Below are 112,710 nucleotides of genomic sequence, written 5' to 3' on the forward strand. Positions count from 1 at the left end.
TAGTGTAAAAAACAAGTATCTGGAACTGTCTTTAAGGATTATGATTCTATAAATCTAATGCTCTTCGGTTTCTTACCTGAGGTTAGAACGTGTTCTCTAAGTATTTTGTATTTAATAAATATTTCCTGAACATTTACTCTGCACTATGACTATGAACATCTGGGCACTGGGTTAGGCACTTGGGATTTGAAGAGAAACAAGACAGACAAGATCCTCGACCTTTGGGAAATAGATTAAAAATAAACAAATTATGTATGTTTTGATGCATTTTTAGAGGAAACACATAAGGAGCTGAGGAGAGAATAATAGGCAAGGAGACAACGTTCTTTAGATGGGAAAGAGAAAGAGATGAACATTAAGCTAAGACTTGCAGTCTTAGGAGGAGTCCAGCAGGAGTGAGGATGGGTGTGGAAGGAGGGCAGGAAGAGAAGGGAAAGTATCCCACGTAGAACTATAGTCCTAAATAAGACAAAAGTTCATCGTGTTCAATCAACTCAGAGTAGACTGGAAAGAGGTAAGGTTAGCCTTTTCTACGTTATGAAGGCCTTCCATTGAAAGTTATGGACCTTCATCCTCACACAGTACATGGAAATTTACAGAAAATTTTGTGTACAATTTCAGGGCTTTTCAAAGAATAACATTCATACCTGATCCTACGTTGAAAAGACCCAGACTACTTCATTTGAGTGAAACACTTTCCTTGGCTCAAAGCCTCCCCCCAGACACCTGGGGAAAATGTCTCCACTGGAGAGCCCAGCAAGCTGTCCTCAATTCCCAAATATACAGGCACACAGAAGGAGGTTTTAATTGAAGTGTGTAGAAAAATCCAAAGATGTTTCTCTTCACCAAGCAAGTTGTGGTTTCTCAATAGCTTCACAATGTCTGACCATGAGTATTCCCACATGACATACAGGGTCCTGTTCCAGAATTTTTCATCCTTCCTCAGTGAGTTCCTTGCAGGGAAGCCTCTGGGCTGCCTTTTATTGGCCCAGCCCTCAGGTCAGTGGGATCCTCCCACCCTGTTCTCTTTGCTCTGTTATCCAGAGGCAGACCCTAACATGCAGGCCTCCTTCTTCATGTATACCTCTCCAGATTCCCCTGGGCACCTAAATGTATGCCGGCTAATGATGTGCAGAAGTCCTCACCCAGGCATGTCAGCACGTCACTATATGTAGAGATAAGACTCCTGAGTGAGGCTGCTCAAGCCCAAGAGAGAAGTCACCCACACCTTCAGTGCCAAGTCTTAGCCTCTGTCCCCACTCCAATCTGTTTCTTCTTCTTGCTCCTGGGACGAGCCTTCAATTTCCTCAAGCAAATTTGAGGAGTGGGAAGTGCTAAGTTCAGAATCCTTCCTCTGGCCACAGAGTGGTACACATACATCCTGACTCATTTTCTTAATGCCTAACAAACTCCTAAGACCACGGAAATTACCAGCTTTCAAATCCTTTATAGCAAAAATCAGTAATATGAAGCCAATATGAGATTTTCATACACCAATCTGTAGCCGACTCATTTCAAGTCAATATTCTAGGAAAATAAAACACTCTGACCAGTTCTTTAAGATTTGCAATAATGGAACTAATGAATAAATAGTGTTTCACTAACTGTTCACTCAAGCATGGATTCTGTCTCCTAGTACAGGACTTCTACGTCTAATATGTCCTGGTGGTGCCAGTGTAGGCCTAACTGTATCTCCCAAAAGGATATGTTGATGTCCTAACCCCAGTACCTGTGAGTGTGACTTTATATGGAAATGGTGTCTTTGTACTTAACAATCAAGTTAAAATGAGGTCATTCTGGATTAGGGTGAACCTTAATCCAATGCCTGGTGTCCTTATAAGAGGAGGGAAATTTGGACAAAAACCCACAGGGGAGAATGTCATGTAAAGATGGAGGCAGAGACTGGAGTTATGTGTCCACAATGCAAGAACACCAAGGATTGCTGGGAACCACCAGAGGAGAGGAGAGGAACGTGGAACAGATTCTGTCTCAGACCCTCCAAAGGAAAGTAACCTGGCTGACACCTTGATTTTGGACTTCTGGCTTCCTGAACTGTGACAGAATAAATCTTTGTTGTTTGAAGCCACCTTGGTTCCTTGTTATGGCAGGTCTAGGAAACTAAAATAGATGCCAATGGCTTTACACAAGGGGAAGAGCGAACAGGGTATTTTCTTTATTGTAATATGCATAATGTGATTTTTGAAGAGAGAACAAAAAATATCTAACAAAACAGGAAGGCTAAAGCCTGGTAAATGACCGGTAGTCATTTCAATTCTTGAAATTCTATAATTCTCTGAGTCTTAAACTAATAAAATTGTATAGTCAAGCAATTATCCACCACACAAATGGTCTTCATAAGGACCAACTCACTAATGTAAGAGCCCTCCAAAATGTGGCATGCTAGCTTTACAGTGTGAGCTGGGAAGCCTTCACTTGTGCTCCTTGATGAAATGTTATATTGATATCTCTTTATACCAAAGGAGAATTGTATCCTAAATTATCCACCCTGCCTATCAAAATCAAGTTCAACAAAAATGCACGTATCACATAAACATGGCATTAGTGTTCATATGTTTTTAAAATTTATTTACTTTGAGAGAGAAAAGAGAGAGAGAAAGAACATGCAAGAGAGCAGAGCAGGGCCAGAGAAGGAGAGGGAGAGAGAGAGAATCCCAAGCAGGCTCTGCACGGTCAGCGCAGAGCCTGATGCATGGCTCAAACTCATGAACCAGGAAATCAGGACCTGAGCCAAAGTCAGATGCTTAACTGACTGAGACACCCAGGTGCCCCAGTGTTCATATAATTGTGATTTTTTTCAGAAGCTAAATATTTAAAATCCTTTAAAACAGAGAAACATTCATTTCTCTTCTAGAATATATAGATCTTTTTTTCAACAAATGTATTTTGACCTTGAATCAAATAAAAGCAAGTTAGTATTTTCTTATAAAGACTTGCTCCCACAAAGCAAAAAAGGAAAAATAGAAATAGTTTGAAACAAAGAGCTTGATTTGTTTAAGACACACATAAGTAAATAAAACAAAACAGAAAAGGTCTCACCCCCTACCAAACACCACAGAAAAATGTCAATGTAGCAGAAAATGTCAAAAGCGAAAAAAATATAACCTTTTTTAATCCTATTCATTTCCCACCGCCTTCAAGAATCTTTCCTTTTTAAATAAAAATTGTCTTTTTTCATTGCAGGAAAGAATATAAATCAATCTGGCACTGCCCTATAAAACCCAGACTTACTCTACACAGGAGCAACAAAAAAAATGATCTTCCCTTTCCTAGAGCTGCCTTTCCTTCAAGGGCCCTAGAGCATAAAAAATAGAGACGACTTACAATCTGAGGCTATTCAAAAGAGAACAAAGGAACCAGAATTTTAAGTCCACCCTTCTCTTTGCCCAGGGCAACAGAGCAGAGTGATTGTGCCATTCGCACAGCCCCAGGAGTGTACTTCCAGTCACACAATCTATGCATCATCTCCGCAGAAGGGTTCAGAGCTAACATCTGGAGTGAGTAGGTGGAGCCAGTATGGCTCCATTACCTACTAGCCATGTCACCTTGGCAAGTTATTTAACCTCTGAAGACAGTTCTCACCTTTTGAACAAGGTAATAATACTCCCTATTTCACAGAGTTAGGAAGGGTATACAAGTACTTACTTGGTATGTAAGAAGAAGGAACTCAACAAATCACATACATACGTATTGCTAATTTATACACGCTTAGGATAAACTTGTGAAAGTTTAAACCTTCCTTTTAGATCTCTCCTCTACAAGGTTCATATATCTGTCCCCCACCCCACTTCCTGACATTCTTATCTATTTTGTTCTAACATTAAACAGTTAAGGCTCCAGTTATATGGTTACATATCTTTGAGAGAAGAAAACTATTGCCTCAGCTACTTAGGTTGATAGACATTTACCTTCCAAATTCCAACAAGCAGTGAGAGACATCCATGCTGTAACAGTGGCCTAGAGAAGGCCATGAGTGAGGAGAGACTAAGTCAGAGACACAGGAGTGAAGAGAGACTAAGTTAAAGACACAACATAAGCTGAAGCCTTCATTATGCTCATCAATAGATAAACATCTGGGGAGTTAGTGGCTAGACAAGTGTCCTTTCTGCCAAAACACTGGTGCTTTTTGACTCAGGAGCCAAAAGTCTCAGGCAGCCTGCTGGTCCCTCAACCACTAAGCCTAAAGGATGTGCACTGAATTGAGGCTACATGGTCACCCATGACCAACACAAAGGAAGCAAGTTGATTCTGGGTACCTCTCTTAAATGCCAACTGGTATGTCCACAATCCTGCAATGGAGTTGTCGGGCCAAGTATCAGTTTTCCTTGGTACAAAGAATCCTCTGGGTATTTGACATCTATATATACATTTCTAAAGTACATGTATGCAATACATCTACACATATATTTATAAAGTAGATGTATTGCAGCACCTTACGTTGACAAAGTAATCATATAATAAATGGAGGCTGGAAGAAGACGTCTGCTTAGAAAGTGGGAAAAGTGATAGGGAGGGATTGAAAATGATCACATCATGATTTAAATCTATGCCAAGAAAAGAGAAATACAGAAACTTGCTTCAGTTGTGTATAATTTGCTTCCTCCAATTATTCACAACATAGGGAAGTTTAGTTCAGTCCTAGAGACACATGCCAGCCTCCCATGGACAACGCGGGGAAATCTGGGCCTCCCGAAAGAAGAGGAAGCTGGTGTTTCGGATCTCCATGGATAAGCATCAAAGAGTCAACCTGAGATCCTCAGGTTACAGCAGATCTGAGAATATGCGGAGCATTAAAGTCCAAATGTGACAAAATGCGGACTCTAAACACTTCATTTTAATTTTCTGAATCATTATTAACAGATATCCCTAAGTTAGTCTTCACTGAAAAATACTCATGCGCCTGTAAAGATCTGTTCTAATGCACTCCGCTAAATCAAAGCATGTTTAATCTAAACTATTCCCATCGTCGACAATCCCCATGTCTTAATATCTATTTTAAATAATTTAAATTAGAAACTTCAATAACATACTGAGATAAAATGTTAAGCAATATGGTAACCATGTATAAAATGGATGTTGTCATAAAAACAAGAATATTTACTTATGCAATAAATATTGATTGCGTGCCAAACAAGTGCACTGATCTTGGTATAAGAGATACAGCACATAGGCCCTTCTTTTCGTTTCTCCTTGACTCTAGAGGGTAGATCCTATTCCAAACCAATCCGTTCAAGAATCAAAGGCACTGTGCCCGTGGAAAAGCCATCCTCAAAATAACGGATGAATTCACGGTGGGCCTTCGCTTCCCGCGAAGCGGGTCGCCCCAGACCCCAAGTGCGTCACTGTGATGGGGCTCCCGGAGAACGTGGAGGGGGCCATGCACCACATCCTCAACCTAGACGAGGAATACCTGGCTGACGTAGTCGACAGCGAGCCGTTGCAGGTGTACGTGAAGCCGCCGGCCCCCGAGGAGTCGAAGGCGCCATCCAAGGGCTTTGCGTTACGGAACGCTCCCTGGACTGCCAGCAGCAGCGAGAAGTCTCTGGATATGAGCAGCTCTGAAGAATTTCCCAGCTTTGGGGCTCAGCCCTCCACGACCCCGATGGGGCCCCAGGCGATAATGATCAAAAAGCAGAAGCGTCCCCGGCCTGCTGACCCAAACCCCACCACGCACGGTTTGTCTCAATCTGACCCGGTGGCTGGAGCCTCCGTAAATTGTTGACGCTTCCCCCTCCGCGAGGTCTCGCAGTGAAGCCGGGCGCGCCGGCACCTCCCTGACACCTTTGCTCTGGGACGGCTCTCCCCTGTCCTGAGCACTAGCCGACATAACTGGACCTTTCGCAGTAAGCGTCCTGGCTCGTCCAGCACGTCCGTAAGGCTCTGGCCTCCGCTAGGAGACCTCCACAGCTGTGGCTGAGTCTACTTCCTGTGTCATGACCTCAGGAAATAAATTTCCTTGACTTTAGAAAAGCCAAAAAAAAAAAAAAAGAAAAGGAAGGAAGGAATGAAGAAAGAAAAAAAAGAAGAAAAGAAAGAAAGAAAGAAAGAAAGAAAGAAAGAAAGAAAGAAAGAAAGAAGAAAGAAAGAAAGAAAGAAAGAAAGAAAGAAAGAAAGGCGGGGGCGCCTGGGTGGCTCAGTCAGATGAGGGTCCGACTTCGGCTCAGGTCATGATCTCGCCGTTTGTGAGTTCGAGCTCCACGTCGGGCTCTGTGCTGACTGCTGGGAGCCTGGAGCCTGTTTTGGATTCTGTGTCTCGCGCTCTCTCTGTCCCTCCCCTGCTCACGTTCTTTCTCTGTCTCAAAAATGAGTAAAACATTTTTAAAAATTAAAAAAAAAAAAAGACTCAAATAGGGGCGCCTGGGTGGCTCAGTCGGTTGGGCGTCCGACTTCGGCTCAGGTCATGATCTCACAGTCTGTGGGTTCGGCCCCGCGTCGGGCTCTGTGCTGACAGCTCAGAGCCTGGAGCCTGTTTCAGATTCTGTGTCTCCCTCTTTCTCTGACCCTCCCCTGTTGATGCTCTCTCTCTCTCTGTCTCAAAAATAAATAAATGTTAAAAAAAAAATTAAAAAAAAAAAAAGACTCAAAGATATTGGAGATCTGCAGCACGTTATAGAGTTGCACCAAGGAGAGAATCTGCTGTAGCATACAAAGAATGAACTCTCCTTTTAGAGCCTTGCCCTTAATAACAGTTCCGCTTTTCAGGTTTTTGGTAAGTTGCCTGCTAAATTTGTACCTCAGTGTCTTGGTCTGAATGGGTAGATTAAACATCAGAGATAGAATCTTTGTACAAAGAATAATTTTTAATTAGGTTGCAAAAGCAAACAACTATGACAAAAAGCAAACTATCGAAAGTGTTTACCTCATGCCTTGAAGAAGACTTAAATTATGAAAAGAACTGGTTTAATTCATGTTCTTCCCATCCACCTTTTAACAATTTGAAAAGCTCTTTAACATGCTTGTTTTCTTGCCAAAGCATTATTTCTGTTTGTTTTCTAGTCTAATGATATTTGGGTGGCAGGTATTTTTTTTTCTGCCCAATTAGAGCCAACTAGAGAAGAAAATTCACTAGGTACATTTTGTTTTTCTCTCTGGGTGTCTCTAAAGTTTACTTAAGTCCACATTTATTTTAATAATCCTTATTCAAGGATTTTTTCTGAGACCATGACCACAGCCTTTCCCAAGGATACCATCATTATCTCAGTCAATTACAAAGCTGAATTTGCTCAGGTTGTACACATATATAACCATTTTATTCCAAGGATCTCTGAAATCTTTGCTGACATACACAACCATTAAGCAAATATAACATGTGAAGATGCAGACTAACTTAAAAGATAAACTGAGAATACTTTTTCTTTACAAAAGGAATCTCTATAGGTTTTCTCCTGCCAAGTCTGATGCAGATCATCAAACACATCTTTTTATTTTTTTTTATTTTTTTAAATTTTATTTATTTATTTTTGGGAGAGAGAGAGAGAGAGAGAGACAGAGCATGAGCAAGGGAGGGGCAGAGAGAGAGGGAGACAGAATCCAAAGCAGGCTCCAGGCTCTGAGCTGTCAGCACAGAACCCCACGCGGGGCTGAAATCCACGAACCATGAGATCATGACCTGAGCTGAAGTCGGTCGCTTAACCGACAGCCACCCAGGCGCCCCCAAACACATCTTTTTAAAAAGTATTAGATACAGTGTATAAGTTCACTCTGTGAAGTCTAGAATGACTGACTGTTCCTCCAGATTTACAACTGAGTTGGGACACAGTTATATAAACAACTAACTGTATCTCAGAAACTTTAAAGCAACTACAAATAGGGGTTAAGCAACATGTAAACATGGAGAGAAGAGAATAATGCATTCTGGTTGAAATACTAGTAAAAATTTGGAAATTATCTTTCAGCTGAACATTAACATAACAAACATTTTGATAAATTGTACAACATGCTGTGTTGGTGGCCTGCTCTGATGCCCTGCAATCTCTTTTCCTACTTTGGTCGATGCACCCAAACCCTAGCTGCTGTGGAGTGCTTTAGCTAATGGTTTACACCTCCAATCTTTTCTGGAAGAGTACCTGGGATTGAAACTAACTTAATGCCATTTATCCCATTGCCAATAACCAACTATTGATTGGATAATGATACAAAAGCCCTACTCCCTCGTCTCAAGGTGGGACAGTGTTTGTGATGGGATTTACATTTGAGAATTCCCCATTGTATCATGATGACACTAGACTCTTCCTGCAACTACCAGAGATTGGATTCTTCCATAGCTCCTTTCTCTTCTCTATACTATTTCTCTTACTTAGATTTTACTCAGGCACAAAAGGCATTGACTCGACCAGCCAAAGCCAGGAAGCTATACCTGGGAAGGGTGATAGTGTTGCTGGACCAAACAAGAGTGGCAAAATGTAAAGCTGAACTAAGCAAAGTGTATCAATATGGGGGCACTTTCCTATGAGACAAAATCTAGTGTCTAGGCAAGAGTGCCAGTCCTGAAGCATGGCTGGTAAGGTTCTTAGACACTTGGAAAAGGTTGGCTCTCATAAAATGAATAGCAATACCAGAACTGCCTTGGCAGAGCATGGAAAGGGGTCAAAGATTCAGGGGAGTGGGCTTGTTAGACTGGATCTATTATGTAAGTCCCTCACACTTTTAACAGACTGTGTTTCTTGGAAGGCCCAGAGGACTTTACTTGATGGACTTAGCTACTGGTCTGGTGGCCAGGAGGGAAGGTGAGGGCAGATCTTGAGGGCAGTAAACCTTGTCCTGCAAGGTACATCTCTCCAGGGTGCATTACAAAGGGACACCTGGTGAGTGTGGCCAAATGGATGGAGTCTGAAATACAGTATAGATCAGCTTTCCTTTAAAAAAAAAAAATATGTGGGAAATGAGTAGAAAAAATAAGGGAATTTAAATCCTTCCAAGGAAATCCGTGAGACTAAAGAAGTGATTCAGAATTAATCAGAACTGCCCTCTCATCCTTGGAGAAGGGTTGCAACAATGGACTCAATCCAATTCAGATGTTTTGTGTCAGGGCCAATTCAAGACCTATGTCACCCAGTCCCTGCCTTGTTCAGCCCAGCGATTTTGGAGCGGGAGATTAGGGACTCAGCACATATAAACAAGATTCTGGAAGCAGCACAGAGCAGAAGCTCTACATGGCTGTGAAAGTTCTTACCCATCAGGAAGGAAAACACTGTGGATGGTACTAAGTGTACATAACAAAAGCAATTACAGCAAGAGTGATTACAGCCTCAAGGATCAGTGCTTCTGTTATTCTGTCACAGAAGGAGCATTTGGAGTCATTGACAAATGGGTGTTGGGAAGGAACATAATGTTGGCCTCAGAGAAAGGTGCTCCGTATCCATGAAAAATATGGCCCTTCTCCTAACAACATCTGTCACCTTTGCATATGCCCAAAGTGTTGTTACTGTTACTTTTTTCAGAATATATTTTAGACTTTAATTTTAGGCAAGATATCACACATACATCACCCATCAGTCCTATTATAGCACTTGCTGAGACATATGGGAAGACTGAGAAGCAAGATGGCATTGGAAAAAGTAAAAAAAAAAAAAAAAAAAAAAAAAAAGAGCAGAGTCAACCAAGGCTGGTTCTCATCATCAACCCAGAGTTCACTCAGAATGGAATCCTGAGAGTAAGAGTATTTGCTAGTTGAAAGAATATTTGTTAGTTGTCCTCATAACATAAATCTCTTGAAGTAAACTCTGTCCAACTGCTGCCATAACTATGTTTAGAGATAACACAAATCAGTACAGTACATACAAAATCAAGTTCTCATTGTTTTATATGTGTTAACGGCTCTACTCCAAACACTATGCGTGATCTGTATGCCCTCGATTTTTACTAAAACTTTCATGTTGTCAATTTATATTGGAAATCCATTGTGCATATTTTCTTTCTAAAAAAATGAAAAAAGAAATCTGGTTTGATTCAAACCTGTTTCATTCCTAGGTTTGCTTGTTATAGCAAAGCAGCCACAAGATAGCACCACAATCCTCATGACTATCTGCCAACCATCTAACCTCCCTGAGCTATAAATCTGTCATTTGAAAGATGATTTTCTCCACTCATCAGCTACCCTACAATCTGACATTTACCTTCCCTCAGTCATTAATGCCAGCATGATGCTTTTAGTGATGTTTGGAGCAGCAGATCTTCAAGATGGACCACATCTCAGAGTTATGGGTGATTTTTTTTTTTCCTTAAGAAAATTCTGGTATTTTTCTCAGAACTTCATTTGCATACCTATCCTTTTGGCTCAGAGCCAGTGTTTTTCTCCTTGAATGTCCTTTTGCACAGCTGATTAGCCAAAGCCGGCTCTATAAAAAAGATGGCCTTAATGTCAATACAGTTTCAAATCTCTATCAATGTCTTTTAGAATTCATTTCCTTTAATGCTTCCTTCTCAGAACTTATGACTCAGTTAAAACTAGCTCAAAACTAAAACATTTACTTCTATTCCCAATAACAAAAAAAGACCAAATACACACACACACACACACACACACACACACACACACACACAAATCTTCCCTTTTAAATACCCTTTTGAGGGACACCTGGGTGACTCGAGTCGATTCAGAGTCTGACTTCGGCTCAGATCATAATGTCACACTCAGCTCGTGGGTTTGAGCCCCATGTGTGGTTCTGTGCTGACAGCTCAGAGCCTAGAGTCTGCTTCAGATTCTGTGTCTCCCCCTCTCTCTCTGCCCCCTCCTCTCTCTCTCAAAAACAAATAAAATTAAAACAAAACCTTTTTTTTTTTTTTCAAAGTTTATTTATTTTTGGGACAGAGAGAGACAGAGCATGAACGGGGGAGGGGCAGAGAGAGAGGGAGACACAGAATTGGAAACAGGCTCCAGGCTCTGAGCCATCAGCCCAGAGCCTGATGCGGGGCTCGAACTCACGGACCGTGAGATCGTGACCTGGCTGAAGTCGGACGCTTAACCGACTGCGCCACCCAGGCGCCCCAACAAAACCTTTTTAAAATAAATAAATACCCTTTTGATACATAGCCTGGCCAACGAGAAAGTTAAAGAAGTTCAGAAGCCTAAAACCACAAAAAAGCACACATCTGAAGAGCTGAGCATGTGCTAATACTACTGTTTATCTGAGGCCATGGGTCAGTCCCTGGCAGTCTTTCATTTCATGGAACATAATGAGGTGAGAAGACAAAATCAAGCCCTCTCATCATTTGGGAAATTGTAGCAAAGACCAGATAAACATGGTACCACCAAAGTCAATACTCTCAATGGGTAAAGTTAAAAATCAAGCAAACAGAAACCCAAAGGCAGCAAGTAAGAAAACGTACCTACCTCAGCCTTGGCTAGTAAAAGGGGCTGGGTAGAAGAACCGCCTCCTGAGAATTCAAAACCATAAGCTCACACTCATGTGGACTCGGGGCTGGAATTCACATTTCCAGTGAGGCCCCAACTTCCCAACTGAAAATTCAGTTTAAGGTGCTCCTGACTGGCAGTTCCTCCAGGCATCTGACAGAACCACCTAAGTCCTCTATGGAGAGAAGTCTTCTCCCTTTGGGCCACTTAAAATTCCAAATATTAAAGTCAGCCAAATGGGAACCGAAGATCTGAGACCCTTCAGTCTGAGGAGTTAAATGTCAGGTTGGGGGGTTGGGGGAGAAGTGACTCAGGCCTTGGGTCTCTACAGAGTGAGAAGAAAGGGAAATAAACCTGAGATCCCCACAAAGAGCCATACTTAGAAAAAGAAAATCTTCCTAGTTGAGGCAAAATCTCAAAGGGAACTTAAAATCTCTCTGTGCCCACCATGGCTCAGAGTGGGGGGAAAATGTAGTAACGATTGTCTCCTCTTGGAATTTCCAACCACAGACCTGCCTGCATTTGGGCCTGGGAATACGTTAATTGCAGGGTCATAAAAACCTATGCCAATAAGGTTTGCAGGTTGGATTCTTCAGAACCAGGGCTGAGATAAGAGACGGAAGAATGGTTTACTAAGGATCAATGCCTGCGAAGGGACAGAAGAGGGAGCAGGATGGGGCAGGAGGAAAAAAAAAAGCTCAGACAACCCAGCAGGGTGACCTGGAGTGAGTATTGGCTGTCCAAGTGTCCAGAGGTGAGCTATAATAACCAGGCCATTATACCTGCTTTGTGATTTCAGGTGTCGTGGCTTCTTTCAGCTGAGCAGAACTAATATGGCTAGGAGCTAGAAGTTCTTTCTCTGCTTAGCACACTGTCTGCAGGGCAGCAACAAGATCTTTCTTGAAGGATGTTGATGTTTCATCCCCTTGTCTACCACATAGTCTCAACTGATGGTACCCTCTGGGTCCCAGCAGTAGAAAATATTTTCTGGGGTAAACTTTTCTTAACCCATGCCTCCTTAGGTTAAGTCAGCAAAGTATGAGTTCAAAATAATAAAGTACCAAACATAAAGCAAGTAAGCCGGAGCGAGACTAAGAAAAAAAATAATAAAAAAATTAGACACCACACAAGACTTCAATACTGACTATAAAATGTTAGTTTAATATGAATTTTTTATTTAAAAAATGTTTTTAAATGTTTATTTATTTTTGAGAAAGAGAGACACAGAGTACAAGTAGGGGAGGGGCAGAGAGAAAAGGAGACACAGGATCCAAAGCAGGTTCCATGCTCCGAGGTGTCTGCACAAGCCCAACGCGGGGCTCAAACCCACAAACTGTGGGATCATGACTTAAGCCAAAGTCAGATGCTCAACCAACTGAGCCACCCAGGTGCCCCTAATATGAATTTTTAAGGTAAAGATATATTGAAAATATGACCAAGAAACAAAAGGCTATAAATTTAACTGGTTAACTTTACATAATTCTATAAAACTATATTTGAAATTCTAACAGAAACTGGTAATTTTCTGGGAAAATAAAATTTAGGAAAATGGGTCCCAACCAACATAAAAAGTCCAAACAGACAATATATCATAAACAGATTAGAGAAAATGCAAAATAAGAAGCAAAAACATGTCTATTTGCAGATGATACACCTAAATATCTGGAAACCTCAAAAGAATCCATGATAAAAACTACTAAAAGTTATGAAAGAACTTAATAAAATAAAGAACAGAATACAAAATTAAAATGCAGAAATCCATAGCCTTTATGCATACAAATAGAATTTAATTAGAAGAAATAACAGAAGAGCAGACTGTATTTACTTTGCAAAAAATAACATATCTAAACATCAGCTTAAAAAGAAAAGTGCAGGGTCGACAGGAAGATGGCGGCGTAGGAGGACGCTGGGCTCACCGCGCGTCCTGCTGATCACTTAGATTCCACCTACACCTGCCTAAATAACCCAGAAAACTGCCAGAGGATTAGCAGAACGGAGTCACCGGACCCAAGTGCAGATGAGAGGCCTACGGAAGAGGGTAGGAAGGGCGGTGAGGTGGTGCGCGCTCCACGGACTGGCGGGAGGGAGCCGGGGCGGAGGGGCGGCTCGCCGGCCAAGCAGACCCCCCGAGCCCGGCTTGCAAAAGCGGAGGGGCCTGACGGACTGTGTTCCGACAGCAAGCGCGACTTAGCGTCTGGGAGGTCATAAGTTAACAGCTCTGCTCGGAAAGCGGGAAGGCTGGAGGACAAAGGGAGGGTGAGCTGCGGAGCCCCCGGACGACAGAGCTCAGTTTGGCGGGGAACAAAGGCGCTCGCCAGCGCCATCTCCCCCGCCCATCCCCCAGCCAAAATCCCAAAGGGAACCGGTTCCGGCCAGGGAAATTGCTCGCTCCGCGCAAACACCCAACTCTGTGCTTCTGCGGAGCCAAACCTCCGGCAGCGGATCTGACTCCCTCCGGCTGCCACAGGGCCCCTCCTGAAGTGGATCACCTAAGGAGAAGCGAGCTAAGCCTGCCCCCCCTGCCGCCGTGCACCTTGCCTTCCCACCCCAGCTAATATGCCAGATCCCCAGCATCACAAGCCTGGCAGTGTGCAAGTAGCCCAGACAGGCCACGCCACCCCACAGTGAATCCCGCCCCTAGGAGAGGGGAAGAGAAGGCACACACCAGTCTGACTGTGGCCCCAGCGGTGGGCTGGGGGCAGACATCAGGACTGACTGCGGCCCCGCCCACCAACTCCAGTTATACACCACAGCACAGGGGAAGTGCCCTGCAGGTCCTCACCACACCAGGGACTATCCAAAATGACCAAGCGGAAGAATTCCCCTCAGAAGAATCTCCAGGAAATAACAACAGCTAATGAGCTGATCAAAAAGGATTTAAATAATATAACAGAAAGTGAATTTAGAATAATAGTCATAAAATTAATCGCTGGGCTGGAAAACAGTATACAGGACAGCAGAGAATCTCTTGCTACAGAGATCAAGGACTAAGGAACAGTCACGAGGAGCTGAAAAAACGCTTTAAAGGAAATGCAAAACAAAATGCAAACCACCACGGCTCGGATGGAAGAGGCAGAGGAGAGAATAGGTGAACTAGAAGATAAAGTTATGGAAAAAGAGGAAGCTGAGAAAAAGAGAGATAAAAAAATCCAGGAGTATGAGGGGAAAATTAGAGAACTAAGTGATACACTAAAAGAAATAATATACGCATAATTGGTATCCTAGAGGAGGAAGAGAGAGGGAAAGGTGCTGAAGGGGTACTTGAAGAAATAATAGCTGAGAACTTCCCTGAACTGGGGAAGGAAAAAGGCATTGAAATCCAAGAGGCACAGAGAAATCCCTTCAGACGTAACTTGAATCGATCTTCTGCACGACATATCATAGTGAAACTGGCAAAATACAAGGATAAAGAGAAAATTCTGAAAGCAGCAAGGGGTAAACGTGCCCTCACATATAAAGGGAGACCTATAAGACTCGTGACTGATCTCTCTTTTGAAACTTGGCAGGCCAGAAAGAATTGGCACGAGATTTTGAGGGTGCTAGACAGAAAAAATATGCAGCCGAGAATCCTTTATCCAGCAAGTCTGTCATTTAGAATAGAAGGAGAGAGGGGCGCCTGGGTGGCGCAGCCGGTTAAGAGTCCGACTTCAGCCAGGTCACGATCTCGCGGTCCGTGAGTTCGAGCCCCGCGTCAGGCTCTGGGCTGATGGCTCAGAGCCTGGAGCCTGTTTCCGATTCTGTGTCTCCCTCTCTCTCTGCCCCTCCCCCGTTCATGCTCTGTCTCTCTCTGTCCCAAAAATAAAAAAAATAAAAAAATAAAAAAAAAAAAAAAGAATAGAAGGAGAGATAAAGGTCTTCCCAAACAAACAAAAACTGAAGGAATTTGTCACCACTAAACCAGCCCTACAAGAGATCCTAAGGGGGACCCTGTGAGACAAAGTACCAGAGACATCACTACAAGCATAAAACATACAGACATCACAATGACTCTAAACCCGTATCTTTCTATAATAACACTGAATGTAAATGGATTAAATGCGCCAACCAAAAGACATAGGGTATCAGAATGGATAAAAAAACAAGACCCATCTATTTGCTGTCTACAAGAGACTCATTTTAGACCTGAGGACACCTTTAGATTCAGAGTGAGGGGAGGGAGAACTATTTATCATGCTACTGGAAGCCAAAAGAAAGCTGGAGTAGCCATACTTATATCAGACAAACTAGACTTTAAATTAAAGGCTGTAACAAGAGATGAAGAAGGACATTATATAATAGTTACAGGGTCTATCCATCAGGAAGAGCTAACAATTATAAATGTCTATGCGCCGAATACCGGAGCCCCCAAATATATAAAACAATTACTCATAAACAGAAGCAACCTTATTGATAAGAATGTGGTAATTGCAGGGGACTTTAACACCCCACTTACAGAAATGGATAGATCATCTAGACACACGGTCAGTAAAGAAACAAGGGCCCTGAATGAGACATTGGATCAGATGGACTTGACAGATATATTTAGAACTCTGCATCCCAAAGCAACAGAATATACTTTCTTCTCGAGTGCACATGGAACATTCTCCAAGATAGATCATATACTGGGTCACAAAACAGCCCTTCATAAGTTTACAAGAATTGAAATTATACCATGTATACTTTCGACCACAATGCTGTGAAGCTTGAAATCAACCACAGGAAAAAGTCTGGAAAGCCTCCAAAAGCATGGAGGTTAAAGAACACCCTACTAACGAATGAGTGGGTCAACCAGGCAATTAGAGAAGAAATCAAAAAATATATGGAAACAAACGAAAATGAAAATACAACAATCCAAACGCTTTGGGATGCAGCGAAGGCAGTCCTGAGAGGAAAATACATTGCAATCCAGGCCTATCTCAAGAAACAAGAAAAATCCCAAATACAAAATCTAACAGCACACCTAAAGGAAATAGAAGCAGAACAGCAAAGGCAGCCTAACCCAGCAGAAGAAGAGAAATAATAAAGATCAGAGCAGAAATAAACAATATAGAATCTAAAAAAACTGTAGAGCAGATCAACGAAACCAAGAGTTGGTTTTTGAAAAAAATAAACAAAATTGACAAACCGCTAGCCAGGCTTCTCAAAAGAAAAGGGAGATGACCCAAATAGATAAAATCATGAATGAAAATGGAATTATTGCAACCAATCCCTCAGAGATACAAACAATTATCAGGGAATACTATGAAAAATTATATGCCAACAAATTGGACAACCTGGAAGAAATGGACAAATTCCTGAACACCCACACTCTTCCAAAACTCAATCAGGAGGAAATAGAAAGCTTGAACAGACCCATAACCAGCGAAGAAATGAATCGGTTATCAAAAATCTCCCAACAAATAAGAGTCCAGGACCAGATGGCTTCCCAGGGGAGTTCTACCAGACGTTTAAAGCAGAGATAATACCTATCCTTCTCAAGCTATTCCAAGAAATAGAAAGGGAAGGAAAACTTCCAGACTCATTCTATGAAGCCAGTATTACTTTGATTCCTAAACCAGACAGAGACCCAGTAAAAAAAGAGAACTCCAGGCCAATATCCCTGATGAATATGGATGCAAAAATTCTCAATAAGATACTAGCAAATCGAATTCAACAGCATATAAAAAGAATGATTCACCATGATCAAGTGGGATTCATTCCTGGGATGCAGGGCTGGTTCAACATTCGCAAATCAATCAACGTGATACATCACATTAACAAAAAAAAGAGAAGAACCATATGATCCTGTCAATCGATGCAGAAAAGGCCTTTGACAAAATCCAGCACCCTTTCTTAATAAAAACCCTTGAGAAAGTCGGGATAGAAGGAACATACTTAAAGATCATCAAAGCCATTTATGAAAAGCCCACAGCTAACATCATCCTCAACGGGGAAAAACTGAGAGCTTTTTCCCTGAGATCAGGAACACGACAGGGATGCCCACTCTCACCGCTGTTGTTTAACATAGTGCTGGCAGTTCTAGCATCAGCAATCAGACAACAAAAGGGAATCAAAGGCATCAAAATTGGCAAAGATGAAGTCAAGCTTTCGCTTTTTGCAGATGACATGATATTATACATGGAAAATCCGATAGACTCCACCAAAAGTCTGCTAGAACTGATACATGAATTCAGCAAAGTTGCAGGATACAAAATCAATGTACAGAAATCAGTTGCATTCTTATACATTAACAATGAAGCAACAGAAAGACAAATAAAGAAAATGATCCCATTCACAATTGCACCAAGAAGCATAAAATACCTAGGAATAAATCTAACCAAAGATGTAAAGGATCTGTATGCTGAAAACTATAGAAAGCTTATGAAGGTAATTGAAGAAGATTTAAAGAAATGGAAAGACATTCCCTGCTCAGGATTGGAAAAATAAATATTGTCAAAATGTCAATACTACCCAAAGCTATCTACACATTCAATGCAATCCCAATCAAAATTGCACCAGCATTCTTCTCGAAATTAGAACAAGCAATCCTAAAATTCATATGGAACCACAAAAGGCCCCGAATAGCCAAAGGAATTTTGAAGAAGAAGACCAAAGCATGAGGCATCACAATCCCAGACTTTAGCCTCTCCTACAAAGCTGTCATCATCAAGACCGCATGGTATTGGCACAAAAACAGACACACAGACCAATGGAATAGAATAGAAACCCCAGAACTAGACCCACAAACGTATGGCCAACTCATCTTTGACAAAGCAGGAAAGAACATCCAATGGAAAAAAGACAGCCTCTTTAACAAATGGTGCTGGGAGAACTGGACAGCAACATGCAGAAGGTTGAAACTAGACCACTTTCTCACACCATTTACAAAATAAACTCAAAATGGATAAAGGACCTAAATGTGAGACAGGAAACCATCAGAACCTTAGAGGAGAAAGCAGGAAAAGACCTCTCTGACCTCAGCCGTAGCAATCTCTTACTCGACACATCCCCAAAGGCAAGGGAATTAAAAGCAAAAGTGAATTCCTGGGACCTTATGAAGATAAAAAGCTTCTGCACAGCAAAGGAAACAACCAACAAAACTAAAAGGCAACCAACGGAATGGGAAAAGATATTGCAAATGACATATCGGACAAAGGGCTAGTATCTAAAATCTATAAAGAGCTCACCAAACTCCCACCCGAAAAACAATAACCCAGTGAAGAAATGGGCAGAAAACATGAATAGACACTTCTCTAAAGAAGACATCCAGATGGCCAACAGGCACATGAAAAGATGTTCAGCGTCGCTCCTTATCAGGGAAATACAAATCAAAACCACACTCAGGTATCACCTCACGCCAGTCAGAGTGGCCAAAATGAACAAATCAGGAGACTATAGATGCTGGAGAGGATGTGGAAGAAACGGGAACCCTCTTGCACTGTTGGTGGGAATGCAAATTGGTGCAGCCGCTCTGGAAAGCAGTGTGGAGGTTCCTCAGAAAATTAAAAATAGACCTACCCTATGACCCAGCAATAGCACTGCTAGGAATTTATCCAAGGGATACAGGAGTACTGATGCATAGGGGCACTTGTACCCCAATGTTCATAGCAGCACTCTCAACAATAGCCAAATTATGGAAGAGCCTAAATGTCCATCAACTGATGAATGGATAAAGAAATTGTGGTATATATACACAATGAATACTATGTGGCAATGAGAAAAAATGAAATATGGCCTTTTGTAGCAACGTGGATGGAACTGGAGAGTGTAATGCTAAGTGAATAAGCCATACAGAGAAAGACAGATACCATATGGTTCACTCTTATGTGGATCCTGAGAACTTAACAGGAACCCATGGGGGAGGGAAGGAAAAAAAAAAAAAAAGAGGTTAGAGTGGGAGAGAGCCAAAGCATAAGAGACTGTTAAAAACTGAGAACAACTGAGGGTTGATGGGGGGGGGGGGGGGGGGGAGGTGGGGTGATGGGTATTGAGGAGGGCACCTTTCGGGATGAGCACTGGGTGTTGTATGGAAACCAATTTGTCAATAAATTTCATAAAAAAAAAAAAAAAAGAAAAAAAGAAAAAAAAAAAAAAAGAAAGTGCACTAGGTATTTATCCAAAGGATATAGGTGCGCTGTTTTGAAGGGGCACATGCACCCCAATGTTTATAGCAGCATTATCAACAATAGCCAAAGTATGGAAAGAGTCCAAATGTTTATGACTGATGGATGGATAAGAAGATGTGTACGGGGTGCCTGGTTAAGCTTCCAACTTCGGCTCAGGTCACGATCTCAAGGTTTGTGAGTTCGAGCCTGCATGGAGCTCTGTGCTGACAGCTCAGAGCCTGGAGCCTGCTTCAGATTCTGTATCTCCCTCTCTCCTCTGCCCCTCCCTGCTCATGCTCTGTCTCTCTCTCCACTCTCAAATAAATAATAAACATTAAAAAAATTTTTTTTTTAAGATGTGATGTGTATATATCTATATGTATATATTGTTGTGTGTGTGTGTATATATATATATATATATATATATATATATACCAACAAACACATATACCACACATACACACACATATATATACACATACATACATACATACGTACATACATACACAATGGAATATTACTTGGCAAGTAAAAAGAATGAAATCTTGCCATTTGCAACAACGTGAATGGAACTAGAGTATATTATGCTAAGCAAAATAAGTCACTCAGAGAAGACAAATATCATATGATTTCACTCATATGTGGAATTTCAGACAACAAAACATGAACATAGGGAAGGAAGCAAAAATAAGATAAAAACAGAGAGGGAGGCAAATCATAAGAGACTCTTAAATACAGAGAAGAAACTGAGGGTTGCTGGAGGGGTTTTGGGTGGGGGGATGGCCTAAATGGGCAATGGGCATTGGGTGAGCACTGGGTGGTATATGTAGGTGATGAATCACTGGATTCTACCCTGAAATCATTACTGCACTATATGCTAACTTGGATGTAAGTTAAAAAAAATAAACTAATAAAAAAAGAAAGAAAAGTGCAAGACTTACATGAGTAAAACTATAAAGCATTCTTGAAACAAAAACACAAAATTAAACCTGAATGAATGGAAAGACACTGACAGATTCTTAGTTTAGAATATTCAACATCATAACATGTCAATTTTCCAAGGAAAACTTAAAAATTTAAAACAATCCTAATAAATATCATCATATATTCTTAAGTTACAGTTGATTAGTTAGCTTACATATCAGAATGAGTTAAACGAAAAGCCAGAAAAGCCTTGTGAAGAAAAGCAATGTTAGGAGAGGGGACCAGACTAAATTTTAAAACCATGCTATAAAGTCTGTATAAATAAAGTAGTGTAGTATTGATGCATTAATAGGCAAGATTAATGAAACAATTTAGTGTGTCAGGATAGAAACCAAAAGGAAATAAAAATCTCAGTATATAATAAAAGGCATAATCTGTAATCAGAGAAAGAAGTTTTAAAAAAGTGTGAGACAACCAAATAGCACATTACAGAAAGGATAAAATCAAACACATTCTTCACGTCATATTGGACCAATTCTAAATATGAATAGTACTGTAAGGGAGATATATATAAATATACATATTCTACATGATGTGGATATTTATACACATATATATATATGTATATCTATGTATACATATGTATCTGTATGTATGTGTACAACACACACACACCAGATTTCACTGACAGCTTCTATGGTACGTGATTGGTCCAGATAAACCACTACAAAATGGTAATTAAAATTCACCACCTACCAAATACTTGTGATGGTTTAATTATAAAGGAGTACATAAAGTATTACTAGTAACAATTTCAAACAATGAACCCTCAAAAATGAATAATGAGGTGAAGAGAATGATGAAAACTATATCTTGCAACTCACTTTGCTTTACTTGATGATGGCTAAATATGTAGGATGCTTTCCAACCATCCTGATTATAGGATACTGGAAATGTGTATACTAATGGTGTAATAAATTACACTTTACCTACCGAAGAGAACAAACAATTCCAAGCACATCAGAAGCCATGAATTATATACAAAACATATGGTTAGCATGCAGTAGTCACCACAAAGGATGGTAATAAATCAAAATTGCAATTCATTGTGACTACTAATTAGTGAAATTCCCAAAGTAGCTCTCTTTTAAGTATTTAGAGGCAAATACCATTACATACAGAAGGGAGGCTACAACTACATCTGTTAGAATTTTCCAGTTAAGCTCTATTATAAAACAAAATTTTGGGGGCACCTGGGTGGGCTCAGTTTGTTAAGCATCTGACTCTCAGTTTCAACTCAGGTCATGATCTCACCAATTTGTGAGCTCAAGCCCCACATCAGACTTGTTAGCACAGAGTCTGCTTGGGATTCTCTCTTTCTCTCTCCTCACCTCCCCAACTCATGCTCTCTCTCTCTCTCTCTCACTCCCTCAAAATAAATAAACTTAAAAAAAACTATTTTACTTGCCTTCCTTGCCTGAGAAAAATCAATCTCGATCACTAACATTTTATAAATTCTACTGCCACTCAGAATACAACATAGGTTTTAATAATCACTTTCTTCTGATTGAAACAAAGCTTCAAGGGGCGCCTGGGTGGCGCAGTCGGTTAAGCGTCCGACTTCAGCCAGGTCACGATCTCACGGTCCGTGAGTTCGAGCCCCGCATCAGGCTCTGGGCTGATGGCTCGGAGCCTGGAGCCTGTTTCCGATTCTGTGTCTCCCTCTCTCTCTGCCCTCCCCCGTTCATGCTCTGTCTCTCTCTGTCCCAAAAAATAAATAAAACGTTGAAAAAAAATTAAAAAAAAAAAAGAAACAAAGCTTCAAATTAATTCAAAAGTAAATTAGAGACAGAGATTTACCAGAGTGCTTCAAAGAAGGTTTCAAGAGAAAAAGAAATTCAAATAAAATCCTCTTTCATGATCTTAATCAAATAAGACCCAAAAAAGAATGGATGAGACCCAAGGAAGTAAAAAAAGATAAGCCACCTTTTCTTACAGCATCTGCAGTAATTGGATCTAGATAGAATGCAGATCTGCATACTTCCATGTCAACAAAAAAGTAGAGCAAGCAACCACTAGCTCATTTGTTGCGATTCTGAATAGCTCTCCACATCAAGATAAAAAAGATCCATGTTTAAATGCTCATCTTGTCATTACTAGTAATGCCTTCATCCTGAAACCAAATTTTCCACTACTACAAGCCTGCTATCATGTCCCTACTTAGAACTGTAATTTGTTAACATTGGAATTACTAACCCTTGAAATTAGGGGTTATAGACAACTCGTATACTAGGAGAAATCTCTCAGTGTTTCCACAGACTTTTCTACCTTTTGAAGTCATCCCTCTTATTATGCCTTTCTGATTTCATAAAAACTACTGTCCTTGCTTGGAGCTTTGGTAAGTGGAAAACCTCCTTGAAACTGTGCAGTAGACTCCTGAGAAGAAGCGAAGAAGGTTGAACTTGAATAAAGCATAGAAAACTGTGACTAACCAACCCAATAACAAGCATTCCATTATATGAGAGAATTGTTAAACTTCATTAGAAACTTGTAGAATAGCAAAGCATTTAAGGCACTTAGTCCCAGTCCTCCTTCCCACACCCTTACAACTCTATAAGTCCCACCCCCTTTAACAAACTTAGGCTCCCAGGTTCAGATCCTTAGGCACTTCTTTGATTCCCCCATTGCTCTATCCACAACTTGTAGATCAAATTGTCTTTTTGTTTCTTTTCGCATGCTGTCTCTTCTATCCATTCCTCCCATATCTGTTTGACACTGCTTTAATCCAATTCTGAGACTCTGCACTTCTCCCAAACGTCCCAACTAGTTAAAGATATGAAAAAAGTTACAATGATGATCACTTTTTTTCATCAAATCAGATGGTGACTCTCATTTACAATATTCATAGTGCATGCCCTCCATATAATGATGCAAAAGAAAGTGGGCATACCAATTTTTTTCTTTTAATTGGGAAACCTAGATTAAATTCAGAAATCCTGGGTCCCCAACCTATTTATTTGAAAGTGCCCCCCATATTTGGCATGTGAATTCAAGATTTTGTCATATTTATACCAAACTCTTCAAATTTATTATTGGTAGTGGGTATGTCCCCCTGGTGGATACATGCTATCTTTTGGATTATCTACTTTAAAAGGAAAGATAAAAGAAAAGAAACAAAAGAAATAGAAGAGAAAAAGAAAAAGAAAAGAATAATACCCAGGTGTAGAATGTAGGGTCAGTGGGCCACATTTTAAACTCCCTCTTTCAGCCACATAGCTAATCCTTTCCAATAATATCAAGTCCAAACTCCTTTTCATATATTCAGGCTTTTGCCACCTCTCTCTCTCTCTCTCTAACCCTGTAGCCATTACATCTACAATATGTTTGGTCTGGAAAAATGCCTGCTTCACTAACTTCTGCTTTATTATTTCCACAGTAATAAGGCAATTCACTTTTGCACATTTCTAAGTAGTTGAGTATTTCTCTAAGAACCCAAATACTCTTTGAGTTTTACATCCACCCACTCATGCCTTGCCAGTGGTTTTACCAGCAGAATTGCACTCATTTAAGAGGCTGTGGGTCACTTCAAACTCCACAGACATGGAGAGAGCTGAGGAGTCACTCACCTACTAAACTTGAACATTTATGTGAATGAGGCAAGGAAAACATCATGTTATATCTTTCCATAGATGACAGTTAACACTAAAGCAGGGAAAGTCAAGGTTACCACCACTCACTCTTTCTTAGGCTCCCAACATTCTGTATTGTCGCATACTTCTGAGTATTCATCCATATATTATTAGCTTTGTAGTTTACAGTTTCTTTTGTATGTTAATCTACCTTCAGTTCAACAGGTATATTTTTGTACATAGGATTCTAACTCAGCACCATGCTGGGTTCTGTGGGGTAACAGAAGATTTTGTCCCCTTATAAGTAGAAACAAACCAACAACAACAAAAAAAACCCTCAGAAACCTAGAAATGACAGGAATTTTGTTTAGCTTGAAAATTCATCATTTTGAATTACACTGGACAGAGTTTGTGTTTAGAAACTAGGGTAGGGAGAGGACTGTGACTTCCAGGCTACATTTTGGTCAACACCTGTGAATGCAGAAATGCAGTCTACTCCTTTCCTTATTAGTATGTAATGAGGAAAACAGAACCCGTTTGAGGTATTTCCAAAAAAGAAGGAAAGGATTTAATGCAGGAAATTCATAACAAATGTATTAGAAGAGTTGGCTGAGCAACACAAAAATGAAGCATTACCTGAAGACCAGGCTACCACCACTGTGGAGCCAGAGCGAGGAACCTAGACTTGTCACTGACCCTGGGGAAGATTCAGGCACTGCAGGTGAGGAGAGGCTGCCCCTGCTACCTTCCCTGGGCTAAGGATAAAACTAACTCTATGCTGTGCTAAATTTTTAGAACAGCTGTTTCTGTGGCTGCTGGATCCAAAGCCACCACTAAAAGAACCTGAAATTGCCTGCCACTACCAGAGCCGGAAGCAGAAGAGTGTCTCTCTTCCTTCTGCCTTATAATTTTGCTTCAGTACCTCCTCACTGGCAGCACCTATCTGAAGCCTAACCATCGAGGGATTCTAGGAAAGTGCTTTCAGTCTTTCTGGAAACAGTAGTGTACATGAAAGAGAGGGGTTATAGTCAAGTACTAGCCAACAGTATCTGGCACACTTACAGATTTTAAGAAAAAAATTAGGTAGGAAATAATACCATTAAAATAGGCTCAACATGGATGGAACCAGAGGGTATTACGTTTAGCAAAATAAGTCAGCCAGAGAAAGACAGATAGCCTATGATTTCACTCTTATGTGGAATTTAAGAAATAAAACAGATGAACACAGGAGAAGGGGAGGAAAAATAAGATAAAAACAGAGAAGGAGGCAAACCATAAAAGACTCTTGAATACAGAGAACCAACTAAGGTTTGCTGGAGAGGAGGTGGGTGGGGGATGGGTTAAATGGGTGACAGGCATTAAGGAGGGCACTTTTCCTTTTCATTACTTATTGGTCACATAAGAATGGTGTTTGTCTACAAGCATATATAATTTACTAGCTAACATACAATAGTTGAAAATTGTTACCTGAGAATACATAACTATAAACAGACAAGGCCAGGTAGAAAGATGGAATAAATGTTTAGACGGACTAGAGAGTTAACTACAGCGTTAATAAAATTGAGCTGTAAATGTCATGCTAAGTTTTGGGGGCCAAAACAAAAATGAAAATAGGGTCAGTTATCTAATGGTCATTGACCTAAGGGGAAAACACTCTAGTGTCTGGGAAAAGAAAGCTGTTTGTGGCACTTTTTTTTTTCTGAAGACATTTCTCTGAAGGGAGAGAACTTATTTTCTTCATGGGTCCTTGAGCAGCTTGGCAGCCTAGGCTTCTAAAGCCACAGCATTAGAAGGTCAAGGGTGCTGTTCCCAGATTCTCCTCTCCTCAATGTCCTCTTCTCCTCCCTCCCCTCCCAATTTCTCTTTTCTCTTCTGAAATTTCTATCTCATTGAAGTTAAAAAACAAACATCAAGTGTGGCCTTTCCCATAGCTTGGGTTGCAGGGGGGTGGGAGGGTATCTACATCTGGCAGGTCCTAATCGAGTGATGTCCATAACAGCCAAGGTGGGCACTTTTCAAGAGGAGCACTGGGTGTCATTTGTAAGAGATGAATGAATCACTGAGTTCTACTCCTGAATCCAAGACTACACTGTATGTTAACTAACTCGAATTTAATTTTTTTTAAAACGCTCATATCTTATTGTGCTGGGTTGATATAAGTATATATAGTTTCAAGAAAAAATGTTAGAGAATAATACATAGTAAACGGGCTGTTGACTCTAGCTAGGTTTTAAAGTCTTTTGACAAAATATATATATATAAGCCAACTTCATACTGTACCATTAAACAATATTCAGAGTTAAAGGGATTCTCTAATGTGGACCTTACTTCCTAGTGACACATTAATCTGAAGCATTTGTTACTTATTCACTCGACCTCATTTGTTTATCCACTCAACACTTTGATAAGGGAAGGGCTACATGAATAACTCTGGTGGATAATGAATGAGGACATCATCTGCAGCATAACAATTAAAGGAGATAGTCTCAGAGAGGAGCCAAGATGATGGAACAGCATGGAAGTTTTATTGTGTCTCACGTCCGTGATCAACACTAAACCATCCTGCACACCTAGAAAACTGATTTCAGGATTAATACAACAATCTGCACAACTTGAACCACAGACCTAGACAGGAATTCACCCCAAAAGAAAAAGCAGTAAGAAACGACAGCCGGGGACTTAACCAACACAGATACAACCAAGATGTCTAAACCAGAATTTAGAATCATGATAATAAGAATACTAGCTAGGGTTGACAATAGATTAGAATCCCTCTCTGTGGATATAAAAGAAATAAAAGCTAGTCAGGATGAAATAAAAAAAAAATGCTATAACTGAGCTGCAACCTCAAATGGATGCCATACTGGCAAGGATGGATGAGGCAGAGCTGTAAATCAGCGATATAGAGGACAAACTTATGGAGAATAATGAAGCAGAAAAAAAGAGGGAGACTAAGGCAAAAGAGCACAATTTAAGAATTAAAGAAATCAGTGATTCATTAAAAAGGAACTACATCAGAATCATAAAGGTCTCAGAGATGGAGAGAGAGAAAAAAGGATAGAAGGGTTATGTGAGTAAATCATAGCAGAGAACTTTCCTAACCTGGGGAAAGACACAGACATCCAAATCCAGGAAGCACAGAGGACTCCCATTAGATTAAACAAAAACCGATCATCAACAAGGCATATCGTAGTCAAATTCACAAAATACTCAGGCAAGGAAAAAATCATGAAAGCAGCAAGGGAAAAAAAATCCTTAACCTACAAGGGAAGACAGATCAGGATTACAGCAGAGCTATGCACAGAAACTTGGCAGGCCAGAAAGGAGTGGCGAGATATATTCCATGTGCTGAATCAGAAAACATGCAGCCAAGAATTCTTTATCAAGGCTATCATTCAAAATAGAAGGAGAGATAAAAGTTTCCCAGACAAACAAAAATTAAAGGAGTTTGTGATCACTAAACCAGCCCTGCAAGAAATTTTAAGGGAGACTCTCTGAGAGGAGAAAAGATGAAAATAAATAAATAAAAATAAATAAATAAATACGTACCAAAAGCAACAAAGACTAGAAAGGACCAGAGAACACCACCAGACATTCCAACTCGACAAGAAATGTAATGGCAATAAATTCATATCTTTCAGTACTCACTCTAAATGTCAATGGACTCAATGCTCCAATCAAAAAACATGGAGTAACAGGATGGATAAGAAAACAACATCCATCTATATGCTGTTTACAAGAGACCCACTTTAGACCTAAGGACACCTTCAGATTGAGATAGATGACTGGAGAACTATCTATCATGCTAATGGTCGACAAAAGAAAGCTGGAGTAGCCATACTTACATCAGACAATCTAGACTTTAAATAAAGACTGGGGGCGCCTGGGTGGCGCAGTCGGTTAAGTGTCCAACTTCAGCCAGGTCACGATCTCACGGTCCATGAGTTTGAGCCCCGCGTCAGGCTCTGGGCTGATGGCTCAGAGCCTGGAGCCTGTTTCCGATTCTGTGTCTCCCTCTCTCTCTGCCCCTCCACCGTTCATGCTCTGTCTCTCTCTGTCCCAAAAAAAATAACGTTGAAAAAAAATTAAAAAAAAATAAAAAATAATATAAAGACTGTAACAAGAGATGAAGAAGGGCATTATATCATAACTAAGGGGTCTATCCAACAAGAAGACTGAAAAATTGTAAACATTTATGCTCCAAATGTGATAGCACCCAAATATATATCAATTAATCACAAACAAGAAACTCATTGGTAATAATAATACCATAATAGTAAGGGACTTCAACACCCCACTTATAGCAATGGACAGATCATCTAATTAGAAAATCAACAAGGAAACAATGGCTTTGAATGACACACTGGACTGGATGGACTTAACATATATTCAGAACATTTCATCCTAAAGCAGTGGAATATACATTCTTCTCCAGTGTATATGGAACGTTTTCTAGAATAGATCACATACTGGGACACAAATCAACCCTCAACAAGTACAAAAAGATCAAGATCATACCGTGCATATTTTCAGACCACAACACTCTGAAACTCAAAATCAACCACAAGAAAACATTTGGAAAGGTAACAAATACTTGGAGACTAAAGAACATCCCAAAGAATGAATGGGCTAACCAAGAAGTTAAAGAGGAAATTAAAAAGTACATGGAAGTCAAAGAAAATAACTCCACAGCACAAAACCTCTGGGACACAGCAAAGGCGGTCATAAGAGGTAAGTATATAACAATCCAGGCCTTCCTCAAGAAGAGAGAAAGGTCTCAGATACACAACCTAACCTTAAACCTTAAAGAGATGGAAAAAGAACAGCAAATAAAACACAAAATGAGTAGAAGACAGGAAATAATAAAGATTAGAGCAGAAATCAATGGTATCGACTGATCAACGGACCAGTAGAACAGATCAACGAAACTAGGAGCTGGTTCTCTCAAAGAATTTAACAAAACTAATAAACCACTAGCCAGTTTGATCAAAAAGAAAAAGGAAAGGACCCAAATAAATAAAATCAAGAATGAAAGAGGAGAGATTACAACCAATACAGCAGAAATACAAACAATAATAAGAGAAAATTATGAGTAATTATATGCCAATAAATGGGCAATCTGGAAGAATGAACAAATTCTTAGAAACATATACACTACCAAAACTGAAACAGGAAGATATAGAAATTTGGACAGACCCATAACCAGTAAAGAAATCGAATTAGTAATCAAAAATCTCTCAAAAAATAAGAGTCCAGGGCCAGATGGCTTTCCAGGGGAATTCTACCAAACATTTAAGGAAGAGTTAACACCTATTCACTTGAAGCTGTTCCAAAAAATAGAAATGGAAAGAAAACTTCCAAACTCTTTCTATGAAGCCAGAATTACCTTGATTCTAAAACCAGACAAAGACCCCAAAAAAGGAGAACTATAGACCAATTTCCCTGATGAACCTGGATACAAAAATCTTCAACAAGATACAAGCCAACTGGATCCAACAATATATTAAAAAAAATTATTCACCACAACCAACTGGGATTTATACCTGGGATGCAGGTCTGTTTCAATATCCACAAAACAATCATTGTGATTCATCAAATCAGTAAAAGAAAGGACAAGAACCACATGATCCTCTCAATAGATGCAGAGAAAGCATTTGACAAAATACAGCATCCTTTCTTGATAAAAACCCTCAAGAAGGTAGGGATAGAAGGATCATACTTCAAGATTATAAAAGCCATATATAAAGACCCAATGCTAATATCATCCTCAATGGGGAAAAACTGAGAGCTTTCCCCCTAAGATCAGGAACAAGACAGGGATGTCCACTCTCACCACTGTTATTTAACATAGTATTGGAAATCTTAGCTTCTGCCGTCAGAAAACACAAAGAAATAAAAGGCATCCAAATCAGCCAGGAGGAGGTCAAATGTTCACTCTTCGCAGATGACATGACACTCTATATGGAAAACCCAAAAGATTCCAACAAAAAACTGCTAGAACTGATTCATGAATTCAACAAAGTTGTAGGATATAAAATCAATGCATAGAAATAGGTTGCATTCCTATACACCAACAGTGAAGCAACAGAAAGAAAAATCAAGGAATCAATCCCATTTACAATTGCACCAAAAACCATAAAATACCTAGGAATAAATCTAACCAAAGAGGTGAAAAATCTATACACTGAAAACTACGGAAAGTTTATGAAAGAAATTGAAGAAGACACACAAAAAAATGGAAAAAGATTCCATGCTCCTGGATAGGAAAAACAAATATTGTTAAAATGTCAATACTACCCAAAGCAATCTACATATTCAATGCAATCCCTATCAAAATAACACCGGTATTCTTCAGAGATAGAACAAACAATCCTAAAATTTGAATGGAACCAGAAGAGACCCCGAATAGTCAAAGCAATCTTGAAAAGGAAAATCAAAGCAGGAGGCATCACAATCCCGAACTTCGAGCTGTATTACAAAGCTGTAATCATCCAGCAGTATGGTACTGACATAAGAACAGACACTCAGAACAATGGAACAAAGTAGAGAACCCAGAAATGCACCCAGAAACTTATGGCCAACTAATCTTTGACAAAGCAGGAAAGAATACCCAATGGAATAAAGACAGTCTCTTCAGCAAGTGGTGCTGGGAAAACTGGACAGCGACATGCAAAAGAATGAACCTGGACCGCTTTCTTACACCATACACAAAAATAAACTCAAAATGGATGGAAGACCTAAATGCAAGACAGGAAGCCATCAAAATCCTCAAGGGAAAGCAGACAAAAACCTTTTGTCCTTGGCTGCAGAAAATTTTTATTCAACATGTCTCCATAGGCAAAAGAAACAAAAGCAAAAATGAACTATTGGGACCTCATCAAAATAAAAAGCTTCTGCACAGCGAAGGAAACAATCAGCAAAACTAAAAGGCAACTGATGGAATGGGAGAAGATATCTGCAAATGACATATCAGATAAAGGATTAGTATCCAAAATCTATAAAGAACTCATCAAACTCAACACCCCAAAAACAAATAATCCATTGAGGAAGTGCGCAAAAGACATGAATAGACACTTCTCCAAAGAAGACATCCAGATGGCCAACTGACACATGAAAAAATGCTCCACATCACTCATCATCAGGGAAATATAAATCAAAACCACAATGAGATACCACCTCACACCTGTCAGAATAGCTAACATTAACAACTCAGGCAACGACAGATGTTGGCAAGGATGCAGAGAGAGAGGATCCCTTTAGCACTGCTGGTGGGAATGCTGGTGCAGCCACTCTGGAAAACAGTATGAAGTTTCCTCAAAAAATAAAAAATAGAACTACGCTTACGACCCAGCAATTGCACTAGTAGGTATTTATCAAGGGATACAGGTATGCTGTTTCAAAGGGGCACATGCACTCCAATGTTTATAGCAGCACTATCAACAATAGCCAAAGTATGGAAGAGCCCAAATATCCATCAATGGATGAATGGATAAAGAAGAAATGGTATATATATATGCAACGGAGTATTGACAATCAAAAAGAATGAAATCTTGTCATTGCAACTCCGTGGATGAAACTAGAGGGTATTATGCTAAGCAAAATTAGTCAGTCAGAGGAAAAACATTATCAATGACTTCACTCATATGAGGACTTTAAGACACAGGACAGATGAACACAAGGGAAGGGAAGCAAAAATAATATAAAACAGAGAGGGGGACAAAACAGAAGAGCTCATAATATGGAGAACACACTGAGGGTTACTGGAGGGATGTGGGAGGGGGGATGGGCTAAATGGATAAGGGGCACTAAGGAATCTACTCCTGAAATCACTGTTGCACTATATGCTAACTAACTTGGATGTACATTAAAAAATAAAATAAATTAAAAAATAAAGTACAGTTGACACATAAAATAATAATAAATAAATAAATAAATAAATAATTAAAGGAGATAGTCTCCTAATAAAGAATTAGAGCATACTGTTATGCAACATAACAACTCTATGCACAAAACACAATGGGAGCAGAAAAATGGGGTTGAGAGAGAACATTAGAGGGCAGAAGAAAGAGTATATAAAAAGCCACAAATGCCATGAAAAAACTAGTATTTTGGGGAAGTGCCATTGAACAGTGTTTTACAATATCAATTTCACCTTGTTACTTTCCTGTATCTACAACCCTACAATGTTGTCCCTTTTCATGAAAAGAATCCCAAAGTTCTTACAAGGCCCTGCGTGATCTGGCCCCTGGCTACCACTTGGATCTCCTTTCCTCTCACACTGGCTTTCTTATTGTTCCCTCAGCCCAGAACTCTTCAACCCCAGTTATTTGCCTGGCTTCCTCCTTTGCTTTAGTCAGGTTGCTGCTCAAATATCACCTCATCAACAGGGCCTTTCCTTACCACCATAACTAATAGAACTCTCTTCTTACTTTGATTGGGCTTTCCTTAATGGTCTTTATCTCTGGTTGACATTGTATGCTTATACTTTTATATTTAAATATTTATGTGTGTTTACATACTTACACCATTATATTCTTATACTTTGTCTCTCACCCCTACATAACATGGGGGCAAGAACATTGCTTTAGTCAGTGCTGTGCATCAGCACCTTAGAACAGTACATGGTAGATAATAATTATTTGCAAAATGAACTAATACATAACTGAATGAACAAATGAATTGACAGGTAGGAGAAAAGGTGAGGAGCAGGATAGAGTAACCCTGGTGGGAAACAGAATGCAGTATGAGGGAATCAGGCTCTGAGGTCAGAGAAGGGCCAACAGAATGAGGGAATACACTGGAGGGTGAAAGTGAGCCCCAATCACTTTTTGCAAATCATTTTTGCTTTTAAATACTGATAGAAAATGCTTGGGTATACTTATGAGACTTGCAAGAAAGAAACTACATCATCTCACTTCAAATTTAAGCCTAAAAAATAAAATCAAAGATATCTGCTTCCAAATACTGTAACCAGATAAATTATGCTAAAGATAAAATATCACAGAACTCTCATTGAATGACTGTGAAATCCCATGCCCACCCTCCTTTCCCAATCACTGACTCCCACAATAATCCCAGGGAAATCTCCTAGAGATACGTGTAGTGAACAAGCAATCAGTTCCAAGGGAAAAAAAAAGGTAGGACAAAAATTAGAATGATGACATGGCAACTAAAGTTAACATCAGAAAGACAAAAGAACTTGGAATCCAAGTCAGCCCCACAAGCCTAGCAATGGTGTGATTCAAACAGCTGCCCCCTGCTGTGAAGTGAGGGGGGGGGGGTGAGTGGGGATGGAATCAGGGCAGTGCCTTTCTCCTTTCCAAGAACCTCTCTCAGATGATACACTTGCTTCAGCTCCTCTCCAGCCCTCACTCAACACTCTCTCATTCCTCCTTCTTCCTGAACTTAATCCAGGTTTGTTTTCCTTGGTGTCTTGCAAAGAATGGATGTACATTCTACATAAATATGAAACAGGACCCTGATGCCCCCTCCTTGACCCAAAGAGTTGGCTTCCCTGGCTTAGTTAACAGGTACACTAGCACATAGATTCTCTTAATTATTAAAATGTAAGACACTTTACAGAGGAACGTCAGGGAATCTAGAGCAGCAGCAGGATACCTTCTGCTGCTCCGGTTAGGGCTTTGTAAGTTGGTTGGAACATAACACAAACAGTTTGTCATGTTAAAATCCCTATAATAATGTAAATTATCTATATAGATAAGCACAGATAAGAGTGAAATTAAAATGCCATTAATGAATTTCGCCCTGTTCTGTTGGTTCGGTTTTGCTGAGCTTTATAGCTTTTGAGAATGAAAGGCATGGGGAGGAGAATGAAGAAAGCTTATTAAAAATAGAGGTATAATGAATAATTTTTCTGGTTCTAGTGAGAGTCTCCAATTCTCTGCCTGTTGCCAAAAGAAATGAGGCACATAAGGCCAAAGAAATACCTCTATAATAAGAGTTGCTAGATTTAGCGAATAATAAAATGTAGCGAATAAACATCTCAATTTAACTGGATATTCTATGCCTATATGTGCCAAAATTACCTTTGTAGTGTTACTGCCAACCTATGTGGGAGCCAGTATACAACTACAAAAAAAAGATTACTACTGCAGATCATGGCCACTGTTTGGGAATTTATCTATTTAATATTGTTTTCCCAGATGGTCAAATGAGATCATCCTATAACTTAAGTTTTGGGGGCAGATACTTGGCGTCAGGCTTTTGGATTACCATACATGTCTTTCTCCTTGTGGAAATACAGTTTTGGCTCCTGGGATATCAAAATGTATAAATCATCTTTAAAATAAACTGAGATAAAAATAAGTGATTTTCATTATCCAGGCTTATTATAGGATCTCTGTGATCCATATGTTGACTCTAGAGATACTTTTCAGAAGCCATATCATACATAAATTTACACTGGCAACATTTCTTTCTTCCTGCTGTAGTGCTTTGAAATTCAAATGCAAAGAGACCATCTTTAAATTATCTTGCCTTGTGAGTGACATCCTCTATTAAGGCCTAAATTTACCTCCAACCCACATAGATCCAGTGTTCACAGAGTTTGCTGCTATGAATTTTAATAGCTGGAATGAAGAATAGTGGCATAGAGCTTTGAAAAATCACTTGTGCTGAAAAAACTTAGCCTTACATCAGTTAGATATCCTTTCTGAACATTTAGTTTTAGAAGAGGGAGATTTACAGAGGAACTGACTACGGATCTGGACTCAAGAAGAGATAACAGGTGTGAGTCTATACACCTACAGCAAGTAGCCTTTGTTTTGTCACCTAAAATCAAGAGTAGCCTGGGGAAAACTGACTTATGGCTCTTCCCATAAATATGGTAAAGCTGGAGTTAAAGGCAGTGGGGTGGTATGTCCCTTTGTAAAGATATTTCAAATTTTATTGTAATAACTGTGGAAATAAGTAATAAACTTGGGTGAAAAAGTTCACTGTACAATTTCTAGGTATCAAATGAGAGGTTATTATACAAAAAATGATAAAAAATGGTTTTCCATTTTTACAGTGGAACAGAGGACATAGGCCTGGTCTGTGACATGAGAGAAGTTGGTTAAATAACAGGAATTTTTCACCAGGGATGACTTGTACATTGCAGGAGGGGTTAAGAAGTAAAAGTGTCATGGGGCACCCGGGTGGCTCAGTCAGTAAAGCATCTGACTTCAGCTCAGGTCATGATCTCAAAGTTTGTGGTTTCAAGCCCCGCATTGGGCTCTGTGCTGACAGCTGAGAGCCTGGAGCCTGCTTCGGATTCTGTCTCTCTCTCTCTCTGCCCCTCTCCTGCTCACACTCTGTCTCTCTCTTTTTCTCTCTCAAAAATAAATAAATGTAAAAAAAAAAAAAAAAGTGCGTGCGTCAGGGTTTCATTAGTGAAAGCATTTTGGAATCTATATTCATTCATGTATTATTTACTTCTACTTTTTAGAGTGATAAATAGGAAAATGCTCTTAATCACTAGCCCAGTGCCTATTGCCAATGCTCTTCCTGGTAACAATGGATTCTCCAATGAAGGGATCGGTAAAAAGAATTCAGCTTCATCGATTATGAAAAAACAAGACTCACCATGGAAACAGAAAGCTAAGCAGATATAGATGGTGAATGACACTGGAAAGAAATCTGAGAGGGAAGGGAAATTATGAGATGATAAGGAGAGTCCGAGAGTGAGTGGTGGACAGAAGAGAGAAAACGCTAGAAGCAGTGACTTAGGTGGGATAAAGGGAGGGCTGGATCCAGGTGACCTCTCTAGGCTGAGATTCAGAAAGATGAGAGGCATCTAGGTCCAGGCATGTTTATGAAATGGACAAAATCTGCTGCTAGCACAGCTCATCTCCCAGTGATTTTGATTTTGACTACTATGTTTCCAGACCCTTGTGCACACTGTTCCTGGTCAGCCAGTCCTTCTTGAACCCTAGCTCGCCCGTTTAAACCTTTCTCTTCTACTGTCCCTCAAAAGTCAGAAATTGGAGGAGATTTGGGTCACTTCTTGTGTCCTCGTCTTGGCTCTCTTTCTTCAATATGCTCACAAAAGCAAGTTCTATCATTATTTCCTCATTTTCTAATTTCTGGAGATTAAAAAAAAAAATCCTTCCTTTGTCATCCTTCCTCAGTGTCCCCACATGGTGTTTGCAGTTTCCTAGACCTGGAAGGTGTCTTATGAGAATATAATAATACACACAAATAGGTTGTTAAAGTGCATCCTGGATTCTATCCCAGAAATTCTGATTCAGTAGGTCTAGGAAAGGATTGGACTCTGTATTTTTTAAAGTTCCTTTGGTGATTCCAATGGGCCCTCTACTTGGGAACAATTGGATCAATGGATATTTCAAAGAGAAGTTATAACTCACCCTAAGATTTACATCAAAATCCAAAACAGTTATCTTAAACAAGTGCTTTTAAAACTACTATTGTATCTATTTTCTTAGTTGATACATTCTCTTCATCCTTATTTGTGCGTACATATGTGTGCTTTCTTTCCCTTTATAGATAAAGATTTGCATCTCTCCTTTTGTTTCCTCTTCTTCAATTTTTTTTCTCTCCATTTTTCTCCTGCCTCCTCCGACTGTACTCTGGATTTACAACCTCAAGTGTCTATAGCATTTAGGTCAGTGACGGTTCCAGAATTTTTATACAAGAAGTAAGGGCCAGTAATAGTTGGGAAAGGAGGACAAAGTCAGAAATCTTCAACCTGAAAAATGCATGGCCTTGGGGGTGGAGGGTATAGGAAGACTTTTAAGGGGTGTAAGGACACCAGGGTTTGAGGAATTAATTTCTCATACTCCCAACGTGCAGTTGCACTTTAGCATCAAGTAGATTTTATTTTTCATCTCCCTCTTCATAACATCCCATTTCCTACCATAACTAATGATTCCTTGGTCATAGGAATCTCTCTATGATATATTGTTCTAGGGAGTAATGACTACCAAGGCAATAAACTAAGGGGCAATTATGAATACTATTATTGTGGAACCTCGTTTAATGAGTAATCAAAGCACACCAAACCTAGCTTAATGAAAGTATCTTGTCTTCCTGTGTCTTATATCAATTGTAGGTAAAAAAATGAAGAAATTGGGAATTTTGGTCCTTGTCAGGATGATCTAAAATCAGGTATGTTGGAGAATTGGAGAACATGGTTAATCAGAATGAGGATTTTCCTTCAATAGTTTTAAAATCTCAGCATCCTTAAATTATTATTAAAATAATTAATTTCTAAAGAACATGTAAGTAAAGCAAAAAAATATATGAAAGAAAACAGAGGTGGAAATGGATTATTTTTTACTTAAGGATGAGCATTTCTTTTCCATTTCTCCCAATATTTCTCCACAGAATGAGTGATTAGGTGGAATGAAAAGTACCTCCCAATAACCAAAGAACAAGTACTGTACCATTCTAACTACAAGGAATAAAACTTGTAGGTGTAAATTTGATGTGATGCCATTTAAACTTGATAGAATTAAAGCATACAGTAGGGCAATATAATTAACATATTTTGTCAAATTATATGATTAAATTATATACATTTCACATATGTATGTATAATGTGTATATGTAACTAAATCTTCACTTCAAGTATATTCATTCTTTTAGTTTATTTTATAAAATTTTAGTTATTTTATAAAATGTTTAGTGTTTATCATATACTTTAAATTTTTTTTTTTTTCAACGTTTATTTATTTTTGGTACAGAGAGAGATAGAGCATGAACGGGGGAGGGGCAGAGAGAGAGTGGGACACAGAATCGGAAACAGGCTCCAGGCTCCGAGCCATCAGCCCAGAGCCTGACGCGGGGCTCGAACTCACAGACCGCGAGATCGTGACCTGGCTGAAGTCGGACGCTCAACCGACTGCGCCACCCAGGCGCCCCTTATCATATACTTTAAAAAACATTTTGTTTTACATTTTACTTATTTTTTTTTTAATTTTTTTTTCAACGTTTATTTATTTTTGGGACAGAGAGAGACAGAGCATGAACGGGGGAGGGGCAGAGAGAGGGAGACACAGAATCGGAAACAGGCTCCAGGCTCTGAGCCATCAGCCCAGAGCCTGACGCGGGGCTCAAACTCCCGGACCGCGAGATCGTGACCTGGCTGAAGTCGGATGCCCAACCGACTGCGCCACCCAGGCGCCCCTACTTATTTTTGAGAAGCAGAGACAGAGCAGGAGCGGGGAAGGGGCAGAGAGAGACAGAGACAGAATCTGAAGCAGACTCCAGGCTCTGAGCTGCCTGAGCAGAGCCTGCCATGGGGCTCAAACCCACAAACTGTGAGATCATGACCTGAGCCTAAGTCGGACACTTAACCAACCAACCAAGCCAGCCAGGTGTCCCAATATTTATCATATTCTATTAGTAATACAAAAAAAAATAAAAATAAGTAGTTACTGGATCAATTAGTTTTTAGCCGTATATACTTTTTCCTTTTGTTGATACATAGGAAAAGTTTAATCTTTTTTATCTTCTTTAAAATTTATTTATTTATTTATTTATTTATTTATTATTTATTTATTTTTGAGAGAGAGAAAGAGAGCACACGTGCACCAGTGGGGGAGGGGCAAAGAGGGAGGGACAGAGTCTCAAGCAGGCTCTGCACTGTCAGTGTGGAGCTCAATACGGGACTTGCACGAACCGTGAGATCACGACCTAAGCCGAAATCAAATGCTTAACTGACTGAGTCACCCAGGTGCCCCAGGAAAAGCTTAATCTTAATATTTAAAGAAATTACTGACAAATCAAAACCACAACGAGATACCACCTCACACCTGTCAGAATGGCTAAAATTAACAACTTAGGCAACAACAGATGTTGGAGAGGATGCAGAGAAAAGGATCTCTTTTGCACTGCTGGTGGGAATGCAAACTGGTGCAGCCATTCTGGAAAACTGTATGGAGGTTCCTCAAAAAATTAAAAATAGAACTAACCTACGATCCAGCAATTGCTCTACTAGGTATTTATCCAAAGAATACAAAAATGCTGATTTGAAGGGGCACATGCACCCCAATGTTTATAACAGCACTATTGTCATAGCCAAAGTATGGAAAGAGCCCAAATGCCCATTGACTGATGAATGGATAAAGAAGATGTTGTGTACACACACACACACACACACACACACACACACACGATGGAATATTACTCAGCAATCAAAAAGAATGAAATCTTGCCATTTGCAACGATGTGGGTGGAACCACAATGTATTATGTTAAGCAAAATGAGTCAGTCAGAGAAAGACAAATATTATGTGATTTCACTCATATGTGGAATTTCAGAAACAAAACAGATAAACATAGGGGAAAGGTAAGCAAAAATAAGATTAAAACAGAGAGGGAGGCAAACCATAAGAGACTCTTACATACAGAGAATAAACTGAAGGTTGCTGGCAGGGTGTTGGGGGGAGGGATGGGCTAGATGGGTGATGGGCATTAAGTAGGCACCTGTTGGGATGAGCACTGGGTGTTATAGATAAGTGATGAATCACTAAATTCTATTCTTGAAATCATTATTACACTATATGTTAACTAACTTGGATTTAAATGAAAAAATAATAATGAATAAATAAATAGATAAAAAATTACTGGAGTTATTTCTGATTTTTCATACATAATTCTTTTTTAATTATTTCCAAAAGCTGAACATCACAGTCTAATATATGCATGTATACTGATTTACTTAAGGAATACTATGCATTTTAGCTTCATCTTTGCCTTATAAATAAATTATATTAGCTATTTATACAATGCATTATTAAAATTAAGTAATGAATAATACCATATAAATTTATTATTGTTTTTATGATCTTCCAAAAACCTTATTACATTAGTTACATTAGTATTAATTACATTAGTTCTTTTTTTTTTTTTTTAAGTTTATTTATTTTGAGAGAGAGAGCATGATCAAGGGAGGGGTAGAGAGAGAGGGGGAGACAGAGAATACCAAGCCGGCTCTGCACTGTCAAGAGAGTCTGATGTGGGACTCGATCTCACAAACCGGGAGATCATGACATGAGCTGGTATCGACAGTCGGTCACTCAACCAACTGAGCCTTCCAGGAGCCCCATTAATTACGTTAGTTCTTATGTCATCTTAATCTTGAATTGACTGCTTTCAGTAATCTTTTATGAGATATATTCCATAATTTACCTTAGGTAATTTTATTCGGAAAATTCTTAGTACAATGTTAAAATAAATTGGTAAAAAGAGCCAGACTTTCTGCCAGAAATGAAGTCTGATCTGGCTGTGTTGACTCTGAGGACTGGCTTTATTAATTATATTAGATGGCTGACGTTGTACAAAAATTTATGTCACTTCTGGTGCTCCCGCCAAGGCAGGATTAAACATGCGAGAGATTTATTAGGAAACAAAACCCTATGGAGAGAAGAAGAAAGAGCAGGAGCTGGCAGGATGGCCTTCGGAGCACAAGGCAATCCTAACACCTTTGAAAGAAGAGGAAGGAAGAAGAGTAAAGTAGGAAAAGCCTCAGATTGCAATGCGGTTCTGAGAAAGCTTTGACTCTGGCTGTAGAGTCCGAAGTTGCGTGTTTGGCCCCGCCCCGCGCCGTGTTCCCAGGAATGGGCGGGCCCTATTATTCCCACTACTACTAGCCGGGAGCTGCCCAAGGAAAGTACCGCGTCAGTGCAAACTCAGTGGTGGAACCGAAGAGCCAAAACTAGGTCTGCCGGCTGAGGGTGCTCGCCACAGCGAGAGCTGAATGACGTCTCTCATAGCCATCACAACGGAATGAGTTAAATCTATAATCTGCAGTCTTAAGTTTTGAAAAGAATGTATTTAAAGTATATAACATAATAAAAAGCATTCTTAACCAAAATATTGCATTGGCAAAGGTCTTTTGAAGTTAGTAATATTTATGTAATTTTCATAGGCTTCTTTGGGCCGATTGGGTTAAAATGTGAAAAAAAAGTCGTTAAAAGTCTATGTGAAAAATAATAGATATAATTGATAGTCATTTGAAAAGTTTTATCAATTCTCTGAATTTGGAAACTAACTGATTATAATGACTGAGTAACAAATCGTAGCACCAAATTCTGATCTGGTTTGCATTTATCGTAGACTTAAAATTCTGGAGCTTCAAGGCACCATAGGGATTATCTGGACCAAACGGTTCATTGAAAAGATGGAGAAATAATTTACTCATCCAAAATCAAATGCATAGTAAACTGCATCAAGATGAAAACCCAAGTCTCTTCCAATGTACCTCAACACCTTTCAACGACACCTTCTAATTCCTTAGCTGTGATAGGTATATACATTCCAGCCTAAGAGATATATATGGAAACACTATAAAATTAGAAGTTTGATTTCCTGTTCAACCTATGGGCTTAGCCACACTACTCTAGACAATATGCATGTATAGGAGACAAATATACTATGGGTAATAAATATTAAAGTCAGAAATGCTATTTGGCATTTCTGCCCTGGACAGGAAATGTGGCTACCATTCTCTGAGTAATGCTGGCAAATAAAAACACAGACCATTGCATAAAGTGTATTTCGTTTCTTGAGTAGTACTCCTTCCCAAGGATATGGTCAAGTGTTTCAACAAATATGAACTTTTGTGAGGCATATTTAGCCTTCCTCATAATGTATCACCAGAACAATTCAGAGGACAGAACAAGAGAAAAGGAGAGAAAGAAAAGATAGCAATCTTAGAGTGATTTGATATTAAAGTTGCGGGTACTCATCATTTGGATTTTATAAATGAGTACTAAAATAAATTTACTTTGAGTGAATACTCTTAAATTGCATAGTTTTAAAAATCTAATATATTTGGTTTATGTAATATACTTGTATATTATTCTAGAGGAATTCATTTTTATGCCCAAAGTCAAATTATGCACTTATACATATAATTGCATATGAATAGAAACCTGCCTCAAACTTTCCTTCTTTGAAATGTGCCTTTAGGTTATATGAGAATAGAATAAGCACAGAGTCAAATAGCACTTGACTATTTTGCATTCTTATATCATAAATTGATGTTGAAAAGACAACATCTTAGATTTGTTGAGTATAGCTAAAGCATTGTTTAGAGGGAAAATTATAGCATGAAATGCTTATATGAATAAAAGATTTAAAATCAATTCTCTTCAAAGTTTTCACTTGAAGAAACTAGGGAAAGATAAGCATATTAACCCAAAATAAATAGAAACAATAAATTAATAAAAGTGAGAGCAGATATCAATGGAGACAAGCAAAGAATACAATCAAAGTACCAATAAAAGAAGGGACAAAGGAAATTCCTTTCAACAAATGGCTCTAGCAACTAGAGAGCCACACACAAAAAAGAAACTTTAGTCAATCCCAATTTCACTTAATATACAGAAATTCACTCAGATGAGTTAAGGACCTAAATGTAAAGCACCTAAATGTAAAGCTAAAGCTACAAACAAGTAGAAAGAAAGAATACCTGCTCAACTTGAGGGAAGGCAAACTTTTCTTAGGACACAAAAGCACTGACCACCATAAAAATAACTGATTAACTGGACTTTCACAAGTTAAAAACTGTTACTCACGAAAGGACACAATACAATTAAACAGAGAGCCACAGACTGGAAGAAAAGAGCCGCCAATATGTATCTGACAGAGGACTTGTATTCAGAAAGTATAAAGAATACTTAACACCTAAGAAAAGCAATCCAACTGAAGAATGGGTGAAACACCTTCCAACAGAATGCATAAGAATGATGCAGTACGAACATAGAAAGTTGTTCTTCATTAGCCAACAGGGAAATGTAAATTACAACTATAATAAGATGCCACTTCACATCCAATAAGATAACAAAAACCTATACCACTAACTGCTAGTGAAGATTCAGAGCAAATACAATTCTTACACATTGTTGGTGGAATGTAAAATATAATCAATTATGGAAAACTGTTCAGCCCATTGTGCTAAAGTTGCAAATATATCTGCCCTACAACGTAACAATTTTTATTCTAGATATTTCCTCAATAGAAATGAAAGTATGTGTTCAGAAAAAGGCTTGGTAAAAGAAAGTTCATAGCAGCTTATTTATAATAGCCCAAAGAGCCTGGCGAGAATCCAAATAAAATATCATTCAACAATAATATTAACAAATTGCCGAGGCATTAGACATCAGGGAATCTCAAAAATATTATATTGCACAAAAGAAGCCAGGCACAAAAGAGTTCTTTATAATATAAACTCAAGAACCATCAATGCTAATCTCTGATGACTGGAGTCAGAATGGTGATTGTCTGTGGTGGGTAAGAATTGACTGTATGGGGCCACAAAACTACTTTCTGAAATCGTATCTATGTTCTATAATATATTGGTCATACAGATGTACACATTTTTCAAAATCATTAAATTATACACATAGGATCTATGTATTTCACTCTTTATAAATTTTACCTCAATAATGAAATGATGCAATAAAAATAAATTTCTTATGTACACTTCAACCACTGCGAGTAAAAATTGCAACTATAGGTATATTGGGGGAATTAGGATCCTTTCTGTGAGTCATAGGTTTTTAAATTTATTTCTTGTGTAATGCGGTTTTTATTAAAAGAATAACATAACTAGTTTTGCTATTTCTTATAGCATTTTTATTACTATATTGATGTTTTTATTTATTTACTTTTAATGTTTATTTATTTTTCAAGGAAAGAGAGACAGTGTGAGTGGGAAAGGGGCAGAGAGAGACAGACACAGAATCCGAAGCAGGCTCCAGGCTCTGAGCTGTCACCACAGAGCCCGACGCGGGGCTGGAACCCACAAACTGTGAGATCGTGACCTGAGCCGAAGTCAAACGCTCAACTGACTGAACCACCCAGGCGCCCCACTATATTGATGTTTTTAAAACAAAGTATTGTTATAATTTGTCGAACATCCAAGGCTGCTTTCCTTCTCCCTACTTTCATATCTGGAGGGAGCCTGACCAGTATGTGGCATTTTGGCCTACTTAGTAAGTTTTTCCCTAACAGTTATTTATAAGGAAAAGATCGTTTAAAAGGCAGATCAAGAGGAGTTCAGTTCAGTCAAATAATAATGTAATTTAAAAGTTTGAAAACCAGCAGACATTAAATTCATTCTAAAAATAATTAATCTCTCTAGAATTTTCTCCAAAGAAAACAATTACAAAAACATATCGTTATTATAAAACTGGGGTTTTTGTTTAGCAGATAAGAAGTCTTTATTTATTTGAAAGCAACTTAAAAATTTTTTCAACTCAAGGATCTTTTCTGGCTACTTGCTGTGTGTGATACAAATGAAATAGTTTCTTACAATGTGAGACCAACTCCAGTTGGTTTTATTCATGTCAACGTAAAAACAGGTAAGGAAAATAGAGCTATCACAGTATATAATATTTGTTATTCCAGTAACTGGTATTTTTAAAACTCTCACATTAAGAGGATATTTGTAAATTATAAAGCCTAGAAAGTTTAAGACCATATATAGTTCTTTGTTTCAAAGCCAAACCAGGATCCTAAAGTTTGAGAGAATTACTGGCTTTACAAATTAGAAATGAAAGAATTAGTGAGTTGTTTTCCTAAAATTGCCCAGCTGCTTCTAACTTGGGAAAGATAAATGCAGGTTAGGAACACCACCGGAGGCTGCCAAACACAGCATTAGTGAGGAGCCAAGCTGAGTGGTGGAGAGAACGAAGCAAACAATTTACAGAGAAAGCTCTTGTGAAGATGGTTTTTTCTGAGGAAGCGCCACAGGAAGTTCATAATAACCTCTTGAACGCTCGTAAAGTTCATAGCTGCAAAGTATCACAGTAGCTGTTCACACTTCATACACCTGGAACATTTAGCTGTAGAAAGCAGAGTTCTGCTTAAAGCAGAGCTCTGAATAAAAGGAAACAATAAAGGTAAGGGATGAGTTGCAGGTCAAATTAGCACGCGCTGGCTGTTGGACAAATTCCCACAGAGCCACGGCACTGTTAACAAGCATGCAGGCCACTAAAACAGATGACCGTCATTAGAGGGTAAGACCTAATTCTGCGTGTCCCCCAACAAAATACTGCATATGAAATCATAAAAGAAAGAAAATTAAGCTGTCTTTAAAAGCACTTACAGACAGCAAACTTTAATCCTTCATTTAACAAACATTTAACATTTCCTGTTCCCATATATTTTACATAAACAGTCTTAATTGTTAACAATCCTGCTGCTGAACTATTGCCTACTTGGGGGGGCGCCTGGGTGGCTCAGTCAGTTAAGAAGTATTGCCTACTTTATGAAGAAGCACAGAAAGGTCACAATTATTTGTCTATCTATCTACATAGGTTCCTTTAGGGCATGGATAGCATTTTACTTAACATTGTGGCCCTAAGGCACAGTAACTAGTCCACATCATGAAGTACAGTTGGGCTGGCCTTAAAATAAGATTAGAATAAAGTAGAGGCATGGGAGAGAAGGTAGGAAAAAAACCAACCAACCAACCAACCAACCAACCAACCAAACAAACAAGGGGAATATCCAGGGTGTGAAAATGCATATCTGTAAGTATATAGATAACAATTTGAAAAGCTATTAAGGAAAAATAATCCAGTCTCCTTCTTTCATTACTTGTTCTTGTACCTAATTCAACTCACAAATCCAATACTAGCAGGAAATACTAAACTCCAGTATATTACCTTATTGGAGAGTCAGAAAAATATAGTCATCGGACTTGTGCAAAACTTTTACACTCTGTTCAGTACCAATTTGCTTCTGCATCCCCTATATCGATCTTCACTCCAAGTCACTTAAATCAGCAATGATTAAACATTGCTCAATTCAGTTTTTGATATGCTCTTAATTTCAGTTTTGACACAATGCAAATATATCAGCTCTCTAGAATCTGAGAACACTCTTAGCATGTATTTGTTCAAATTGTAATTTAATTCTACATTGTATGTGGGAAAGAAGTTCAAATTCAGTGTAGATTTCACAAACATCTTGCAATAGCTGTCCGTAATATGCGATGAAAAGCAGACATTGTCATTATCACAAACTATTCATATTGAGAAGTTTATAGTTCAGTATGTATTTTCCTTTCCTGATTATATAAATGCATACATATAATGACTATAGTGGAAATATTTCTTCCTGAATCATTAAGACTGAAAAATTGAGTATATGTTTTTTTAATTGACTTTTATTGGTAATATTTTAATCTATTTTATATGTATTAGATGTGTAACATAAGAAATGTTTTTAAAAATATGCAGTACATTAAATTTAAGTTGGCAAAAGGATTATTAGAATTCCTTCCAAGCCCAGAACATCTAGGGGAGTTTTGGTACAGCATGTAAAAAAGCTTAGAAGTGCCCACTCTATTCTAACAAATAAAAAGCTGAGCCAACTGAAAAATCAACAACTCTTTTTACATCCATAACAGAAGTAAGGTCACAGACAAACCTTATATTGGAGAGAATGACAGGCAAATAGTGAGTCACAACCTACTAGAACAGTATTCCTAATTGATTTAACAGATAACATTTTGTTAAAAACAGTAGCAAAATGACTTTGCGTGTGTTTGTATATATCATATATATGTTTATGTATACTTACATGTAAGTGAAATGAATGACAGCAATGATACAAGGGATGGAAGGGAGGAATTAGGATTATTTTGTTATAGTTGGGCACTTCAGCATCCCTCTGTCAGAAATGTACAGATCCAGCATCCAGAAAATTAGTAAGAACACAGTTGAACTCAACAACACCATCAATTAGCTGCATATAATGGACGTCTATAGACTACATCATCCAACAGAATATACATTCTTCTCAAGCAAAGAGCATCCAGTATATTAGTCTTATTTTTAAACTTTATTTATTTTGAGAGGGAGAGAGGGTGAGAGAGAAAACACATGCATGCACGAGTAAGCAAGTGTGAGGGAGGGGCAGAGAGAGAAGGAGAGAGAGAATCCCAAGCAGGCTTCACGATGTCAGCACAGAGCCCAACTCGGGGCTCAATCTCATGAACTGTAAGATCATGACCTGAGCCAAAACCAAGAGTTGGACTTAACTGACTGAACCACCCAGGAGCCCCCAGTATATTATTTTAACTAAACTTTTTCAGTTTTCCCTCTGAAAGTCATATATATATATGTGTGTGTGTGTGTGTGTGTGTGTGTGTGTGTGTATGTATGTATACACACACACACACACACACACATATATATATATATATATATATATATATATATATATATATATATAATATGTGACAGTTTTGAGAGTCCAAAATGATGTTTTATAATGCCCATTATGGAGTGATACATAATTCCCATAAAGCAACATGGTGTATTGCTTCTAATAGGTCACCATGTCATACTATCTGGAGTATCATTTGGAGTTGCCAGGGACTCCTATGAGATCTAATGAGAATAAAATAGTCTTAAAGCCAAAAAAAAAAAAAGTTAAAATATTCTTTCTCAACCAGGTATTGGTAGCTCTCAATCTACAAAAAATAGAAATTATGACCTGTTCTCTTAGACACACTGACTTGACCATTTATGCTCTCTAAAGAATTGCTTTGTGAGTCTTGAATTCCAGTTCAGTGGGAATATTACTGTGTTCCCTGGAGGAATTTCTTCCTTGTGTATTAAGATCTACAAATCCATTGAGTACAAGGTTGAAAGGATGAACAGTGATAATTTTATGTAGATTACATGGCATAACAGTGAAAGGGGTCACACTCAGCTTTATCTTTTGTTCCCAGTTCTGTGCATTTTTAGGATAGGAGAGATAGCAACATCCACTAGCTAGTTCTGCCCATTTTTTCCCAGCCTATGCATTCTGACTGAAAGAGACAGTATATACTGACCAATGATTTAAGGCATATACTACATCCTGTAAGACAGCACTCCAACCCCTCAGGGTATTGTCACTCCGATGATGCCATAACCGACCCTTCAGTAGGTCATTCTAGAATTTAATCAAGCCAGATATTTCTAGGTAGTAAGGACATGGTAAGACCAGTGAATTCTGTGAGCCTGATGAACCCAATGTCTCACTTCCTCCTTTGTGAAATGAGTCCTTGGTTGAAGGTAATGTAATACATGAAACCATAATGATAAGTAATACTTCCTGTAGGTCCATGAATGATTGTGTGGACAGAAATACTGTAAGCAAGGAAGACAAGTCCATATGCATATTAAACATCTATATTCATGAGAATGCCCTTTCCCTGATAAAAAAGATCCAGTATAGTCAACTATCCATCAGATTGCCAGCTGGTTTCCCTGGGGAATATTATCATCTTGTGGCTTATTATTCTCCTCTGCTATTGGCAGATTAGACACCTGGCTGTGGTTGTAGCCAAATGGGACTAGGTGAAGCAAAATCCCTGTTGTTAAGCCCATAGATGAGTTCCATCCATATTGTCAGTGTTGGTTTGTGAATGAACCCATTGAGCGAACACCAGAAATCTGGTGGAAGAAGCTGATTGAGATACATAGGAGGAATAATCTTGTCTGCTTGATTACTGACAGCATCCTCTGCAGCAGATGCCATCTGGAGTGCACTTACATAGGACATGCTTACCCACATGCATCCCCCCCAAACTCCTTATCACCAAGTTTTAAATATTATTCTAGGGGCGCCTGGGTGGCTCAGTCGGTTGGGTGGCCGACTTTGGCTCAGGTCATGATCTTGCAGTCCGTGAGTTCGAGCCCCACGTCGGGCTCTGTGCTGACAGCTCGGAGCCTGGAGCCTGTTTCATATTCTGTGTCTCCCTCTCTCTGGCCCTCCCCAGTTCATGCTCTGTCTCTCTCTGTCTCAAAAATAAATAAATGTTAAAAAAAATTAAAAATAAATATTATTCTAAGTCTCTTTCCAGTTGATTAACCTTGTAGGTACTGCCCATGGATCTCTGTAGATCTATACCACCAACTATGTTCCCATTGCACAAAAAGTAGATAACAAGATGTGCCACTTGAAAGTCTTCCCTTCGAGAGAATTCTTTATAGTGTCTTCCATGGCGTTCCAAAGTGGAGCTGCAGTAAAGTGGGAAGCATATGTGCAGACCTTTCCCTAAACTGGATCATCTATTGACACTATGGTGTGAAGATCCTTCTGTAAACCAATTCTTTTTTTCCTTCCATTTCAGTGGTCATAGGCAACTGTCCATGAAGCCATAGTTGTTGAGGGGTAAGGGGGAAAGCAGTAGGAGTATATAACATGGGAGTCTGAAGTATCTACTTCATGTGGTTTACTTGTAACTTCTAAACCTACAAGGGTGTTCTTGAATATACAATTTCCACTTCACAATGGAATGATGCTGTGTACATTCAACTTTATGATTGGGTCAATCTGATAACATACAGTTTATTATGGGCATTTTTTAGTAATGTCGTCACTTAGTGAATCATCCAATGATAAGTATCCACATAAGAGGCAGAAGAATAGAAAACAGACACATTAAGAGGAGGCCACATGTGAGCATAAAGGCAGAGATTGGAATACTACAGCCAAAGAATCCAAGAAATGCCTGGAGCCACCAGAAGCTGGAAGAGGCAAGAAAAGATTCTCTCACATAGCATCTGGAGAGAGAGTGTCTCTGCCAACACCTTGATTTCAGACTTCTGGCCTGCAGAACTGTGAGAAAAGAAATGCTTGTTGTTTTAAGCCATTCAGTTTGTTGTAATTTGTTACAGGAGCTCTAGAAAATGAATATGACTGTCCGTTTCATCCCCGTGGATCTGATTATCATTTAATCATCCTTATAAATCTCTTCAGGGTAAATCACTTTGCTCCTAGGGCTTTTTATTATAACTCTGCCCTCTTTTTCTCCGATGGTTAAGCTTTACCACTCGGCTTTTCGCGTTGCGGATCACATTGTTCCCATAAAATCAGGTTATCAAATTCCATAACGATATTCCCACTGTCATCTCCAGCCTATAGGGAACAGCCACCACAGAGCTTTTCAGGGAAGCTGGTAACACACTCACGACTGCATTTCTTAATGCCTTGGCGAAGATCCTCTTGTGTAGTACTGACACCTCTAAGGGGTGTCTGAGAAAGTCACACATAATAGATCCACCCCAACAACCCATTTTCCTGAATAATGTTTTCGAGGGAAGTTCTTGCATTTTGAGGTCATTGATATAGGTCACTTTCTAGTGGTAAACATATCTAGCAGTTCACAGGGCCTCAAGCCAACACAGTAAATCCTGAATTCTAGGCAAGAACATGAATTTGCTTCGGTGCAATCTTTTGTTTTGTCCTTTTTGGTCTAATAGTCTTAGAATAAACTCTTATACATGCTCCCCTAACTCTTGATAAAAACTGACACGATCCTACAACTCTTTCAGTATATAGGCTAACCCATACCCGACCATACCTTGTTTGTTCTTCCTCACCACTATCCTTACCTTAATGTGATCTAGCCTGGGTACACACTTTACTAACAGTATAACTCTGTAAACCTTCCAGTCAGGACTTAATCCCCAGTTACATCTGACAGGTAAACACAGGAGATAAGTAATTTCTTTAGAGTTATCATTAAGGTTTTCTGAATTTCTATCTGGGCCTTGTGTTGGACCTTCAAGGCTTTCAGTCTGTCCTTTCCTTATGAACCCTTTCAGTTGTAAGAAATACCATCCTATGCCATAATCTTTGCCACCAAAGTGACTAGTTGGCTCAGCCATTTGATCTCCCTATGCTTATCCTCCACATGCACCCCATTGTGCACCACCACTTGTGATATGAAATCCTTCAATAGAAATGTTCCTTCCTTCTGGCATTTAGTGTTGGGTAACAGAAATCTATGAGGCTGCTATTGATTTTATTTTCTTATGGCTACTTTCCCCCTCCAACTTGCATGCTTATGGAATTTGTCCAATATTCCTGAAATTCAGAAATACCACGAGATTGTTTCTATGTGTGTCTGTATGTTAATTTTCCCAGTACTTGGTAGATTCTTTATACAGCTAAGGTTATAGATCTTTTTAGCTTGGGAAAATCGGCTTTAAATCTCTCTTTGCTAATTGCTTCTCCTTTTCTACTCCATTCTAGGCTTATGTTATTTCTAGTGTATTGTTATTTCTAGTAAGTTTGTTAAACTTATTATTTTTGCTCATCTATTTCATCACTTTGTCCCTTTCCTCTAAATGCTAGGGAACTATCTTGAGCTAATCCATCAAATCTCTTTCAAGAATGAAACCTGCTGGTCATTGCCATTTATGTGTTGTTTTTGGGAATTTAGCAATTGTTTATCTGGGTAATAGCAATTTTTTCCCAGTATCAATTTCTCCCCAAAGGGCGAAAAGTGCTATCAAATATCCTTAACATGAATGAAGAGATTTGTTATGTGAATATCATTCCTCAGAAGGGTCCCTTTTTAATTTTTTAATCCAGATAGATAGATAGATAGATAGATACAAGCTGATCAAGAATAGTTACTATATTTATACATATATATATATACACATATACATATGTATATATGTGTATACATACACACACACATATATACACGTATACACACACACGCGCACACACACACACACATATATATATATATATACACGCATATATATAGTGACTATTCTTGATCAGCTTGTTTTGCAATTTGTAAAATATTGTTCTATTCTATTGTTAGGCCTGTAACCATATAATACAGTCTTCATAAAAGAGAAAGAAGGAAACGCCTTCTACAGCTTCATTAGTTAGTGGGCTAAGGGAAATATGTTCATCAGGCCATAAAGTTGAGGAATGCAGATACTATGGAAGCAGGAGAACCTAACTGCTCAACAAGTCATTGCTCTCCAGTATGCTGGAGTTAAAATTTTAGTGGGTAGCAACCTGACTCCCCCTCCGCCCCCGCTCCGCCCACTGATGGCTCTCTAGCCAGATACCTCTTCTCGTCCCTTCTGCTGTGGATTTTCAGATAGCTGTGTAAAACGAGTAGTTCTAGAAGGATTGAAAAGTGTTTACCAGAATAGTTGACTTTATTGAGGAAAGTCTTTCTGCTGTTGAGCTGTGTTTTCCGCTTAATGGTTATACTCCCAGCCCTGTAGGTACTGCCCCTTTCCATTAATGAATTTAATTGCTCTGGTTGGTCCACCCCTCCTTGTTGTATTCCAAAATCTTCTATACTAAGAGCAAACGCTATCTAGTCAGTTGCTTCGCCCTTGGGGCAAATAGAATTCTCAAAGTCTCTTATTTGTCCCTATCTGAATATTTCTCCCTTGCTGCTTGCCTCCCCACCCTTCCATCTCTAAGATGGGGCATTCTCCTACATTGTCTTGTGAAAATCTGATAATTTACATTCCGGTGTAAACCCACTCTTGTCTGCCTTAAGGTGTTACCTGTTTATCAGTGATCAGTCTAACCCCATCTGTAATTCACCATTTAGAAAGTTCCCAGAATGTCTGAATTGTCCATGAAACCTTGAAATTAACAGCATTATAGCACTTTGTTCCTTTGATGTTTAGTTCCTTACAAATAATTGCCATGTACCACGATTTTGCTAAATTAAAAAAAAATTGTAGATATCCTACAAAATGTGTTGTTGAAATGTTGGCAAATATTTATATAGAACAAATATTAATATTTAGATTGAATTCCTTGATCACTAAACTTAAGAGAACAGCTCATTATCTACTGATTGGAATTAGGAGATTCTCCCCCCACCCCACCCCCAAATTATTGTGCGTGCGTGCGTGTGTGTGTGTGTGTGTGTGTGTGTGAGAAATACTGCTACTTGAGTTATAGAGTTTCACTTTAAATTCTTTCTCTCTAGCGAGGTATCTTCTATTTAGTCATCCAGCTCCACTTTTCCCATTATCTCTTCTACTCTTTGCCCCAGAGCTGCATGAATTATTCCAACAGACTTCTATTTCTCCTGCTTTACTTCTGGGTTCTATAAATGGGAAATGCAAGCAGGAGACTGGAGGAAGGGAGAAGTATGAAATTAGAGTATTTATTTCTCCAGTTCCTGAGACCGTCTAGGGTTGGCCATCCCTTGACAGTTGTTTTCTGATCCTCTCATATATCTACGTTACACTCTGAGTTCTCAGACCTCTCCCTCCCCAGGCTCATTGGAGACTAGCGGTAGAGACAGCTTATCTCATACTGGCCAAGGGTTCATGCACTATTCCTTTAGTTTCCCTACACACTGCCCACACTTTATAATAAGGCCCTTTGTAAATAAACCCTCCTTGAATTTTCCTATTTTGAGTGTGCCATCAATCTCCTCTTAAGACTGACTCACACATTCTTATTCATCACTGTAAGTCTGAGATGCATGCGGTTAAGGTTATTCCTTTGGCTTATTAGGGAAAGGGGTTGCTATAGTTTATTTAACCAAGTTTATTCTTCCTACAGAATTTCATCATTGCCCCACTGGCAGTTTTACTCCCACAGGATAAAAGATAGTTCTACCGTTTACCCTGTTTTCCAGCATAGAATGCGTTTATTTGTTTGTTTGTTTATAAATAATTCCAGTTGTTTTACTGGGATTTCAGGAAGGATGGAAGATAAAAGTAGAAGATAAAAAGTGAAGATTCACATCACTGTATTAAAACATAGCATCTTTTGTCTTACCTGTAAAGATTTTCAAAAATGGAATTCTATGTTTCCTCCCATCCACATACTGACTATTCTTCTATAACTACATTTACCTTAAAATAAATTACTTGAGTTGAAAGTTGAGCCTAGGTTTTGTTTGTTGGTTTTAATATAGTGCACTTGAGATTTTAAATATTTTAATGTAAAAATGTGAAGAATAAAATGTTCTCTTTACCTTAAAACATTAATTTCAGGAACAAAACTATATTTCAATTGATCACTAATTGTGTAACAATAAAGCATTTATATAGGGATGTTTTATCTTTATACAACTTATGATAATATGAGAAACAAAAAACAATTAAAATCAATAAAAAGATAAAATTCTATTTCCATATTGTGTGGTCTCTTATTACTCTATTAGCAGTGGACAAAAGTGCTGATCATCAAACACTCCTGGATCTTCTAGGGACTAGGTCTCTGGGACACTATAATCTTAGGTGTTGTTTCTGAGTGATATTTCTTTCTGATCTCATCTATCTCACCATCATCAAGTATAAATGAAGCCAGCACTGGAATTTGAGAAAAATAGTTCTTAGCCAGGATATGTTTGTGTTTGATCTTGTGAATAAACGAGGGTTCATATCCCTAAAAGAAAAGAAAATCAAGTTCTATTAAATGTCACAGATATATTTTGCTAGGTAAAAAAATAAAAACACTTTCATGTCTCAGTTTTGTATACCAGTTCTCTCAGCCCACAGTATATTTCTTCCCAGTTTTGTCTAATATCTTTCAGGGCTCAGCTCCTATGACATTGTAAACTTGAGGCCTTTCCTGACTCTCCCTCTGACCTCTGAGTCCAAACTAATCCCTCCTTCCTCCTTACTTGCAGGTACTTAGTACTTTTATATATTTTAATTATAATATTTAGTTCATTCTGTCTTGAATTTCACTATTTGCTCAAGAGTCTTTCCATGATAAAAAAAATACTCCTTAAAGGCTCAAATTGGGTTTTTTTCACATATGTGTCTCTCAACACCACAAGGTAGATATCAATATTTTTGAATTATGATCTTGTCACGTTGGTTCTCTCTTTAAATGTACTTCAACACCCACACAATTACCAACTTGAATTATTTTTTTCTAAGACTGGTACTTATCTCCCTGTCCAAAACAAAGATCACAATGGTGTTGTGACAATATAAACCTCCCTTTGCTCACCCTTTTTACTACCTTAATTCCCACCTCATGAGTCCATTTTCTGTCTTTAAGTAGAAAATAACCTTTCTGCCTTTATCAAGTCTCTGTACCTTTCCATTTTTATTCTTAATTAATGTTTAGGCTTCTGGTTTCTCCACAGCTATAGCATACTTTGAACTTTCTCTGTTATGTAGCATTGCCACAGTATAAGATAATCTGTTTTCTACTAGAGTGGCAGACTGCTAGTTGCCAACCCAATATTCACTCTTTCTTCTATTCATATTTAGAGGCCTGATTTTGCAGAAGGGCCTTATTTTGTATTGTGTGATGTGCTCAGCTCTCCTAGCCTTTATTCTAGCTAGGGGTGGCCATGTGACAAGTTTCAGGCCACTATACATACATGTATATATAATAGAAGCCATTGGATGAAGCTTACAAGAAAGCTGTTTAAGAGAATGAGCTATTTTATCTCTAAGACTCCACAAGCATGAGAATGAAAGTCAAAGGTTAAAGATGGCTGAAGAGAAAGTTAGAGGGCTTGGGTTTCTGAGAGCACTGTGGAGCCACCATCTGGACTTAACTTCTTGTTTGATAAGGAAATTAACTTCACATTTAATTAAGTCATTATAAATTGCTTAGTCTGTTATTTCCAACCAAACCTTAAATACAACAGAAACAATGATTGTGTCCATTACACATCCTTGTTTTTCTCCAAGCACTTAGCACTGTATCTGGCACATTCAAAAGAAAATTCTAGTTGAATTAATAAATACCCTCCATTTCCTTTATTAATCTTAATAATAAGATTAATTATTTGAATTATTTCTTTTCAACTAAATCACTACTTGTACCTCCTCCTAGAATTTGTTTTCTAAAAGTAATACATCCCTCACTAAAGACCCTCCATAGTGTCAAAACAAATGTAAAGAGAGCCTGCAGGAAAAGAGCCAAAGGACACACCATTCTGGCAGAGAGTATCATGTAGGAGTGTCCTGGCTTAAAGTTTCCTTTTTACAGACCAATTTACGAGGGCAAAATACTCATGCTTTGCACTGATCTAACTATGTTCAACCACTTCTTAGTCCTTACTTCATTAAAAAAAAAAAAAAACAACTGACACACTTCTGTTATTCAACATTAAATTATACATGTACAGATCTTTATAAGTTTTCAAAGTACCTTTATAGAAAAAAAACAATCATGAAAGGTGAGATAAGCATATTATGGTACATACAAGCAAAGGAACAATTAGCAACTCTTAAAGAATAATATAAAATGGAAAATATCCAATATATATTATCCCCTTTTTATATTATTTCCCTTTTCATATCATCCCCTTTTATAGATGAGAAAACAGGCACTAAGACATTGACAAATTTGCTCAACTTCTCCCAGCTCATAAATGATAGAGCCAGAATTCAACCAAGGCTGCTCTGATCCTCTGTATTGATTCCATGATTTTAGCTAAACTTTATAAAAATTTGTGAAGCAAAGAGGGCAGGTCTTAACGTCCTACAGATTGTTAGTGACAGAAATGGGGACATACTGCGTCAGATCTCCTGACTTTACATTGTTGTTCCTACTTTGACCAACGTGTGCACCATGAGAAATTGCTCTGCCTCATTTACGGTTCAGAGAACAGAAGTCTTTTCCACACTTTTCCTATAACTTGTGTCATGATTACAGGGGGCCAAGATTATTTTAACGTTTGAGTATTTTTTTACTTACTGAGAAAGCAAATATCTCTGTGCATTAAGGAAATTCTAGAAATGCTTTAACTTTAACTTGTGGCAAGATGCAAACTATTCTTTTTAGAAAGCTGAATATTAATAAAAGATTACACCTAGCCCAAAACCATAAAAAGGTATTTTTTTTAGTTTGTCTGGTTGAGAACCTTAGCTCTCTTTATAGAAATTTATAGGCATCCAGAAATTAGGAATGCACGTGAATAGAACATTTAATTGGATACTGCACTAATTTGATTAAATACACAAAGGAAGTGTGTGGATTAATTGAAACAGTAGAATACCAGCTTTGGGAATGAACTTCAAACCCACTATAGGTCCTAGATGAAATGATATTGTAGTATTGGCTATGCTTCGAGTGATTACATATTTATGAAGCAGCTTAGTTTACTAAATACAGTATTTAACACAGCTTCAATTTCTGCTGCTCTTTCTTTCAATCCCTAGAGTGCAATTTTTCTTAGCCTGACTTCTACTGGAAAATTATTCAAAAAAACTACAAATTTAACTAGTTCCTCCTCTTTAAACCCTCCCCCCTACCCAGTAAAAACACAAGCAGGGAATAGCAGCATTCAAAATGACTATTATATTTGAAATCAGTTCTTTATTTTCTCCTAACTGACATTTTGCATGAAATTCAAAGTATAGGAATTTAATCAATAGAAGGCAGAGAATCACTATCAACTGTTGGGTCCTAAGCTTGCTTCGTGTAAATGAAGCTCTCTGATGAACTCAATTCTGTTCATTGAAATGTTTTACAGATTGCATCTTGTAAGTTAATGAAATTAAATGGTATTGAATTTTTACAGCGTTTTCCCCACTCCTAGTCATTTGGGAGAAAATGAAAATTGGAGCCTCAGAACCATAGTCCATCAGTATAATTGCCATTTAGAGCACAAGATTATGAACAAAATTTGAGAATTTAGTGTGCTTTTTAGGCAAACTCATGATGGTTAATCAAAGAAAGGCAGAGTCTAGGTTACATAATACCTATCTGTTATTTCATTTATTCATTCAACAAATATTTAGTAAACCCCTAGTCTGGGACAGGCACTGGTGTAGATATTAAGAGATACAGACATGAATAAGCTAAATAAAACCTCTGTCCGCATGGAATTTACTATGGAACTATGTGCTTCAACTTGCTATTATTAAGAGAGAGTGATATCCAGTTTAGATACTTGTAAGATGTTCTGATCTCTTATCTTGTCCTTTTCCGTGCCTTGGCTTCCTTTAATTTTAATCTCAGCCATACACACCATCCACATATTTGTTACTGTTATCCAGTCTGTTTCTTAATCCAATGGAAGTATTTAAATTATCTTTGGAATGTAGTAAAAAGCAGTCACACTATCTCTAAAATTTTCAATGATTAAATGAGTTCCCCAAATAAATTCTCTGCTTTCTTACCTCTTCAACACTTGTTAGCTTGAGATGAGCAATGCTTTCATCTTTGGTAAGAAGAATGCAGTTCCAGGGGGACCATTCCAAGGACTTATCCCACCTGACCATGACCAGATCATGGAGATCATTCCAGGCACTGAGTGCTGACTGCGATGCCCAGATGTTCTCTATCAGGTACTGAATATCTTCTAGCTGCATGTCAAAACAAGTTTGAAAAATAATGTTTTCTTCTAAATATAACGTTTCTTTAAGATTATTAAATTACTTGAAGAAATACATTATAGGAGTATATTTTTAAGAGAGAAACGTTATTCATGAACTTGCTTCTTACAATTTATTTTTCTCCAAACCTCTGCTCATTCTGCCCAAACTACATTATCAGTTTCACAGTCATGACTGCATCTTTAACCCAGAAAAAGCTGCATATATTTCATCCAGTATGCTACTTTTACCTTACATGTATATGGTACTTCGTGCTTTTCAAAATTTGTCACTATCATCTTATTCTCAGGGTTATTGTAGGTCACTTTATTTCCATGTTACAAATGAAGAAATTGAGATTTAATAAAGTAAGCAATTTGCTTAGTGTTATTAAAAAGACTTTGTTGTTTTAATGAAAAAAATAAGGAAAATGGGGGAAATGAAATAACTGTTTAAAAACTTTTACAATTTAAACCATATTAGCTAAAAGTCTTGAAATGACTTCTTATCACAAAGTCTGCATATATAAACTTAGAATTGCCAGAGGGGCAAGCGTCACCAAGTATAAGCATAGATAAAAGTACTTTTATTTTATTTTAATTTTTGAGAGAGAGAGAGATGGAGAGAGAGAGAGAAAGAGAATGAGTGGGGGACGGGCAGGGTGAGAGGGAGAGAGAGAATCTTAAGCAGGTTCCATGCCCAGCATGAGCTGGGGGTTAGATCTCAGGATCTTGAGATCAAGACCTGACCGAAATTAAGAGTTGGTCGCTTTACCAACTCATCCACCCAATGGCCCAAGGAGCCATTATTTTAAAAGGTTTCTGTGGGAAAGTAGGAATCTTTTCTGTAATATCAGCGAACAAATTTCATCCATGACTGACAACCCTTACTGATCATACCTTCATCAGGAAAGCAATTTTAGAATCATCTTCATAATTAGCTTCTGAATAGTAGAGCCGTTGAAGTAAACATTTGTACTTCAGAAATGATTCTCGTTGCCGAGTCTCATTGTCAAGGTTAATGCAGTTGCGACACCGGTATGCGCGGTGTGAGGTGGATGATACGGCAAACTCTGTGGAAGGCAAATAGAGCTGGCAACTGAGGCAAAAGTAAATCTTCTTATAAAACTTCAATGGGTCTTGAGGGACCTAAAGAATAAAAGAGAGAGAGAGAGAGAGGAAGAGAGAGAAGAAGGAAGGAAGGAAGGAAGGAAGGAAGGAAGGAAGGAAGGAAGGAAGGAAGGTTAGTTATAAAAGTCAGGCCAAATACTAACCGACAGAAATACTGAGGACTAACTTATCTTAGAATGAGATAAAAAGTTGGCTAATTTTTAAAGTCACATTTTCCCTTAACTTAATATTATACACAAAACTTAAATTTCAAGCAGTATTCATTTATCCTGCCAAAATGTTAAGAAATCTGTATTATTCATCAACCCTTGGATACATGTGGTAAAAACACCTAAAAATTAATTGGCAGAAAAAAATTAGTAGGTGAAGGCTTTAGACTGCAAAATCATAAGAAAACTTCAAAGTGCTGTGGCACTTAATTTTTAAAAAGAATTTAGATTTTTGGTGCTATGCTACATTAATCTTACAGGCAATGGCTAGATTCATGTATAGATGAAAGTCCACTAAACTAAGTGTATTTCTTATTTCATTCATCCTAACACTAAATTTGGATTGACTCAATGATCAATATTCAAAACTTGAAACTGTACATCATATAATAGTTCTATTTTTTAAGTTTTTGAGGAACTTCCACACTGCCTTCTGTAATGGATGTACCAATTTAATTTCAAAGAACAGTGCACAAAGGTTCCCTTTCTCCATATCCTTGCCAACACTTGCTATCTTTTGTCTTCTTGATAACAGCCATTCCAAAATTGTGAGCTGAATATCTTACTGTGGTTTTGCTTTGTACTTCACTGATAATTAGTGATGTGGGGCACTTTTTTATGTATGTGTTGCCATTTGTATGTCTTGTTTGAGAAAATGTCTACTCAAGTCTTTGCCCATTTTTAAATTGGGTTAATATGAATTTGCTATTGAGTTGTATAAGTTCCTTTTTTTGGATATTAACTCATCAGATATATGGTTTGGAAATATCTTCTCCCATTCTGTACATTGCCTTTCATTTTGTTGATTGTTTCCTTTCTATGCAAAAGCTTTTCAGTTTGATGCAATCCCAGTTGTCTATTTTTGCTTTCGATGTCATGACTAAAAAAACTGTTGCTAAGACCAATGTTAACAACATTTTCTCTATACTTCCTTCTAATAACTTTACGGTTTCAGGTCTTATATTTAAATCTTTATTTTGGGTTGATTTTTGTATGTGTGTGAGATAAAAGTTGATTTTTTTTTTTTTTTTTGCAGGTGGCTGTCTAGTTTTTTCAACACCATTTAATAAAGAGTCTATCTTTTCTCCATTGTGTGTCCTTAGTTCCTTTGAGGGTGTATTTCTGGGCTTTCTATTTTGTAGCATTGATCTCTGTGTCTGTTTTTATGTCAGTACCATACTGTCTGAACTATAGCTTGGGAATATAGTTTGAAATCAGAAAGCATGATGCTTCCAGCTTTGTTCTTCTTTCTCAAAATTGCTTTAGCTATACAGGATCTTTTGTGGTTCCATACAAATTTTAGGATTTTTTTCTTGTTCTATGAAAAATACTATTGGAATCTTGATAGGGATTGCATTGAATCTGTAGATCACTTCGTGTAGTATGTACATTTTGTGTGTGGGAGGGGGTAGTATGGATATTTTAACAATATTAATTCTTCCAGAAAGATTTTATAACTACAAAATAAATGCTAAAGGCATGATCCATTTTTAAAATGCATAAATTCAACTTTATAAAAATAAAAACATCTTTTCTGCTAAGGATACTGTTAAGAGAATGAAAAGACAAGCCACAGACAGAGGGCCAATATTTGCAAATCATGTATCTTACAAAGGATTTATATGTAAAATAAGCAAAGAATTCTCAAAATTCAGTAATGATAAAACAAATGACTCAATTTTGAAAAAGGGGTGGCGGCAAAAGATACGTGCAGATACTTCACCAAAAAGTTATAGATGGATGGCAAAAAAAAAGTGCATGAAAAGATGCTTAATATTATATTCATTAGGAAATCACAGATTAAAATATAATGGGATACTACTACACATTTATTAGAATTCCAGAATTAAAATAAACACTGGCACTACCAGCTGCTGGCAAGGATGCTGAACAATGGGAATGTCACACATTATAGATGGGGATGAAACATGGCACAACCAGTGCGGAAAAAAGGCTGGCCATCTCTTACAAAGGTAAATGTGCATTTCCCAGATGACTCAAAAAAATTCTACTTCCCAGGTATTTAACCCCAAACAATCAATTTACACAAAAACTCACAAGCAAGTGTTTTTAGCGATTTTACTCACAAAAGTCCAAAACTCTAACAAACAATTCAATATCCTACAACTGTGAATGGATAAACAAGCTCTACTACATTCAGACAACAAAAGTGTTACTCAGGTATAACAACACTAAGGATACGTTCAAAAACATGGGTGAATATCGAAGGCAGTATGCTGAATGAAGGAGGCCAGTGTCAAAAAGCTACATACAGTAGGATTCCACTTATACGACACTCTGGGTTAGGTATTGATTACATGACTCTGTATTTGTCAAAACTGACCCCCAAATAGTAAATCTGACCAACGGTAAATTTAAAAACTGAATAAAATGGTATGTTAGGTGAACGTGTAGAATATTAAATTCTATTATTGTAAAAATATAAAAGCTGAGATAAGTCTATAGAGAAGGACTAGAAGTTACCCTGGGGAAATAAAACATTAATTTGAATAAGAAATAACATAATGGGCAACTTTTCTCTTGGACTTTTTTTATGTATATTCTTTTAAGATTTTATTTTTAAGTAATCTCTGTACCCAACATGAGGCTCCAATGTATAAGCCTGAGATCAAGAATCGCATGTTCTAGGGGCGCCTGGGTGGCGCAGTCGGTTAAGCGTCCGACTTCAGCCAGGTCACGATCTCGCGGTCCGTGAGTTCGAGCCCCGCGTCGGGCTCTGGGCTGATGGCTCGGAGCCTGGAGCCTGTTTCCGATTCTGTGTCTCCCTCTCTCTCTGCCCCTCCCCCGTTCATGCTCTGTCTCTCTCTGTCCCAAAAATAAATAAACGTTGAAAAAAAAAAAAAATTAAAAAAAAAAAAAGAATCGCATGTTCTATCGACCAAACCAGCCAGGCATCCCTGACTTTTGTTGTATCTTAATACTCTTGCAATACAATTAAGTTTTAAAAATCCATTAAAAAAGAAAGAATGTAAAAATTAAATAATTTTATTTTTCTAAAAGTTTTGACCAAATATTGAGATTTTATATCAAAAAAGCAAAATAGATATTTAGCCAGCTTCTTAATATTGTATATATTTACTTATTACTATAAATATAGTCATTAGAATAAAACACCATTTAGAATTCTTTAGTAAACCGCTCCCTTCCAAACCGCACCAAAAGTGTTTTAATTCGTTTGACACAGTAAGAAGGCAATGAGATACTTACCTTGGCGCTAGATAGCAAAATCTTCATAGAAACTTAAGCATTTTGGAGTTGGAAAAGGTAGTTTCATTCAAATACATGTTACATTTGAAGTTCTATCAGGATACCTATATGGATCTGTTCAGTAATAACTATGACTAAGCAATAAGTATTAGAAGGCAACACAAACAAAGTATGTGTAGAATCTCAGAAATGAAGACTTGAACTCTCTCCAAGGCCTGATGCAAGAGGGGACCCATGAATTAAATGTCAGAAAATGAACAGGAGTTAGCAGAGTAAGTAGGGGACAGGATTCCAGGTAGAACTAAGTGTGTTCAAAAGCACGAAGGTGTGAAAGAGATCATAATGCATTCAACATAATACAATATTCAATTTGGTTCAGAGAGTAGGGAAGAATTCAAGGTTGAAAATACAGACACTAAAGTTAAGTGATTAATTTGTTAACATAAAAAACAATCATTCAAAAGAGATGTCACCAATAAGATGGTCTTCCACATGGACTCCAAGTAATGCATTAAGGCAAAATTTTAATATACTTCAATTTACTACAGCACATTTTAGAATTTTGAGGAAGGAATACAGGAAAAAAAGTAGAGTACCTTAAGGTGTCTTGCAACTTCTGGATTAAATAGAGGTGTTTTGATGTAATGAAAAAAGAGTGTTGCGATTCTTTTTCTGAGCCCTTCAAGATTATGATGTTTGACACCTCTCATCATAAGGTCAACCTCTCTGTCAATCAATTCTAGAATTTCCTGAGTCAGTTTACATTCATGTTCCTATACAAAACACATATTCAGCATAGAATTTTTAAAATCACTGTTAGCTTTCAAAATTACCACCAAACAAACTGAAACTAGATTCCAAAAGAAAGAAATTGCAAAAGAAACTAGCAGGAGTAAAAATTGGTACAACTAATTTTGAAAAAATTTTCACATTATCTAGTAGAGCTTCAGATATGCATAATCTACAACCCAGCAATTCTCCTCTTAAGAGTAGAGAAATGTGCATGTAAAGTCATTGTTCACAGTAGCACAAAATTAGAAACAAGAAAATATCCATAAATCAATTGATGACATAAATAAGTGACGACTTATTCATACAATGCACATATTTAAAGAATATTATTATATGTATGGAAATGAATAAACTATAGCTATATACAATAACAAGCTTAAATCTTAAAAAAGTAATGTTGAGTGAAAGCAGTAAGACACAGAACAATACATTATTCCACTTAAATGAATTCCAAAATAAGCAACACTAAGCTATATTATTTAAGGATATAGAGAGATGGTAAAACTATAAAGAATATCAAGGAGATGACTACTGTGAAAGTCAATATGGCAGTTACTTCTAGGGGATAAGAGGGTGAACTGGGATTATGAAGAGACAGGGGATACTTGGCAATGTTGGCAATGTCCTGTTTTGGGTCAGAGAGTGGTTATGTGGTTGGTGACTTCATATTTGTTAAATTGTACACATATATTTCATGTATTTCTTCTGCAAATCTGTATAATTCATAATAATTTTTAATAAAATCACAGAAATGAGTGTGGTTGAATAAGAAAGCCCCACGTAGGGGTTAAGTGATTAAGGCAGGATTTATGAGCAGTAGAATAGAAGTAAGTTGTTCCAACTGCCCAAGAGAGGACTAAAACACAGTTTGAATGAAGGAGTCAGAATGTGACATCTGTAACTATAAAATAATATTCTCCTATACTTTTTAATACATATTTAGTATAGCTAACACAAGAGTCTAGATCAGGGTCCTTGGCCCTGAAAGCATATTAGAATGACCCGGGAGAGATTTTTAAAGGTTTTAAGATTGCCCTAACACTTGAGGATCTAATTTAACTTCTCTGAAATTGTGCCTAGGTATCATTCCTTATTCATTTATTTTCATATTCTCTCTCTTTCAATCTCTCTTTCTCTGTCTCTATGCATCTCACTCTCTCAAGTTCTTCGGATGCTTCTAATGTGTACTCAAGTTTAAGATTCACTGGCCTCTCTTAGTAATTGTCATCAAAATAATACCCATTATTGGGGCACCTGGGTGGCTTAGTCAGTTAGGTGTCTGACCTCAGCTCAGGTCATGATCTCACGGTTTGTGAGTTCAAGCCCCATGTCGGGCTCTGTGCTGCAGCTCAGATTCTGAGCCTGCTTCAGATTCTGTCTCCCTCTCTCCCTACCTCTCCCTTGCTTCACACTCTGTCTCTCTCTCCCTCTCAAAAATAAACATTAAAAAATTTTTTAAATAAATTTTGGAGGGCTCCCTATTCATAAGCAGTGAGATAATACAGATTATATTTTATTTATACTTTATAAATGCACATAGATTATATACACATATATATCTATATCCTCAATGCAACTAATTTTACAAATGATGAAACTGATTTTCAGAAATATTAAATAACTTATCTAAGGTTGTACAGCCATAATGAATAGAGCCAGAATTTGAGTCATGTTTAAAGGCCTTAATCCTCCAATAAAATATTGTTAAATAAATATACATGTACATATATAGGTTACACATACTGTTTAAGATATGCACAATTTATTTTTATAAGCCTATTCTCTGTTTTTGTTTGGTTTTCTTTTTTTTATTATTTTGTTATTTTATTATTATTATTATCAAATAATATTTTATTATTAACCAAAAAATGTTCCTAAATTCGTTAGTTAGGAGGATTTCTACTGTATTCCCTACTTGCATTCTCTTTTTTTCTAATCTGGCCTTTTCACCACCCATTACATACATCATGCTTATTTCCTACCTCTGGACCTACTGATTCTCCCTTTCTTCCTAACTATCTCTATCTTCCAATGTTAGTCACTACACAAACATCTTTAAAAACGTAATCCAGAACAAAAGCAGTCAGTGCCTCATTGAGTCAATGCCTCTGTTCTCAAGATGGAGGGACATGTAAGAGATCTATCCAGACTCAGTGCTCAACACGAACCATTTCCTCAATTGCTTAATGTGTCTTAAATTAATAAATGATGAGAAAAAAATAAAAATATTCTCATCCTGCTTTAAAATTGCTAAAAATAAAATTTTTATTGAAGAGTGTCAAAATATATAGAAATTGCTGTTTTAGTGAACTGAGTTGAGTATTAATCTCATGCTATATATATATTTGCATATATTTGCATCCATCACATAGAAATGGGTATTTATTTCCATTTAGATTATCCATTGTGCATACTTCTATGTATCGTAATATATAGTTTGAGAACTTTTAGATAAATATTAATGCAGAAAACACATCCTCCCCAAACGACACCAAAACAATATAGCTGTTGACAAAACAAATTTATATATATAGACACTGATTAGTCATCTTTACCATTAATACAAAACAGCTTATTTTAGTATTCATTTTTTTATTGATAGTAATACCAATAGTGATACCAATATTGATAGTGATACCTCAAAACTACGAGAAAGTTAATGTACCTTCACAGTATGTTTAAGTGTTAGGAGTACATCCAGTCTTTCATCTTGAGAGATATTTTTCAGCATTATGCATTTATAGATGTTCTGCAGCTCTCTGGCTCTGATGGTGAACTGTGTATCCATCTCAATTATTTTGCCGCTAAATGTTCTCCATACCTTTGGAGCTGAACACTTAAAAATAATAATATGTTTATAATTATCAGTTATAATTAAAGGTTAAAAAATAATTTCTACTAAAAGCTAACTTAATATCATGTGCTTTATGAATAATTGCAGAATTTGTAGACCATGGGAAAATAAAGCATTTTAGGAAAAAAAAGTACGAATGAGCTATTTAGCCTGTGGAAGCGCAAGCATTTCTACAGGATTCAGAATTTGGTACTAATTTGTACTAACTAGTATGTTGAATGGCTGAATGGGTATATGGAATAACTCATTACCCTTGGAAAAAGGCATGCTATTTTTAACGTTTAAAAAAAGTGATCTGCTTGTTTCAATTACACTGAGTTATAAAAATGTGTCTTGATCATGCTTTGTCAATTGAAGAAACTTTTGTGGAGCAATTGTTACAATCCTCAGTGCGCCAGAACTAAGGACACAGCAAAACGGGACTTCTGTGAGTTATGGTCTCGTTTCCTATAAACATAAATCTCTAACAAGTTCACAGTTCTTCACAAAACAGATGTCCATAGTTGAGCAACTATATTTAGCTATCTCAGCAGTGATCCCTACCTCCCTGATGATGATGGCTAAGATTCTCACTCTCTATTCCCAATTCAGCCTTGTTGCCTCCCAACCTAGCTGACCTCATGAGCCGAGGGTTAAAGACGGAGTTCACCTGCCCTGAAGCTCATCTGTGGACTCCCAGGCTGAGAATTCAGGAGGCTGAGAATTCAGGAGGTGGAGTGAGACACTAGAGACACTAGTGCAATCGTTAGTGAAGATTAAGTCTGTGTTTGCCACTGCTTCTCTTCCCTCTGACCGAGACTTTTTTTTTTTTTTTAATTTTGTTTTTTAACGTTTATTTATTTTTGAGACAAAGAGAGACAGAGCATGAACGGGGGAGGGGCAGAGAGAGAGGGAGACACAGAATCGGAAACAGGCTCCAGGCTCTGAGCCGTCAGCCCAGAGCCCGACGCGGAGCTCGAACTCACGGACTGCCAGATCGTGACCTGAGCTGAAGTCGGTCGCCTAACCGACTGAGCCACCCAGGCGCCCCCCCTCTGACCGAGACTTTACGAAAAGATGCCTTCACCCAGAAATTTCACAGTGAAACCTCACTATTTTCCCTTCTTCATGGTATTAAAGCTGCTCAACTTCTTTCCCTGATTATAATCTAACAGAAACAAGCCTATTTTGATCATGACTATTAACTCTCCAAATGCTGGATTTTTTGTAGACTAAATGGTAATTTATGCTTTGGAGACCTGTAGTCTAATTTATGCCATAATTGCAGCCACTTAAATCTTAGATTTGATATAATTTAAAGTTTAATTAGAAGCCCTTGTATGGGAACAAATCATCAGGAATGCAGACTAGCCAAATCAATAATATAAGGGTGAATATGTTTTTCAGTTACAGTTTTAAATTACTTTTAAATTTCTTACATTTCATATTAGCTAAATTACATTGAAAACTGAAAAGAACCATCTAAAAACAACTATATTTGAGATGCTTTCAAAGTAATGGCAGCATTTTCTGATCAAAGCCAGAATAAGTGCTGTTCAGAGCTAGGACTCTCCATCAGAAACTTTAGATTCTCAGTTCTAGTTTAAGTCCAGCAAGTGAGAGGCTGCGACCCTATAATTAATTTATATTCTTAAGGCATATATCTAATATTAAATAATGTACTGCTAATTAGCAGACTGATAGAATTAGCTAAAATTTATTAAGGATTATAAGAGGGAAATAGCTCAATAAGAAAATATTTTGTCATTTAATTACTATCACTTAGAAATAACAATATATAGATTATTTTAAAGAGATACAGCCTTGTTTGGGGTAGGCCTCAGAGTGTTACTGAAGTTAAATGTTTCAAAGCTCCTTTTAAAAGTTTTTAAGGAATAAGCAACCTTAGGCTGAGTTTCATATTGTGATATGGTAAAAATTTTTTAAGCTTTATTTATTTTTGAGAGAGAGAGAGGGAGAGACAGAGTGCTAGCAGGGGAGGAGCAGAGAAAGAGGAGACACAGAATTCAAAGCAGGCTCCAGGCTCTGAGCTGTCAGCACACAGCCCAATGCGGGGCTCAAACTCAGGAACTGTAAAATCATGACCTGAGCCAAAGTCAAATGCTTACCTGACTGAGCCACCCAGGTGCCCCTCATATTGTGATATTTTAAAGTCTAACTAATGTCTTAATCTTGCCATGCCATTTTCTTCAGGATGACTCTATTAAATGCAATTTCCTTTCTTCTAGTAATGTGGGCAATACCTTTTGCTCTGCAGGTTTATTTCACTTGTATAATCCTTTTATTTCACTTGTAATAATTACCTTAAAAAAATTTTTTTTCACGTTTATTTATTTTTGAGAGAGAAAGAGAGTGTGAGCAGGGGAGGGGCAGAGAGGGAGGGAGACACAGAATCCAAAGCAGGCTCCAGGCTCTGAGCTGTCAGCACAGAGCCCAACGCGGGGCTCGAACCCACAAACCATGAGATCATGACCTGAGCCAAAGTCAGACACTCAACTGACTGAGCCACCCAGACGCCCCAATAATTACCTTTTAATGAAATATGTAGTTCATCTACTTCATTGTATTTCAGTTGATAGATTGATTTAACTCCACTTCCCCTCCAAGTTTTTAGCCCCATTTAATATAGTACAATTTGGTAATATCTTAGATTTTTTTTCCAAATACATTCAACATCCACCCATCCATCCAACACCTTCCCACCCTGCAATTTTTCACTCAAACTCTACCTTTTCCATAAAAATTCCTAATATGTTTTGAACCAATGAAATCACTAGTATCTGAAGTCCTATTGTACTCATAAACACACACACAAACACATGTGTGCGTGCACACACACACACACACACAAATATACCGTGTCTCTATTTCAATAACTCAGGGAAATTAAATTTAAACTGTTCTATAATTATTTTTTTGTTAATTTTATTTCTCCCAAAAGATTATAAGAAATAAATTCTCATGTGTTTCTATATATCTGATATGACCTACAGCACTCATTCATTCATTCCACAAATATTGATTGTGTTTACTATATATTAATGTATTAGGTACAGAGTAAACAATACTGATTTTAAGAACTCTCAAATCTCATAATATGTAAAGATAGGAAAACAAGTAATTAAAATACAGGATAATTCTGCTTCATGATTACAGGTAAATAGGTAACTAACCATAGGTTGCTATGAAGCAATTACTTAATGAAAAGAAAATATTATCTAAGGTGAAACCTGAAGAATAACCACGAATTAGCCAGAGTAAAGGGAACTGATTCTTCACAATCAAAGAATCCTAGATTTGAAGTTCGAGTTTCCCTAGTTAGTACTAAAAGATATAAAAAAAAAAAAAAATCTATTGACGAAGCTGTTTTTATACTTGGATATATTTCTGCCAACACTGACAACCTGGTCTTCATTCAAGTCTAAGCTTCTTTGATTTCAGCCCTTAAGGTATTTTTTTTACCCTGACACAGGAAAATGCATCATCTTTGCTTATTTCTCTTTCTTATTTCCTTTTTCCTTTGAATGCTTTGGCTATAATAAGAGACGTACAACAATCATGCTCTTAAACTGCTTCAGAAAATAGGAGCGTAATAAATTCCATTAAGCTGCCAACAAATGAGACAGGGAAGACTCTGGAGGAGAGAAACAGAAGAACAGCAGGAAGAGGCATTTCAAGGAAGGGAAGGTGGAGAGATAACAAAAACCTTGAGAGCAGCAGGCTCCCACAAAAGAGAAGAAATGACTGTACTGTGAGAGGAGGGCTTTCTTCCTCCTAAATTAATACTCGGGTCCCCAAGGGCACAAATTAAGAATAACCCTAACCCCCAAAAGCTACTGTGTAGTGATCAACTTTCCTTTTACACAGCAAAGGGGTTTTGTTCATACACAGAGGACACCCCTGTGCACTGTGGTGCTCAGAGAGAGGCAAAAATCGGTTGTATTTTCCTATCCCATTAGCTGTTGGCCACCAGAGTATGGGGGAGAAAAAGAAAAACATTTAAATGACACAGCTAGCAAGGATTGCAGTTTTGTAGCTTGTGATTGTGAGAAGTGGTATGCGAATCAAAGAAAGGAATGGCCTTGACTCTAGGGAAAACCTCTTGCAGATTAGAAATTCAAATTGTCTCTTTAACACAGTTTGGGTAAAGAGAACCCAAGATACATCAGAAACTGACCGATGGTTTTTCACTCGAATTTCTTGACTTGCTTTTTTTTCACCTCTGTCAGCTTGTGAGTTTTTAACCTCTGATAACCTGTGGAGGTCAATGTTTGAGGTGTTAAAATCACAAATTATTTAACTAATACTTCAAAAATCTTTAGATTAAGCCTTTTATGGAGAATGAAGGCTTAGTATAGAATCCATAATACCTGATTGGTTTAATGTCTATGTCCATGATAAGAAGATTAAAAATATTAGTTCAATAAACCACATAATATTTAGATACAGTGAAGTTAAACTAAAACCAAACATAAAATTCTATTGTTGAAAGTTATTTCCAAATTATAGTAAAGTAAATATTTTTTTATATATCTATGTGTTATAGTGCTAAACGTGGACCTGAAAATCAGCATTATGGCTCTCATTGTTAGTTTTGACATTTGAAAAAACTCTGACCTTGTCTAGCTTCAGGGATTCATTATAAGCTATTTTTTCTTAGTTATCAAAAATACTGTAGGATAATAAGTTACTCCAACTTTTTTGAAATCAGCACTGTGTCCCCCTGAATATTAGAGACAATGCTCGGCATGTGTGAGGGGCAAAGTAGACAGGCATAAAGAGGAATGGATATTGTATAAGAATTTATAAGGAAAACTATAAAATCTATCTTAATTGCTTTCCATGATGTTTAGTATGGCATCCTATACAGAAAGGTGATTTGAATGACTTTGCATTAGAATAACAAATATTTTATAATTTACCATAACAGATTAAAAGTATGTCAAAGTCACTGTTAGTTAATATTTTTAAAGACTGGACTAATTAGTCTATGTAATGGACTAGGATTGACTTCAAGTGTAGCAGTTCCATTCTGGTTGTGTTTTTCTTGCTCTCTACAACATTTTGGTCAAAACTGAGGTAAAATTCCCTTGTATCAGCTAAAATGTCCATTTCCTCTAAATCTTAGCCTATGAACGGGTGAGATTAATTGGTTCATCAGCTGATGTAACCATAGATTTAGAACTCAAATTCTAAAACCTATGATCCACAAAAAGCCTTTCCCTTGATTTCTACAAGTTCTTATAGCTATTTTTTCCATCGTTCCTTCAGTCTTCTGGTCTTGCCTCTTTGTGTGCTGCCCTAAATCAGTATGGACACTAAGGCCCAATCATTTCTCTCATTCTCACTCCTCTTACCAAAAAAATTATCTTGCACTTAATGTTTCATTTATTTTATAATATAACTAAAAAGTCACGAGGAACCATATTGTGCCCAGCTGTCTCCTCACTATGCTTTCTCTTTTTCTCTCCTGGCAACAGTCAAAGATTTCCATTTTCCTGGCAATTCTTCCTACACTCGGGATCTTTCAGGGTCACACTTTCTACTATAACTTAACAGTTTTTACAAAAAACAAAAACAAAGACCACATTTTTCTTCCTCGTGAAAAATCCTATGAACAAAATTTCTCTATCTCATCTTTTTTTGGCAAGATTTCAAGACCTTCATAGAGTGCTACATACACTTCGTAAGAAAACAATGGTCATTAAGTGGCTCCAGAGTCAATATGAAATGCTGGGACCTTACATTCACACGCTTTATAATTCAAAAAAAAAAAGCTTAGATACAATGTTAGGCAGAGGCCTGGAGGGGGTGAGGAGAGGGGTGGGTGGTGCATAAAGGCATAATAAGAATAGACACTGTATAAGTATTTACAATAAGAATTTTAAATAGTTCATAGGAAACAAAGCATCAGAGAAAGCCTAAGTAGGAATTCCTGTGGAAGCTCCAGCCTCAAATAAGGAAGGGTAGATGCCACTCGTCTTCCTTGTCCCTTGTACCTCAGAGGCCCCCAGCTCCTTCAAACACTCTGGGTCCCTGTTGCCCTGGGTCTATGCTGTCCCCAATGGTAAGGTTAACAATCAGACACATAAGGAATATGGTTCCCAGTGATGAAGCTGGATTCAAGATAAAGTAACTTGCTAAAGGAATAAGTTTAGTTTGAAATATGATCCTGGAGAAGTATGAATATTATGCTTCCATATGGGAGACATATCTTTCCTAGAATGAAGATACTCAACAATTTGAAGTGACAGTATCTACATTGTATAATTTCTTGACAATACTTGAAATATGAAATTACACAACCATTATTTCTGTCCCTTATTTTTCCTTCCTGCCTTCCTCCATAAGCATGTATTAATACTCTGTGATATGCACTATGCTAGAACATGAAGATACAGAGATAAAAGACAGCATTTGCTTAAGAAGCTCAGTATCCAGGAATGATTCAGACATGTATATAGATACAATAAAAACTGACCACTACGGGGGCACCTGTGTCTCAGTCTGTTAAGCTTCTGACTCTTGATCTCACGATTTGTGGGATCAAGCCCCAAGTCAGGCTCTGCATTGGCAGCATGGAGCCTCCTTGGGATTTTCGCTCTCCCTCTCTCTCTGCCCCTCCCCTGCTTGCACGCTCTCTCAAAATAAATAAGTTTACTTTAAAAAAATTTTAAAAATTGACCACTATTTACTAAGAAGTGAAACAGGGTCTCATGAAAGCATATAGTACAGGCTAAAGCAGGAGGATCAGTAGGTCCTTTCTGGAAGAAGGGGTATCTGAGCTTGTTTTGAAGGATGTATAACTAGCTACCAATGAAGGAGGTAAAGGATGCTCCATGTAGAGACAACACTGGATGCACAAGCATGCAGAGCACGTGATCTTTCTGAGGACGCGCAAGTAAACGAACGTAGCTGGAGTGGTGTGGCTGTAGTTTGCAAGGAGAGATGACAGTGAGATACCAGCAGGTGAGGTGTGCTGAGTATCAATTGTGAAAATCCCTGAGGGGCAGTAAGGAGGGGCAGCGGCAGAGATGTGTTTAGTGAGGTCCCTATGGCCGTGGTATGGATGACAGAGGAGGGAACTATGAAGTGAGACTGGAGGCTGAGAGCCTAATTTGGAGACATGAAGTAGTCCAAATGAGAAGGAAATACACAATCAGATAAGTCACTGTCAATCTCACACACACACAAGACAAGGCCTGGCTCATGACAGCCTCCCAGGGGACATAGGAAAGCAAAGAGAGGAGCTGCTCCATAGCGTCTCTTCAGAAGCCTCCCATCCTTTCAATTTCCAGCAGGATCACAAGACATTCCACCAAGATTCAGATTCGCTGTGGTTCAAGTCTTTGCCTACCTGGCGTGTTTGGATTCATGCGAGGGCATCAGGGTGCCATGGCAGAGCCATTTCCCTGTAGACAGTAGTAGTGGGTTTGAAAAGGAAGTAAAGAATTGAGACGATTATTAAAGTAGCAGAACAAACTGGTTGGTGGCTGGATGGGAGGCCAAGGATAATGCCCAGGTGTCTTCAGCAACTGAGCAGATGATGAAACATTCATAAAGAATAATGATGTGAGTGCTACAGAACAGCATCTGTTTGGAGATGCGGGACCGGGGAATGGTGAGATGGTATAATTTCAGTGTTGACATGTCAATTTAAGGTGTACTGTTGGGACACCCAAAAGCAATTACAATAGGCAAGTTGTAATACATTTGGATACATGATTCTAAAGCTCCTAAGAGAGGTCTGGTCTGGACCTGCAGGGAGTTCCAGGATGTAGGTAGTAGTTAAAGCCACAAGAAAAATTGAGATCAAAGGAGAGTGTATTAGTAAAATGAGAAGATATGAGAAGATATCAAAAAATATGGTATTTAAAAAAGAATGTTCTCAAGTAACAAGAATCATACAACTAGAATCACTATAGGCAAAGATCTAGAAGAACGCTATCCCCTTTCTTCTTGTGGCTGGATTGGCTTTTAATTGTTTGGAAAGATCAGATTTACAAAAGGAGACTGGTCACTATGGAAACAGGCTATGCAATCAATATCAAACAGAACAGGCAGTTGCAACACAAAAAGATAATTAGTTTTTCCCTTAATTGTATGTTTTCATGGTTTTCAACAATCATATACATTTTTGGTCAGAAACTTCCAGTCAGTTAATGACCTGGTGAGCAAAAGCAAAAACACTCATCTATAGCTCTTTTCCCCAGGTTGCTTACTATGAGGCATCCCAAACCCAGACATTCTGTGACTTCAGTCACTCTACATTTCATCAGGGTGTGTAATTGATCTAACTTCTGTAGCCAGCCTAAATCTAAATGAACAGAGTCACGAGGAAGGTAGCTTTATTTTTTCCTTCATGGCCTAAACTTTTTAGTTAAGGACATATTAATTTCATGTTAATTGTCAATTGTTATTCTAGGCCACAGTTAAAAATCTAAAGCTGTATCAGAAAAAAGAAAAAAAAAACAGAAAATTTAAACATGAAAATTCGTACAACGTCAGTCTCTTCTTTAGTTCATTATTCTACATTTTTAAACTCAGGATTCATTCTTATTTAAATAATTGTTACTTTACTAACCTTATCCAAAAAAGCTTGTATCAGTGCTTCCTGGTTTGCCGTATATGCAATGTATCTATGCCTCCCAATGGAAGCAATTATCTGGGTCTCTTTTTCCAGAAGTTCACACAAAGCAGCTTTCCTTTCAGCCCCAGTGAAAGATTGGTTAATGCGTGCAAGTTCTTCTTGCCGCCAGACTAAAGGAATAACATGAAAGACTCTTGAGTTTTTAAAATCCCACATCTTTCAGAAAATTTTTTACCATCACATCCTGACAAACAGTATTTTATTTTTGTATCAATTTAAATAAAATTATACATGAACATTATCATTCACATTGTACACCTGACATATGAAAAAGTAGGATGAAATGGAAGCTGAGAAACTTAAAGCAATAAAATTAAAGTCAAATAAAGAGAAGCCAAAGGAAATCAGCCCAGATAATGTCAAATTACACCTCCAAGTAAGCACATACTCTCCCTCGTACTGAAAAATATATGGTTTGGGTTTGTAGCAGCCATGAACATGTACTGATACTCAGATCTTTCAGGAGAATACCTGGTTTTGCTACCTAAGCAAAATAAGTCAGTCAGAGAAAGACAAATACCATATGACCTCACTCATATGTGGAATTTAAGAAACAAAACAAACAAGCAAAGAAGAAAAAAAAAAGAGAGAGACACAGAGAGAGAGAGAGACAGAGAGACAGAGAGAGGCAAGCCAAGATACAGACTCTTAACTATAAAGAACAAACTGATGGTTACCAGAGGGGTGGGGGGCGGGGGGATAGATTAAACAGGTGATAGGGATTAAGGAGTATACTTGCTGGGGCTCCTGGCTGGCTCAGTGGGTAGAGTCTGTGACTCCTGAGCTTGGGGGTCATGAGTTTGAATCCCACGTTGGTTGTAGAGCTTACTTAAAAAAAGGAGTACACTTATGATGAAAAAAATAAAACAAAACGATTTTAAAAAAGAGTAACTTCCCTTAGGAAGACATTTTGTATATCTCCCCCCAGCAAAAGAAGATCCAAAGACAGTAACAAGTTATTTCCTCTATCTATCTATCTATCTTCCTTAATATTCTGATATATGTATAAATACCTATGACTAAATTGCTTTTCACCTTTCCAGCAAAATTCCTCCATCAGATGACTCAAATTTCTTAGCTTTAAAAATAACGATTATTTTTTATGTTGACCACAAAAAAGTGAAGAGCGATTTTCTGATGCATCTATCTGTATAAATCAACATGCATGCACATTTACAATTTCCACCTGGAAGGGAAAAAGCATAATGTGCAAATGATTCAACTTTTCCTCCTGACAAGTCTCATCTACTCTTCTTGAAAGGAAGGAAGGAAGGAAGGAAATGGAAAAAGAGAGAATACGTGTTGTGAGGAATACAGGCAGGTTACAGTCTCAGCTGCAGCACTTGACATGTGCCGCCATACTGAAGCAGAAGCCGTGTTCTCCCCACAAAGCTCCCAGTCAATGACCGAGAACCAGGGGGAATTAGGGCCTGGCCGTGTCTGCCCAGCAGTGATCTCTTCTGTGGCTACTTGGATCAGCGCTGACCACTGGGCTGGCTCAGACTTTCCTCAGAGCTGTTATCTGTTTGAGGCTCTCCATTCCTCATCCTCTTTCCTTCCCTCTCTCAACGTCCACAAGTGTCAAACTGCATCTTGATGAAGACTTTTCTTGCTCTCTTTCCCCTTAATCTTTTACTGTGACATCTTGTTGTCTGCTTGCACTAGGACCCACATTGACAGTTTTGTGCAGAATTGTTGACTTCAATTATTTTCTTCAATACTAGCACTTAGGTACCATTTTAGGTTACTTAGGTAGCACTTAGGTACCATATCCTTACAAAACCTTAAATTATAGCAGCAAATGTTGTAAAGTAATTGTATTTACTTTTTACTCAAACCTATGAATTCAGTTAAGATAATATTTATGGTTGGTTAGTATCAATAAAGAATGGGTTGCATGAAATATATCCTAAGAGCAAATTATAAGATGCCAAAGAATAGTATTTTAATAAACTCATTTTACCTAAGAGTAACAGCATATTGTCAAAATTAACTTACATGAGAAAAATGGATTACTAGGTCCTACCCTAAACTTAACTAAGTCAAAATTTACGGGCTCACATACATGCATTTTTAACAAGGGTCTCATTCAATTCTTACACACACTAAATTTGGGGGAAAAAAATCGTCTTATAGCCCACATTTCAGAAACCTATTTACATTAAAAGAAGCATAGTGTTGGCAAGAACCTTAGAAATCAAATGGTTCAATACCCCACCCACATGTAAGACAGTGTCCTCCTGGCAGCAGTTTGTACAGGTTTAATTCACTCACCCTGGCCTGGGACCAGCTGGTGAAGAAACAGAGTCAGTCTATTCCTTGTTCTAAATGGCATCCCTTTGGATATCTGAAGGTAGCTGTCACATTCCATTTAGGTTTTCTCTTTTCCAGACATAAACACTTCCCTTTCCTAAATTGCACATTATCTGATATAATTTCATGTCTCATCAAGGTCAAGCTGCTCTGTTATCACAGCACCTCTTTGAAATATAGCATACCAAATTTCTGACAAGATGGAGTTTTATGCACAAGCGGCTAACTCTCCTCTCCTAAATTCCCAGTTACATGAACCAAGAAATATGAAATGGGAGAGGAGAGGAGGAGACCCAAGTCAGTACTTTAAGTCAGAGAGGTACAACCTATATACTGGAAATCAGGGGGTTTAAGTTTATAGCACAGATACTGCTAAAAGACACTCAAACAGGCACAAACGTCCCCCAAACTGCTGCTGTCTCATCTCAGAAAGCGGACATAGAAGAAGGTAGTAAACCTTAATTCAATGCCTTAGAGCTTGAGAAAAGAGCAAGTGATTAATCTATTTGGTAGTTTACTATGTTTTAAGGAAGTCTTTGAAAATCCTTAGGAAGGAATGAAAGAATGCCTACACTTCAAGTCAATGCGGAAAACAACAATAATCACAACTGTTTATGAAAAAAAGGCAAAAAATTCAAAAGAGAAAGTATAAAGCAAGGTGAGAGAAGCAAAATCAAGCATCATAGTTATATTTAAAAATATAAAATGGTTACTTTTTTACTGAAAATAAATTAGAACAATTTTTTTTATCCAATGACATGTTTTCAAGAGACACACTTAAAACAAAGTGACACCAAAAGTAAAGGTTAAACATAAAATGTTGATAAATGTGAACAAAAAAGAAAACAGAAGCAGCAATATTAACAGTATATTGAAAATAGAGGGGAAAACATTCAAAATTCGGTTATTGGGATAGGAGACAATTTTATGATGAAAGGTATGACCCTCGTGAATGCTATACGCAAAATCACATCCCATCTAACTTGTAAAGCAAAACTTCTATCAGTTATAAATACTCCTGGAGTGAGCATACTTTATTTATATAAACATAATTAAAATACAAATGAGTCGATCTATTTCAAGTAAAGAAGTATTAAAAGCATTAAAAAGTTTAAACAATATGATTAACAAATTTAAATGATTCAAGCTCTGACCAACAAAGGCTGAAAATATACCTATTTTCAAAGCTCTATGAAGCATTAAATTTATACAAATTCTAGCAGCAGGAATAAAAGAAAACAAATTCCCCAAATCAGAAACGCCAAAACTGCATTTTGATACTGTACAATTAAACTAGAATTAAAAACAAAAGTTTAAAAAGAATAGTCCCAACTGCTTGGAAATGTAATAAATACCAACAAAAATAAAATTTAAACAAAGAAGTTAAAAGTAAGACTGTCAACTATTAAGAAAAAAAAAGCCCCACTACATATCAAAATGGATCGGATGCTAAAAAATTGAAGTAACACAATTTTGGGGAACTTTGCAGAAATAAGCCTGAGATTCAAATCAGGTACCTCTGAAAAGTGTGTCAGGGCAGGGGAAGATTTACAAAAAGCTGTAATGTTTGTGACAGTTACTCATACACCTCCTCTGGAAAATCATGTCTGCTGGGTACTTCTCTCATTCCCCATTATTATTTAAGTAACTAGGAGTGGCTTTGATACCTGGATAAACACACAAGGACTGGGAACCTGAACTCATTCAACCATGGTTGATCTGTGTTCTTCATAGAACGTGGAAGCAAACAAAAATTGAAGCAACAACCTATTGTTCTTTATTCTGAACAAACATTCCAAAAAGTCACTCTAGTCTTTGACATTTATCGTAAGCTTCAGTTCATTCTAAGTTTTCGGATATTCAGAACTGTTCCTGAAAATGTTTTCGTGTCACATTTTGAGTCATCCTTGTTATTGTACATGTAGTAACCTCAGTCTGGAATTTACAGAGGATCTCCTGCACGTGCACTTTCACGAGCAGGACATTCATGGACACCTTCCCGCAGGTGGCAAGCCTGTCCTCCACCCGTGCAGGTTTACACAGCTTTGGTTTTGTTCAAGTCACCGTCACCCCAGAACACACGAGAATATGCTGGCTTAACTACAACAACCTCTCTTACAACATCTCATTCTCTTCTCTCTCAATAGACACAGGAACCGTGGTTTTAAGGTGTAGACTTTGCCTTAGCTTCCTTTCTATTCTTAAGGCTGCTCTGAGAACAAAATCCTGTTGTTTTTTTTCTTACTGTACTATTTACTTCATCTCCTGTTTGCTTTTTGATTCCTAGGCCCCTCTTTTCTAACTAAACAATACAATAAAAATAACACTAACACCATATTAGTGGTGGTTACCATGGAGTGCTGGTTACTATGTGTCAGGCTCTGTCTCAAGCTCCTCATGCATATGAGCTCATTTAATCTCCTGACAAACCAGTGAAGGAGGTGCTACTATTATCCCCTCTTTTACAGAAAAGGAAACTAAGGAAAACAGAGACTTGTCCAAGTGGCACCAAGACTCAAACTCTGGCAGTCTGGTTCCATGTTACAGACTCTTAAGCACTGCTCTCCCACTTTTCAAAAACATGTAATCTTTTCATTGGACAGTCTCTCTCTATGAATTGATTAGTTGGTCTACTACTGAAAGCCACACTTACTAACCAGCTATCTAATTTTTTCCCTTTTCATGGAGATAATTTATTATTACACTGTCAGAATGAGAAAGCTTCAGAGTCTCATGAACTGCATTCTCTGGCCATAGAATCAAACCTATTTTTTCTCTGAACTTTAAAAAACTCGTTTGCCTGATCTGGTTACTATACCTGCCAAAACCTTATCGTTTCTTTGTCAATTCAAAACACTCAAAAATAAGTATTGAGCAATTATGTGAAAGGAACTCTATAAATTTCAATGGTGCATACAAAGTGAGAAAGACACAATGCTTTCTTGAAGGCCCTAAATATCTCCTTGCCTCTCCCTAGTTGGAGACACTATAAAATTCTTCCATGAGGACAGAATTTTCACTTCTCTTTCTACTTATTTTTACCCAAAAGCCTGACATTTTTCACCATTAGGCATAAAGACTTCCTTTAGATAGATCTCTTCTTGACACAAGATTCCTCTTATCTTCTACCAGGTATGATTTAATTAAGTAAATGTAGTCTTCCGTTGTTATATTACAGGCATGATTATTTTCTCATCATATTGCAGGGATATTTCAAAATACATCACATTTATATATAATTTATATAATTACAAAGTATATTTTTCTCCTTCTATTAAAATTTTAGATTTACTTTAACACCAGTGTCTGCATTGGAAGGTAAATATCTAAAGTGTTGTTTCTGGCCCTCGTCTGTTATAACCACTGTCTGTTATAACATCTAGTTTTACAGTTTTTATCATACTATTTCTTCTTCCTCTCGACTTCCAATTTGAAATCATCCTGATGAGGCCAAGGACAGGCCAGTGGTACTCTTTATAAAGAATCCACTTTGCCCTTTACCAGGAATACATTATTCAGACACTGGACAGCTTGGTCTGTTCAAAAAGATTTTTAAATTTAAAAGCAAAATTGTCTTCAGCAAAAGAGTTGTAAATTTAAGGGCTAAATTATGTTGTGAAAATCCAGGAAATCCATGATTGATGACTTTATCCTTTAAGAGCAGTTTTACCAACCAAAAGAACTTTAAAAATCTTGACAAAATCCATATAACCAAAGGCAGTGTATGAATTAAAAGAAAAATTGCTTGCTTGTGGAAATAATAACTGAGAATATTTATCTTATGGGATTATATGGATGTTCCCAGAAAGCAAATAAAAATTGAATGATATAAGTAAGCCTATTTTACTTCCAGTTTTACATCAGAAACCTTTGGGACTGGTAATAAATTTAGGCCACTAGGATATTATTTAAGCTATGCTGCCAACCTCAAAGAGCAATATACTACTCTCCTAGATTAATACCGGGTGAGTCTGGATAGATGCACTCAAATTCACTTATGTGAATATATATATTCAGACTTTACATTTTGCTTAAATTATAGTATGACTTTTTAAAAGGAAACAACCCAGTGAAGCTAATTAGAAATGAAAATAATGGTCTTTAGGGGCTCCTGGGTGGCTCAGTCAGTTGAGCGTCCTCCTGGGTGGCTCAGTCGGTTGAGCGTCCAACTTCGGCTGGGGTCATGATCTAGAGGTTCGTGGGTCGAGCCCCACGTGGGGCTCTGTGCTGACAGCTCAGAGCCTGGAGCCTGTTTCAGATTCTGTGTCTCCCTCTCTCTCTGACCCTCCCCCTTTCATGCTCTGTCTCTCTCTGTCTCAAAACTAAATAAACATTAGAAAAAAAAATTTAATAAAAAAAGAAATGAAAATAATGGTCTTTAATTCCAATAAAATTCTCCATTAGATGGCCCTGTAAACCTATAGTAAGGAATGGAACATGGCATCAGAAAAATACCATGTCCCAACTACTCATAAGGAATAGACACACATAGGAATCAGGAGTGGATGGACAAAACCTATTTTTTATCTGAATTGACAGTTTCCAGAACTATACAGAGAAGACATTGAAGAAAACGAGAGATTCTGCCCCATATCATAAAAGGTATGTTCCATAGGGATGATGATAATTAAAACAAACAAACAAATAAATTGGAATGCTGAATTCATTTTCCAGTGTTGCCGTAACAAAGCACCATAGACTGGGTGGCTTAAACAACAGAAGTTTATTTCCTCACAGTTCTGGAATAGATAAGTTCAAGATCAAGGTGATGGCAGGGTTAGTTTCTTCTGAAGACCTCTCTCCTGGGCTTCTAAATGGCCATCATCCTTCAGTGTCTTTGTATGATCTTCTCTATCTGTTTGTTTGTGTCCTAATCTCTCCTTATAAGAATATTAGTCATACTGGTTAGGGCTCATCCATAAAAACTTATTTTCTCTGAATTGCTTTTTTGAAGGTCCTATCTCCAAATTCAGTCACATTCTGAAGGGCTAGGGCTTAGGACTTCAACATGTGAATTTGGGGGGAAACACAATTCAACCCATAGCAGATATCAATAGCCATCAATATTTTTTAATGTTTATTTATTTATTTTGAGAGAGAGAGAAAGGCAGAGAGAAAGGAAAGAGAGAATCTCAAGCAGGCTCCATGCAGTCAGCACAGAGCCCAACGTGGGGTTAGATCTCAGGACCCTGAGATCATGACCTGAGCCAAAATCATCGGCTGGTTAACCAACTGAGCTACCCAGGAGTCTCTAATATTTTTAAAGAAAAAGATATTAAAGGAATTGGTTCATTTGAAAGAATATGTTTATTTTATCTCCTTATCTTCTCAGACAAATCATCTAATTTCCAGGGTCTGAAGTTCAATTATAAAATGAAAAGGGGTGCCTGGGTGGCTCAGTCAGTTAAGCATCCTAATTCAGCTCAGGTCATGATCTCATGGTTTGTGGGTTCGAGCCCCGCATCGGGCTCTGTGCTGACAGCTTGGAGCCTGGAGCCAGCTTCGGATTCTGTGTCTCCTTCTCTCTCTGCCCCTCCCCCACTTGTGCTCTGTTTCTCTCTGTCTCTCAAAAATAAATAAATGTTAAAACAAAAATTTTTTTTAATTAAAAAAATGAAAGGATAGGACTTAGCACCTAAAGTCTGTACACATTCTAAAATTCCTGAGCTCTAAACTTGCAATTTCCAAACAAGAAATAGAAGAACATACAAGATTTTGTCCACAAGTAGCATTTTATATGCATCTGTTTTTTAAAATTCTCATTCACAGACTGCAAGCCTACATGGAGAGAACCAAGGAAGATTCAGACTGAATACCCAGAGCCAGATGATGTCAGTGGACTCCAGAAGCTAGAAGTCAAGGTACCTTGAGATCAGAAGTAATAATCCGAGAAGAGTCAGAAAAGGCCATTAGCACAAGTCAAAACAAAGCAAAGGGTTAGCAGATTCAATTCAACAATGAGCAAGGGTCCTATCAGGTACCCTCAGTACAAATGTACACAGTTAAGACAGTGGTGTTTACAGGTAATTGTGGGCAAGGAAAAGAGGCTCTGAGCCCAATCTGTGCTGTCAAGAGAAGTTTCCTAAAGATTATAACCCCTATGCTGAGTTTGAAATAAGAGTGACAATTCAGATCAATAAAAGGAGTCATCCTCAACATATTGCTGTAAGAAAAAACAAACAAACATAAAGATAAAATAGTGTTGCCTGGAAATGGTCTTGACTTTGATACATTATATTAACTTATGTAGTTCAATTAATTTTCTTTAATGATCTATTTTGCTTTTATTACTGAGGGACAGATTACCCAGAGGAAAAGCTGAACTTCCTTTTAGGAGTTTTAATTTAAACTATGTAATTGTTACTATGAGCCACAAGAGGGCAGCAGTTTCAAAGACTACAACAAAACTTAAAAATTATTATTCTGAGAGTTTTAAATTAGAACTTTAGGGCTGGAAGAAAACTAAAGAGATGCCTCTTTTATATAAGAAATTTCATTTTATTCCATATAAATCATGTGTAGACATATAAAGTATATCTGCTCTATTTTAAGATAGAAAATCTGTATAAAATTATTTACAAATATAAAATTATTATAGTTGTAATAACTATTAATAACTAATAATAATTATAGTTATAATATAACTATATATGCATAATTCTTTGCACTTTTAAAGTAGTTTCATAAATGTAACATTTATTTATTCACATATCATAAAGCCCTGTGAAATAGACGTGCCAGGTATCAGTAAGTCCTTTTGTAGATGAAGAACCTGAGGCTAAAGAAAATAAGTGACTTGCCCAAGTTAATACCACCAATAAGTAGAAAAGGTAGAACCTCACTCAGCATATTCTCTGTTGTTTTACACAACTGCCTGTCAACCAAGGAAATAATAATATCCTTGGGCTTGTTCAGATAGGAATTTGGAATATTATTTGAATAGAGTTCTGCTATAACAGACCTCTAGTTTTATACTTGTCAATAAGATCTTTCCTAGATCTTGCCAACAGTGCTCTCTGTTTAATTCTTTACATTTAAAAGTAAACTTTGTTTTCATCTGAGAGAGGATGAAAATAGAAGTGAGGTTTAAAGTAAAACAGGAAGTATTTGCAGAGGTCAATGATTAGGAGAAAGACGAGGCGATGTAAAAGCTGAGGGAACAGGCTGTTACCTCAAACACTGCCACGTTCCTAAAGCCACTCAATTTTGCATGTTACCAAAGAGATAAATTTATTAGCATTGCTTATCAGACCTAGTGTTTCACTGTATTATCTTTTGGTGAATAGCATATTACCATATAGCTATTTAATAGACCCAATATCTGACACCTAAAACTGCTGTTAGAGAGGAAGGGTGACTTGAGTAACAGAACATATAATAACATCCACAAACAGTATATAAAAAGTTATATTAAGAAAATTTGCTTAAAGTTAATGTCATAAATAATCATAGAGAAGTCAAAGACTGTTATTTCTTTGGATGAAAAGACCCTGCTCAAATAAAAAAAAACTATTGAGGCTACTCTTAATTTTATTCTTAAGCTTTTATTTATTTATTTTGAGAGAGAGAGAGAGAGAGCACAGCAAGAGAGGGATGGAGACAGAGAGGGAGAGAGAGAATGTCAAATCCCAAGCAGGCTCTGTGCTGCCAGCGCGAAGCCCCTTGCAGGGCTCGATCCCATGAACCATGAGATCATGACCAGAGCCAAAACCAAGAGTCAGACGTTTAACTGACTAAGTCATCCAGGTGCTCCGAGGCTATTTTTAATTTTGAAAATTCCTCTACATTGTCACAAGAACCCAACTTCTCTACTTTCTGGCATCTAAAGTAATTAGTAACTCTCTGTTCCACTTCCTGGCACTTTAGCTGGTACTACCGGAAAAGTGGAAGCCAGAGATAACTGCATTACATCCTTGGGGTTCCCTTTCATTCACTCACTAATTCAACCCACCAATATTTGTTGGGCATATGAGCTAAGAACAGAAAAAGTGAGAGCATAAAAAAAAAAAAATAAGTTATTCTCTCATGGAGTTTGCAATCCACTGGTGAAAATTAATGCTAAACAAAAAGATATATTATTACAAATTGTGGTGGTGATATAAATGAAAAGTTTGGGGTGCAATGATAACCATTAGATGACAACAGGATATCCAGGTTGGGCTGTCAGTCACAGAAGCCTCTGAGTAGGCAACATTTAAGTTGAGATTGGAAGGGAGCAATGAGAAACAACTTCAAGAACAGCATATCTATTGCCCTGAGTACGGAGTGCTTGGCCTGTCAAGTAACTGAAGCTTTTAATTGTGTCAATGACTAACACACATTCTGTGGAAGAAATAAGGCATAAATGTCAATTGTGTAAAGAATATACATCTATATTGATCATTAATGGGTGGAAATTAAAAGGTATTGCCAAGCCCTCCTCTAAAGAACAGAAATCAGAGACAGGATGCTGAATTGAGGGATTCAAGACAGTTCAGTTCTGCATTCACAAATTCCCAAGACCATCAGAGAATCAGATTAGACAATGCTTTCTCTTTTTATCTCATGGGGATGATCAAATGAGATAATATACTAAACCACAAAATTTACAGAGCAGTATGCACATTTTATTTATCCACTGTTGATATAAAAGCATCCCCAATTTATTCCCACCTTAATTCCTGTCCCAGGTGTAAAACATTATTCATCTCTTTAAATTCTCTAGGCCAAGATTCCCAAGACCTCATCCTGAAATAAGAAGGCCTTCCTTTTGTCTTTAATACACCTGCTTTTCCTAATAGTGAAAAATTATAAAATTAATATTTTATGCAAAGCCTATTTCAAACTTACGTTCCAGTGCATTATAAAGAAGCTCAAAATCTTCTTTTGTCTGAGGATTATGCCTCCGGTGATAATCCAATTTCATCCATTCTTCTTTTTCTCTTATCTTCCTTTGTTCTTCCTCTGCTTCCCACTTCAACCTTAACATTTTCTGTCTTCTTAAATTCTCTACCATGACTTTAGCATGCCATCGTCTATAGTAAGTCTGTAACACTATTACCTATAGTTAAATTAAAAGGAAATAAAAAGTGTCTACCATCAACTATATCAGATAATAACACAAGGCAATAGTGATTATTTCTATTCCAATGCAAAAACTACTAAACAAACTGAGAGTCTAGGTTTCCCTCTATGCCAGACATTCTCACACACAGCGGGACACATAAGCTGTGGATAATGCACATCAGCAATTTGACTCCAAAATCTAGCAAATACACCTTCCTGGGAGGTAGTTAGTACAATGCTTAAAAGCATAGGCTCTGGGGTAAAACTTAGTCTAAATATTTCCTCTGCGACTCACTATTTGTTTGATTTTGGTTTATTCTCCATATAACATCCTTATCTTAACCCTGGTGCATCACAAGTCCTCAATAAATACTATTATTGTCACTAATATTAATTATCTCTAGTTTATCTTAACTACCATCAGCTTAGGCTCATATTTAAAACAAAATTTCATTACCTAAACATAAAGCAGGTAGGTTATATGTAGTAACTACCAAAGGCAGGTTAGATAAAAGTCTCCGTTTAAGAAAACAAGTATTTACTAAATTGTGAGAAATATAAGTATGTCTGAAGTTATAGTATAGTACCAAATTCCCAAAAAACTTGCCATATAACTGAGAGATTTTTTTATTTACTAAACTCATAAATAAAAATAAAATGTGGAGAGGCTAGATCAAGATTGAGGACAGAGAATATGCTGATACATCCCTTTACTGTGACCTCATCTCTGGTAATCACGGAAAATCATATAAGCAGAAATCGGTAAGGACACTGGATCATACTAACGGAGACTTCCAAAGGAACAGAAACTTTAAAGAATCCCCTCAAGAAGGGAGACAGGTAGAATAAATTGAAGAGGAATCTATGCCTAATCATGTACAGGGAAGATGGAGAAGCAGGCTAGAAAATACAGAAGGGTCTGTAAGACCGTTTCAAGCCCTAAACCAGTGGATCCGGTGAGCAGAAGAGGTGTGTTAGGGCAAATGGCAAAGTGACTGCTTGAAAAATGCCAACAGGACAGGCTTCTCTAAAACAATCTAGGGAAAGCACACCCGTGGGTGACACCCACGATGAGTAGAAGCCCCTTCTTCATAAAACTAGCTCTCTTCCAGAATCAAGCCTTGGCCATCCCCTAAAACCACTGCGGTAAACAAATACGCATAGCACACTGGACATAAGGGATCTCAAATACCCTGTCTACACACCCAGGAATAACCAAACATTTGGGAAGAACCCACAAAATATAAGGCTCCTCCTCATTCAACAAAGAAAAGTTTACTTTTGTGTGAACAGAAATACCAGAACAGTGGTTCCCAAAGAGTGGTGGTCAGACCAGCAAGCTCCAGACAGAATGAAGAAAGTTGACCAGAGAAATTACTCCAAATATACTAAAAGAACATGTCTCCAAACTAAAGACATAAGCTCTCAGATAGAAAGGGCTCACGGCCAAATCTCAAGCATATCACAATAAGATTACCAGAGATAAAGTAAAAACCCTAAAAGCTTCCAGAAAGAGGAAACAAAGAAATGCAAAACTGACATCAGACTCTTAATCAAATAGAGCTTCAGTGTTATAAAGAAAAATAATTTTGAAAACAAGTTTAAATCTATCTATGTGGACTCAAATTAAACTTCAAGAATGAGGTTGATTCAACAGGACTAAGAGGTTTATCTCCCAGGCATCATCTCTGAAAAAATTACTAGAGAATGTGTTCTAGCAAGAAAAATAAGTTAAAATGGAAAGATTAAAGAACTGAGAAAACTTTTCCAAAAGAGTTATCAAGCTAAATACATCTTATTTGGAAAAAGTCATATATATAAATATAAATATATCAAACAACAAAGTGAAGTTATAAATATATAGTAAATTATAAAGTAAATTATATATATAATTATAATAGCCAGTCAGATTGGATCTGGAATTATAATTATATACATACATATGGATCTGGAATTATAATTATATACATACATGTATGTATATAATTATAATTATATACATATATGTATGTATATAATTATAATTCCAGATCCAATCTGACTGGCTAGGAGGAATGAGGGAGGAGGACAAGGAAATGAAAAACAGAAAACTCTGCTAAGGACCTTGACTTATTCATGGAAAAGATAGAGCCTGATTAAGTATGCCTTTGGTATAAAAAATTTAGGAAACAAAAATTTTTTTAATTTTTATAAGGAACCATTAGAAAAACAGAAACAAAGGACCTGCTTTCAACTATGAAAGCACACAAAAAAAAAAAAAAAAAGAAAGAAAATGTTTAGTCAAACTAACCAAAAGAAGAAAAGGCTGGTAAAAGAAAAAACAAACAAAATGTGAATAATAAATAAAAACCAAAATGAGATGGCAAGAATGAGTACAAAAATATCAATAGTCATATATAATATTGCTTAAAACAAAAAAGATTTAAAATAAATACAAGCATGAAATCAAGAAGCTCAAGAATAAAGTAAATATGATACAAGTAGAAAGGAGTCAGTGAAGACAAAAGAACTTACTACGTGGAAATTTCCTCCTATACTGGCTTTTAACCCATCCCTCTGTGTACAACTCACATCCCACTTTCACCTCCCTAGGAAACTCCTATTCACCTTCCAAGGTTGTATGGGGCAAAGCAGTTTGGTTCTTGATGCCATCCCCCTTGGCAGGCATTTAGAGTTTCACATCCTCAGCTTAAGTAAGTCAAGTTAGCATTTCTCCATCTGCTTTACAACTTTAAAATAATTGACTGACACTCTTCTCTCTTTTCATGTATTCTTCGTTCCTGTATGTTTACATTTTTTTAGTCCTTTAATACCATTTTACTGGAGTTTGGAAAGTGTTGTAGAGACTTCCATCTCCCCACCTAATATCCATTCTCTCCTACTTCCTTAATAAGAAAACCTCAATCTTATTGAGGAACAACAATATGAAACTTTAAAAATGTATTTGTCACACACTCACAGTGAGCACAATCACATGACACAGTTTGGGCCAATGAGATGTAACTGGAAGGCACTGGGTGGGGCTTGCAGGGAAAACTCTTGAAGGTAGCATATATGGCTCATGCTCCCTTGACCTCTCCCTTCTTCCTGCATAGATTGCAGACATTATGCTGAAGGTTGACTAACCATTGCATTATCATGTAAGTTATAAGCTCATAAGATTAATGGAATGGAAAAGTAAAAGGAGTTTAGGTTCTTGATGATATCACAGAGCTACCATCCAAGCCCTGTACAGTCAAAAAATAAAAATTAGTTTGGACTGAGAACATAAAAAATCTATCAGGCTGGAATAACAGGCATTAATTGTCAGCTACGAAATTAACAGGAAACAATTATTTCTTCCAAGGACATACTACAGCTATAAAATGTCCTAACAATCCCCTCCTTTGAGTGAATACTATTATTCTGTGCACACTGAGAAACTTAGTACTCTAAAATACTAATCTATCAGAAACTTTGCTGTTTGAAATTAGATAACCAAAAATGAAGCATCCCACTCTTGGCAGGAGGATCTATGTCAGTTTGACAGAGAGCAGCAGCCTTAACTTACAACAAACATGCTGAACTTCAGCAAAGGAACATTCCACATCTCTCTTAACTTTGTTACCAAAGGAACAAAGCTGGAGATACCATACTTCCTGATTTGAAAATACAATGCAAATCTATAGTAATCAAAACACTATATATTGGCATAAAAACAGAACTATAGATCAATGGAACAGAATAGAGAACCCAGAAACAAACTCATACATACATGGTCAACTAATTTACAACAGAGGAGGCAAGAATATACAATGGGGAAGGATGGTCTCTTCAATAAATGCTACTGGGAAAACTGGACAGTAACATGCAAAAGAATGAAACTAGACCATTATCTCACACTATACAGAAAAAATTACTTCAAATTGTATTAAAGACTTGAATGTAAGACCTGAAACCAAAAAAATTCCTAGAAAAAACATAGGTGGTAAGCTACTTGACACAAGTCTTGGCAATAATTTTTTAAATCCGACTCCAAAAGCAAAGGTAACAAAACAAAAATTAACAAATGGGACTATATCAAACTAAAAAGCGTTTGCACATCAAAGGAAACCATCAACAAAATGAAAAGACAACTTACTGAATGGGAGAAACTATTTGAAAATCATATATCTGAAAAGGGGTTAATATCTAAAACATATAAAAACTCCTAAAACAAATGCAAAAAAAATAATCATAATAAACAATCCAATTAAAAAATGGGCAGAGGATCTGAATAGACATCTTCCCAAAGACATCCAGATGGCCAACAGACATATGAAAAGATGCTCAACATCACTCATCATCTGGAAAATGCAAATCAAAACCACAATGAGATATCACCTTCTACCTGTTAGAATGGCTATCATCAAAAAGATAAGAAATAAAAAGTGTTGGCATGGATGTGGAGAAAAAGGAACCCTTGTGCCCTGTTGGTAAGAATGTAAATTGATATAGTCACTATGGAAAACAATATAGAGGTTTCTCAAAAAATTAAAAATTAAACTACCATTTGATCCAACAATTCCACTTCTGGGTATTTATCCAAAGAAGAGGAAACACTAATTAAAAAAGATATATTAACTCTTATGTTCACTGAAGCATTATTTATAATAGCCAAGACATGGAAACAATTTAAGTGGCTACTGATGGATGAATGGATATGGAAAATGTGACACACACACACACTGGACTACTACTCAGTCATAAGAAAGAATGAAATCTTGCCATTTGTGACAACATGGATGGACCTTAAAGGAATTATGCTAAGTGAAACAAGTCAAAGAGAAATGTCATATGATTTCATTTACATGTGGGATCTAAAAAACAAAACAAATGAACAAAACAAAAATCATAGATGAAGAGAACAGAATAGTGGTTGTCAAAGGGCAGGAAGGTAAGGGCATGGGTGAAATGAGTGAAGGGGGTCAAGAGGTGAAAACTTCCAGTTATGAAATAAGTCAGTCATGGGTATATAATGTACAGCATGGTGATTACAGTCAATAATATTGTGAAGCATACTTGAAAGTTGCCAAGAGAGTAAATTCTAAAAGTTAACCATGTATGATGACAGATGGTAACTAAATTTACTGTGATGATCATTTCACATGTATTTCAAATTGTTATGCTGTATACCTGAAACCAATATAATGTTACGTGTCAATGATACCTCAATAAAAACTTTTTAATTTTGAAAAAATAAATAGCACTAAATGTATGGTGTATTGGAGTTGGTAAGACTCTAATTCAAAGAATTTTAGTATTTTTTTGAGAGAGAGAGAGAGAGAGAGAGAGAGAGACATAATGTGCAAGAGTGAGCAGGGAAGGAGCAGAGGGAGAGAGAGAGAGGATCTTAAACAGGCTCCATGCCTAGCACAGTTTGATGTGGGGCTCAATCTCACAACTGTGAGATCATGACCTGAGCTGAAATCAAGAGTCAGGCCCTTAACTGACTGAACCACCCAGGTGCCCCAGAATTTTAGTAGTTTTAATATTAGTCAAACTTTGGCCCCAATAATTAGATGCTCTCTTCTGGGTCTCAAAAAGAAAGAAGTAAAAAAGCAAAGAGCATCTTTTGATTTAACAGCCTTCAGCACTGGGTGGACATTGATTGGGGAGGAACCTATTTAAAATTCTCACAATGAATGGGGCACCTGGGTGGCTCAGTCAGTTAAATGTCTGACTTCAGCTCAGGTCATGATCTCATGGTTCATGGGTTTGAGCCCCACATCAGGCTCTGTGCTGACAGCTCAGAGCCTGGAACCTGCTTCGGATTCTGTGTCTCCCTCTCTGTCCCTCCTCCACTCACTCTCTCTCTCTCTCTCTCAAAAACAAATAAAATATTAAAAAAATGTTTTAAAAATTCTCACAGTGGTACTCAAAATGTGGCCTATGATTCTATTGCTGGCCCACATGGCTTCTTACCTTGTTACCAGGCTACAAATGGCCTCAAGAACCCTGCATTACAGAGTAAATCAAACACACTATTTAATTTAGTTGACTTTTTTTTCTCACAGCAACATTTTTTCAATGAAAGAAGCGCTGCATTGACTTACATTCTGCACAAATTCTTTAGCTTTTCACACACTTGTACTCGTGTTGCACTAGCCTTGAGTCCTTGTCACCACCATGGACTGCTTCTGTTCCAATGATGCCCGGAGCTAGACACCCAGCAAAGCTGAGTCATAATCCAAGAGGACCTTAACACTGAGTTTGAATCTGCCAGAAATACCCAGCAAGGAAGGAGGATTGCTAGTCAGTACTACATCTTCCTTCACAAAACCTAGTAAGTAGACTTTTCCACTTTAAAAAGCTAGTGTTAAAAGTGTGCAATTCAGTTGAGCAATCTGGGGTAGGAAGAGACTAAATAGGTATTTTTTAAATTTATCAGCCCAATCCAGAAGTTATTCAGTAATGAATTAAAGACACATTGACAGGGGCGCCTGGGTGGCTCAGTCGGTTGAGCGTCCGACTTCGGCCCATGTCATGATCTCGCAGTCCGTGGGTTCGAGCCCCGCATCGGGCTCTGTGCTGACAGCTCGGAGCCTGGAGCCTGTTTCGGATTCTGTGTCTCCCTCTCTCTCAGACCCTCCCCTGTTCATGCTCTGCCTCTCTCTGTCTCAAAAATAAATAAACATGGGCGCCTGGGTGGCGCAGTCGGTTAAGCGTCCGACTTCAGCCAGGTCACGATCTCACGGTCTGTGAGTTCGAGCCCCGCGTCAGGCTCTGGGCTGATGGCTCAGAGCCTGGAGCCTGTTTCCGATTCTGTGTCTCCCTCTCTCTCTGCCCCTCCCCCGTTCATGCTCTGTCTCTGTCCCAAAAATAAATAAAAACGTTGAAAAAAAAAAAATTTAAAAAAAAAAATAAATAAATAAACATTAAAAAAAATTAAAAAATAAAATAAAATAAAGACACATTGACACACAGTGTGGTCTCAAATGTGTTTTATACATGAAGGAAATACGCCAATATGATAATATGACAGAGTATTACTTTCTATCAAATTTCTATTTCCGCATCTCCCTTAATAAAAGGCAGGCAAATTGCCCTGGTTGGCTTCCCTCCTTCAAGTTAATGAGCCTATTGCATGGGTTGTAATTTCTTAGCTTCCTCATGGAGGTAGGTTCCCCAGGACACATCCGGGCCAAACATAGGGCCACTGACAGAATGAACTTGCAGGCGATGAAAAGTATGGTAGTTGTTATATGAGTGATCCGGTAACAAACAAGCTGGGGCATGGGAGGAAGACTGTGTTCTCGGGCCTTCTCATTCTCCAAGCTACACTCCTGTGGAGCAGCCTGCCTTCCCCAGACCCTTAAAGCCTGCACCAGCCGCAATGCCTAGCAGACTTTCCAAAGACCAAACAACAAATGGACAGGGAACATCTTCTCAAGTTAAGAGCATCCACCTTACCTACAGATCACCTATAGGCCCAATTCTATACAGGTTCAGACATCTGCCAAGCTCCTTTAGGAAAATACACAAGAAGGTAATAGTGACTGGACCGTATATATAGATGATTATAGATTACAATTTAAGGAATGTGTGTGTGTGCGTGCATACACATTCCTGATAAATTTCTAAGAGATTCTTATTTTATTTTATTTTATTTCATTTTATTTCATTTCATTTCATTTCATTCTATTTTATTTATTTATTTTTTTCTTAGTAGGCTTCATGCCCAGCATGGAGCTCATTGCGGGCCTTGAACTCATGACCCTGAGATCAAGATCTGAGCTGAGATCAAGAATTGGACACTTAACCAACTGAGCCACCTGGCACCCCGAGATTCATATTTTTAAATATATTTTATATTTTATGTATATTAAAATATACTTTATTTCAATTGTGAAAATTCTGTCATGTCAAAATAAGTCACTGTAAATTCTCTTTGGGCCTGGGGGCAGGACTACCAGATTAGAAAAGTAAAAGCCTCATCAAATGCTCTCTCCAAAAAGGAATGATTAAACTGTACAAAATTGTTTTTAAAAAAATAATAATAACCATTTCAGGATTCTGGAAACTGACCAAAGGCATACATCAAATAAATATTTATTGAAGAAAGATTACTAAACCTCAAGTAGGAGCACTAACAGTCTATGGCATTTCAAGTTGGGGCTGCTCTCGTATCTTCCTTCTCCTCACCCTGGATTCATCTGTGTCCATTTTCAGGGTGCTGAATTGATTTAAAATGAAGCAAAGAAAAACTCTATACTCCCTAAGCAATGTCACAAACAATAGTAATCTCTGTGGCAAAAAAAAAAAAAGAGGCCAGCAACTCAGATAGCTGAGATTGTAGTCTGGAGCGAGCAACAGACAGGCAGACTAGTGAGAAATTAATCAGAGATATCAGGAAAAGGAGATAGGCCACAGCGAGCCCTGATAACTTCCCAAATATCCTTGGTAGTCTGAAGGCTGAACACATGTACAAGGATGAATACATACTCAGGAGAGACTGGAGAAAGCCCTACCTATTCACATATCCCAGGCTGCCTGTGAAGCCTTGTGCAGAAGAAATGCAAGAAGAAAACCCAGCAGAAAGTAAAAGCCAGGATGATCATAAACTAAACTTGTCTGAACTTCCAATGCATCCTCCAAACACATGGATCCATTAGTGAGAGTGGAAGCTTTACTAGCTCAAGGAATGTGAGCACAGCCTTTGATCAATCATTACCTAACCATTAAGCTATGTTAAACCAGGGGCAACCCTTAGGAAGCCAGACTTACAAGAAGAAAAACAACATTTCTTTTGAGCAGAGAAATCAATGGCGATATACTGTGATAGAGACAAACTCTAAAGCAGGTTTCAGCAACGGCACTGTTGATATTTTGGACCAGATAACCAGCTGCTGCAGTGGGGTTGGAGTTTCCTACAGTTATAGGATGTTTGGCACGATACTTGTCCTCTACCATTAAATGACACTAGCACCCTCACCCTTAAGTCATAATCAAAAATATCTCCAGACAATGTAAATGTTGCCTGGGGAGCAAAATCACTCCCAGTTGAGAACCACTGCTCTAATTAATTAATCCAGACAAATCACTAAACAAATATAAGACAGATATAACATCAATCCCTGGAGTAAACAGGGACAGGATACAGAGTTGCTACAATGTTACTTAAAATGTCTAGTTTTCAACAACAACAACAAAATTATGAGAGCAAAAAGAAGATAGTATGACCAATTTAAAATGAAAAAATATACCAATCAATAGAAACTGCCTCTGAGGGGTCTAAGATGTTGGACTTACAAAGATTTCAAAGCAGATATGATAAACATGTTCAAAGAACTAAAGGGAATAAAGTTTAAAAGTTAAAAGAAAGTAAGATGGCAATGATTCATAAAATAGAGAATATCAGTAAAAAGAAAATTAGTAAAAAGAAATTATTATCAGGTAAATATTATTATTTATCCGTAAAAATTATTATCAGTAAAAAGAAATTATTTAAAAAACAGAACCAAATGAAAATTTTGGGATTTTAATTAAATTAAAACCTATCGGACAGGCTCAAAAACAGATCTGAATAATATAATAATTTTTATAATAATAAAAATGATAAATGTGATGATACATCATTAGAAATTATCTGCCCTGAGGGGATGGGAAAAAAATAAGGTAAATGAACAGAGATATTCAGGATACCATCAAGCAAACAAGCATACACAAGATATACTAAAGAGAGCTCTTTAGACTGAAAGGAAATGACACTAGATATTAATTTTAGCCCAAATGAAGAAATAAATAGCACCAGAAAAGATAATTATATAGGTAAATATCAAGGACTATACATATCTTCTTTTCTACAATTAACTTATTTTTTTAAATTTTTAAAAAAAATGTTTATTTATTTTTGAGAAAGAGAGAGAGAAAGAGAGCGCAAGCAGGGGAGGGGCAGAGAGAGAGGGAGACACAGAATCCGAAGCAGGTTCCAGGCTCTGAGCTGTCAGCACAGAGCCTGATGCAGGGCTTGAACCCATAAACCGCAAGATCATGACCTGAGCTTAAGTAAGATGCTTAAATGAGCCACCCAGGATCTCCTATGATTAACTTATTTAAAAGACAACTGCATAAAACAGTTAATTATAAAAGGATTTGTAGAGCTTAAAATATACAAAGAATATATAAATTTGTAGAACAGTGATAGCACAAAGGAGAAGGGATGAAATTGCAGGGTTTTTTTTTAATGTTTATTTATTTTTGAGACAGAAAGAGACAGAGCACGAACGGGGGAGGATCAGAGAGAGAGGGACACACAGAATCCGAAGCAGGCTCCAGGCCCTGAGCTGTCAGCTTAGAGCCCGACATGGGGCTCGAACTCAAGGACCATGAGATCATGACCTGAGCTGAAGTCAGATGCTTAACCGACTGAGCCACTCAGGCGCCCCTGAAATTGAAGTTTTATTAGAGCAAAGTTTCAGTATTTTATTGGATTTTAGTTAGTATTACTGTCAAGTATATTGTTATAAACTGAGATGTATATTGTAATCCCTAAATTACACTAGAGCAACCACTTAGGAAATAACTCAAAAAAAAATAATTTTAAAAAACAACAAAGCAATAATAAAGAAGAGAACCCAATTAAAAATGGCAAAGGATCTGAATATACATTTCTCTTAAGAATACAGACAAGTTGCTAACAAGCACATAAAAAGATATTCAGTATCATTAGTCATCATGGTGTATAGATCAAAACCAAATGAGCTGTCCCTTCACACTTTATTAGAGCAGCTATAATGAAAAAAAAAACCGACAATAACAAGTGTTGATGAGGATGTGAAGATATTAGAATCCTTGTATACTTCTGGTGGGACATAAAATGGTGTAGTTGCTTTGGAAAACAGTCTGACAGTTCCTTAAAATGGTTAAACATCTATATTCACCATATGATACAAATTATACTCCTAGACATATACCCCGGGAGAAATGAAAACATATGTCCACATAAAAATTAGTATATAAATGTTTATGGCAGCTTTATTCCTAATGGTCAATAAGTGGAAACAGCCCAAATGTCCATCAACCAGTAAAGAGACAAAGAAAATACAGTATATACACTGGCATAGATACAGTAGGTATATCCAGTTGAGTACCTATAATGGAATATTATTCTGCAGTATAAAGGAATGAAATATTGATACCTGTTACAACATGGATAAGCCATGAAAACATTATGCTACGTTTAAAAATAGCCAATCACAAAATACTGCATATTGTGGGGCGCCTGGGTGGCTCAGTCAGTTGAGCATCTGACTTCGGCTCAGGTCATGATCTCACAGTTTGTGAGTTCAAGCCCCGCATCAGGCTCTGTGCTGACAGTTCAGAGTCTGCTTCAGATTCTGTATCTCCCTCTCTCTGCTCCTCCCCTGTTCACACTTTGTCTGTCTCCCTCTCTCTCAAAAATAAACATTAAAAACATTTATTCAATGCTGCATATTGTATGATTCCCTGTATATGAAATATCCAGAATAGGCAAATCAATACAGGCAGAACGTAGATCAGTGGTTTCCTAAGACAGAAAATAGGGATTGACAGCTATTGGGTCCAGGATTTTTTTTCCAGGATGATGGAAATGTTCTAAAATTGATTGTGGTAAGAGTTGTATAACTCTGCTTATATAGTAAAAATGATTGAATTGCATATTTTTTAAAGTATATATTATACTAAAAGTAAAGGTTTTAAATAAAAAAAAAGAATTAAAATGGTACATTAGAAAATGCCTATTTAACATAAAAGAAGACAGTAAAGGAAGAAGAAAGAATAAGAGAGACAAATGACATACAGAAAACAAATAGCAAATGGCTGATATAATCCAACCTTATCAATAATTAAACTAAATATAAATGTTTTTGTTTTTTTTTTTTTAATTTTTTTTTTTTCAACGTTTATTTATTTTTGGGACAGAGAGAAACAGAGCATGAACAGGGGAGGGGCAGAGAGAGAGGGAGACACAGAATCGGAAACAGGCTCCAGGCTCTGAGCCATCAGCCCAGAGCCTGACGCGGGGCTCGAACTCAGGGACCGCGAGATCGTGACCTGGCTGAAGTCGGACGCTTAACCGACTGCGCCACCCAGGCGCCCCTAAACACTCCACTCACAAGGTGGAGATGATCAGACTAGATAAAAAGACAAGATCCAATTATATGCTGTCTACAAGAGATACACACTAGATTCAGACTCAAATAGATTGAAAGTAAAAGGATAGAAAAAGACCATGCAAACATCACATAAAAAAGTTGGAGCGGCAATTATATCAATATCAGAGAAAACAGACTTTAGTATGCTTTGGTTTCAATTACTCTGGAAAGCTCCCTAATCTACTGTCCCAGGGATTAAGGCCAAGGGATAGAGGAGTTAAGGTTAAGGGACAGAGATGGACAAAACTAATAATGGCCAAACATAACACACAAAACCCCTGGGAATCCCTAAGGGAAAGGAAGGGATTAGGAGCATTTAGAATTCTTGTTCCTTTTACGGGGGCCAGCGGGGGGGGGGGGGGAGACGTGGGGGGGGTTGGGGGGGAAAAAACTGCTTTTAATACCAGTAAAACATGATTCTGACTGATAAACATTCTCTCCTTGACTAAACTCTAATCAGGCATTTTTTCAACTAGGCCTCAACTTTTGGGCTTCTGTGTTCATCTCTGCATTGTTCAATTTTAGCAAAATCCTGGTAAGTAAGTTTGACCAGAATCCCCACCCTCATATGTGATTATCCTCAATATTTGATCAGGTTCCTCATCTTCCTTCATATCCAACAGATGATGCCTAATCACTCTGGCCTGCCTTCAGCAAAAATCCCGTTAGAATGGGTTAGCCAGGATCTCCCATTTCCTTTCATGTTTTCATAGTAATTTCCCTTCCATTGACCCCTACCCTACTCCTTGGCTATAAATTTCCAGTTTTCCCAGTTTTTGTATTTGGGGTTGAGCCCAATCTCTCTTCCCTACTACAAAACTCCAAGGAGTAGCCCCTCTTGAAAAAGTTTGCCTTACCATCTTTAATATGTGTTATGAATAATTTTTTCTTTAACAACACTCACGTAGGTGTTCTTCGTAAACTAGTGTGGAATATAGCAACGCAGGCAGACACACACAGAACAACTGGCTTATATACTTCAGTTTTAAAATTCACTCATGATAAAAGTTATCTTACCGCCTGTAATCTTTGAGCATGGTATTCTGCTGCTGAAAAATATTTTCCTGGTGTTACCAGTTTATCAGTCATATTTGATACATACACCCCAATTTTAGTCATCTGTGTGGATGTTGTATTTGTAGTTTGCTGGAGCTTTTTTCTCTGAAAAACTGTCTAAAATAAAAACATAAATATTTAAATATCCACTATATACACATATAAGTGAGTAAAGAGCATATTTTTCTGTTTAGTAAATTTTCTGTTATTATTTTAATTGCCACATAATTCCTTGAAAGATTTTAATTTTTTTAAGTTTTTATTTAAATTCTAGTTAACGTACAATGTAATATTAGTTCCAGATGTACAATATAGTGATTCAACACTTCCATACATCACCCAGTGTTCCTCACAAGTGTACTCCTAATCCCCATGACCCATTCAACCTATCCCCCCACCCACCTCCCTCTGATCACCATCAGTTTGTTATCTATAGTTAAGAGTCTGTTTTTTGGTTTGCGTCTCTCTCTCTTTTTTCCCCCTCTTTGCTTCTTTGTTTGTTAAATTCCACATATGAGTGAAACCATATAGCATTTGTCTTTTCTCTGACAGACTTATTTCACTTAGCATACCCACATCGCTGCAAATGGGGAAGACTTTAGACAGGTATACAGAACATTTGTTGATTCTGTAGTTTCAAAAATCTCCATAGGAAAATAAAAACCTTACCTGGGTATCCCTACAAAATGCATAGTCTTTTTTGGTAATCTTTTTAGGTACAGTTTGTGTTCCAGCATTGTGATATTCTACTCCTGTTATTCTATGTCTGAATCCACCAAGAAATGGTTTGTGAAAGTCAGATTTTATAATCTCAACAGCTACGTCCTGGTACTGAGCAATGCCTAAGGAGGTAAAAACCAAGACTGAATGAAAGCTCACCTACAAAGGGACTCTAAAATACTTTATCTAAAAGACATCAAATAACTAACCAGTTTGTACTCTGACAGTTATGATGTGAGAGGCATCACTTAATCCATCTACTCTTTTGATTGGAAATAGATCTGGATCTGTAGAAAAGATTTCCACTTGTACAATATCCTGTGGCTTAACTCCATGTTGTAGTAGGGTCTCATTATTTTTAAGGATTATTCCTAAAAAATGACATGAAACTATAAGAAGTGTATGACAAAGAAATAACTATATGTACTCATTTTAAGGGGATCAAAAACATCGAAGATGATTCTATGAACACATATAGTTGAATTACTTAATAGAATATTGATGATGTCCACCCCTTACTATAATGTTAGTACAGAAAACTCCACAATGGGAAAAGTTAAGATGCAAGAATTCCACATTATAAATAAAGCTATAACTCTCACAGGATTTCTCATCAGAAACACAAATATATAATAAGCATGCAACTCTATAAATATTTTAAAGTAAAAACATATTCTATGAGTAAAATAGTATTCTAAACATTGATTCTCTAAAAAAAAATCACAATGTGTGTAAGCACAGGACATATCTAATTCAGGGAAATTTTGATTATTGTAATACCCACTCCTGTCTCCAATGCAGAAAAGCATATACTCAGAGTTCCAAAGAATCCTTCTCTTTCTGTTTCTATAATCAGGAACTCATATTAGTAAATTCATGGAAAAGTAGAGTTAAGCTTCAGCTTTGTGCTGGAAAAAAGTGTACACCAGTATATTTTTATGTTATTTTGCATCTTTTTTACTTCTATCCCCCTTCATTGGTTTATTCTATAAATTGACTCCAATTTTCTCTATTTTAAGGAATACAAAAATATGTGTAATGTTATTGGCTGCTGTTTTGATAGAATATATATGACTCTTCCAATGAATAGTCATCCTAAATTACAATTGGGAATTTGAACATAGCAAAGGTTTTGTTACATTAATTCTTAGAAATATATCAGATACCACCAGTCTATTTTTGCTATGTTTAAGAAAGTATAAAGATCCTTGAGTTTCAATTCCACACCCCAAATTCTTAACTTAGAAAATTAACATGAATGTTATACGGGCTTTGTAATAGGTTGAATAATGGCCCCAGAATATATCCATGTCCTAATCCCCAGAACCAATGAATGTTACCTTATATGGCAAAGATGACTGCAAATTTTATTAAGTTAAAAATTTTGAAATCGGGAGATTATCCTGGATTATCTAAGTGTGTTCTAAATGTAATCACAAATGCCTTTACAGAGGAAGGAAGGGAGATTTGACTATAGAGAAGATGATAACACAGAAGCAGAGAGAGATTTGAAGACGTTCTTCTGCTTGCTTTAGATGGAGGAAGGGGGCCACAAGCCAATGAATGCAAGGTATACAACTCTAGAAGTGGAAAAGACAAGGGAGCAGATTGTCCCCAGAACCTCCAGAGGGAGAACAGCCCTGCCTGTATGTCAGCTTCATGTGAGTGAAACTGATCCAGGATTTCTGGCCTCCAGAGCAATAAGAGAAATCATGTGTTGCTTTAAGTTACTAAGCTTGTGGTTGTTATAACAGCTATAGAAAACGAATATAGATTCCCAGAGCCCTCTTCTCTTCATTCCTCTGGTTTGTATAGTAGGCTTAGTCCCAATTTGAACTCCAATTCTAGTACTAGGAGAAGCACCTGTCTTGGAGGGCGATTGACACAGAATCAAGCTCTTTAATTATCATGGCTGACATAACCCTGTTACCCAGTGGTGATGCCTGGCACTTACACATAAAGAAGAAAGGTCATGAAGTGCAAAGAACAAAGATTAGTCTCAGGTACCACTAGTTAGCTACTCCAGTCTCAAAGTGCTCTCTCTTCTCCAGTTTTGAACTTCACCTTGTATATAATGCCAAACAATTTCCAATTCCCTTTGTGGAGTCATACCTATATTTAAGTTCAGACTCTAACAATCATTAGCTATGTGAATTTATGCTAGTTTCCCAAGCTTTAGTTTCCTTCTTTCAAAAAAAAAAAAAAGTTAATAATAATACCTACGTCAAAGCGTTGTTATGTGGGTTGAATGATAATGAGATAATATAGGCAAAACATTTTATAGGACTAGTACACAATATGTGCTCAGTAAATTAACTATCATGATTGTTATTACTAATAAGTTTAAATTTTAGTATTGTTTCCCTAACCAACCTTAATAATCAGTTGTTTGAATACATGAACATCTTAGTATTACAGCACATTCATTATAATAGTTTTCTAAAAATAATTTTGAAATTGAACTGATTATTTTCTCTGATTTGACAAGGAGGAACTTAACAGGTGTGGCTTAATCCTTTTTAGTATTTAGGATTTTCCCACACACAAAAAATGTTTTATTTCCCTGGAAACTTTTTGGTGGCATCTTTTTAAGTTAGTACCAAAACTTTTAAAATGAAAATATTAGGATCTGTGCAGACATATTCTATAGAAACATTTATTTAACTATCATGGTTTTACTAATTATATCACAGTTACAAAGACTAAATCCTCCCATGACACAAAGCTACTATAAAGTGGGCTGTCCAATATTGCCCACAAAATATAAGTAAACTTGAACATCAGGGAATGTGAATTCACCTGACTGTATAAGGACTGACAGATAAATCATTTTCAGGCCTCTTCTTATTTTATACATGCTCATCCTTATCCACTTCTTTCAACCTCATTGCCTCCTACTCACCACACAGCATCTACTTCCAGCCACTCTAAACTTCTTACCACTTCCCTGAAGTCCCAGGTTTTCTCACCTCTTTGGGACTCAGCTCACGTATTGTCACTTTTATTAAATGAAGCTTTCTAGAACCTCCCGGTTTCCTTCCTCTCTGTTCTCACAGCTTTTTGAGCATATCTCCATTAAGACATTTGCACATTATGTGGTTAACTATTGCATATATCATCTTTGTGACTAGTCTGTAAACCGACAAAGTTTTGTTTCATGTTTCTCTACATCTTCAGTTCTTAGCAAAGTATTTCGAACAAGTATGTACTCAATAAAAATGAGTTGAATGAATGTATAATCACAACATAATGTTCAAATAGTAAATATCAAGATATTTCATTTAACAAATTAAAGATCTTGTTTATCTACACATTAAAACTAAAGAAGTCTTGATAAGTTTTATTCGCTTCCAAGCTTACCTGAATATCTCATCTGCAGTACGTTAGATGGGATACTTAATACGTATGAAAAATGATCCTTGAGGTACTTTACAATGGAGTCTATTTTAAAAGGCATTATAATTTCCTGGCCCACAGGAAAAAGTACAACTTTTACTGTAGATAAAAAGAGAAAAGAAAGAATCATAGTCAAAAGCAAGGGTCAGCAACCCAGTGCATAAGCAGATAGAAAATTATGGGACAATTTTTAACCACATAGAATGCAGGTTGCCTCTGCCATGTTCCCCCACTGTACCTCCATGATAAGAGTTACTTTTCAAATGCTATGAGAAGTGACATTCAGTTTTGGTTTTGAAAATTAACTCAGAATCTCAAGAATTAGCATCAGTAGTCAATACCTGCTCCCCCAACTCTAGCTTAAAAGTTCAGATCATTATTCCAGTCTCTGCTATGAGGATCAATGCACTTTCAGGATTACCTCTTTGCTCAAAATACCACAAGAAATAAGAAAGAAAGAAAGCTAAACTACTTTTAAAGATTTCCAATATCTGGTGTTATACTGGTATTATTTGGTACTAATTTGGTATTGGTATCTGGTATTACATTACTCAGATATAAACACAGGAGCATCTCAGAAACTCAAGCATTTCTGTGTACTGAGTATTGGAAGGGGAGACCCTAAGACCTAGAGGGTGTCCCTGAACTTATGAATGTGCATACTTCGATTACACATTGATAGCATGCATTAGTAAATCAGTGATTATTCATGAAGTTAAGAAAAGTCAATAAAGAAATTTTCAAAATAGAAGGTGTCTAATACTAAGTCCATTCCTCTTCCCATAATTTTTTAAATGTGTATTTATTTTGAGAGAGAGAGAGAGAGAGCAAGTGAGCAGAGGAGGTACAGACAGAGGGAAAGAGAATCTCAAGCAGACTCCACACTGTCAGTACAGAGCCCAATGTGAGCCTCAAACTCACAAACCACAAGATCATGACCTGAGCTGAAACCAAGAGTCGGGCGCCTAACTGAGCCGCCCAGGTGCCCCATTCTTCCTCCCATAATTGATTTATGTCTATATTGCCAAAATGCAAGGCAGGAAATCACTGTTCATTACAAACATCTAGAATAACTGCACACAAATCTACTTTTCACAAAAATGGACATTATACGGTTCATTACACATTCTATAAAATAGGAAATCAAGACACATGTTGATAACAAAAAACTTATTATAAAATAATTATCTGTTCACAAATTATAGGAGGGAAACATAGTATTTAAAAGCTGATTATACTGGGGTAAACGTTCTTCTTTTACATCTATAGACTTTAAATTATAATGGAGAAGATGTAATAAGTAAGTTGGAGGGTAGAGTGCACACTGTAGGCCAAAAAAGTTTTGTATACTTCTAGATGCCTGACACATGACAATTTTCATAAAGCTAAATGAGACATTTATTAATAATCTCAGAATGAGGGGCGCCTGGGTGACTCAGTCGGTTGAGCGTCCGACTTCAGCTGAGGTCATGATTTCATGGTACCTGGGTTCGAGCCCCACGTCAGGCTCTGTGCTGACAGCTCAGAGTCTGGAGCCTGCTCCAGACTCGGCGTCTCCCTCTCTCTCTGCTCCTCCCCCACTGATACTCTGTCTCTCAATCTCTCAAAAATAAACATTAAAAAAAAATTTTTTTTTAAATCTCAGAATGAAATTTAACTAGGTATTGTCAATGTTAAGGTTGAGATTGTTAAAACTTGTTTTCACAGCTATCAACAAAGAAAACACTTTCACAGATATTATGAGAAGGCTAGTTTAGCTGTTTTATGGATTCAAAATTCTATGGTTAATATATTTAAAAATTTTCATAGCAGTGACTTCCTAAGCTTTGGGAAGGAGTGGTATGTGAAGGAGACTCACAAGTCTCAGGAAGTACAGGACCAAGACAACTTCATCTTAATCACCATGTGTTTGTTAAAAGCTAAAGTATCAGGAAATCACAGAAATATCAAAAAATAGAGCCCAGGGGTGCCTGGCTAGCTCAGCTGGTAGAGCATGCGACTCTTGATTTCAGGGTTATGAGTTCGAGACCCACGTTGGGCGTACAGATTACTTTAAAAAATAAATAAACAAACAAATGGAGCCTAAATTTATTGTGAATAATGAAACTGAAGGATAACAGCTTCAGTTACGTATAATTGGGCTTGATTACTTTCTTCTCCTTCCTCCTTCTCATTCTTTACTTGTATTGATGTGCCACACAAGGGTACACTGCCCCCACTGGATTCAAAAGCTACATTTACCAGCCAAACTAAGCTGCTATTTAATTGTTAAATGATAGCCCATGTTCTTCACCCTATGGATGAACAATTTCAAAACTTATGGACAAGAAAGAGGAGGAGCAATCAGTGAATCACCCAACTAGGATGGTTCTATGTGCAGCCCCCTTCTTGCCACTCCACTTTGGCTTTGTTACTAACCACGTAGTAATGACTCCTACATGGCATCAACATTATGCCTTTAAAATTAACCTATAATGCAAGACAACGACAGTTTTTCTGAAGCTAAATATAAAGTTAACACTAAACAGAAGTCTAGAAATATGTAAAAGTAACAAGATGTGAGGAATGACCGCTAGAGATAGAACTAGGCTCTCTGGAGTCAAGTCCCATTCCAACTCTTTCTTGCCAGCTATGAAGAATCAATCCCAAAGAGGCATCTCAAAGAATGACAGTTATACTCAACAATTTGTCCACCATTTTCCAAGGTCCCTAAACATTTAAAAAACCTACTTCACTTAGGAAAAACAGATCAGCATCAACTTAAAGTTTAATAGTGCTCATCTATTTAGGGAAAATAGTAGCCTGCACAATAGAGAAGCTTCACACATAATTAGCAATGCAGTGGCAGTAGCTACAGAAGTTTTGTGGATAAGGGAAAGGGATAGGGAAAGTATGTAATATCACATATAAAACAAACCTTAAACAAAAACAAATTTTAAAAAGTAAACGTTCTTCGACATGAGGTACAGAATATCCTATCTTCCCTAGGTAATACCTGTTGCTAAGGAATCTTTCATTGATGTTTTCAGAGATTCCTTTATGGCCTTTATTTTATTCAGAAGTGTCAGAGATCCAGAATACCCTCTGGCTGGCAGCATTGCATTATCATATTCAGTTCGATAGTGCTTTGGAGAATGTCTTGGAGAATATGAAGCGTGTTTGGGCAACATAACCTCTCCCACAGGTTGTTCTTCGTCGTTTGGTTCCAGGCTTGGTAACCTCTGGCTACTTTCCTCCTCAGCATGTGTGCCATGGCCCTCACCAGACAGTTCTACTTCAGATTCATTATCTTCAGTTTGATCGGACTCCGGAAGCTCTTCTGAGGGAACCGGAATATTGATAGTCTCAAGAGCATCATCATTTTCTTCTGATGCATTAACAGTATTCTGAGCAACAAATTCTTCTTTCTGATCAGACATTTTCCTGAACCAAGAAACATAAATACATTTATTACACATAAAAATTTCTATACCAAATATCAAATTCATTGCTGGTATATATAGTGCAATGTTGCTCATTATTTTTTAAAAATACTGATTATTTTAGCAATGGCATCAGGTAAAAACACTGGTGAATTTTTTAATAAAAACAACACAGAAAGTAAAAATTACACCAAAAGGACCTCAAAGCACAATAAATTTGAGAAAGATCTACTGTCAAGAACATATTTAAAAATATTTTAAAACATATTGTCACCTCTTCCTTAGTCAATGAACAATGCCTTGTGAAAGGACTTATTTGAATAGTTTTTTTTTTTTTTTTTTCCTAAACACAACCTAACACAGGATTTATGCTTCTGAGGTTACAATTGATTAGAAGCTCCAAAGATTCTGCCGGCTCCACAGCAACCGTACCCCAGATAGTAAACACTCTTTGTAGTAGCTTTGCTCTCACAAATTGTAGCAGAGGTCCAATGACCTCTGTTCCCCAGAACAAACATATCAACAAACTGTGGGAGGATCTTGGAGCTGGCTAGGGCCTGAGCTACATACAGCAACCAAGAGCTTTGGCTTGGGAGACAGTATGACAGCATCCAGGAGCTTGGGCCCAGGGTGGCCTAGGGTAGCCAACAGCCAGGCTGCAGGGGCAGGAGCTGAATCAGAGCGGTGAAGAGCCAGCAGAGCAGGAAGCCTACCTTAAAAAGCTGGCAGCCAGGAGGGGAGGGTAGAAGGGAGGATGGAAGGGAGGATGGGAGAAATGGCCCAGCAGGGGGCAGACTAGAACTTGGACCAGTAGTGAGATGGGAAGGTTGTGTTTAGGGCTAACACGTTAAGCACAAATCCTTATAGAGAAAAAAAATAACGTTAGTCAGTGAAGTTCTCTGTCTACTAGATGACAAATTTCCAAAAGTATGGAATATCTGGAATAAAAATATATACTTATGGAATTCAATGAACATAGCATTAGAGTTCAAGAGAGAATTATTAATAAACTAGAAGATAAATAAAAAGATTTTATATAGAATGCTGCAAAGAGATAAGGAGATGAAAAGTATGAGATTAAGGGCCATGCAAAAGAGAAAAAGAAAGTCTAGCTTATTTTACTGGTAAGTAGATCTTACTGTGAGCTGAGAATGGTTTTGTACTTGAAAATAAAAAACAACGAAGAATATGCAACAGAGATTGCGCGTGGCCTGAGAAGCCCTTTTCAGAAAGAGTCTGCCAGCCCCTGATCTAGTATAGGTCACATTGGAATCCCAGAGAAAACAAAAAGATGGAAGAGAGAAGATATTTTTAAAGGTAATGGCTGAGAATTTCACAAAGCTGATAAAAAATATGGATCCAAAGACCCAAGAAGCATAACATAAATATGCACTTAACAGGGTAAGTAAACACAATTCAAAGCCATATATGTTGTAATTACATTACAGAATAACAAAGAGAAGGTCTGGAAAGCATACAGTGATAAAGTACTACGGTTTTTGGGTTTTTTTTTTTTTTTAATTTTTTTTTTCGACGTTTATTTATTTTTGGGACAGAGAGAGACAGAGCATGAACGGGGGAGGGGCAGAGAGAGAGGGAGACACAGAATCGGAAACAGGCTCCAGGCTCCGAGCCATCAGCCCAGAGCCTGACGCGGGGCTCGAACTCCCGGACCGCGAGATCGTGACCTGGCTGAAGTCGGACGCTTAACCGACTGCGCCACCCAGGCGCCCCAAAGTACTACGGTTTTGATAAAGATCTACGGTTTTGAATTACATTCATTTGCTAACATTAATACAAAGGAGAAAAGTAAACTCACTGTAGATTTCTCATCAGAAATATAGAAGCCACGGCAACGATGGACTAATTAAAAGAAGAGAACTATCAACCTAAAACTGTGCACTTAGCAAAATTATCTTTTGAAACACTTAACAAATAAGTCACCACCAAGGTATCTACTCTAAGGACTTGTAAAGGATACATTTGATGGAGGAAAATGGGCTCAACCAAGTCCAAAGTGCAAAAGGAGAGGTGAACAAATAAATTATAAACATACGGGTAAACCCCAAACAAATACTGTCAACACAAAATAACAGAAAATTGAAATATTAGACAATAGTAATATGTAATTAGGAAGGGAAAGATGAGCATGAGCTGTTCTCAAATCCTTATACTATTTACAAAATTGAGGGATATGATATTCTTAACCCTAGACTTTGTTAAATTAAATATGCATAGGTGAATTTCAAGTACAACCAATAAAAGAGCTGAGATAAAGGTTTAAAATTCCAAAACAATAAAGAGAAAAAGTGAAATGAGAAAAAAAAAACTGAACAAAAGCTCAATTTTTAAAACATTCAAGAAACTTCTTTAGGCTGTCACTTACAAAAAAAAAATCTTCCTTTTGGTTATTTTCTCCCATAATGGGGGCATAATGGCCTGATTAGAAAGAGTCTCATAAGGAAGCCCTGATTCCTGGCAAACATAGTCCTCCCATTCCTTCGGAGAGGCTGAGGTAATGCTTTTGTCTCCGTCTGGTGGGTCATCCTCCCCCCCGCTAAAATGGCCAAGATGTCCTCTTCTAAAACAGCAATAACAACAAAATCAAGAACCTTTGCTCTTCTAAAAACACACCTAGAAGAATAAAAAGACAAATCATAGCCCGGGGGGCAATTTTTTACAAAGCTCATATCTGATCAAGGACTTGTAACCAGAATATATAGAGAACTCTCAAAACTCAACAAGAAAAGAATAGTAGTTTAAAAATGAGTAAAATATTTAAACAGGTAAGTCAACAAAGAATATCCTTCAGAAGACAAATAAGCGGGGTCAAGACTAGAGCGGCACAGGAGCAATGCAGCACCCGCGCTGTGCTATAGTTGCAGGTGCACCTAAAAATAGATGACTCCTAAGTTTGGGACCCAGTTGCCTCATTCTAGCCCTGGCCTGAGAACAAGCACGTGAGAAGATGCTCAATGTCATTCGTTATTAAAGAAAGGGAACTTCAAATATATATATATTTTTAGCCCAACAATAGCAAGTGCTAGTGAGTGTGAAGACAAGTGGACTTCTTATACCTTGATGGTGGAAACGAAAATTGTATGGCACTTAAAATAACTGTCAGTTTTCTTATAAAATTAAATATATGCTTATCATATGACCCAGCAATCTGTGTCCTTTACCCAGAGGGAATGAAAAACTACACACCTACAAAATCTGTATACAAAAGTCTATAAATGCTTTATTCTTTTTTGATGTTTTAAATGTTTACTTTTGGGAGAAAGAGACAGTGCAGCGTGAGCAAGAGAGGGGCAGAGACAGCGGCGGGGGGGGGGAGGAGGGAGGAGACACAGAATCCAAAGCAGGCTCCAGGCTCCAAGCTCCAAGCTGTCAGCACAGAGTCTGACACGGGGCTGGAATCCACAAACCCTGAGATCATGACCTGACCTGAAGTCAGATGCTTAACGGACTGAGCCACCGAGGTGCCCCATAAAGGCTTTATTCTTAATCACCAAAGACTGGAAACAACACAAATGTTCCTTAGTTGAGGCATGGCTGCACATACGAGACACTCATAAAATGGAATACTACTCATCAATAAAAAAAAGAAATAAACTATTGATACAACATGGGCAAATCTCAAATGAACTATGCTAAGCCAATTCTAAAAGCTACATACTTTACGATTCAATTAAGTAAAAAAGCAAAGCTGTTGGTTTACAACCTCTAGAGTTCCCCCGGGTTAAATCCAAAACTGAGCCCCATACATGGAACGCAAGGAGAAACCAAAGAAAGAGGCAGCATTCCAGAATGGTAGGTGGCAAGTTTAATAAGCAAGGGAATTTACAAACAAAGCTTATCTTTGGCAGCTGCAAGACACTAGATCTCTGGACCCACCAGCCAGAATCTTAAAGAGTTTATACAGGACCTTTACTGGGTTCGGTCAGGAATCCAGTCCAGATGGTCTCAATAACACACTACTGTCTCAAGGCCGGGTCCTTGAAGCATAAAACAGATTTTCACTGCACAGTCTTTTTACTGTTTGAACTTTTTATCACTTTTACCTTTACCTACTCAAACTTAAATGTTTTCATCTTTAAAAAAATTGTCCAAAGTACTCCCTATGATGATTGCATACAAAAATGTCCCCCTTTCACTTACAGTTTGCATGATTTCACTGATATATGTAGAATGTTGATGGAACCAGTAAGGCTGGGATCCAGTTTTGCCTTCTACCAAATAAACCTGTTTAATTTTTTACGTTTTTAAAGAGGTACAGCAAAGACCGTGGGTGGAGAGGAGAGTGCCAAGGAGGAAAGCATGAAAGCCCTCTATTTAGAAAAGACTCAAAATGGTCCCCATGGATGCCTACCTACTACTACTACTACTACCGTGATAAGCACTCCGGGTGGAAGATGAGGTACACCTCCCGCCTTGCTGCTGCTGCTTCCGAATCCCAAACCTGAGATCCAGAGCCAGAAAAGGAACTAAGAAAGATGGGATGCTTTGCACGGTTTCTGAAGCAAAGGTGGAACAGTGTCCAGCGGCCAAGCAGTCCCGAGAGCCCAGGAGGGATCAGCTCCCCGTACAAAGTTCTGGGAGTTCAGCGCCTGTCACCGGTTCAAGACTGGTCTGAGGGTGGGGCCAAGGGAGGGCAGCCAGAACCTGTCCTCCTACCTGACTCAGAAAAGCAGCTACTTGGGTCGCACAGGTTTCTCAAAAATCTCTCAGAGGAAGCAGCGTCCGCACCCGCCACATTCTGTTGCCGGCCATATCCTAGCAACGGCCCCGGCGCCACCTCCTCCCGCCCCGCCCCGCTCACGCGAGAAGAGGCGGTGCCCGCGCTGGAAAGAAAAGCGGGGGAGGGAAGGAGAGGGGCGGGGCTAGGGGCGAGGGGCGGGAGGAGGGGTGTGGCGAAGGGAGGAGCTGGACCTGAAGCGGGTCCTGAACCGGATCTGAGCGGGACCTGGGCGGAATTGGGGGCGAGGAGGAGAAAGCTGGCGGCAGGGTTTTTCTGTGCTGGGTACCTACGTCCTAAAGTGAGTCGACCGCTACCCTCCAGACTCTCGCTTAAACTCGCGGTAGGGCACAGTTCTCCGAACCAAAAGCTGAAAGCAGTTTGGCTTATAGATCTAAAAAATGGTATGTAATGTATTATGTGTAATGTAATTATATGTAAATATAAAGTGAGAGTGAAGACCTTGACAGGGGAAGATTGTTGTACACAATGCATGCCTGCTTGCTTTTGTAAATATTAGAACTTGGCTCTTAGCTTCCTGGTAGCCAAAGAGAAAAGGGAGACAGGAGCTATTCCTTCTTTTAAGTCAGGAGAAGCAAAGCTTTGGTTAATCACGGAATTATAAAGGTTTTTTTCTATCACTGTAAATTCTTTAAATTAAGAAGGTTTTTAAAGCAGCACATATTATTGGGGGAAGGATCAATTATATTCCTGTTGCAAATGTTGTGACAGATATTACGTAGCTTCATAATAATAGCTAATACTTATTAAGTATTTTGTTACTAAGCACTTCACATATATTTCTAATTTAATCCTTACAAGGTTTTTATTAAAGAGGGATTGTGATTAGCCTCGTTTTACTTAATGAGGAAACTAAGGCTCAGAGAGGTTTAGTGGGGAGCCAGGATTAAACCCAAACAGTCTGATTCCAGACCTCAATCTTAAACCACTATTCTATGTT

At 37.7% G+C, this 112,710-nt stretch overlaps 1 protein-coding gene across 1 annotated transcript; it reads right to left on the reverse strand.

Annotated features, from left to right (window-relative positions):
- Window positions 1-53,737: 53,737 nt before the first annotated feature.
- Window positions 53,738-111,774, reverse strand: IQUB (IQ motif and ubiquitin domain containing). The gene is made up of 13 exons (XM_030308342.1): window positions 111,689-111,774; window positions 106,585-107,012; window positions 103,554-103,688; window positions 100,403-100,564; window positions 100,143-100,315; window positions 99,435-99,590; window positions 86,047-86,257; window positions 74,839-75,014; window positions 66,066-66,236; window positions 63,205-63,381; window positions 58,941-59,189; window positions 57,847-58,032; window positions 53,738-54,139 (listed from the first exon to the last, which is right to left on the reverse strand). Exons 2-13 carry the CDS (start codon window positions 107,006-107,008, stop codon window positions 53,957-53,959), a joined length of 2,403 nt encoding a protein of 800 aa, XP_030164202.1. The 5' UTR covers window positions 107,009-107,012; window positions 111,689-111,774; the 3' UTR covers window positions 53,738-53,956.
- Between the last annotated feature and the right edge of the window lie 936 nt (window positions 111,775-112,710).

This window comes from Lynx canadensis, chromosome A2, assembly GCF_007474595.2.
Source record: "Lynx canadensis isolate LIC74 chromosome A2, mLynCan4.pri.v2, whole genome shotgun sequence".
Lineage (NCBI taxonomy): Eukaryota > Metazoa > Chordata > Mammalia > Carnivora > Felidae > Lynx > Lynx canadensis.

Coding starts and splice junctions, on each gene's coding strand:
- IQUB (XM_030308342.1), bottom strand. CDS start 107,008: ATGTCTGATCAGAAAGAAGAATTTGTTGCTCAGAATACTGTTAATGCA. Junction 75,015..86,046: donor TCTTTATAATGCACTGGAAC/GTAAGTTTGAAA, acceptor TTATTCCTTTAG/TCTGGCGGCAAGAAGAACTT. Junction 59,190..63,204: donor AAGTTGCAAGACACCTTAAG/GTACTCTACTTT, acceptor TTTATTCTTTAG/GTCCCTCAAGACCCATTGAA.